The 124,781-nt window shown below is 43.1% G+C and overlaps 3 protein-coding genes across 4 annotated transcripts; all 3 read left to right on the top strand.

Annotated features, from left to right (window-relative positions):
• Window positions 1-16,083: 16,083 nt before the first annotated feature.
• LOC311125277 (uncharacterized protein) lies at window positions 16,084-41,592 on the top strand (the record flags this gene model as incomplete). The annotated part of the gene is made up of 2 exons (XM_084199324.1): window positions 16,084-16,741; window positions 40,924-41,592. The coding sequence occupies 2 exons, from the start codon at window positions 16,084-16,086 to the stop codon at window positions 41,520-41,522; spliced, it is 1,257 nt and encodes a 418-aa protein (XP_084055450.1). The 3' UTR covers window positions 41,523-41,592.
• Window positions 41,593-45,339: 3,747 nt separating this feature from the next.
• LOC311125283 (uncharacterized protein) lies at window positions 45,340-81,957 on the top strand. Of its 2 annotated transcripts, XM_084199330.1 has the most exons (3): window positions 45,340-45,930; window positions 45,961-46,159; window positions 80,822-81,957. In XM_084199330.1, the coding sequence occupies exons 1-3, from the start codon at window positions 45,547-45,549 to the stop codon at window positions 81,571-81,573; spliced, it is 1,335 nt and encodes a 444-aa protein (XP_084055456.1). In that variant the 5' UTR covers window positions 45,340-45,546; the 3' UTR covers window positions 81,574-81,957. The 2 variants fall into 2 exon arrangements, with proteins under 2 accessions (XP_084055456.1, XP_084055455.1); XM_084199329.1 differs by having other exon boundaries at window positions 45,340-46,159.
• A 14,081-nt stretch (window positions 81,958-96,038) lies between these two features.
• On the top strand, window positions 96,039-112,176 carry LOC311125282 (uncharacterized protein). Its single transcript, XM_084199328.1, has 2 exons — window positions 96,039-96,771; window positions 110,507-112,176. The coding sequence occupies exons 1-2, from the start codon at window positions 96,246-96,248 to the stop codon at window positions 111,469-111,471; spliced, it is 1,491 nt and encodes a 496-aa protein (XP_084055454.1). The 5' UTR covers window positions 96,039-96,245; the 3' UTR covers window positions 111,472-112,176.
• The last annotated feature ends 12,605 nt before the right edge of the window (window positions 112,177-124,781 follow it).

The raw sequence follows: 124,781 nt of genomic DNA, 5'->3' as shown, positions 1-124,781 counted from the left end.
TCTTGCCCAGTGGGAGAATCTGTAACAAACAGAATGGACTACGTTTAATAGACTTTACCCTTTGCCAAAGTTTCAAAAAATTGCGTTGTTTAGAAGGAGTGCAAGGGCGAATTGAGTTATTGCACATGGGCAATCTTCACAAAGTAGGCGTTCCCTAAAGGAAATATGCAAATAGATTATAGAACGGGCCAATAGGACCTCTCTTGCTCCTGCTTGGCTCTGCCCACTTCCTTGCTTGTTCTGCCCAGTATGATTAATGTGCTCCCATTGGAAACAATAGGATGAGAATGTCACTTCGTATCTTGTAGGAAGAAAAGACGGTTTGTTAATGAGGAGCAGCTGATTGAATTACCAATCTGGAAGAACCCATTTTGAGATATCCAAACTGGTGGAGAAAGTGCTGGGTAGAGTGAAGGCTGTGAGGATCACGAGAGGCGGGCTGGTTTTTTGCTTCTGCAGATCAGGAAAGGAACGTGTGTTGGGTCTTAACCGATTCCATAAGTTTGAAGTGTCGTGTGTGTCTCTTCGGAACAGGGCACCTCTCAAGGGTGTTATATCTGGAGTCTAGTTGGAAGTAGATGTTCAAGAGATGAAAAATATTCCTGGAGTGATTGGATGCACGTCGGATGAATCGTGTCCTGAATGGTGAAAAAGTGAAGAGTCTATCTGTTCTTTTGTTTTTTGATATAGAGTCTCTCCCTACTCAAGTGCAGTTGAGGTATATTAACTACAGAGTCAGAGCATTTATCCCAAGACCAAATGCAGTGTGATCATTGTAAAGCTTTTGGTCATGTTTCAAGTGTTTGCAGAAGGGAGAAGCCGAGACAATATCATGTGTTATAAAAGTGATGAAAATGTGACATGTTGCAATTGTGGTGGGAACCATGAAGCCACGTCTTTCGAACGCCCCACAATGGTGAAAGAGAATGTGGTGGCCAAAGTCGGGGCTGTCCAGAGCATTTCATATGCAGCAGCTGTTAAAAGGGTTGAGGGTTTGAATGGTGCTCCTGAAGAGTCCATGGTGGTGGATAGGCCTTCACTGCAGGCTGCAGGGGTTGCCTTTCACCAGGGCCTGAAAAGCTACAGGAATGAAAAGGGAGATATGGAGAATTGGAAGAAGTGGGAGTTTTGTTTGTTTAGTTTTTGTCAATGTACTATTTTTATTTGGGTGGATTAAGTTAGTTTCCCTATTAAATCTGGATTTGTAAAAAAAAAAAAAAAAAAAAAAAAATGTTAACCTTGTTTTGGTTTCAACCCGTCCTGTTGGTGGCGGCAATCCACATTTTGGGGTTGTAGTCGCCATAAAACCCACCGAAGAAGAAGAAGAAGAAGTAGCAGCAGCAAAAGGAGATGTGGGACTTTAAGGCTATGCTGCTAGTGTGACGTATAATCTAGTGGACGGGACGCTTCTTTCAACAGCAGCAACAGTTAGTCAGACACCTCGGTAGCTTGCTAGCCAAATAGCCCAACCAATAAAGCTCTTTAGACGCTTTCGTGTATATTAGCCACTGTGTTTTAAACCCACTTCTGTCGTCTAGTTAGTTATCCCATTTAATTTCATATTTACGGTGTTGTTGTTATTGGTCAGCTAGCTGGCTGGTTAAGTTAGCACTAGCCTAGCTAGCTAACATCCCCGACCATGAGTTCACTAAGCTACTCTCCTCCTGCTAAAGAAGAGGAGGTCTGCTGGACGGAGAAAGAAGCTCTAGTGAAAGAGGAGGAGGAAGAGGAGGATGTTACAATACAAAAACAAGTAGAGGGTGAGGCTGTTACCGTGAAAGAAGAAGAGAAAGACGTTACAGTGAAAGAAGAGGAAGACGCGTTCAGAGTAAAAGAGGAGGAGGATGCAGTTTTTGGAGTGAAAGAGGAGGAGGGGGAGATGACTGTCATATCGAAAAAGGAGGAGGAAGAAGAGGAGGAAACTGGATATCTGGTTCCGGTTTCCCAAAGGCATCTTAAGGCATCCAATGGTTCTAATAATGAACTTAGCAGTAAGATGGTTTTGAGAAACCGAGCCCTGATTAACACTAGTAAGTACTGTCTTAAGAACAGAGGCAGTTGTTGAGCTGATGTGTGGTGTTAAAGGGGAAATCTGCAGTTGCTACATCCATACGCCAATATTTTTTTGTAGAGCAGTCACTAATATATACTTACAGTTGAAGTCGGACGTTTACATACACTTAGATTGGAATCATTAAAACGAGTTTTTCAACCACCACACATTTCTTGTTAACAAACTATGGTTTTGGCAAGTTAGTTAGGACATCTACTTTATGCATGACACTAGTAATTTTTCCAACAATTGTTTACAAACCAGATTATTTCACTTATAATTCACCGTATCACAATTCCAGTGGGTCAGAAGTTTACATGCACTAAGTTGCAAGCCAAAGAACACCATCTCAACCGTGAAGCACGGGGGTGGCAGCATCATGCTGTGGGGGTGCTTTTGCTGGAGGAGGGACTGGTGCACTTCACAAAAGAAATGGCATCATGAGGAAGGAAAATGATGGAGATATATTGAAGCAACATCTCAAGACATCAGTCAGGAAGTTAAAAGCTTGGTCGCAAATGGGGTCTTCCAAATGGACAATGACCCCCAAGCATACTTCCAAAGTTGTGGCAAAATGGCTTAAGGACAACAAAGTCAAGGTATTGGAGTGGCCATCACAAAGCCCTGACCTCAATCCTATAGAACATTTGTGGGCAGAACTGAAAAAGGGTGTGCGAGCAAGGAGGCCTACAAACCTGACTCAGTTACATCAGCTCTGTCAAGAGTAATGGGCCAAAATTGACCTTAAATTGAATTTATTGTGGGAAGCTTGCGGAAGGCTACCCGCAAGTTAAACAATTTAAAGGCAATGCAACCAAATACTAATTGAGTGTATGTAAACTTCTGACCCACTGGGAATGTGATGAAAGAAATAAAACCTGAAATAAATCATTCTCTCTACTATTATTCTGATATTTCAGATTGTTAAAATAAAGTGGTGATCCTAACTGACCTAAGACAGGGAATTTTTACTAGGATTAAATGTCATGAATTGTGAAAAAACTGAGTTTAAATGTATTTGGCTAAAGGTGTATGTAAACTTCCAACTTCAACTGTATGTACTCGCGGTCAATGTGGCAACGACGTCGTCGATGCACTTATTAATGAAGGCGTTGACTGATGAGGTAAACTCCTCAATGCCATCGGATGAATCCCTGAACATTTTCCAGTCTGTTGCTAGATAAACAGTCCTGGAGCTTAGCATCCGCTTCATCTGACCACTTCCGTATTGAGCTGGTACTTTCCTGTTTCCGTTTTTGCTCGTAAGCAGTATTTGTATTTATTATGGATCCCCATTAGTTCCTGCCAAGGCAGCAGCTACTCTTCCTGGGGTTTATTATGGATCCCCATTAGTTCCTGCCAAGGCAGCAGCTACTCTTCCTGGGGTTTATTATGGATCCCCCATTAGTTCCTGCCAAGGCAGCAGCTACTCTTCCTGGGGTTTATTATGGATCCCCATTAGTTCCTGCCAAGGCAGCAGCTACTCTTCCTGGGGTTTATTATGGATCCCCCATTAGTTCCTGCCAAGGCAGCAGCTACTCTTCCTGGGGTCCAGGAAAATTAAGGCAGTTATACATTTTTTAAAAACATTACAATACATTCATAACAGATTTCACAACATATTAAGTGTGTGCCCTCAGGCCTCTACTCTACTACCACATATCTATAACACAAAATCTATGTGTACATGTGGGGATAGTGCGAAGAGAACTAGCTGATGATATTTCACTTAACTATAGTATGTAAAGTTGGCTAGATAGCTAGCTAACGAGCAGCTCATTAGCCTACACACAGTGGCCTGCTGTAGATAGCTAGCTAACGAGCAACTCATTAGCCTACACACAGTGGCCTGCTGTAGATAGCTAGCTAACGAGCAGCTCATTAGCCTACACACAGTAACCTGCTGTAGATAGCTAGCTAACGAGCAGCTCATTAGCCTACACACAGTGGCCTGCTGTAGATAGCTAGCTAACGAGCAGCTCATTAGCCTACACACAGTGGCCTGCTGTAGATAGCTAGCTAACGAGCAGCTCATTAGCCTACTCACAGTGACCTGCTGTAGATAGCTAGCTAACGAGCAGCTCGTTAGCCTACACACAGTGACCTGTTGTAGATAGCTAGCTAACGAACAGCTCGTTAGCCTACACACAGTGACCTGCTGTAGATAGCTAGCTAACGAGCAGCTCGTTAGCCTACACACAGTGGCCTGCTGTAGATAGCTAGCTAACAAGCAGCTCATTAGCCTACACACAGTGGCCTGCTGTAGATAGCTAGCTAACGAGCAGCTCATTAGCCTACACACAGTGACCTGCTGTAGCTAGCTAGCTCACAATACAGCGTTTAACATTTCCAAAATGTATTTACTTACTTACTGTATAGGTTCACGCCTACGCCCATGACATGGACACCATGCTGTATATGACGGATGGTGGTTTGCACCTGCTACCACATATCTACAACACAGAATCCATGTGTACATGTGTGTATAGTGCGTATGTTATCATGTGTCTGTGCCTGTGTGTGTCTTCACAGTCCCCACTCTTCCATAAGGTGTATTTTTATCTGTTTTTTAAAATCTGATTCTACTGCTTGCATCAGTTACTTGATGTGGAATAGAGTTCCATGTAGTCATGGCTCTATGTAGTACTGTGCGCCTCCCATAGTCTGTTCTGGACTTGGGGACTGTGAAGAGACCTCTGGTGGCATGTCTTGTGGGGTATGCAAGGGTGTCCGAGCTGTGTGCCAGTAGTTCAAACAGACAGCTCGGAGCATTCAACATGTCAATACCTCTCACAAATACAAGTAGTGATGAAGTCAGTCTCTCCTCCACTTTGAGCCAGGAGAGATTGACATGCACATTATTAATGTTAACTCTCTGTGTACATCCAAGGGCCAGCCGTGCTGCCCTGTTCTGAGCCAATTGCAATTTTCCTAAGTTCCTTTTTGTGGCATCTGACCACACGACTGAACGCTAGTCCAGGTGCAACAGAACTTGGGCCTGCCTTGTTGATAGTGCTGTTAAGAAGGCAGAGCTTCTCCCCATTCTAGCTACTGTTGTATCAATATGTTTTGACAGTTTATAATCCAGGGTTACTCCAAGCAGTTTAGTTTCCTCAACTTGCTCAATTTCCACATTATTCATTACAAGAATTAGTTGAGGTTTAAGGTTTAGTGAATGATTTGTCGCAAATACAATGCTTTTAGTTTTTGTAATATTTAGGACTAACTTATTCCTTGCCACCCATTCTGAAACTAACTGCAGCTCTTGGTTGTGTGTATTGACCTGGTACTTTCCTGTTTTGAGTTTTTACTTGTAAGCAGGAGTCAGGAGGAAAAAGTTATGGTCAGATTTGCCAAATGGAGGGTGAGGGAGAGCTTTGTATGTGTCTCTGTGTGTGGAGTAAAGGTGATCGAGAGTATTTCTCCCTCTAGTTGCACAGGTGACATGCTGGTAGAAATGAGGTAAAATGGATTCAGTTTTCCTGCATTAAAATCACAAACAAACAAAATATAACTATTGTAAAATAGATTGTGTCCGTAAAATGTATATAGTATGTATAAGTTGGAAATAGAAGCCTAAGTGTTGTTGTTCATTAGTTTGCTGCAATTAGGGGAGAGGTGGTAGGGTTAGTGGAAAATAATACATTTACATTTACGTCGTTTAGCAGACGCTCTTATCCAGAGCGACTTACAGGAGCAATTAGGGTTAAGTGCATTGCTCAAGGGCACGTCGACAGATTTCTCACCTAGTCGGCTCAGGGATTAGAACCAGCGACCTTTCGGTTACTGGCACACTGCTCTTAACCACTAAGCTACCGGCCGTTAGGAGCTCCATCTCTGGCGTTGAGTGATAGCTAGTGATACAGCTAGCTAGGTCTATTTCAAACATTGCCATCCCATGGCAGCATTTACTGCCAGATTCAGAAGCTTGAAAACCCAATAAAAAATCTTGAAAACTACATTCTATTTTTGCCCATAGTTTAGATTTTTATTTTTTTTATTTTTATAAAACAAAATAATTCATGCTTTTTATTTTTGGCTGTTTTATTTTTGGAGGTCGGGGACAGAACATAAAGTGCATTCTGAATGTTCAGACCCCTTCCCTTTTTCCACATTTTGTTACGTTACAGACTTATTCTAAAATAGATTAAATAAATAAAAATACTCATCAATCTACACACAATACCCCATAATGAAAAGGCAAAACAGATTTTTAGAAATGTTTGTTAATTTATTAAAAATAAAACACAGAAATACCTTATTTACATAAGTATTCAGACCCTTTGCTATGAGACTCAAAATTGAGTTCAGGTGCATCCTGTTTCCATTGATCATCCTTGAGATGTTTCTACAACTTAATTGGAGTCCAACTGTGGTAAATTCAATTGATTGGACATGATTTGTAATGGCACTCCATAAAGAAATCAAGCCATGAGGTCGAAGGAATTGTCCGTAGAGCTCCGAGACAAAGATTGTGTCGAGGCACAGATCTGGGGAAGGGTACCAAAAAATGTCTGCAGCATTGAAGGTCCCCAAGAACACAGTGGCATCCAACATTCTTAAATGGAATAAGGTTAGAAACTCCAAGAGCTCCAGAGTTCCTCTGTGGAGATGAGAGAACCTTCCAGAAGGACAACCATCTCTGCAGCACTCCACCAATCAGGCCTTTATGGTAGAGTGGCCAGACGGAAGCCACTCCTCAGTAAAAGGCACATGACAGCCTGCTTGGAGTTTGCCAAAAGGCACCTAAAGGACTCTCAGACCATGAGAAACAAGATTATCTGGTCTGCTGAAACCCAGATTGAACTCTTTGGCCTGAATGCCAAGCGTCACATCTGGAGGAAACCTGGCACCATCCCTACGGTGAAGTATGGTGGTGGCAGCAGCATGCTGTGAGGATGTTTTTCAGCGGCAGAGACTGGGAGCCTAGTCAGGATCGAGGGAAAGGTGAACGGAGCAAAGTACAGAGAGATCCTTGATGAAAACCTGCTCCAGAGCGCTCAGGACCTCAGACTGGGGCGAAGGTTCACCTTCCAACAGGACAACGACCCTAAGCACACAGCCAAGACAACGCAGGAGCGGCTTTGGGACAAGTCTCTGAATGTCCTTGCGTGGCCCAGCCAGAGCCCGGACTTGAACCCGATCTAACATCTCTGGAGAGACCTGAAAATAGCTGTGCAGTGACGCTCCCCATCCAACCTAACATAGCTTGAGAGGATCTGCAGAGAAGAATTGGAGAAACTCCCCAAATACAGGTGTTCCAAGCTTGTAGCGTCATACCCAAGAAGAATTGAGGCTGTAATCGCTGCCAAAGGTGCTTCAACAAAGTACTGAGTAAAGGGTCTGAATACTTATGTAAATGTGATATTTCTGTTTTTTATTTCTAATAAATGTGCAACATTTTCTAAAAACCTGTTTTTGCTTTGTCATTATGGGGTATTGTGTGTAGATTGATGAGGCGAAAGAAAACTAGTTAATCCATTTTAGAATAAGGCTGTAACCTAACAAAATGTGGAAAAGTCAAGGGGTCTGAATACTTTCTGAATGCACTGTAAATGGATACGACTTATTAACAGCCACTGAAATAGGAGAGACTTTGTCCCCTCTCTGTTTGTCTACTCAACCAGAGTGTAACCAGAACACCCCATTTTTGCTCCGTGCAGATATACAGTGAGGGAAAAAAGTATTTGATCCCCTGCTGATTTTGTACGTTTTGCCCACTGACAAAGACATGATCCGTCTATAATTTTAATGGTAGGTTTATTTGAACAGTGAGAGACAGAATAACAACAACAAAAATCCCGAAAAACGCTTGTGTTTTACATCCATAACTACATTTACATTGTTGTTTTGATTATTGCTTGAACAGTTACTAAGATAATATTTTGTTGTGATAGTTGCAAAATACGTATTTTGGATGCAGCACTTCTTAGCTTGAATGCTAACGCTCATAGAGAAGTAGCAAATAAACTCCCCTGAGTTTTCCCCCACGGTGTGGAATTAGTGAATAGCCACACAGAGATTTAATGTGAGTTTCCTTGAGTAGCACTCCTGATCTTCCACTGATAGTGCTCTGTAATATTCAGAATACGTTGTGGAAAAACAAAAATAGATATACTACATCCATAACTAGCGGTTATTAGCATGGAGGAGTTTCTGCAGCCAAATTGCGTGCGCGTCGCCCTCGTGCGGCAATTTTAGCAAACACAGAAAGGGGCCTAAATTGGAGACCAAAAGTCATCTGGCACTCTGTTTAGGGGTTCAACAACTTTAACTCATTTCTAGCCTAAAATCATCAACTTTACTACTGTTAAAAAATAAGACTAAATATCACTGTTGTTGTCACTGACTGTCATATTAAGACAATTGTCAAATAAGTTTGTAAAAGTATTAAAACATTCATTACAGATATACATTGTTGTACAACATCATGGGCATCACCTTTTAGCTAAAAGAAACAGTGGATTTCTGCTGTTGTGGGACTTTAACCATCTGTCTGACTTTGTTGTTCACACAGGAGAGAGACGTGACTATCGTGGATCCTCTGGGGAGCCTCAACAACATCATGAAGCTGAGGAGGCAGAGAAGAGTCTCTCCAGATCAGAACACCTCAAGAAACACCAGCGGAAACCCACAGGGAAGAAATCTCACCTCTGCTCTGACTGTGGGAAGAGTTACTCAAGATTAGATTCATTACAATCACACCAGAGAATTCACACTGGACAGAAACCTTATAGCTGTGATCAATGTGGGAAGAGTTTTGTTTCATCTAGCTGTCTGACTATACACCAGAGAATTCACACTGGAGAGAAACCTTATAGCTGTGATCAATGTGGGAAGAGTTTTGTTACATCTAGCTGTCTGACTATACACCAGAGAACACACACAGGAGAGAAACCTTATAGCTGTGATCAATGTGGGAAGAGTTTTGTTTCATCTAGCTGTCTGACTATACACCAGAGAATTCACACTGGAGAGAAACCTTATAGCTGTGATCAATGTGGGAAGAGTTTTACTTCACCTAGCCGTCTGACCATACACCAGAGAACACACAAAGGAGAGAAATCTTACCACTGCTCTGACTGTGGAAAGAGTTTTTCTATCTCAGGAAATTTTAAATCACACCAGAGAACACACACAGGAGAGAAACCTTATAGCTGTAGTCAATGTGGGAAGAGTTTTGCTCAATCAAGCAACCTGATAGCACACCTGAGAATACATACTGGAGAGAAACCTCACTGCTGCTCTGACTGTGGGAAGACCTTTTCAAAATTATATACATTACAATCACACCAGAGAATTCACACTGGAGAGAAACCTTATAGCTGCTCTGACTGTGGAAAGATATTTTCAAAATTATATACATTACTATCACACCAGAGAACACACACAGGAGAGAGGCCTCATAGCTGTAATCAATGTGGGAAACGTTTTCTTCGCTCAAGCTGCCTGATAGTACATCTGAGAAAACACACAGGAGAGAAATCTTACAGCTGTACTCAATGTGGGAAGAGTTTTACTACATCTAGCCAGCTGACTATACACCACAGAACACACACAGGAGAGAAATCTTATAGCTGTGATCAATGTGGGGAGAGTTTTACTACATCTGGCCAGCTGACTATACACCAAAAAATACACACAGGAGAGAAAACGTATAGCTGTAATCAATGTGAGAAGAGGTACTCTGGTAAAAGATCTCTGATTAAACATCAGAAAATACATACATGAAGGAGTTGTTTCATGATATCAATGAAATGTCACAAATACTAGGAGTAGTTTAATTAAAATGAATAATGCCACAATGTAGAACCCTACACGTTTTCCCCCTGTTCTATTGATTTCAGCGTGATATGGATATTAGCCTCATTAGGGGAAAACTCCAGGCTCTGAATTGAAAAAGTACTTTTTATGTAATGAACAAATAAAGTGTTGTGTTACACTTAACCACGTTGGCGACCCACTCACACCAGAGTCAAAATGCAACACTTCTAAATGTAGCTAGCTGTTTGCTACAAATTGTCCTCTGACCAGTGATGTACACATTATTCCCAGATTCCGTGTGGTGTTTGAGCTGTTAGTTTTAACAGGACGTGCAACCTCATCTCCCCCCCTCTTGCGCAATTGATTTCAACGTGATATCGATATGAGTGATGACAAATAAGTGTTGCGTTTCTCTTCGTTTTGGGGACCGCTAAACTTAAATGCATCACTCCAAAATGTAGCTGACTGTCTTCTGCAGGTTGTCCTCTAACCAGTGAAGTAAAAGATATCGCCCGTTTCCATGTGTATTTTTTAGTTGTGTTAGTTTCAACATCAAGTACAACCTGATTTTCCCCCCTAATCGATATCAGTGATTTATTGCCACTTGTCAAAACAACAGTGTTTTTGGTGCTTGTGCAGTTTATAAGGTGGTTGTTAAAAAAAATTCAAGCAATATGATTACTATTGTGGAACATGTTTGTGTCGATAGTACATTTTATGTTTAGGTTTATAATTGATCACAAACTGTTTCTGCATATTGGTTATTGATTTGGACACGTTAAAACTGTTTTGACATTGGGCAGTATCCCGCCTTGCAAAATGACGCAGTATAGAAAATGGGTCTATGAACAGTTTTATTAACAATCTTACATCACTCCAGTATTTCTTTACAACATTCAAGTGCTAATTGTCTTTATTCCACTACTGAAGAATCATGACTCAAATCACCTACTCATATTTCAAACATCCAGCCTGACAAAATATACATTTTTAATTATTCCATGCCTCACCATTAAGTGAATTATTGTCAATACATATTAACAAAGGGGTGTACATTTGGTTTTGATAGTTCATCATATTTCAATGTAATGTAACATTTAGTAATCACAATTATGTATGCAACCAATTTACAATTACTGGTGCAATTATTCTGTTTACAAACAGTGTTGTAAAACTAGCTTATATTTTCGGTTGGATATGACATCATATTCTTACTATTATAATCAAGCCATTTCCTTAGAATGCTCTTTAGTCTTTCAATTTTTTATTTTTTTATTTTTTTATTCTCATGTTTGTGTCGTAAATATTTCCGTGTTTATTTTCATTGTTTTTATTAGTCTTTCCCTGTGAAGCCATTGCATTCCATCCATGTCTGAATATGCTATATAAATAAAACTGAACATATTGCAAAACAAATTAACCCAATGACCGACTTCAACCAATCCAGTGCATTTTTGTTGAAAATAAACAATAAGTCAAAGGATTCAACTACTGAAAACTGAAACAAACAAATGGATCAAACAAATCAACCCCGCTTTTCAAGCCTGATGAAGGCGTGGTGGCCGTGGTAAACACCACCCCCGGCTCTACCAGGGGCATGCTTGAGGTGGTCTCCCACAGCTCTGCATATGTCATGTTCTGTGGCCGTGTTAAACACCACCCCCGGCTCTACCAGGGGCATGCTTGAGGTGGTCTCCCACAGCTCTGCATATGTCATGTTCTGTGGCCTTACCGTTCCATTTCTTGACTGCCCCTCCAACACAGAAAAGAAACACATTTAGTCATATTATATAAAACCCTCAAAGTAATAGGATATGGAGCATCTACGGCCTCAGTTACACCCGACACTTAAATGTGACTTCTGTCATCCGATCAAGCTGCATTAGATCTGGATGCAGACATTAGGTTTAGACCTGCCAGGCATTGTGTTGGGGATTTGACCGTCTGGCCCATTAGATCTGGATGCAGACATTAGGTTTAGATCTGCCAGGCATTGTGTTGGGGATTTGACCGTCTGGCCCATTAGATCTGGATGCAGACATTAGGTTTAGATCTGCCAGGCATTGTGTTGGGGATTTGACCGTCTGGCCCATTAGATCTGGATGCAGACATTAGGTTTAGATCTGCCAGGCATTGTGTTGGGGATTTGACCGTCTGGCCCATTAGATCTGGATGCAGACATTAGGTTTAGATCTGCCAGGCATTGTGTTGGGGATTTGACCGTCTGGCCCATTAGATCTGGATGCAGACATTAGGTTTAGATCTGCCAGGCATTGTGTTGGGGATTTGACCGTCTGGCCCATTAGATCTGGATGCAGACATTAGGTTTAGATCTGCCAGGCATTGTGTTGGGGATTTGACCGTCTGGCCCATTAGATCTGGATGCAGACATTAGGTTTAGATCTGCCAGGCATTGTGTTGGGGATTTGACCGTCTGGCCCATTAGATCTGGATGCAGACATTAGGTTTAGATCTGCCAGGCATTGTGTTGGGGATTTGACCGTCTGGCCCATTAGATCTGGATGCAGACGTTAGGTTTAGATCTGCCAGGCATTGTGTTGGGGATTTGACCGTCTGGCCCATTAGATCTGGATGCAGACGTTAGGTTTAGATCTGCCAGGCATTGTGTTGGGGATTTGACCGTCTGGCCCATTAGATCTGGATGCAGACATTAGGTTTAGATCTGCCAGGCATTGTGTTGGGGATTTGACCGGGAGACCCATGGGGCAGCGCACAATTGGCCCAGCGTCGTCCAGGGTAGGGGAGGGAATGGCCGGCAGGGGATGTAGCTCAGTTGGTAGAGCATGGCGTTTGCAACGCCAGGGTTGTGGGTTCGATAAAAATAATGTATGTGCTAACTATAAGTCGCTCTGGATAAGAGTGTCTGCTAAATGACTAAAATGTAAATGTAAATTTGACCGTCTGGCCCATTAGATCTGGATGCAGACATTAGGTTTAGATCTGCCAGGCATTGTGTTGGGGATTTGACCGTCTGGCCCATTAGATCTGGATGCAGACATTAGGTTTAGATCTGCCAGGCATTGTGTTGGGGATTTGACCGTCTGGCCCATTAGATCTGGATGCAGACATTAGGTTTAGATCTGCCAGGCATTGTGTTGGGGATTTGACCGTCTGGCCCATTAGATCTGGATGCAGACATTAGGTTTAGATCTGCCAGGCATTGTGTTGGGGATTTGACCGTCTGGCCCATTAGATCTGGATGCAGACATTAGGTTTAGATCTGCCAGGCATTGTGTTGGGGATTTGACCGTCTGGCCCATTAGATCTGGATGCAGACATTAGGTTTAGATCTGCCAGGCATTGTGTTGGGGATTTGACCGTCTGGCCCATTAGATCTGGATGCAGACATTAGGTTTAGATCTGCCAGGCATTGTGTTGGGGATTTGACCGTCTGGCCCATTAGATCTGGATGCAGACATTAGGTTTAGATCTGCCAGGCATTGTGTTGGGGATTTGACCGTCTGGCCCATTAGATCTGGATGCAGACATTAGGTTTAGATCTGCCAGGCATTGTGTTGGGGATTTGACCGTCTGGCCCATTAGATCTGGATGCAGACATTAGGTTTAGATCTGCCAGGCATTGTGTTGGGGATTTGACCGTCTGGCCCATTAGATCTGGATGCAGACATTAGGTTTAGACCTGCCAGGCATTGTGTTGGGGATTTGACCGTCTGGCCCATTCGATCTGGATGCAGACATTAGGTTTAGATCTGCCAGGCATTGTGTTGGGGATTTGACCGTCTGGCCCATTAAATCTGGAGGAGTAGCTGCCCCGAGGAGTTTACCTTTGATGACATTTTGTTTCTGACCCTAATCAGGTCGCAGCATTGGACTGTTTTATTCAATATGCATTTTGTCGCTTCACTAGTTTAGTCCTAACTATCTAATTTATGTTGCATAAAGTTATTTGACCTTGTGTTACATTTCTGTCTGTGCTCTGAAAAACCACGCTGATATTGGCTAGCTACTTCAGTTCGAGTGTCAGAATAGCCATAAAGCCATAAAGCCCAGTTCCCCCCCCCACCATAAAGCCATAAAGCCCAGTTCCCCCCCCACCATAAAGCCATAAAGCCCAGTTCCCCCCCCACCATAAAGCCATAAAGCCCAGTTCCCCCCCCCCACCATAAAGCCATAAAGCCCAGTTCCCCCCCCACCATAAAGCCATAAAGCCCAGTTCCCCCCCCCACCATAAAGCTATAAAGCCCAGTTCCCCCCCACCATAAAGCCATAAAGCCCAGTTCCCCCCCACCATAAAGCCATAAAGCCCAGTTCCCCCCCCACCATAAAGCCATAAAGCCCAGTTCCCCCCCCACCATAAAGCCATAAAGCCCAGTTCCCCCCCCCACCATAAAGCCATAAAGCCCAGTTCCCCCCCCACCATAAAGCCATAAAGCCCAGTTCCCCCCCCCCCACCATAAAGCCATAAAGCCCAGTTCCCCCCCCACCATAAAGCCATAAAGCCCAGTTCCCCCCCAACCCCACCATAAAGCCATAAAGCCATAAAGCCCAGTTCCCCCCCCACCATAAAGTCATAAAGCCCAGTTCCCCCCCCCACCATAAAGCCATAAAGCCATAAAGCCATAAAGCCCAGTTCCCCCCCCACCATAAAGCCATAGAGCCCAGTTCCCCCCCCCCACCATGAAGCCATAAAGCCCAGTTCCCCCCCCACCATAAAGCTATAAAGCCCAGTTCCCCCCCCCACCATAAAGCCATAAAGCCCAGTTCCCCCCCCACCATAAAGCCATAAAGCCCAGTTCCCCCCCCACCATAAAGCCATAAAGCCCAGTTCCCCTCCACCATAAAGCTATAAAGCCCAGTTCCCCCCCACCATAAAGCCATAAAGCCCAGTTCCCCCCCACCATAAACCCATAAAGCCCAGTTCCCCCCCCCACCATAAAGCCATAAAGCCCAGTTCCCCCCCCCCCCACCATAAAGCCATAAAGCCCAGTTCCCCCCCACCATGAAGCCATAAAGCCCAGTTTCCCCCCCCACCATAAAGCCATAAAGCCATAAAGCCCAGTTCCCCCCCCCCCACCATAAAGCCATAAAGCCCAGTTCCCCCCCCACCATAAAGCCATAAAGCCCAGTTCCCCCCCCCACCATAAAGCCATAAAGCCCAGTTCCCCCCCCACCATAAAGCCATAAATCCATAAAGCCATAAAGCCCAGTTCCCCCCATCATAAAGCCATAAAGCCCAGTTCCCCCCCCCCCACCATAAAGCCATAAAGCCCAGTTTTCCCCCCACCATAAAGCCATAAAGCCCAGTTCCCCCCCACCATAAAGCCATAAAGCCCAGTTCCCCCCCCCACCATAAAGCCATAAAGCCCAGTTCCCCCCCCCCCCACCATAAAGCCATAAAGCCCAGTTCCCCCCCCACCATAAAGCCATAAAGCCCAGTTCCCCCCCCACCATAAAGCCATAAAGCCCAGTTCCCCCCCCACCATAAACCCATAAAGCCCAGTTCCCCCCCCACCATAAAGCCATAAAGCCCAGTTCCCCCCCCACCATAAAGCCATAAAGCCCAGTTCCCCCCCCACCATAAAGCCATAAAGCCCAGTTCCCCCCCACCATAAAGCCATAAAGCCCAGTTCCCCCCCACCATAAAGCCATAAAGCCCAGTTCCCCCCCCACCATAAAGCCCAGTTCCCCCCCTACCATAAAGCCATAAAGCCCAGTTCCCCCCCACCATAAACCCATAAAGCCATAAAGCCATAAAGCCCAGTTCAGATGTATTTCCCCCACCCCCCATTGTATACGACTGGTTGTGTTTTTGACACTGTATATTATGTAACGGAGAAAAATAAATATAAAGATCCCCTCAACTGCTTCACCCACTCCAGTCAGTAGATGGCGATGTGGGTCTTTCAGGCGATGTTTACCAGTGTGACGTATAATCTTGAGGACGGGACGCTTCTTCAACAACAACAACAGCCTCCTCGGTAGCTTGTTAGGCAACATAGTCGGGACATTCAAGCTCTTTAGACTATTTCGTTGTTTATATGCCACTATGTTTTAAACGCACTTCTGTGCGTAGAAGCACTCAGCTACCCCATTTAATTTCATGTTGACGTTGTTGTTGTTAGTCAGCTAGCTGGCTGGTTAAGTTAGCACTAGCCTAGCCTAGCTAGCTAACATCCCCGACCATGAGCTCATTAAGCTACTCTCCTCCTGCTAAAGAAGAGGAGGTCTGCTGGACGGAGAAAGAAGCTCTAGTGAAAGAGGAGGAGGAAGAGGAGGATGTTACAATGCAAAAACAAGTAGAGGGTGAAGCTGTTACCGTGAAAGAAGAAGAGAAAGACGTTACAGTGAAAGAAGAGGAAGACGCGTTCAGAGTGAAAGAGGAGGAGGATGTTACAGTGAAAGAAGAGGAGGAAGCTTTCAGAGTGAAAGAGGAGGAGGAAGCTTTCAGAGTGAAAGAAGAGGTGGAATCTTTCAGAGTGAAAGAGGAGGCGGAAGCTTTCAGAGTGAAAGAGGAGGAGGAAGCTTTCAGAGTGAAAGAAGAGGAGGAAGCTTTCAGAGTGAAAGAGGAGGAGGAAGCTTTCAGAGTGAAAGAGGAGGAGGAAGCTTTCAGAGTGAAAGAGGAGGAGGAAGCTTTCAGAGTGAAAGAGGAGGAGGAAGCTTTCAGAGTGAAAGAGGAGGAGGAAGCTTTCAGAGTGAAAGAGGAGGAGGAAGCTTTCAGAGTGAAAGAAGAGGAGGAAGCTTTCAGAGTGAAAGAAGAGAATGTTACAGTGAAAGAGGAGGAGGATGAGAAAGAGGATGGAGTTTGTGGGGTGAAAGAGGAAGAGGAGGAGATGACTGTCACAGTGAAAGAAGAGGAAGACGTTTTTGCCGTGAAGGAGAGAACTGTCACATTGAAAGAAGCAGAAGAGAAGCCTGGAGATCTGATTAACACCCGTACATACAGTAAGCACTATCTTAATGTCTTCCTGTTCTCATTGTCAGAGTGGACACATTGTTTGAGGACCACAACAACCTGCTACACTTGTGAGAAACAAGTTATGGTTTTTTTCATTCCATTTTACGAGTTTATAGTTCCAGAATCTAAATAGTTCCAGAATCTGAATAGTTCCAGAATCTGAATAGTTCCAGAATCTGAGTTTTGTCAATTTATTAATGATCTTCTGTTTGCAGCGTTCCTGTCAATGTTGAGTAAAGGACACTCACCTGATTATTCATAGAAGTAGTCCTATAGGCTACCTGGCCTAATTATTCATAGAAGTAGTCCTATAGGCTACCTGGCCTGATTATTCATAGAAGTAGTCCTATAGGATACCTGGCCTGATTATTCATAGAAGTAGTCCTATAGGCTACCTGGCCTGATTATTCATAGAAGTAGTCCTATAGGCTACCTGGCCTGATTATTCATAGAAGTAGTCCTATAGGCTACCTGGCCTGATTATTCATAGAAGTAGTCCTATAGGCTACCTGGCCTGATTATTCATAGAAGTAGTCCTATAGGCTACCTGGCCTGATTATTCATAGAAGTAGTCCTATAGGCTACCTGGCCTGATTATTCATAGAAGTAGTCCTATAGGCTACCTGGCCTGATTATTCATAGAAGTAGGACTATAGGCTACCTGGCCTGATTATTCATAGAAGTAGTCCTATAGGCTACCTGGCCTGATTATTCATAGAAGTAGTCCTATAGGCTACCTGGCCTGATTATTCATAGAAGTAGTCCTATAGGCTACCTGGCCTGATTATTCATAGAAGTAGTCCTATAGGCTACCTGGCCTGATTATTCATAGAAGTAGGACTATAGGCTACCTGGCCTGATTATTCATAGAAGTAGTCCTATAGGCTACCTGGCCTGATTATTCATAGAAGTAGTCCTATAGGCTACCTGGCCTGATTATTCATAGAAGTAGTCCTATAGGCTACCTGGCCTGATTATTCATAGAAGTAGGACTATAGGCTACCTGGCCTGATTACGCTTAGAAGTAGTCCTATAGGCTACCTGGCCTGATTATTCATAGAAGTAGGACTATAGGCTACCTGGCCTGATTATTCATAGAAGTAGGACTATAGGCTACCTGGCCTGATTATTCATAGAAGTAGTCCTATAGGCTACCTGGCCTGATTATTCATAGAAGTAGGACTATAGGCTACCTGGCCTGATTATTCATAGAAGTAGTCCTATAGGCTACCTGGCCTGATTATTCATAGAAGTAGGACTATAGGCTACCTGGCCTGATTATTCATAGAAGTAGTCCTATAGGCTACCTGGCCTGATTATTCATAGAAGTAGTCCTATAGGCTACCTGGCCTGATTATTCATAGAAGTAGTCCTATAGGCTACCTGGCCTGATTATTCATAGAAGTAGTCCTATAGGCTACCTGGCCTGCGCGCAAATGTTGCCTTATAAATGTGCCCATTTTGGGGATCTGATAGTATTTATGATTGGCTTAACGCACCACCACTAATGAACTGTGGAGTTTCTCAAAGTCATGTTTTCTTCACCTCAAGCAAAGTCTGTTTTTACATCCACTGAGAATGACAATAGTTTCTCAATGTATTTGAAACATCTTTCCAGCTCTCTCCCTTTGATAACCATGAGGCGTTATACACATCTAACTATTTAAATTGTTTAAATGTACATTTTACAATCGAGGTATAGATGCGTATAACAACTCATATATAACCGCTCAGCGTGAAAGGGAAAATTGTAATGCTCCGATCCAGTGGGATACGTCATAAAATAGGCTTCTTATCAGTGCTTGACTTGGACTGAAATAGGTTCCGGTTCTCATTTTGGGTGCTGGTACTGTTTATATTTAGGTGCAAGAGCTCCACAATTCTTTTGAGCTGATATTCTATAAAAACAATCTGAGGTGCCGGTACTCAGCTCCGGTGAGCTCCTGCCCAAATCAACCACTGCTTCTTATCCCTTGCTCAAATAGCAGCTGTGTCTGTCCCGAGCTCACTGGAGCAGGAAACTGAGGGCCCAGAATATTTGATACAATGTTGCAAGTTCGATAGCACAAGCTTCAGGCTGGACAGTTGATACCATGTTTCAAGTTCATTGGGCTGGACCCAGTTGATACCATGTTTCAAGTTCGTTGGGCTGGACCCAGTTGATACCATGTTTCAAGTTCGTTGGGCTGGACCCAGTTGATACCATGTTTCAAGTTCGTTGGGCTGGACAGCTGATACCATGTTTCAAGTTCGTTGGGCTGGACCCAGTTGATACCATGTTTCAAGTTCGTTGGGCTGGATAGTTGATACCATGTTTCAAGTTCATTGGGCTGGACCCAGTTGATACCATGTTTCAAGTTCGTTGGGCTGGACAGTTGATACCATGTTTCAAGTTCGTTGGGCTGGACCCAGTTGATACCATGTTTCAAGTTTGTTGGGCTGGACCCAGTTGATACCATGTTTCAAGTTCATTGGGCTGGACCCAGTTGATACCATGTTTCAAGTTCATTGGGCTGGACCCAGTTGATACCATGTTTCAAGTTCGTTGGGCTGGACAGTTGATACCATGTTTCAAGTTCGTTGGGCTGGACAGTTGATACCATGTTTCAAGTTCGTTGGGCTGGACCCAGTTGATACCATGTTTCAAGTTCGTTGGGCTGGACAGTTGATACCATGTTTCAAGTTCGTTGGGCTGGACCCAGTTGATACCATGTTTCAAGTTCGTTAGGCTGGACCCAGTTGATACCATGTTTCAAGTTCGTTGGGCTGGACCTAGTTGATACCATGTTTCAAGTTCGTTGGGCTGGACCCAGTTGATACCATGTTTCAAGTTCGTTGGGCTGGACCCAGTTGATACCATGTTTCAAGTTTGTTGGGCTGGACCCAGTTGATACCATGTTTCAAGTTCGTTGGGCTGGACCCAGTTGATACCATGTTTCAAGTTTGTTGGGCTGGACCCAGTTGATACCATGTTTCAAGTTCATTGGGCTGGACCCAGTTGATACCATGTTTCAAGTTCGTTGGGCTGGACCCAGTTGATACCATGTTTCAAGTTCGTTGGGCTGGACCCAGTTGATACCATGTTTCAAGTTCGTTGGGCTGGACCCAGTTGATACCATGTTTCAAGTTCATTGGGCTGGACCCAGTTGATACCATGTTTCAAGTTCGTTGGGCTGGACAGTTGATACCATGTTTCAAGTTCGTTGGGCTGGACAGTTGATACCATGTTTCAAGTTCGTTGGGCTGGACCCAGTTGATACCATGTTTCAAGTTCGTTGGGCTGGACAGTTGATACCATGTTTCAAGTTCGTTGGGCTGGACTCAGTTGATACCATGTTTCAAGTTCGTTAGGCTGGACCCAGTTGATACCATGTTTCAAGTTCGTTGGGCTGGACCTAGTTGATACCATGTTTCAAGTTCGTTGGGCTGGACCCAGTTGATACCATGTTTCAAGTTCGTTGGGCTGGACCCAGTTGTTACCATGTTTCAAGTTTGTTGGGCTGGACCCAGTTGATACCATGTTTCAAGTTCGTTGGGCTGGACCCAGTTGATACCATGTTTCAAGTTTGTTGGGCTGGACCCAGTTGATACCATGTTTCAAGTTCATTGGGTTGGACCCAGTTGATACCATGTTTCAAGTTCGTTGGGCTGGACAGTTGATACCATGTTTCAAGTTCGTTGGGCTGGACCCAGTTAATACCATGTTTCAAGTTTGTTGGGCTGGACCCAGTTGATACCATGTTTCAAGTTCATTGGGCTGGACCTAGTTGATACCATGTTTCAAGTTCGTTGGGCTGGACCCAGTTGATACCATGTTTCAAGTTCGTTGGGCTGGACCCAGTTGATACCATGTTTCAAGTTTGTTGGGCTGGACCCAGTTGATACCATGTTTCAAGTTCGTTGGGCTGGACCCAGTTGATACCATGTTTCAAGTTTGTTGGGCTGGACCCAGTTGATACCATGTTTCAAGTTTGTTGGGCTGGACCCAGTTGATACCATGTTTCAAGTTCATTGGGCTGGACCCAGTTGATACCATGTTTCAAGTTCGTTGGGCTGGACCCAGTTAATACCATGTTTCAAGTTCGTTGGAATGGACCTAGTTGATACCATGTTTCAAGTTCGTTGGGCTGGACCCAGTTGATACCATGTTTCAAGTTCGTTGGGCTGGACCCAGTTGATACCATGTTTCAAGTTCATTGGGCTGGACCCAGTTGATACCATGTTTCAAGTTCGTTGGGCTGGACAGTTGATACCATGTTTCAAGTTCGTTGGGCTGGACAGTTGATACCATGTTTCAAGTTCGTTGGGCTGGACAGTTGATACCTTGTTTCAAGTTCGTTGGGCTGGACCCAGTTGATACCATGTTTCAAGTTCGTTGGGCTGGACAGTTGATACCATGTTTCAAGTTCGTTGGGCTGGACCCAGTTGAGACCATGTTTCAAATTTGTTGGGCTGGACCCAGTTGATACCATGTTTCAAGTTCATTGGGCTGGACCCAGTTGATACCATGTTTCAAGTTCGTTGGGCTGGACAGTTGATACCATGTTTCAAGTTTGTTGGGCTGGACCCAGTTGATACCATGTTTCAAGTTTGTTGGGCTGGACAGTTGATACCATGTTTCAAGTTCGTTGGGCTGGACCCAGTTGATACCATGTTTCAAGTTCGTTAGGCTGGACCCAGTTGATACCATGTTTCAAGTTCGTTGGGCTGGACCCAGTTGATACCATGTTTCAAGTTCGTTGGGCTGGACCCAGTTGATACCATGTTTCAAGTTCTTTGGGCTGGACCCAGTTGATACCATGTTTCAAGTTCGTTGGGCTGGACAGTTGATAACATGTTTCAAGTTCGTTGGGCTGGACAGTTGATACCATGTTTCAAGTTCTTTGGGCTGGACCCAGTTGATACCATGTTTCAAATTCGTTGGGCTGGACCCAGTTGATACCATGTTTCAAGTTCATTGGGCTGGACCCAGTTGATACCATGTTTCAAGTTCGTTGGGCTGGACCCAGTTGATACCATGTTTCAAGTTCGTTGGGCTGGACAGTTGATACCATGTTTCAAGTTCGTTGGGCTGGACAGTTGATACCATGTTTCAAGTTCGTTGGGCTGGACCCAGTTGATACCATGTTTCAAGTTCGTTGGGCTAGACAGTTGATACCATGTTTCAAGTTCGTTGGGCTGGACCCAGTTGAGACCATGTTTCAAGTTTGTTGGGCTGGACCCAGTTGATACCATGTTTCAAATTCATTGGGCTGGACCCAGTTGATACCATGTTTCAAGTTCGTTGGGCTGGACAGCTGTTACCATGTTTCAAGTTCGTTGGGCTGGACCCAGTTGATACCATGTTTCAAGTTCGTTGGGCTGGACAGTTGATACCATGTTTCAAGTTCATTGGGCTGGACCCAGTTGATACCATGTTTCAAGTTCGTTGGGCTGGACCCAGTTGATACCATGTTTCAAGTTCGTTAGGCTGGACCCAGTTGATACCATGTTTCAAGTTCGTTGGGCTGGACCTAGTTGATACCATGTTTCAAGTTCGTTGGGCTGGACCCAGTTGATACCATGTTTCAAGTTCATTGGGCTGGACCCAGTTGATACCATGTTTCAAGTTTGTTGGGCTGGACCCAGTTGATACCATGTTTCAAGTTCGTTGGGCTGGACCCAGTTGATACCATGTTTCAAGTTTGTTGGGCTGGACCCAGTTGATACCATGTTTCAAGTTCATTGGGCTGGACCCAGTTGATACCATGTTTCAAGTTCGTTGGGCTGGACCCAGTTGATACCATGTTTCAAGTTCGTTGGGCTGGACCCAGTTGATACCATGTTTCAAGTTCGTTGGGCTGGACCCAGTTGATACCATGTTTCAAGTTCGTTGGGCTGGACCCAGTTGATACCATGTTTCAAGTTCGTTGGGCTGGACAGTTGATACCATGTTTCAAGTTCGTTGGGCTGGACAGTTGATACCATGTTTCAAGTTCGTTGGGCTGGACAGTTGATACCATGTTTCAAGTTTGTTGGGCTGGACCCAGTTGATACCATGTTTCAAGTTCGTTGGGCTGGACAGTTGATACCATGTTTCAAGTTCGTTGGGCTGGACAGTTGATACCATGTTTCAAGTTCGTTGGGCTGGACAGTTGATACCATGTTTCAAGTTCGTTGGGCTGGACCCAGTTGATACCATGTTTCAAGTTTGTTGGGCTGGACCCAGTTGATACCATGTTTCAAGTTCGTTGGGCGTGACCCAGTTGAGACCATGTTTCAAGTTTGTTGGGCTGGACCCAGTTGATACCATGTTTCAAGTTCATTGGGCTGGACCCAGTTGATACCATGTTTCAAGTTCATTGGGCTGGACCCAGTTGATACCATGTTTCAAGTTCGTTGGGCTGGACAGCTGATACCATGTTTCAAGTTCGTTGGGCTGGACCCAGTTGATACCATGTTTCAAGTTTGTTGGGCTGGACAGTTGATACCATGTTTCAAGTTCATTGGGCTGGACCCAGTTGATACCATGTTTCAAGTTCATTGGGCTGGACCCAGTTGATACCATGTTTCAAGTTCGTTGGGCTGGACAGTTGATAACATGTTTCAAGTTCGTTGGGCTGGACCCAGTTGATACCATGTTTCAAGTTTGTTGGGCTGGACTCAGTTGATACCATGTTTCAAGTTCATTGGGCTGGACCCAGTTGATACCATGTTTCAAGTTCATTGGGCTGGACCCAGTTGAAACCATGTTTCAAGTTCGTTGGGCTGGACAGTTGATACCATGTTTCAAGTTTGTTGGGCTGGACCCAGTTGATACCATGTTTCTAGTTCGTTGGGCTGGACAGTTGATACCATGTTTCAAGTTCGTTGGGCTGGACCCAGTTGATACCATGTTTCAAGGTCGTTAGGCTGGACCCAGTTGATACCATGTTTCAAGGTCGTTAGGCTGGACCCAGTTGATACCATGTTTCAAGTTCGTTGGGCTGGACCCAGTTGATACCATGTTTCAAGTTCGTTGGGCTGGACCCAGTTGATACCATGTTTCAAGTTCGTTGGGCTGGACAGTTGATACCATGTTTCAAGTTCGTTGGGCTGGATCAGTTGATACCATGTTTCAAGTTCATTAGGCTGGACCCAGTTGATACCATGTTTCAAGTTCGTTGGGCTGGACCCAGTTGATACCATGTTTCAAGTTCGTTGGGCTGGACCCAGTTGATACCATGTTTCAAGTTCGTTGGGCTGGACCCAGTTGATACCATGTTTCAAATTCGTTGGGCTGGACAGTTGATACCATGTTTCAAGTTCGTTGGGCTGGACCCAGTTGAGACCATGTTTCAAGTTCGTTGGGCTGGACCCAGTTGATACCATGTTTCAAGTTCGTTGGGCTGGACAGTTGATACCATGTTTCAAGTTCGTTGGGCTGGACAGTTGATACCATGTTTCAAGTTCGTTGGGCTGGACCCAGTTGATACCATGTTTCAAGTTCGTTGGGCTGGACCCAGTTGATACCATGTTTCAAGTTCATTGGGCTGGACCCAGTTGATACCATGTTTCAAGGTCGTTAGGCTGGACCCAGTTATACCATGTTTCAAGGTCGTTAGGCTGGACCCAGTTGATACCATGTTTCAAGTTCGTTGGGCTGGACCCAGTTGATACCATGTTTCAAGTTCGTTGGGCTGGACCCAGTTGATACCATGTTTCAAGTTCGTTGGGCTGGACAGTTGATACCTTGTTTCAAGTTCGTTGGGCTGGACCCAGTTGATACCATGTTTCAAGTTCGTTAGGCTGGACCCAGTTGATACCATGTTTCAAGTTCGTTGGGCTGGACCCAGTTGATACCATGTTTCAAGTTCGTTGGGCTGGACCCAGTTGATACCATGTTTCAAGTTCGTTGGGCTGGACCCAGTTGATACCATGTTTCAAGTTCGTTGGGCTGGACAGTTGATACCATGTTTCAAGTTCGTTGGGCTGGACAGTTGATACCATGTTTCAAGTTCGTTGGGCTGGACCCAGTTGATACCATGTTTCAAGTTCGTTGGGCTGGACCCAGTTGATACCATGTTTCAAGTTCATTGGGCTGGACCCAGTTGATACCATGTTTCAAGTTCGTTGGGCTGGACAGTTGATACCATGTTTCAAGTTCGTTGGGCTGGACAGTTGATACCATGTTTCAAGTTCGTTGGGCTGGACAGTTGATACCATGTTTCAAGTTCGTTGGGCTGGACCCAGTTGATACCATGTTTCAAGTTCGTTGGGCTGGACAGTTGATACCATGTTTCAAGTTCGTTGGGCTGGACCCAGTTGAGACCATGTTTCAAGTTTGTTGGGCTGGACCCAGTTGATACCATGTTTCAAGTTCATTGGGCTGGACCCAGTTGATACCATGTTTCAAGTTTATTGGGCTGGACCCAGTTGATACCATGTTTCAAGTTCGTTGGGCTGGACAGCTGATACCATGTTTCAAGTTCGTTGGGCTGGACCCAGATGATACCATGTTTCAAGTTCGTTGGGCTGGACATTTGATACCATGTTTCAATTTCATTGGGCTGGACCCAGTTGATACCATGTTTCAAGTTCGTTGGCTGGACCCAGTTGATACCATGTTTCAAGTTCGTTAGGCTGGACCCAGTTGATACCATGTTTCAAGTTCGTTGGGCTGGACCTAGTTGATACCATGTTTCAAGTTCGTTGGGCTGGACCCAGTTGATACCATGTTTCAAAATCGTTGGGCTGGACCTAGTTGATACCATGTTTCAAGTTTGTTGGGCTGGACCCAGTTGATACCATGTTTCAAGTTCGTTGGGCTGGACCCAGTTGATACCATGTTTCAAGTTTGTTGGGCTGGACCCAGTTGATACCATGTTTCAAGTTCATTGGGCTGGACCCAGTTGATACCATGTTTCAAGTTCGTTGGGCTGGACCCAGTTGATACCATGTTTCAAGTTCGTTGGGCTGGACCCAGTTGATACCATGTTTCAAGTTCGTTGGGCTGGACCCAGTTGATACCATGTTTCAAGTTCGTTGGGCTGGACCCAGTTGATACCATGTTTCAAGTTCTTTGGGCTGGACAGTTGATACCATGTTTCAAGTTCGTTGGGCTGGACAGTTGATACCATGTTTCAAGTTCGTTGGGCTGGACCCAGTTGAGACCATGTTTCAAGTTTGTTGGGCTGGACCCAGTTGATACCATGTTTCAAGTTCATTGGGCTGGACCCAGTTGATACCATGTTTCAAGTTCGTTGGGCTGGACAGTTGATACCATGTTTCAAGTTTGTTGGGCTGGACCCGGTTGATACCATATTTCAAGTTCGTTGGGCTGGACAGTTGATACCATGTTTCAAGTTCGTTGGGCTGGACAGTTGATACCATGTTTCAAGTTCGTTAGGCTGGACCCAGTTGATACCATGTTTCAAGTTTGTTGGGCTGGACCCAGTTGATACCATGTTTCAAGTTCGTTGGGCTGGACAGTTGATACCATGTTTCAAGTTCGTTGGGCTGGACAGTTGATACCATGTTTCAAGTTCGTTGGGCTGGACAGTTGATACCATGTTTCAAGTTCGTTGGGCTGGACCCAGTTGATACCATGTTTCAAGTTCGTTGGGCTGGACAGTTGATACCATGTTTCAAGTTCGTTGGGCTGGACAGTTGATACCATGTTTCAAGTTCGTTGGGCTGGACCCAGTTGATACCATGTTTCAAGTTCGTTGGGCTGGACCCAGTTGATACCATGTTTCAAGTTCATTGGGCTGGACCCAGTTGATACCATGTTTCAAGTTCGTTGGGCTGGACAGTTGATACCATGTTTCAAGTTTGTTGGGCTGGACCCGGTTGATACCATGTTTCAAGTTCGTTGGGCTGGACAGTTGATACCATGTTTCAAGTTCGTTGGGCTGGACAGTTGATACCATGTTTCAAGTTCGTTAGGCTGGACCCAGTTGATACCATGTTTCAAGTTCGTTGGGCTGGACCCAGATGATACCATGTTTCAAGTTCATTGGGCTGGACCCAGTTGATACCATGTTTCAAGTTCGTTGGGCTGGACAGTTGATACCATGTTTCAAGTTCGTTGGGCTGGACAGTTGATACCATGTTTCAAGTTCGTTGCGCTGGACAGTTGATACCATGTTTCAAGTTCGTTGGGCTGGACCCTGTTGATACCATGTTTCAAGTTCGTTGGGCTGGACAGTTGATACCATGTTTCAAGTTCGTTGGGCTGGACCCAGTTGAGACCATGTTTCAAGTTTGTTGGGCTGGACCCAGTTGATACCATGTTTCAAGTTCATTGGGCTGGACCCAGTTGATACCATGTTTCAAGTTCATTGTGCTGGACCCAGTTGATACCATGTTTCAAGTTCGTTGGGCTGGACAGCTGATACCATGTTTCAAGTTCGTTGGGCTGGACCCAGTTGATACCATGTTTCAAGTTCGTTGGGCTGGACAGTTGATACCATGTTTCAAGTTCATTGGGCTGGACCCAGTTGATACCATGTTTCAAGTTCGTTGGGCTGGACAGTTGATACCATGTTTCAAGTTCGTTGGGCTGGACCCAGTTGATACCATGTTTCAAGTTTGTTGGGCTGGACTCAGTTGATACCATGTTTCAAGTTCGTTGGGCTGGACCCAGTTGATACCATGTTTCAAGTTCGTTGGGCTGGACCCAGTTGATACCATGTTTCAAGTTCGTTGGGCTGGACAGTTGATACCATGTTTCAAGTTTGTTGGGCTGGACCCAGTTGATACCATGTTTCAAGTTCGTTGGGCTGGACAGTTGATACCATGTTTCAAGTTCGTTGGGCTGGACCCAGTTGATACCATGTTTCAAGGTCGTTAGGCTGGACCCAGTTGATACCATGTTTCAAGTTCGTTGGGCTGGACAGCTGATACCATGTTTCAAGTTCGTTGGGCTGGACCCAGTTGATACCATGTTTCAAGTTCGTTTGGCTGGACAGTTGATACCATTTTTCAAGTTCATTGGGCTGGACCCAGTTGATACCATGTTTCAAGTTCGTTGGGCTGGACAGTTGATACCATGTTTCAAGTTCGTTGGGCTGGACCCAGTTGATACCATGTTTCAAGTTTGTTGGGCTGGACTCAGTTGATACCATGTTTCAAGTTCGTTGGGCTGGACCCAGTTGATACCATGTTTCAAGTTCGTTGGGCTGGACCCAGTTGATACCATGTTTCAAGTTCGTTGGGCTGGACAGTTGATACCATGTTTCAAGTTTGTTGGGCTGGACCCAGTTGATACCATGTTTCAAGTTCGTTGGGCTGGACAGTTGATACCATGTTTCAAGTTCGTTGGGCTGGACCCAGTTGATACCATGTTTCAAGGTCGTTAGGCTGGACCCAGTTGATACCATGTTTCAAGGTCGTTAGGCTGGACCCAGTTGATACCATGTTTCAAGTTCGTTGGGCTGGACCCAGTTGATACCATGTTTCAAGTTCGTTGGGCTGGACCCAGTTGATACCATGTTTCAAGTTCGTTGGGCTGGACCCAGTTGATACCATGTTTCAAGTTTGTTGGGCTGGACAGTTGATACCATGTTTCAAGTTCGTTGGGCTGGACAGTTGATACCATGTTTCAAGTTCATTGGGCTGGACCCAGTTGATACCATGTTTCAAGTTCGTTGGGCTGGACAGTTGATACCATGTTTCAAGTTTGTTGGGCTGGACCCAGTTGATACCATGTTTCAAGTTCATTGGGCTGGACCCAGTTGATACCATGTTTCAAGTTCATTGGGCTGGACCCAGTTGATACCATGTTTCAAGTTCGTTGGGCTGGACAGCTGATACCATGTTTCAAGTTCGTTGGGCTGGACCCAGTTGATATCATGTTTCAAGTTCGTTGGGCTGGACAGTTGATACCATGTTTCAAGTTCATTGGGCTGGACCCAGTTGATACCATGTTTCAAGTTCATTGGGCTGGACCCAGTTGATACCATGTTTCACGTTCGTTGGGCTGGACAGTTGATACCATGTTTCAAGTTCGTTGGGCTGGACCCAGTTGATACCATGTTTCAAGTTTGTTGGGCTCGACCCAGTTGATACCATGTTTCAAGTTCATTGGGCTGGACCCAGTTGATACCATGTTTCAAGTTCGTTGGGCTGGACAGTTGATACCATGTTTCAAGTTCGTTGGGCTGGACCCAGTTGATACCATGTTTCAAGTTTGTTGGGATGGACAGTTGATACCATGTTTCAAGTTCGTTGGGCTGGACCCAGTTGATACCATGTTTCAAGTTCGTTAGGCTGGACCCAGTTGATACCATGTTTCAAGTTCGTTGGGCTGGACCCAGTTGATACCATGTTTCAAGTTCGTTGGGCTGGACACAGTTGATACAATGTTTCAAGTTCGTTGGGTTGGACACAGTTGATACCATGTTTCAAGTTCGTTGGGCTGGACAGTTGATACCATGTTTCAAGTTCGTTGGGCTGGAACCAGTTGATACCATGTTTCAAGTTCGTTGGGCTGGACCCAGTTGATACCATGTTTCAAGTTCGTTGGGCTGGACAGTTGATACCATGTTTCAAGTTCGTTGGGCTGGAACCAGTTGATACCATGTTTCAAGTTCGTTGGGCTGGACCCAGTTGATACCATGTTTCAAGTTTGTTGGGCTGGACCCAGTTGATACCATGTTTCAAGTTTGTTGCAGACCGGCCATGCTTAGCCAATGTGATTTAAAGGATATTTATTTTTATCAGGATATTTTCTACCTACATGTTTTTATTGGTTGGCTTTATGTAGGCTATTTTTACATACAGTACCAATCACAAGTTTGGACACACCTATTCATTCAAGGGTTTTTCTTTATTTTGACTATTTTCTACATTGTAGAATAATAGTGAAGACATCGAAACTATGAAATAACACATATGGAATCATGTAGTAACCAAAAAAGTGTTAAACGAATCAAAATATATTTTAGATTTTAGATTTTTCAAAGTAGCCACTCTTTGCCTTGATGACAGCTTTGCAAACTCTTGGCATTCTCTCAACCAGCTTCACCTGGAATGCTTTTCCAACAGTCTTGAAGGAGTTCCCACATATGCTGAGCACTTGTTGGCTGCTTTTCCTTCACTCTGCGGTCCAACTCATCCCAAACCATCTCACTTGGGTTGAGGTTGGGTGATTGTGGAAGCCAGGTCATCTGATGCAGCACTCCATCACTCTCCTTCTTGGTCAAATAGCCCTTACACAGCCTGGAGGTGTGTTGGGTTATTGTCCTGTTGAAAAACAAATGATAGTCCCACTAAGCCCAAACCAGATGGGATGGCATATCGCTGCAGAATGCTGTGGTAGACATGCTGGTAGCCATACTTTGAATTCTAAATAAATCACTGACAGTGTAACTAGCAAAGCACCCCCACACCATCACACCTCCTCCTCCATGCTTCACGGTGGGAACCACACATGCGGAGATCATCCGTTCACCTACTCTGTGTCTCACAGCAGTTGGAACCAATAATCTCAAATTTGGACTCCAGACCAAAGGACACATTTCCACCGGTCTAATGTCCATTGCTCGTGTTTCTTGGCCCAAGCAAGTCTCTTCTTATTATTGGTGTCCTTTAGTAGTGGTTTCTTTGCAGCAATTCGACCCTGAAGGCCTGATTCACGCAGTCTCCTCTGAACAGTTGATGTTGAGATGTGTCTGTTACTTGAACTCTGTGAAGCAGTTATTTGGGCTGCAATTTCTGAGGCTGGTAACTCTAATGAACTTATCCTCTGCAGCAGAGCTAACTCTGGGTCTTCCTTTACTGTGGCGGTCCTCATGAGAGCCAGTTTCATCATAGTGCTTGATGGTTTTTGCGACTGCACTTGAAGAAACTTTCGATGTTCTTGAAATGTTCCGTACTGACTGACCTTCATGTCTTAAAGTAATGATGGACTGTTGTTTCTCTTTGCTTATTTGAGCTGTTCTTGACATAATATGGACTTGGTCTTTTACCAAATAGGGCTATTTTCTGTATACCACCCCTACCTTGTCACAACACAACTGATTGGCTCAAACGCATTAAGATGGAAATAAATTCCACAGATTAACTTTTAACAAGGCACACCTGTTAATTGAAACGCATTTCAGGTGACTACCTCTTGAAGCTGGTTGAGAGAATGCCAAGAGTGTGCAAAGCTGTCATCAAGGCAAAGGGTGGCTACTTTGAAAGAATCTCAAATATAAAATATATTTTAATTTGTTTAACACTTTTTTTGGTTACTACATGATTCCATATGTGTTACTATTATTATACAATGTAGAAAATACTAAAAATAAAGAAACCCTGGAATGAGTAAGTGTGTCCAAACTTTTGACTGGTACTGTAGTTGGCAATATAAGTTCGTTTCTAGGTTTGTATCATTTTCATTTAGATTTTACTTTTGATTAACCACATGATAACGATATTGAGATACGAAGACGTTATTATAAATTAAATGAAACTGTTCCACGAAAAATGTGCATATGAAAACCATAACTGGCACGCGAATCGGTAGAAATGGTAAGATCAATGTCACGGTTTCGGCCGAGGCGGCTCCTTCTCCTTGTTCGGGCAGGCTTCGGCGGTCGTCGTCTCCGGAGTACTAGCTGCCACCGTTCTATGTTTCATGTTTGATTGGTTTTGTCTGTTTGTTACACCTGTTCATTGTTTAGTGTTCATTAGGCACCCTATTTAGTTCTCTTGTGTTTGGTCAGGTGTTGTGTGTAATTGTTCGATGTCGCGTGTAGATGTTGGTCCGCTGTTCTGTGCTCTCTGTATTTTCGTGTTGTTTGAGAGAGTCCTGCACGTTGTGCGCATTTACTTTGGACAGTCCAGTGTACGCTTGTTTCGCCTGTGGCCTGTTGCCGTGTTGGCTTGTACTGTCAGACTTCACTAAAGACATCTGTTTTTTGAATCTCTGTGTCCTGCGTGTGATTCCACGTTCCCTCTACACTCAACCCTGACAATCAATTGGCATTCCACATGAGAAAGGTTGCCGACTCCTCATGTAGCCGGTCACTGGCAACTTCAGGAGACGGCAGAATCTGTGAAAGCCAGCAGGAGCGGGAGGAGAATGGTTGTCAGTTGATCTAGATCTCTGGCGCCCTCGAGGCATCAAACCGTAAGCTTAAAGCATCAGACAAGCTCAATGCATATAGTTGATTTCATTAAAACACAGTGTGTGTCTATAAATGGAAAAATACACATTTAAACATTTCTAGCATTCGATTGGTAGAAAGAACAGACGACTTTCATTCGACCAAGATTTTCTTTAGTCGGGGACAGCCCAAATGTCAAAACAATTCCACTTTGACATTATGGGGTATTGTGTATAGGCCAGTGACACCAAATCTCTATTTAATAAATGTTTTATTTGGGCTGTAACACAACAAAGTTAGGGCAAAAATCATCAAGGGGTGTGAATACTTACTGAAGGCACTGTATGTAATTTGTAGTTTCAGTGGGCCATTATCAACTGGGCAGACAACTGTTGTAAATGATGTAGCATAGGCCCCTATGTAGTTTCAGTGGGCCATTATCAACTGGGCAGACAACTGTTGTAAATGATGTAGCATAGGCCCCTATGTAGTTTCAGTGGGCCATTATCAACTGGGCAGACAACTGTTGTAAATGATGTAGCATAGGCCCCTATGTAGTTTCAGTGGGCCATTATCAACTGGGCAGACAACTGTTGTAAATGATGTAGCATAGGCCCCTATGTAGTTTCAGTGGGCCATTATCAACTGGGCAGACAACTGTTGTAAATGATGTAGCATTTAGCATAGACCCCTATCAGGCCTCCCAAGTGGTACAGCGGGCTAAGGCTAATGACCGCCCCCCCCCCCCCCCCCCCATTTTTATTGAGGAAAAGTGTGATATGACAATGCTTTATTGACAATGCTTGTGATATGTGGTAGTCCCACCTAGCTATGAATGCACTAACTGTAAGTGGCTCTGGATAAGAGCGTTCTGCTAAATGACTCACTAACTGTAAGTGGCTCTGGATAAGAGCGTCTGCTAAATGACTCACTAACTGTTAGTGGCTCTGGATAAGAGCGTTCTGCTAAATTACTCACTAACTGTAAGTGGCTCTGGATAAGAGCGTTCTGCTAAATGACTCACTAACTGTAAGTGGCTCTGGATAAGAGCATCTGCTAAATGACTCACTAACTGTAAGTGGCTCTGGATAAGAGCGTTCTGCTAAATGACTCACTAACTGTAAGTGGCTCTGGATAAGAGCGTCTGCTAAATGACTCACTAACTGTAAGTGGCTCTGGATAAGAGCGTCTGCTAAATGACTCACTAACTGTAAGTGGCTCTGGATAAGAGCGTTCTGCTAAATGACTCACTAACTGTAAGTGGCTCTGGATAAGAGCGTTCTGCTAAATGACTCACTAACTGTAAGTGGCTCTGGATAAGAGCGTCTGCTAAATGACTCACTAACTGTAAGTGGCTCTGGATAAGAGCGTCTGCTAAATGACTCACTAACTGTTAGTGGCTCTGGATAAGAGCGTCTGCTAAATGACTCTCTAACTGTAAGTGGCTCTGGATAAGAGCGTCTGCTAAATGACTCTCTAACTGTTAGTGGCTCTGGATAAGAGCGTTCTGCTAAATGACTCACTAACTGTAAGTGGCTCTGGATAAGAGCGTCTGCTAAATTACCCACTAACTGTTAGTGGCTCTGGATAAGAGCGTCTGCTAAATGACTCACTAACTGTAAGTGGCTCTGGATAAGAGTGTCTGCTAAATGACTCACTAACTGTAAGTGGCTCTGGATAAGAGCGTCTGCTAAATGACTCACTAACTGTAAGTGGCTCTGGATAAGAGCGTTCTGCTAAATGACTCACTAACTGTAAGTGGCTCTGGATAAGAGCGTTCTGCTAAATGACTCACTAACTGTAAGTGGCTCTGGATAAGAGCGTCTGCTAAATGACTCACTAACTGTAAGTGGCTCTGGATAAGAGCGTCTGCTAAATGACTCACTAACTGTAAGTGGCTCTGGATAAGAGCGTCTGCTAAATGACTCACTAACTGTAAGTGGCTCTGGATAAGAGCGTCTGCTAAATGACTCACTAACTGTAAGTGGCTCTGGATAAGAGCGTTCTGCTAAATGACTCACTAACTGTAAGTGGCTCTGGATAAGAGCGTTCTGCTAAATGACTCACTAACTGTAAGTGGCTCTGGATAAGAGCGTCTGCTAAATGACTCACTAACTGTAAGTGGCTCTGGATAAGAGCGTCTGCTAAATGACTCACTAACTGTAAGTGGCTCTGGATAAGAGCGTTCTGCTAAATGACTCACTAACTGTAAGTGGCTCTGGATAAGAGCGTCTGCTAAATGACTCACTAACTGTAAGTGGCTCTGGATAAGAGCGTCTGCTAAATGACCCACTAACTGTAAGTGGCTCTGGATAAGAGCGTTCTGCTAAATGACTCACTAACTGTAAGTGGCTCTGGATAAGAGCGTCTGCTAAATGACTCACTAACTGTAAGTGGCTCTGGATAAGAGCGTCTGCTAAATGACTCACTAACTGTAAGTGGCTCTGGATAAGAGCATCTGCTAAATGACTCACTAACTGTAAGTGGCTCTGGATAAGAGCGTTCTGCTAAATGACCCACTAACTGTAAGTGGCTCTGGATAAGAGCGTCTGCTAAATGACTCACTAACTGTAAGTGGCTCTGGATAAGAGCGTTCTGCTAAATGACTCACTAACTGTAAGTGGCTCTGGATAAGAGCGTTCTGCTAAATGACCCACTAACTGTAAGTGGCTCTGGATAAGAGCGTCTGCTAAATGACTCACTAACTGTAAGTGGCTCTGGATAAGAGCGTCTAATAAATGACTCACTAACTGTAAGTGGCTCTGGATAAGAGCGTCTGCTAAATGACTCACTAACTGTAAGTGGCTCTGGATAAGAGCGTCTGCTAAATGACTCACTAACTGTAAGTGGCTCTGGATAAGAGCGTCTGCTAAATGACTCACTAACTGTAAGTGGCTCTGGATAAGAGCGTCTGCTAAATGACTCACTAACTGTAAGTGGCTCTGGATAAGAGCGTCTGCTAAATGACTCACTAACTGTAAGTGGCTCTGGGTAAGAGCGTCTGCTAAATGACTCACTAACTGTAAGTGGCTCTGGATAAGAGCGTCTGCTAAATGACTCACTAACTGTAAGTGGCTCTGGATAAGAGCGTCTGCTAAATGACTCACTAACTGTAAGTGGCTCTGGATAAGAGCGTCTGCTAAATGACTCACTAACTGTAAGTGGCTCTGGATAAGAGCGTTCTGCTAAATGACCCACTAACTGTAAGTGGCTCTGGATAAGAGCGTCTGCTAAATGACTCACTAACTGTAAGTGGCTCTGGATAAGAGCGTCTGCTAAATGACTCACTAACTGTAAGTGGCTCTGGATAAGAGCGTCTGCTAAATGACTCACTAACTGTAAGTGGCTCTGGATAAGAACGTTCTGCTAAATGACTCACTAACTGTAAGTGGCTCTGGATAAGAGCGTTCTGCTAAATGACCCACTAACTGTAAGTGGCTCTGGATAAGAGCGTCTGCTAAATGACTCACTAACTGTAAGTGGCTCTGGATAAGAGCGTCTGCTAAATGACTCACTAACTGTAAGTGGCTCTGGATAATAGCGTTCTGCTAAATGACTCACTAACTGTAAGTGGCTCTGGATAAGAGCGTCTGCTAAATGACTCACTAACTGTAAGTGGCTCTGGATAAGAGCGTCTGCTAAATTACTCACTAACTAAGTCGCTCTGGATAAGAGCGTCTGCTAAATGACTCACTAACTGTAAGTGGCTCTGGATAAGAGCGTTCTGCTAAATGACTCTCTAACTGTTAGTGGCTCTGGATAAGAGCGTTTTGCTAAATGACTCACTAACTGTAAGTGGCTCTGGATAAGAGCGTTCTGCTAAATGACTCACTAACTGTAAGTGGCTCTGGATAAGAGCGTTCTGCTAAATGACTCACTAACTTTAAGTGGCTCTGGATAAGAGCGTCTGCTAAATGACTCACTAACTGTAAGTGGCTCTGGATAAGAGCGTCTGCTAAATGACTCACTAACTGTAAGTGGCTCTGGATAAGAGCGTCTGCTAAATGACTCACTAACTGTAAGTGGCTCTGGGTAAGAGCGTCTGCTAAATGACTCACTAACTGTAAGTGGCTCTGGATAAGAGCGTCTGCTAAATGACTCACTAACTGTAAGTGGCTCTGGATAAGAGCATCTGCTAAATGACTCACTAACTGTAAGTGGCTCTGGATAAGAGCGTTCTGCTAAATGACTCACTAACTGTAAGTGGCTCTGGATAAGAGCGTCTGCTAAATGACTCACTAACTGTAAGTGGCTCTGGATAAGAGCGTCTGCTAAATGACTCACTAACTGTAAGTGGCTCTGGATAAGAGCGTCTGCTAAATGACTCACTAACTGTAAGTGGCTCTGGATAAGAGCGTCTGCTAAATGACTCACTAACTGTAAGTGGCTCTGGATAAGAGCGTTCTGCTAAATGACTCACTAACTGTAAGTGGCTCTGGATAAGAGCGTTCTGCTAAATGACTCACTAACTGTAAGTGGCTCTGGATAAGAGCGTCTGCTAAATGACTCACTAACTGTAAGTGGCTCTGGATAAGAGCGTCTGCTAAATGACTCACTAACTGTAAGTGGCTCTGGATAAGAGCGTTCTGCTAAATGACTCACTAACTGTAAGTGGCTCTGGATAAGAGCGTTCTGCTAAATGACTCACTAACTGTAAGTGGCTCTGGATAAGAGCGTTCTGCTAAATGACTCACTAACTGTAAGTGGCTCTGGATAAGAGCGTTCTGCTAAATGACTCACTAACTGTAAGTGGCTCTGGATAAGAGCGTTCTGCTAAATGACCCACTAACTGTAAGTGGCTCTGGATAAGAGCGTTCTGCTAAATGACTCACTAACTGTAAGTGGCTCTGGATAAGAGCGTTCTGCTAAATGACCCACTAACTGTAAGTGGCTCTGGATAATAGCGTTCTGCTAAATGACTCACTAACTGTAAGTGGCTCTGGATAAGAGCGTTCTGCTAAATGACTCACTAACTGTAAGTGGCTCTGGATAAGAGCGTTCTGCTAAATGACTCACTAACTGTAAGTGGCTCTGGATAAGAGCGTTCTGCTAAATGACCCACTAACTGTAAGTGGCTCTGGATAAGTTCTGCTAAATGACTCACTAACTGTAAGTGGCTCTGGATAAGTTCTGCTAAATGACTCACTAACTGTAAGTGGCTCTGGATAAGAGCGTTCTGCTAAATGACCCACTAACTGTAAGTGGCTCTGGATAAGTTCTGCTAAATGACTCACTAACTGTAAGTGGCTCTGGATAAGAGCGTTCTGCTAAATGACTCACTAACTGTAAGTGGCTCTGGATAAGAGCGTTCTGCTAAATGACCCACTAACTGTAAGTGGCTCTGGATAAGAGCGTCTGCTAAATGACTCACTAACTGTAAGTGGCTCTGGATAAGAGCGTCTGCTAAATGACTCACTAACTGTAAGTGGCTCTGGATAAGAGCGTCTGCTAAATGACTCACTAACTGTAAGTGGCTCTGGATAAGAACGTTCTGCTAAATGACTCACTAACTGTAAGTGGCTCTGGATAAGAGCGTTCTGCTAAATGACCCACTAACTGTAAGTGGCTCTGGATAAGAGCGTCTGCTAAATGACTCACTAACTGTAAGTGGCTCTGGATAAGAGCGTCTGCTAAATGACTCACTAACTGTAAGTGGCTCTGGATAAGAGCGTTCTGCTAAATGACTCACTAACTGTAAGTGGCTCTGGATAAGAGCGTCTGCTAAATGACTCACTAACTGTAAGTGGCTCTGGATAAGAGCGTCTGCTAAATTACTCACTAACTGTAAGTCGCTCTGGATAAGAGCGTCTGCTAAATGACTCACTAACTGTAAGTGGCTCTGGATAAGAGCGTTCTGCTAAATGACTCTCTAACTGTTAGTGGCTCTGGATAAGAGCGTTTTGCTAAATGACTCACTAACTGTAAGTGGCTCTGGATAAGAGCGTTCTGCTAAATGACTCACTAACTGTAAGTGGCTCTGGATAAGAGCGTTCTGCTAAATGACTCACTAACTTTAAGTGGCTCTGGATAAGAGCGTCTGCTAAATGACTCACTAACTGTAAGTGGCTCTGGATAAGAGCGTCTGCTAAATGACTCACTAACTGTAAGTGGCTCTGGATAAGAGCGTCTGCTAAATGACTCACTAACTGTAAGTGGCTCTGGGTAAGAGCGTCTGCTAAATGACTCACTAACTGTAAGTGGCTCTGGATAAGAGCGTCTGCTAAATGACTCACTAACTGTAAGTGGCTCTGGATAAGAGCATCTGCTAAATGACTCACTAACTGTAAGTGGCTCTGGATAAGAGCGTTCTGCTAAATGACTCACTAACTGTAAGTGGCTCTGGATAAGAGCGTCTGCTAAATGACTCACTAACTGTAAGTGGCTCTGGATAAGAGCGTCTGCTAAATGACTCACTAACTGTAAGTGGCTCTGGATAAGAGCGTCTGCTAAATGACTCACTAACTGTAAGTGGCTCTGGATAAGAGCGTCTGCTAAATGACTCACTAACTGTAAGTGGCTCTGGATAAGAGCGTTCTGCTAAATGACTCACTAACTGTAAGTGGCTCTGGATAAGAGCGTTCTGCTAAATGACTCACTAACTGTAAGTGGCTCTGGATAAGAGCGTCTGCTAAATGACTCACTAACTGTAAGTGGCTCTGGATAAGAGCGTCTGCTAAATGACTCACTAACTGTAAGTGGCTCTGGATAAGAGCGTTCTGCTAAATGACTCACTAACTGTAAGTGGCTGTGGATAAGAGCGTTCTGCTAAATGACTCACTATATGTAAGTGGCTCTGGATAAGAGCGTTCTGCTAAATGACTCACTAACTGTAAGTGGCTCTGGATAAGAGCGTTCTGCTAAATGACTCACTAACTGTAAGTGGCTCTGGATAAGAGCGTTCTGCTAAATGACCCACTAACTGTAAGTGGCTCTGGATAAGAGCGTTCTGCTAAATGACTCACTAACTGTAAGTGGCTCTGGATAAGAGCGTTCTGCTAAATGACCCACTAACTGTAAGTGGCTCTGGATAATAGCGTTCTGCTAAATGACTCACTAACTGTAAGTGGCTCTGGATAAGAGCGTTCTGCTAAATGACTCACTAACTGTAAGTGGCTCTGGATAAGAGCGTTCTGCTAAATGACTCACTAACTGTAAGTGGCTCTGGATAAGAGCGTTCTGCTAAATGACCCACTAACTGTAAGTGGCTCTGGATAAGTTCTGCTAAATGACTCACTAACTGTAAGTGGCTCTGGATAAGTTCTGCTAAATGACTCACTAACTGTAAGTGGCTCTGGATAAGAGCGTTCTGCTAAATGACCCACTAACTGTAAGTGGCTCTGGATAAGTTCTGCTAAATGACTCACTAACTGTAAGTGGCTCTGGATAAGAGCGTTCTGCTAAATGACTCACTAACTGTAAGTGGCTCTGGATAAGAGCGTTCTGCTAAATGACCCACTAACTGTAAGTGGCTCTGGATAAGAGCGTCTGCTAAATGACTCACTAACTGTAAGTGGCTCTGGATAAGAGCGTCTGCTAAATGACTCACTAACTGTAAGTGGCTCTGGATAAGAGCGTCTGCTAAATGACTAAAATGTAAATGTTAAGTTGGCTGGATGTCCTTTGGACCGTTCTTGATACACACGGGAACACTGTTGAGCATGACCCCAGCACCGTTTGCAGTTCTTGACACCAACCCCGGTGCGCCTGGCACCTACTACCGTACCCCGCTCTAAGGCACTTAAATATTTTGTCTTGTCTCATTCACCCTCTGAATGGCACAAATACACAATGAATGTCTCAAGGCTTAAAAAAATCCTTCTTTAACCCGTCTCCTCCCGTTCATCTACACTGATTTGAAGTGGATTTAACAAAGTGACATCAATAAGGGATCATAGCTTTCACCTGGTCAGTCTGTCATGAAAGGAGAACGTGTTCCTAATGTTTTGTAATACTCAGTGTATCATTTATTATTAATATATTACTCTGCTGAGCCTAAAACATGACATTATCTATTATTATAGAGCTCTGATCAGCCTATAAACATGACATTATCTATTATTATAGAGCTCTGATCAGCCTATAAACATGACATGATCTATTATTATAGAGCTCTGATCAGCCTAAAACATGACATTATCTATTATTATAGAGCTCTGATCAGCCTAAAACATGACATGATCTATTATTATAGAGCTCTGATCAGCCTATAAACATGACATTATCTATTATTATAGAGCTCTGCTCAGACTATAAACATGACATAATCTATTATTATAGAGCTCTGCTCAGCCTATAAACATGACATTATCTATTATTATAGAGCTCTGCTCAGCCTATAAACATGACATAATCTATTATTATAGAGCTCTGTTCAGCCTATAAACATGATCTATTATTATAGAGCTCTGCTCAGCCTAAAACATGGCATTATCTATTATTATAGAGCTCTGATCAGCCTATAAACATGACATTATCTATTATTATAGAGCTCTGATCAGCCTAAAACATGGCATTATCTATTATTATAGAGCTCTGCTCAGCCTAAAACATGACATTATTTATTATTATAGAGCTCTGATCAGCCTAAAACATGGCATTATCTATTATTATAGAGCTCTGCTCAGCCTATAAACATGACATTATCTATTATTATAGAGCTCTGATCAGCCTATAAACATGACATGATCTATTATTATAGAGCTTTGCTCAGCCTAAAAACATGATATTATCTATTATTATAGAGCTCTGATCAGCCTATAAACATGACATGATCTATTATTATAGAGCTCTGATCAGCCTATAAACATGACATTATCTATTATTATAGAGCACTGCTCAGCCTATAAACATGACATTATATATTATTATACAGCTCTGATCAGCCTAAAACATGACATTCTATGAGAGAAAGATTAGATTTGGAGCGCTACATCATTTTGTTTTTAAAATCTCATCAAGTTTATTTTTAAAGATGAAATGTTGTGAAAACTGGCCTCAGGTTATATATGGATCTAGTCTAAATTAAACGTCAAAGGAAGAACGTTTTATCATGTGGAGATTTCATTTATGTCTCTGTTTAGTATTTAACTAAATACTCTGTCTGTCTTTGGCAGGAGAGGGACCAGACTATAACTCTGACAGTGGGAAGAGTCCTTCAGGGGAACCAGACCCAGAGATGTCCAAACCAGCGAGACCACACCACTGCTCCCACGGTGGAAAGAGTTTTACTAAGTTACGAAACCTAAAAGAGCATGAGAGGACACACACAGGAGAAAAGCCTTTTCAATGCTCCCAGTGCGGAAAGCGTTTTACAGAGTTAGTGAACCTGAAAATACACAAAATAACACACTCTGAAGAGAAGCATTACCACTGCTCCCAATGTGGAATGACTTTTAGGTGGTTACAAGGCCTGAAAAGGCATGAGAGAATACACACAGGAGAAAAGCCCTACCACTGTTCCCACTGTGAAAAGAGTTTTAGGTGGTTACAAGGCCTGAAAACACATGAGAGAATGCACACAGGAGAAAATCCCTACCACTGCTCCCACTGTGGAAAGAGTTTTACTCAGTTAGGGAGCCTGAAATCACATCAGAGGATACATACACAGGAGAAGACATTCCACTGCTCTAATTGTGGAAAGACATTTTCCCGGTCAGAGGACCTGAAATCACATGAGAGAATAGAGAGGCTGTGTTCTGACTTATGTTTTTGACTGAGAATTAGTGTTTTTGTTTATGCCACATTAAATCATATTGTATTTATGAAAAAAATAAAAGAATAGGCCTGTTTTTCATCTCGAGACATGATCATGTCTAAAATCAGATTAAATATTTTTAAATATGTATTTCGTTTTCTTTGAGCTTTGATTGATTGATTTGATACAAGGATAAACTCCCTGATGTTGTTCACTATATGATTTGGATATCACAAAATGTACATTATTATATAAGTAAGTAACAGGAGCCTTGGCTTGTCTGATCCAGAACAGCTCATAGTAACAGGAGCCTTGGCTTGTCTGATCCAGAAGAGCTCATAGTAACAGGAGTCTTGGCTTGTCTGATCCAGAACAGCTCATAGTAACAGGAGCCTTGGCTTGTCTGATCCAGAACAGCTCATAGTAACAGGAGCCTTGGCTTGTCTGATCCAGAACAGCTCATAGTAACAGGAGCCTTGGCTTGTCTGATCCAGAACAGCTCATAGTAACAGGAGCCTTGGCTTGTCTGATCCAGAACAGCTCATAGTAACAGGAGCCTTGGCTTGTCTGATCCAGAACAGCTCATAGTAACATGAGCCTTGGCTTGTCTGATCCAGAACAGCTCATAGTAACATGAGCCTTGGCTTGTCTGATCCAGAACAGCTCATAGTAACAGGAGCCTTGGCTTGTCTGATCCAGAACAGCTCATAGTAACAGGAGCCTTGGCTTGTCTGATCCAGAACAGCTCATAGTAACAGGAGCCTTGGCTTGTCTGATCCAGAACAGCTCATAGTAACAGGAGCCTTGGCTTGACTGATCCAGAACAGCTCATAGTAACAGGAGCCCATCTCCTGTTTCTGTAGTGTGAGGCAGCTTGATGTACAAATACTTCCCCTGGACAGGACTCTAATCTATTCGTTTATTATATAGATTAATGGAATTTTGGAGTTCTTGATTCCAGCCTTGAAACCGCTTGAGTTTGATTTGATATATGATTTGGATAATGCTAAATTAATTTGATTGCATACAGTTGGTCTCCAGTTTCAGTTTAACGTTTTAATGTCACATGCACAAGTACAATGAAATGCCCTTCTTGCAAACTCAAAACCCACCAATGCAGTAATCAATAACAATGTAATACTAAAAATAACACCGGAGAAATATGAAGAAATATGAACAACACAATAAGTAAGCATACTATATACAGGGTCAGTTCCAGTACCATATTAACAATGTGCAGGGATACTGGAGTGATGGAGGTAGATATGTATAGGGGTCAGGTGACTATATACAGGGTCAGTTCCAGTACCATATTAACAATGTGCAGGGATACTGGAGTGATGGAGGTAGATATGTGTAGGATTAAGGTGACTATATACAGGGTCAGTTCCAGTACCATATTAACAATGTGCAGGGATACTGGAGTGATGGAGGTAGATATGTATAGGGGTCAGGTGACTATATACAGGGTCAGTTCCAGTACCATATTAACAATGTGCAGGGATACTGGAGTGATGGAGGTAGATATGTGTAGGATTAAGGTGACTATATACAGGGTCAGTTCCAGTACCATATTAACAATGTGCAGGGATACTGGAGTGATGGAGGTAGATATGTATAGGGGTCAGGTGACTATATACAGGGTCAGTTCCAGTACCATATTAACAATGTGCAGGGATACTGGAGTGATGGAGGTAGATATGTGTAGGATTAAGGTGACTATATACAGGGTCAGTTCCAGTACCATATTAACAATGTGCAGGGATACTGGAGTGATGGAGGTAGATATGTATAGGGGTCAGGTGACTATATACAGGGTCAGTTCCAGTACCATATTAACAATGTGCAGGGATACTGGAGTGATGGAGGTAGATATGTGTAGGATTAATGTGACTGTATACAGGGTCAGTTCCAGTACCATATTAACAATGTGCAGGGATACTGGAGTGATGGAGGTAGATATGTATAGGGGTCAGGTGACTATATACAGGGTCAGTTCCAGTACCATATTAACAATGTGCAGGGATACTGGAGTGATGGAGGTAGATATGTGTAGGATTAAGGTGACTATATACAGGGTCAGTTCCAGTACCATATTAACAATGTGCAGGGATACTGGAGTGATGGAGGTAGATATGTATAGGGGTCAGGTGACTATATACAGGGTCAGTTCCAGTACCATATTAACAATGTGCAGGGATACTGGAGTGATGGAGGTAGATGTGTATAGGATTAAGGTGACTAGGCAATAGGACATAAGATAAAACAGAGTAGCAGCAGCTTGTATGTGAGTGGGTGTGTGGGTTTGTAGAGTCAATATAAACGTAATGTGCTCATTATGTGTGAGGGATTTTCAGAACCAATTGTTGTTTTATTCAGAAAATAAAGACAAATCGCAATAGTACTTGGTTGCACATTTGTTGTCCAGGAAAACTGCAGACAAACGCTTCTTGTAGCAGTTTCTGTTTTTTTTCAGTGAGCTACTGTCTACATTGTAGTCATTTACCAGACGCTCTTATCCAGAGCGACTTACAGTTACTGAGTGCATACATTATTTTTTTATTTTTTCATACTGGCCCCCCAATGGGAATCGAACCCACAACTCTGGCGTTGCAAACACCATGCTCTACCAACTGAGCTACATCCCTGCCGGCCATTCCCTCCCCTCCCCTCCCCTCCCATTCCCTCCCCTCCCATTCCCTCCCCTCCCCTCCCCTCCCCTCCCATTCCCTCCCCTCCCCTCCCCTCCCCTCCCATTTCTTTAAATGCTTCATTTGTTTCTTTGAATGGTTCATTTGGTCGTCAGAACACAAAGGCTGTGCATCCAACTACTAGCTCCGTGGTGCCAATAATGTTGTCCATGCCGTTTGTCTTTCGAAATTAAAATCATAAACCAAATAAAATTGTTTCTGCAATGTTGAAAATCCTATGAAGAAATATGGAATTATTTAAGAAAAGTGCAAGGGTGATATTTGGCTGCATTTGTGTATGATTTGGATATTGCGAAATGAATTGTATTAAATGTATTAAATCAATGAATAGAATGTGCATTTCTTGATTCTAACCTTGAAACCTCTTGAATTTAGTTGTTTTATAGTAGTCATCAAGATGAAGGTGTATGAAAATGTGATGACGTTGTTCTGATAACATTGATAAACTGTTGCCATGAAAAACATTCCCTACCTCATTAATCTTACCATCAGTATTATTCCGCCAAAGATACTGAATGTAAAATTTATTTAATTATACTTTTTTTTTTTTTTTTTGGGGGGGGGGGGGGTTTATTTAATTAATATAACTTTGGTCTGAATATAAATTTACATTTTACATTTACATTTTAGTCATTTAGCAGACGCTCTTATCCAGAGCGACTTACAGGAGCAATTAGGGTTAAGTGCCTTGCTCAAGGGCACATTTACGTCATTTAACAGACGCTCTAGTCCAGAGCGACTCACAAATTGATGCATTCACCCTATACCCAGTGGGATAACCACTTTACACATTTTTTTTTTTTTGGGGGGGGGGGTAGAAGGATTACTTTATCCTAAATAAAATGTGGAACACCTGCACCATTATTGGACGTTCATTATATACATCTACATTTATGTATTGTTACATGTAGGAGCATTATACACCTGGGTGCTGATTTGGATATTATCGGTTTGTTTGAATGTTAATATTATTATAAATGAAAGAAGTGCTGCGTTACCCACTCCAGCCAGCAGATGGCGGTGTGTGTCTTTCAGCGATGATGGCAGTGTGACGTATAATCTAGTGGACGGGACGCTTCTTTCAACAATTAGTCAGTCACCTCGGTAGCTTGCAAGCCAACACAGCCGAAACCCTGAAGCTCTGTAGACGCTTTCGGTGTATATTTCCCTCTGTATTTTCAAATATACTTATTTCGTATAGCTAGTTGCACCCTTTAATTTCATATTTATGTTGTTAATCAGGTTAGTAGAGAGCTGGCTTTTAAAGTTAGCTTAGAACCAGGCTAGTCGTTTATGCTAACCAACTAACTAGCTAGCTAACATCCCCGACCATGAGGTCACTAAGCTACTCTCCTCCTACTAAAGAAGAGGAGGTCTGCTGGACGGAGAAAGAAGCTCTGGGGCTGAACATTGTCGTGAAAGAAGAAGAAGAGGAGGATATTACAGTGAAAAGAGAGGAAGGAGCTTTCAGAATGAAAAATAAGGAAGAGGACGAGGATGTCACAGTGAAAGAAGCGTTTGGAGTGAAAGAGGAAGAGGGTATAGAGACTGTCACATTGAAAGAAGAGGAGGTAGAATATTTCAGAATGGAAGCGGAGGCTATCGGTATCACATTGAAAGAAGAGGAGGAAGATGTTACAGTGAAAGAAGAGGAAGACGCGTTTGGAGTGAAAGAGGAAGAGGGGATAGAGGCTTCAACAGTAGAAGAGGAGGAGGTAGAAGCTTTCAGAATGAAAGAGGAGGAGGTAGAAGCTTTCAGAATGAAAGAGGAGGAAGAGGAGGCCATAACATTGAACGAAGAAGAGGAGGATGTTATAGTGAAAGAAGAGAAAGAACCTTTTAGAGTGAAAGAGGAAGAGGAGGCTATCTCAATAAAAGAGAAGGAGGAAGACGTTTTAGGAGTGAAAGAGGAGGAAGAGGAGACTGAACATCTGATTAACACCAGTGAGTACTGTCTTAAAAGCAGGGTCACAAACTGCACTTGTTGAAATAATGTATCGTTTTAATATATGGCTCTGGGCCTAGCCATTGATTCTCGGAGAATATAACTTATAAATATCCTCAAAACATGGAGGTACTTCCATTAGGCTGAACCTGAGACATGAGACTGTTATGAAAACCGCTATAGAAATGTAATACATTATTATTATGCAGAGTTGGGCCAACTTTCAGAACGTTCCATATTGTTCAGATTCTAGACGTTCAGTTTAAATATTCCCCATGTATTGTTAATGGGGCGCAAACATGGCTGCCATAATGTCATGTAAATGCACCATAATGCAGAAACCTTAATGGCCCAAATCTCTAAATACATGTCTCTGACCTGAACCGGGTTGCACAGGGTTAAGGACTGAACCGGGTTGAACCGGGTTAAGGACTGAACCGGGTTGCTCAGGGTTAAGGACTGAACCGGGTTGCTCAGGGTTAAGGACTGAACCGGGTTGTACAGGGTTAAGGACTGAACCGGGTTTACAGCACTACACTGAGTATACCACACACTACAGCACTACACTGGGTATACCAAACACTACAGCACTACACTGAGTATACCAAACACTACAGCACTACACTGAGTATACCAAACACGACAGCACTACACTGAGTATACCAAACACGACAGCACTACACTGGGTATACCAAACACTACAGCACTACACTGAGTATACCAAACACTACAGCACTACACTGGGTATACCAAACACTACAGCACTACACTGAGTATACCAAACACTACAGCACTACACTGGGTATACCAAACACTACAGCACTACAATGGGTATACCACACACTACAGCACTACACTGAGTATACCAAACACTACAGCACTACACTGGGTATACCAAACACTACAGCACTACACTGGGTATAACAAAACACTACAGCACTACACTGAGTATACCAAACACTACACTGAGTATACCAAACACTACAGCAATACACTGGGTATACCAAACACTACAGCACTACACTGAGTATCCCAAACACTACAGCACTACACTGAGTATACCAAACACTACAGCACTACACTGAGTATACCAAACACTACAGCACTACACTGGGTATACCAAACACTACAGCACTACACTGGGTATACCAAACACTACAGCACTACACTGGGTATACCAAACACTACAGCACTACACTGGGTATACCAAACACTACAGCACTACACTGGGTATAACAAAACACTACAGCACTACACTGGGTATACCAAACACTACACTGAGTATACCAAACTCTACACTGAGTATACCAAACACTACAGCACTACACTGAGTATACCAAACACTACACTGAGTATACCAAACACTACACTGAGTATACCAAACACTACAGCACTACACTGAGTATACCAAACACTACAGCACTACACTGGGTATACCAAACACTACAGCACTACACTGGGTATACCAAGCACTACACTGAGTATACCAAACACTACAGCACTACACTGAGTATACCAAACAATACACTGAGTATACCAAACACTACAGCACTACACTGAGTATACCAAACACTACAGCACTACACTGAGTATACCAAACACTACAGCACTACAATGGGTATACCACACACTACAGCACTACACTGAGTATACCAAACACTACAGCACTACACTGGGTATACCAAACACTACAGCACTACACTGGGTATAACAAAACACTACAGCACTACACTGAGTATACCAAACACTACACTGAGTATACCAAACACTACAGCAATACACTGGGTATACCAAACACTACAGCACTACACTGAGTATCCCAAACACTACAGCACTACACTGAGTATACCAAACACTACAGCACTACACTGAGTATACCAAACACTACAGCACTACACTGGGTATACCAAACACTACAGCACTACACTGAGTATACCAAACATTACAACTCTACACTGAGTATACCAAACACTACAGCACTACACTGAGTATACCAAACACTACACTGAGTATACCAAACACTACACTGAGTATACCAAACACTACAGCACTACACTGAGTATACCAAACACTACAGCACTACACTGGGTATACCAAACACTACAGCACTACACTGGGTATACCAAACACTACAGCACTACACTGGGTATACCAAACACTACAGCACTACACTGGGTATAACAAAACACTACAGCACTACACTGGGTATACCAAACACTACACTGAGTATACCAAACTCTACACTGAGTATACCAAACACTACAGCACTACACTGAGTATACCAAACACTACACTGAGTATACCAAACACTACACTGAGTATACCAAACACTACAGCACTACACTGAGTATACCAAACACTACAGCACTACACTGGGTATACCAAACACTACAGCACTACACTGGGTATACCAAGCACTACACTGAGTATACCAAACACTACAGCACTACACTGAGTATACCAAACAATACACTGAGTATACCAAACACTACAGCACTACACTGGGTATACCAAACACTACAGCACTACACTGAGTATACCAAACACCACAGCACTACACTGGGTATACCAAACACTACAGCACTACACTGAGTATACCAAACACCACAGCACTACACTGAGTATACCAAACACTACACCACTACACTGAGTATACCAAACACTACAGCACTACACTGAGTATACCAAACACTACAGCACTACACTGGGTATACCAAACACTATAGCACTACACTGGGTATACCAAACACTACAGCACTACACTGAGTATACCAAACACGACAGCAATACACTGGGTATACCAAACACTACAGCACTACACTGAGTATACCAAACACTACAGCACTACACTGAGTATACCAAACACTACAGCACTACACTGAGTATACCAAACATTACAACACTACACTGAGTATACCAAACACTACAGTACTACACTGAGTATACCAAACACTACACTGAGTATACCAAACACTACAGCACTACACTGAGTATACCAAACATTACAACACTACACTGAGTATACCAAACACTACAGCACTACACTGGGTATACCAAACACTACAACACTACACTGGGTATACCAAACACTACAGTACTACACTGAGTATACCAAACACTACAGCACTACACTGAGTATACCAAACACTACAGCACTACACTGGGTATACCAAACCCTACAGCACTACACTGGGTATACCAAACACTACAGCACTACACTGGGTATACCAAACACTACAGCACTACACTGAGTATACCAAACATTACAGCACTACACTGAGTATACCAAACACTACACTGAGTATACCAAACACTACAGCACTACACTGGGTATACCAAACACTACAGCACTACACTGAGTATACCAAACATTACAACACTACACTGAGTATACCAAACACTACACTGAGTATACCAAACATTACAGCACTATACTAAGTATACCAAACACTACACTGAGTATACCAAACACTACAGCACTACACTGGGTATACCAAACACTACAGCACTACACTGAGTATACCAAACATTACAACACTACACTGAGAATACCAAACACTACACTGGGTATACCAAACACTACAGCACTACACTGAGTATACCAAACACTACAGCACTACACTGAGTATACCAAACACTACAGCACTACACTGAGTATACCAAACATTACAACACTACACTGAGTATACCAAACACTACAGTACTACACTGAGTATACCAAACACTACACTGAGTATACCAAACACTACAGCACTACACTGAGTATACCAAACATTACAACACTACACTGAGTATACCAAACACTACAGCACTACACTGGGTATACCAAACACTACAACACTACACTGGGTATACCAAACACTACAGTACTACACTGAGTATACCAAACACTACAGCACTACACTGAGTATACCAAACACTACAGCACTACACTGGGTATACCAAACCCTACAGCACTACACTGGGTATACCAAACACTACAGCACTACACTGGGTATACCAAACACTACAGCACTACACTGAGTATACCAAACATTACAGCACTACACTGAGTATACCAAACACTACACTGAGTATACCAAACACTACAGCACTACACTGGGTATACCAAACACTACAGCACTACACTGAGTATACCAAACATTACAACACTACACTGAGTATACCAAACACTACACTGAGTATACCAAACATTACAGCACTATACTAAGTATACCAAACACTACACTGAGTATACCAAACACTACAGCACTACACTGGGTATACCAAACACTACAGCACTACACTGAGTATACCAAACATTACAACACTACACTGAGTATACCAAACACTACACTGGGTATACCAAACACTACAGCACTACACTGAGTATACCAAACACTACAGTACTACACTGAGTATACCAAACACTACAGCACTACACTGAGTATACCAAACACTACACTGAGTATACCAAACACTACAGTACTACACTGAGTATACCAAACACGACAGCAATACACTGGGTATACCAAACACTACAGCACTACACTGGGTATACCAAACACTACAGCACTACACTGAGTATACCAAACACTACAGCACTACACTGGGTATACCAAACACTACAGCACTACACTGGGTATACCAAACACTACAGCACTACACTGGGTATACCAAACACTACAGCACTACACTGGGTATACCAAACATTACACTGAGTATACCAAACATTACACTGAGTATACCAAACACTACAGCACTACACTGAGTATACCAAACATTACAGCACTACACTGGGTATACCAAACACTACAGCACTACACTGAGTATACCAAACATTACACTGAGTATACCAAACACTACAGCACTACACTGAGTATACCAAACACTACAGCACTACACTGGGTATACCAAACACTACAGCACTACACTGAGTATACCAAACACTACAGCACTACACTGGGTATACCAAACACTACAGCACTACACTGAGTATACCAAACACTACAGCACTACACTGAGTATACCAAACACTACAGCACTACACTGAGTATACCAAACACTACACTGAGTATACCAAACACTACACTGAGTATACCAAACACTACAGTACTACACTGGGTATACCAAACACTACAGCACTACACTGAGTATACCAAACACTACAGCTCTACACTGAGTATACCAAACACTACAGCACTACACTGAGTATACCAAACACTACAGCACTACACTGGGTATACCAAACACTACAGCACTACACTGGGTATACCACACACTACAGCACTACACTGAGTATACCAAACACTACAGCACTACACTGAGTATACCAAAAACTACAGCACTACACTGAGTATACCAAACACTACACTGAGTATACCAAACAATACAGCACTACACTGAGTATACCAAATACTACACTGAGTATACCAAACACTACAGCACTACACTGAGTATACCAAACACTACAGCACTACACTGAGTATACCAAACACTACAGCACTACACTGAGTATACCAAACACTACACTGAGTATACCAAACACTACAGCACTACACTGAGTATACCAAACACTACAGCACTACACTGAGTATACCAAACACTACAGCACTACACTGGGTATACCAAACACTACAGCACTACACTGGGTATACCAAACACTACAGCACTACACTGGGTATACCAAACACTACAGCACTACACTGGGTATACCAAACACTACAGCACTACACTGGGTATACCAAACACTACACTGAGTATACCAAACATTACACTGAGTATACCAAACACTACAGCACTACACTGGGTATACCACAAACTACAGCACTACACTGAGTATACCAAACACTACAGCACTACACTGAGTATACCAAAAACTACAGCACTACACTGAGTATACCAAACACTACACTGAGTATACCAAACAATACAGCACTACACTGAGTATACCAAATACTACACTGAGTATACCAAACACTACAGCACTACACTGAGTATACCAAACACTACAGCACTACACTGAGTATACCAAACACTACAGCACTACACTGGGTATACCAAACACTACAGCACTACACTGGGTATACCAAACACTACAGCACTACACTGAGTATACCAAACACTACACTGAGTATACCAAACACTACAGCACTACACTGAGTATACCAAAAACTACAGCACTACACTGGGTATACCAAACACTACAGCACTACACTGGGTATACCAAACACTACAGCACTACACTGGGTATACCAAACACTACAGCACTACACTGAGTATACCAAACACTACACTGAGTATACCAAACACTACAGCACTACACTGAGTATACCAAAAACTACAGCACTACACTGGGTATACCAAACACTACAGCACTACACTGGGTATACCAAACACTACAGCCCTACACTGAGTATACCAAACACTACAGCACTACACTGAGTATACCAAACACTACACCACTACACCGAGTATACCAAACACTACAGCACTACACTGGGTATACCAAACATTACAGCACTACACTGAGTATACCAAACAATACAGCACTACACTGAGTATACCAAACACTACACTGAGTATACCAAACACTACAGCACTACACTGAGTATACCAAACACTACAGCACTACACTGGGTATACCAAACATTACAGCACTACACTGAGTATACCAAACACTACACTGAGTATACCAAACACTACAGCACTACACTGAGTATACCAAACACTACAGCACTACACTGAGTATACCAAACACTACAGCACTACACTGGGTATACCAAACACTACAGCACTACACTGGGTATATCAAACACTACAGCACTACACTGAGTATACCAAACACTACAGCCCTACACTGAGTATACCAAACACTACAGCACTACACTGAGTATACCAAACACTACACCACTACACCGAGTATACCAAACACTACAGCACTACACTGGGTATACCAAACATTACAGCACTACACTGAGTATACCAAACAATACAGCACTACACTGAGTATACCAAACACTACACTGAGTATACCAAACACTACAGCACTACACTGAGTATACCAAACACTACAGCACTACACTGGGTATACCAAACATTACAGCACTACACTGAGTATACCAAACAATACAGCACTACACTGAGTATACCAAACACTACACTGAGTATACCAAACACTACAGCACTACACTGGGTATACCAAACACTACAGCACTACACTGAGTATACCAAACACTACAGCACTACACTGGGTATACCAAACACTACAGCACTACACTGGGTATACCAAACACTACAGCACTACACTGGGTATACCAAACACTACAGCACTACACTGGGTATACCAAACACTACAGCACTACACTGGGTATACCAAACACTACAGCACTACACTGGGTATACCAAACACTACAGCACTACACTGGGTATACCAAACACTACAGCACTACACTGGGTATACCAAACACTACAGCACTACACTGGGTATACCAAACACTACACTGAGTATACCAAACACTACAGCACTACACTGAGTATACCAAACTCTACGCTGAGTATACCAAACACTACATCACTACACTGAGTATACCAAACACTACAGCACTACACTGGGTATACCAAACACTACAGCACTACACTGAGTATACCAAACACTACAGCACTACACTGGGTATATCAAACACTACAGCACTACACTGAGTATACCAAACACTACAGCACTAGACTGAGTATACCAAACATTACAGCACTACATTGAGTATACCAAACTATACGCTGAGTATACCAAACACTACAGCACTACACTGAGTATACCAAACACTACAGCACTATACTGGGTATACCAAACACTACAGCACTACACTGAGTATACCAAACACTACAGTACTACACTGGGTATACCAAACACTACAGCACTACACTGAGTATACCAAACACTACAGCACTACACTGAGTATACCAAACACTACAGCACTACACTGAGTATACCAAACACTACAGCACTACACTGAGTATACCAAACACTACAGCACTACACTGAGTATACCAAACACTACAGCACTACACTGAGTATACCAAACACTACAGCACTACACTGAGTATACCAAACACTAGGAATAGCACTATATGGAACTTTCCTTTAATAAAAAGTTGTGCTTCATCTCTAAGACTCCCTTAGACCTTTGATGATGGTGCAGCTTTGACCTCATGCTCTGTTTCCAGTCTGAGCCTTGCAGCATCGTGTTGCGGAGGCAGTTGCAGTGCGTTCTGTGTGGTGCATATGTTGGATTTATCGAAGGTATGTGTCAATCTGTATGTATAGACGGCTTGACAGAAATAGTAGCAGAAGGTGAATGTTGAACTTTTGTTGCATACATATCCAAATGATGCTGCGTAGCATTTTGCGCAATGATGCTGTAGCTGTGATTGAGGCGTAATTATTGTAGACCTGCATTGACAGATCTCACAGCACATTGGAGCGTAATTATTGTAGGCCTGCAATTGACAGGCAGAAGCGGTCTTCAGTCACGAGATGCGTTTTTTTTAGATCAAAGCAGGCTAGCATCGTGTTCACATTTGTTGAGATTCATTGCTAGTTAGTGAGTTATTTGCCCAGTTCAAGCTCATTTTTGGTCAGCAATGACCATCCTTGAAAAGCTGGTGTCCATCACCTGTTTGTGTGTGCCAGAGGGCTGTTGCCAGAGGGCTGTTGCCAGAGGGCTGTTGCCAGAGGGCTGTTGCCAGAGGGCTGTTGCCAGAGGGCTGTTGCCAGAGGGCTGTTGCCAGTGGGCTGTTGTCAGAGGGGAGAGAGAGTGACATTCCACAGCAGGTAAAGTAATGATACACAACAGACTAACTAGATAACCATCAACACTACACAATAGGTTTTAACCATCAACACTACACAATAGGTTTTAACCATCAACACTACACAATAGGTTTTAACCATCAACACTACACAATAGGTTTTAACCATCAACACTACACAATAGGTTTTGAATAGGCTAAAACGCTAGTTAACTATGTAGCTATTAGCATTATTGTCATGTCTGATGTCCTAAAATATGCTCGTATATAACCGCAAAATGGCCGACAGGCAGTTGGATACAGGTGTTGCAGTTGGAGAAACCAATGCTCCCGTACTCCGGATGTTAAACCGTCTCTCAAGCCTCAAAATTGGCTAGGATTCTCCTCTATTCAATACTAGGCAATGTAATACTGACAAAGTAAAATAAATATTATTAGTATAGTCTAATTGACAAGTAGCCTAACTCCTATGCTGTCAAGATCTCCCCTGAACACTGTCTATATTAACCTACAGATAGATCAACATCTTAGTTAGCTACCTCGCACACCGTAGCCATTGGATCCCTGGTTCATTGAATGAGGGAATTATTTTATAAAGACATAAAAAGTATTTGGTTGTAATTGTAATGTTGCAGGGTGGTCAACCATCCTCCAGGAGATTCCACAAGAGTTACTGTGTGTGCAGGCTTTTGCTCCAGCTCTGCTCTAACACACCACATTGTAAAAAAAAAATCAGCTGCTCAACAGGACCTTGATAAGCGGACTGGTGTGTTTTGAGCAGGGATGGATAAAAAGCCTGCACACCCAGTAGCTCTCCAGATGGAGGGTTGACGGACGACATGTGTTTTTATCAGTGCAGTATTTTACTTTGTGGGGGGTTAAGTGCCTTGTCAATTCCAGTGATAATAATGAAGGTTATTTAATGAAGTGGTTCGTTGCATTTTCAGTCTCCTTTTTGGCCCTATGGTGTTACAGACCTGTTTTGGGACAAGTACCTTGAGCTTTCGGACAAGTACAATATCATTAAGGACAAGTGGATAAAAAAGTTAATTGCAAGCCTTGCTTGGTAATGTTTGTGATATCAACAGAGAGGTATATTCTCTGGGTGACCTAAATATTGACTGGCTTTCATCAAGCTGTCCAACTGAAGAAAAAGCCTCAAACTGTAACCAGTGCCTGCAACCTGGTTCAGGTTATCAGTCAACCTACCAGGGTAGTTACAAACAGCACAGGAATGAAATCATCAACATGTATTGATCGCATCTTTACTAATGCTGCAAAATTTGCTTTAAAGCAGTATCCAAATCCATCGGATGTAGTGATCACAATATACTAGCCATATCTAGGAAAACCAAAGTTCCAAAGGCTGGGCCTAATATAGTGTATAAGAGGTCATACAATAAGTTTTGTAGTGATTCATATGTTGATGATGTAAAGAATATTTGCAGGTCTGTGGTGTGTAATGAGGAGCAACCAGACGCTGCACATTTATGAAATGTCTTATTCCAGTTACTAATAAGCATGCACCCATTAAGAAAATGACAAAAAAATGTTAAATCCCGGTGGATTGATGATGAATATAAAAATGGTATGGTTGAGCGGGATGAGTGTCTCCGGACCGCTCCTGTCTCAGCCTCCAGTATTTATGCTGCAGTAGTTTATGTGTCGGGGGGCTGGGGTTAGTTGGTTATACCTGGAGTACTTCTCCTGTCTTATCCAGTGTCCTGTGTGAATTTAAGTATGCTCTCTCTAATTCTCTCGTTCTCTCTTTCTCTCTGAGAACCTGAGCCCTAGGACCATACGTCAGGACTACCGGGCATGATGACACCTTGCTGTCCCCAGTCCGCCTGGCCTTGCTGCTATTCCAGTTTCAACTGTTCTGCCTGCGGCTACGAAACCCCTACCTGTCCCAGACCTGCTGTTTTCAACTCTTAATGATCGGCTATGAAAAGCCAACTGAGAGACCTGAGCCCTAGGACCATACGTCGGGACTACCGGCCGTGGTGACTCCTTGCTGTCCCCAGTCCGCCTGGCCTTGCTGCTATTCCAGTTTCAACTGTTCTGCCTGCGGTTATGGAACCCCTACCTGTCCCAGACCTGCTGTTTTCAACTCTTAATGATCGGCTATGAAAAGCCAACTGAGATTTATTCCTGATTATTATTTGACCATGCTTGTCACTTATGAACATTTTTGAACATCTTGGCATGGTTCTGTTATAATCTCCACCCGGCACAGCCAGAAGAGGACTGGCCACCCCTCATAGCCTGGTTCCTCTCTAGGTTTCTTCCTAGGTTTTCGCCTTTCTAGGGAGTTTTTCCTAGCCACCGTGCTTCTACACCTGCATTACTAGCTGTTTGGGGTTTTAGGCTGGGTTTCTGTACAGCACTTCGAGATATTAGCTGATGTAAGATGGGCTATATAAAATAAAATTGATTGATTGATTGATTGAGGCAAAAGGAATGACAAATAAGTCTGGCTACACAGCTGATCGTCAAACAAACTATAAATTGAGAAATAAGGTGAAAAAACTAAACAAAAATAAGAAACTGTACTATGAAACAGAGATAAATTATATAAAGGATAATAGTAAAAAGCTTAGGAGCACCTTAAATGAAATGTTGGGCAAAGAAATGTATAAGAAGAAGCTGTTTTGTTAGACTTCAGTCAGGCATTCCCCAGGGTAGTTGTCTGGGCCCCTTACTTTTCAATCTTTACTAATGACCTGCCACTGCACAGAGTAAAGCCTGTATGTCTATGTATGCTGATGACTCAACATTATACACGTCAGCTACTACAGAAAGTGAAATCACTGCAACACCTAACAAAGAGCTGCAGTCAGTTTTAGAATGGGTGGCAAGAAATAAACTAGTATTAAATATTTCAAAAACTAAAAGCATTGTATTTGGGACAAACGTTCACTAAACCTCAACTAAATATTGTAATTAATCATGTGGAAATTAAGCAAGTTGAGGAGACTAAGCTGCTTAGTGTAACACTGGATTGTAACCTGTCATGGTCTAAACATGTTGATGCAATGTATTTGTATATGTAAAGTGAAAGGTTTGGGGACACCTACTCATTCAAGGGTTTTTCTTTATTTTTACTATTTTATACATTGTAGAATAATAGCGAAGACATCAAAACTATGAAATAACACATGGAATCATGTAGTAACCAAAAAAGTGTTAAACAAATCAAAAAAAATATTTTATATTTGAGATTCTTCAAAATAGCCACCCTTTGCCTTGATGACAGCTTTGCACGATCTTGGCATTTTCTCAACCAGCTTCACCTGAAATGCTTTTCCAACCGTCTTGAAGGAGTTCCCACATATGCTTAGCACTTGTTGGCTGCTTTTCCTTCACTCTACCGTCCGACTCATCCCAAACCATCTATTTTTTATTTTATTTTATTTAACCTTTATTTAACCAGGTAAGCCAGTTGAGAACAAGTTCTCATTTACAACTATGACCTGGCCAAGATAAAGCAAAGCAGTGCGATTAAAAACAACAACACAGAGTTACATATGGGGTAAAAAAACATAGTCAAAAAATACAACAGAAAATATATATACAGTGTGTGCAAATGTAGCAATATATGGAGGTAAGGCAATAAATAGGCTATAGTGCAAAATAATTACAATTTAGTATTAACACTGGAATGATAGATGTGCAAGAGATTATGTGCAAATAGAGATACTGGGGTGCAAATGAGCAAAATAAATAACAATATAGGGATGAGGTATTTGGGTGGGCTAATTTCAGATGGGCTGTGTACAGGTGCAGTGATCGGTAAGGTGCTCTGACAACTGATGCTTAAAGTTAGTGAGGGAGATAAGTCTCCAGCTTCAGAGATTTTTGCAATTCGTTCCAGTCATTGGCAGCAGAGAACTGGAAGGAATAGCGGCCAAAGGAGGTGTTGGCTTTGGGGGTGACCAGTGAGATATACCTGCTGGAGCGCAGACTACGAGTGGGTGTTGCTATGGTGACCAATGAGCTAAGATAAGGCGAGGATTTGCCTAGCAGTGATTTATAGATGGCCTGGAGCCAGTGGGTTTGACGACGAACATGTAGTGAGGACCAGCCAACAAGAGCGTACAGGTCACAGTGGTGGGTAGTGTATGGGGCTTTGGAGACAAAACGGATGGCACTGTGATATTAATTAATCGACAAAGAGACCAAAGATAACTCTGATGGAGCTGCAAAGCTCCACAGCAGAGATTGGAGAATCTGTCCATAGGACCACTTTAGGCCATACACTCCAAAGAGCTGGGCTTTACGGAAGAGTGGCCAGAAAAAAAGCCATTGCTTGAAGAAACAAATAAGCAAACACGTTTGGTGTTCACCAAAAGGAATGTGTGAGACTCCCCATACATATGGAAGAAGGTACTAAAATTGAGTCAGATGAGACTAAAATTGAGCTTGACCATCTCAATTGGGTTGAGGTCGGGGGATTGTGGAGGCCAGGTCATCTGCCCTTACCTAGAGATGTGTTGGGTCTTTGTCCTGTTGAAAAACAAATGATAGTCCCACTAAGATCAAACCAGATGGGATGGCGTACCGCTACAGAATGCTGTGGTAGCCATGCTGGTCAAGTGTGCCTTGAATTTTTAAATAAATCACACAGTGTCACCAGCAAAGCACCCCCACACCATAACACCACCACCTCCATGCTTTACGGTGGGAAATACACATACGGAGATCATCCGTTCACCAACACTCTCAAGGTTGTCACAGGTTGTCCTGGGTGCACGTTTTTTTGTTTTTGCTTTCGCACTACACAGCTGATTGCAATAATCAAAACTTTATGATGAGTTGGTTATTTTAATCAGCTGTACAGTGCTAGGGCAATAACCAAACCGTGCACCCAGGGGGCGCCCCAGGACCGAGTTTGGGGAAACCCTGGCCTACAGTAACATAATCTAATGAAAATGCTATTGTCTTATTTGAAATAAAAATACAAATCGTTACCCAAGGCATTCAAAATGCAATAGCATATATGAAATATATTAATTACACTGTTAGAATGTTGCAGTCAGAATGAAGTGGGGTCCATCGAGGCCCAGCGGTTCAAGTGTTAACTAGGAATGTCCCCCTTTTTCTAATTCCCTGCGTTAAGCTCTGTGTGTGGAATGTTCTGCAGAGCTCTCTGCACCTTGGTTCTCTGCGGAAGCACAGTTCCCGCTCAGCCCAGTCAAAACTGTTCGCTGCTCTGGCGCCCCAATGGTGGAACCAGGCTCCCTCACGACGCCAGGACAGCGGAGTCACTGACCACCTTCCGGAGACACTTGACACCCTACCTCTTTAAGGAATACCTGGGATAGTATAAAAATAATCATTCTACCCCACCCCACCCCCACTTTATTTTTATAATAATAATATATATTTTTTAAACGCAAAAAAATAAACAATAAAAATAAAACAACTATATATATATATATAACAAATGAAAATTAAACATATACTCTAAAAAATTAACAACTAAAATAAGATGAAAAATAAAAATACTAAAATACTAAAACTTTTTTTTTAAATGACAAAAACAAATAATAATTGTAAAGTGGTTGTCCCACTGGCTATCATTAGGTGAATGCACCAATTTGTAAGTGGCTCTGGATAAGAGCGTCTGCTAAATTACGTCAATGTAAATGAGGTAAATGTTCTCTGGTGCCTCCAGAGCAGTTCAAGCTGTTAATGGAGGACCTCAATGTTGAGGAATGTGTTTGTTCTTCAATTGCTTGTAATATTGTACGTTGTTATGTTTTGATTGTATTAGCATTTATCGATTACATTTGGTATTTATTATGTGTTTTTTATTACAGGACTCATTGGAAAAGGATCTCAAAATGACTCCCTGTTTAAATCAAATAAAGGTTAAATAATTAAGGAAAAGGGGGTGATTTGGTGAATATTCATCACTGTTCACTAACTCCTGTTGCACTTGCATCCAGAGCTCTGTCTATTCATGTGAGAGGGGTGATTTGGTGAATATTCATCGCTGTTCACTGACTCCTGTTGCACTTGCATCCAGAGCTCTGTCTATTCATGTGAGAGGGGTGATTTGGTGAATATTCATCGCTGTTCACTGACTCCTGTTGCACTTGCATCCAGAGCTCTGTCAATTCATGTGAGAGTGGTTACATTGGTCAAACCCCCATCCTACAGTATATAGCAAAACAGTGGCAGGGTGACCACTTTGTTGTTGTTTGAACAGCAGATTGTCCCTTTTTTAAGTCTAGCAGCAAATAACAATGACGTATGTAAAGGTCAAACGAACGGCTTTAAACTGTATAGCTGATCAAATGCACCATCATACCAGGCCATCAAATGAACGGCTTTAAACTGTATAGCTGATCAAATGCACCATCATACCAGGCCATCAAACGAACGGCTTTAAACTGTATAGCTGATCAAATGCACCATCATACCAGGCCATCAAACGAACGGCTTTAAACTGTATAGCTGATCAAATGCACCATCATACCAGGCCATCAAACGAACGGCTTTAAACTGTATAGCTGATCAAATGCACCATCATACCAGGCCATCAAACGAACAGCTTTAAACTGTATAGCTGATCAAATGCACCATCATACCAGGCCATCAAACGAACGGCTTTAAACTGTATAGCTGATCAAATGCACCATCATACCAGGCCATCAAACGAACGGCTTTAAACTGTATAGCTGATCAAATGCACCATCATACCAGGCCATTTAAACCAGGTCATACCAGGAGGCCATTTAAACCAGGTCATACCAGGAGGCCATTTAAACCAGGTCATACCAGGAGGCCATTTAAACCAGGTCATACCAGGAGGCCATTTAAACCAGGTCATACCATACCAGGCCATTTAAACCAGGTCATACCAGGAGGCCGTTTAAACCAGGTCATACCAGGAGGCCATTTTAAAACAGAAATGGATGAATAAGATATTTGGCTACAGAAGTGCCGTTTCTTACCTCTGATCGCTACGGCTACCGTCCCAAACACATCCTGTTAGATGAACGTCAACACATACTGGAGGAGTTACTGGCTAGCTACAGTGGCTAATCTTAGCTAATAAACTAGCTACGTCAGTCGCGTTGCGCATGAACAGAAATGACACGTCGATGAGCCACCAAAGGCACAGTTGGACCGTTTTCCGTGCCCTGAGTCGACCTTTATAATTACATTTACATTTACGTCATTTAGCAGATGCTCTTATCCAGAGCGACTTACAAGTTGGTGCATACACCTTATAGCCAGTGGGTTAACCACTTTACAATGTTTTTTTTTTTTTTTTTTTGGGGGGGGTTGGGTAAGGGGGGGGGGGGGGGGGGGGGTAGAAGGATTACTTTATCCTATCCCAGGTGTTCCTTAAAGAGGTGGGGTTTCAAGTGTCTCCGGAAGGTGGTGAGTGACTCCGCTGTCCTGGCGTCGTGAGGGAGCCTATACTGGGAGCCTATAATGTAGCCTATACCGACTAGGCTATTTATTCGTTAGGGCTAATAAATGCATAACAACGGTCACGTTTAAAAAAAATAATGTTTTATTGGCCTATAAATCACTACAGCCACTCTGCTCTTTTACTGATCGATCTGGTCCAGATTCAACCTCATAGGAAGACCGTTTTATCATGTCTCTCTGTTGAACTAAATACCATGCTCTTTTACTGAGCGATCTGGTCCAGATTCAACCTCATAGGAAGACCGTTTTATCATGTCTCTCTGTTGAACTAAATACCATGTTCTTTTACTGAGCGATCTGGTCCAGATTCAACCTCATAGGAAGACCGTTTTATCATGTCTCTCTGTTGAACTAAATACCATGTTCTTTTACTGAGCGATCTGGTCCAGATTCAACCTCATAGGAAGACCGTTTTATCATGTCATCATTCAGGTCTCTCTGTTGAACTAAATACCATGTTCTTTTACTGAGCGATCTGGTCCAGATTCAACCTCATAGGAAGACCGTTTTATCATGTCTCTCTGTTGAACTAAATACCATGCTCTTTTACTGAGCGATCTGGTCCAGATTAAACCTCATAGGAAGACCGTTTTATCATGTCTCTCTGTTGAACTAAATACCATGCTCTTTTACTGAGCGATCTGGTCCAGATTCAACCTCATAGGAAGACCGTTTTATCATGGCATCATTCAGGTCTCTCTGTTGAACTAAATACCATGTTCTTTTACTGATCTGGTCCAGATTCAACCTCATAGGAAGACCGTTTTATCATGTCATCATTCAGGTCTCTCTGTTGAACTAAATACCATGTTCTTTTACTGAGCGATCTGGTCCAGATTCAACCTCATAGGAAGACCGTTTTATCATGGCATCATTCAGGTCTCTCTGTTGAACTAAATACCATGTTCTTTTACTGAGCGATCTGGTCCAGATTCAACCTCATAGGAAGACCGTTTTATCATGGCATCATTCAGGTCTCTCTGTTGAACTAAATACCATGTTCTTTTACTGAGCGATCTGGTCCAGATTCAACCTCATAGGAAGACCGTTTTATCATGTCTCTCTGTTGAACTAAATACCATGTTCTTTTACTGAGCGATCTGGTCCAGATTCAACCTCATAGGAAGACCGTTTTATCATGTCATCATTCAGGTCTCTCTGTTGAACTAAATACCATGTTCTTTTACTGAGCGATCTGGTCCAGATTCAACCTCATAGGAAGACCGTTTTATCATGTCATCATTCAGGTCTCTCTGTTGAACTAAATACCATGTTCTTTTACTGAGCGATCTGGTCCAGATTCAACCTCATAGGAAGACCGTTTTATCATGTCTCTCTGTTGAACTAAATACCATGCTCTTTTACTGAGCGATCTGGTCCAGATTAAACCTCATAGGAAGACCGTTTTATCATGTCTCTCTGTTGAACTAAATACCATGCTCTTTTACTGAGCGATCTGGTCCAGATTCAACCTCATAGGAAGACCGTTTTATCATGGCATCATTCAGGTCTCTCTGTTGAACTAAATACCATGTTCTTTTACTGATCTGGTCCAGATTCAACCTCATAGGAAGACCGTTTTATCATGTCATCATTCAGGTCTCTCTGTTGAACTAAATACCATGTTCTTTTACTGAGCGATCTGGTCCAGATTCAACCTCATAGGAAGACCGTTTTATCATGGCATCATTCAGGTCTCTCTGTTGAACTAAATACCATGTTCTTTTACTGAGCGATCTGGTCCAGATTCAACCTCATAGGAAGACCGTTTTATCATGGCATCATTCAGGTCTCTCTGTTGAACTAAATACCATGTTCTTTTACTGAGCGATCTGGTCCAGATTCAACCTCATAGGAAGACCGTTTTATCATGTCTCTCTGTTGAACTAAATACCATGTTCTTTTACTGAGCGATCTGGTCCAGATTCAACCTCATAGGAAGACCGTTTTATCATGTCTCTCTGTTGAACTAAATGCCATGTTCTTTTACTGAGCGATCTGGTCCAGATTCAACCTCATAGGAAGACCGTTTTATCATGTCATCATTCAGGTCTCTCTGTTGAACTAAATACCATGTTCTTTTACTGAGCGATCTGGTCCAGATTCAACCTCATAGGAAGACCGTTTTATCATGTCATCATTCAGGTCTCTCTGTTGAACTAAATACCATGTTCTTTTACTGAGCGATCTGGTCCAGATTCAACCTCATAGGAAGACCGTTTTATCATGTCTCTCTGTTGAACTAAATGCCATGTTCTTTTACTGAGCGATCTGGTCCAGATTCAACCTCATAGGAAGACCGTTTTATCATGTCATCATTCAGGTCTCTCTGTTGAACTAAATACCATGTTCTTTTACTGAGCGATCTGGTCCAGATTCAACCTCATAGGAAGACCGTTTTATCATGTCATCATTCAGGTCTCTCTGTTGAACTAAATACCATGTTCTTTTACTGAGCGATCTGGTCCAGATTCAACCTCATAGGAAGACCGTTTTATCATGTGTTGGGCATCATTCAAATCAAATCAAATCAAATCAAATTGTATTGGTCACATGCGCCAAATACAACAGGTGCAGACATTACAGTGAAATGCTTACTTACAGCCCTTAACCAACAGTGCATTTATTTTAAACAAAAAAGTAAGAATAAAACAAAAACAAAAAAAGTGTTGAGAAAAAAAGAGCAGAAGTAAAATAAAGTGACAGTAGGGAGGCTATATATACAGTAAAATAAAGTGACAGTAGGGAGGCTATATATACAGGGGGGTACCGTTGCATAGTCAATGTGCGGGGGCACCGGCTAGTTGAGGTAGTTGAGGTAATATGTACATGTGGGTAGAGTTAAAGTGACTATGCATAAATACTTAACAGAGTAGCAGCAGCGTAAAAATTCAGGTCTCTCTGTTGAACTAAATACCATGTTTGTCTTTGGCAGGAGAGAGACCAGTCTCTCACTCTGACAGCGGAAAGAGTCCTTCAGGAGAGCCAGAGATGTCCAAACCAGTGAGACGACACCACTGCTCCCAGTGTGGGATACGTTTTTCTAGGTTAGGGAACCTAAAAAACGTCATGACATGGAACACACGGGAGAAAAGCCTTACCAATGTTCCCAGTGTGATAAGCGTTTCACCCAGATAGGAAACCTGAATAAGCATAAATTAATACACACAGCAGGGGGGGAAGACCTACCACTGCGCTCAGTGTGGAAAGAGATTTACTGTATTATTGAACCTGACAGCACACGAGAGAATACACTCTGGAGAGAAGCCTTTCCAATGTTCCCAATGTGGAAATAGTTTTAACCATTTAGCGAGCCTGAACAGGCACAAGAAGACACACACAGGAAAAAAGCCTTTCCACTGTTCCCACTGTGGAAAGGGTTTTAAACATTCAGGGTGCCTGAAAAGACATGAAGGAATACACACAGGAGAAAAGCCCTTCCAATGCTCCCAGTGTGGAAAGAGATTTACCCGATCATGGGGCCTGAAAAAGCATGAGAGAACACACACAGGAGAAAAGCCCTACCAACATACTAAAACACAGGAGGAGAAGACATATCACTGCTCTCATTGTGGAAAGACATTTTCCCAGTCAGAGGACCTGAAATCCCATGAGAGAATAGAGAGGCTGTGTTCTGACTTATGTTTTTTGACTGAGAGTTTGTGTTTATGCCACATTAAATCATATTGTTTATATGAAATCATTAAAATAGTTTTCATCAGGAGACATGATGACGTCTAAAATCAGATTAAATATTTAAAAATATGTATTTAGTATTAGGAGCTTTGATGATTGGATACAACTAGATAATAATATATACTCTGATTCATTTGGATATGATTTGGATATTGTTGCTAAATGTAAATGAAATGTAAATGAAATCATAAATTAGTGTTTTTGTTCATGCCACATGAAATCATATTATTAGATATATTACATGTTTATTGTATTATAAATATATAATTAATACATTAAATCATATTATTAGATATATTACATGTTTATTGTATTATAAATATATAATTAATACATATTATTAGCTATATTACATGTTTATTATATTATAAATATATAATTAATACATATTATTAGCTATATTACATGTTTATTATATTATAAATATATAATTAATACATTAAATCATATTATTAGATATATTACATGTGTTTATTGTATTATACAGTGGGGGAAAAAAAGTATTTAGTCAGCCACCAATTCTGCAAGCTCTCCCACTTAAAAAGATGAGAGAGGCCTGTAATTTTCATCATAGGTACACGTCAACTATGACAGACAAAATGAGGGGAAAAAATCCAGAAAATCACATTGTAGGATTTTTAATGAATTTATTTGCAAATTATGGTGGAAAATAAGTATTTGGTCAATAACAAAAGTTTCTCAATACTTTGTTATATACCCTTTGTTGGCAATGACACAGTTCAAACGTTTTCTGTAAGTCTTCACAAGGTTTTCACACACTGTTGCTGGTATTTTGGCCCATTCCTCCATGCAGATCTCCTCTAGAGCAGTGATGTTTTGGGGCTGTCGCTGGGCAACACGGACTTTCAACTCCCTCCAAAGATTTTCTATGGGGTTGAGATCTGGAGACTGGCTAGGCCACTCCAGGACCTTGAAATGCTTCTTACGAAGCCACTCCTTCGTTGCCCGGGCGGTGTGTTTGGGATCATTGGTAGCTTAGTGGGTAAGAGCGTTGTGCCAGTAACCGAAAGGTCGCTGGTTCTAATCCCCGAGCCGATTAGGTGAAAAATCTGTCGATGTGCCCTTAAGCAAGGCACTTAACCCTAATTGCTCATGTAAGTCGCTCTGGATAAGAGCGTCTGCTAAATGACTAAAATGTAAAATGTAATGGGGCGGCGCACAATTGGCCCAGCGTCGTCCAGGGTATGGGAGGGAATGGCCGGCAGGGATGTAGCTCAGTTGGTAGAGCATGGCGTTTGCAACGCCAGGGTTGTGGGTTTGATTCCCACGGGGGGGCAGTATGAAAAAATAAAAATAATAATAAATATTTATAAAATAATAATGTATGCACTCACTAACTGTAAGTCGCTCTGGATAAGAGCGTCTGCTAAATGACTAAAATGTAAATGTAATACAGGCCCGTGGAGGCCACACACACACTACTGAGCCTCATGAGGTCTGGGAGGAGATCCCTCAGGAGACCATCCGCCACCTCATCAGGAGCATGCCCAGGCGTTGTAGGAGGTCATACAGGCACGTGGAGGCCATACACACTACTGAGCCTCATGAGGTCTGGGAGGAGATCCCTCAGGAGACCATCCGCCACCTCATCAGGAGCATGCCCAGTCGTTGTAGGAGGTCATACAGGCACGTGGAGGCCATACACACTACTGAGCCTCATGAGGTCTGGGAGGAGATCCCTCAGGAGACCATCCGCCACCTCATCAGGAGCATGCCCAGGCGTTGTAGGAAGGTCATACAGGCACGTGGAGGCCATACACACTACTGAGCCTCATGAGGTCTGGGAGGAGATCCCTCAGGAGACCATCCGCCACCTCATCAGGAGCATGCCCAGGCGTTGTAGGGAGGTCATACAGGCACGTTGAGGCCACACACACTACTGAGCCTCATTTTGACTTGTTTTAAGGACATTACATCAAAGTTGGATCAGCCTGTAGTGTGGTTTTCCACTTAAATTTTGAGGGTGACTCCAAATCCAGACCTCCATGGGTTGATACATTTGATTTCCATTGATAATTTTTGTGTGATTTTGTTGTCAGCACATTCAACTATGTAAAGAAAAAGTATTTAATAAGATTATTTCATTCATTCATGTGTAATTTTAGTGTTCCCTTTATTTTTTTGAGCAGTGTATATAGATGAATGGAGTTTTACATTTCTATATTCTAACTTTGAAACCTCTCACATTTTATTTGCTATATATGATTTGGATATATAAATGAATTTGATTGAATTTGAATATAATCTGTCGATGTGCCTTTGTGCAAGGCACTGAACCCTAACTGCTCCTGTAAGTCGCCCTGGATAAGAACGTCTGAACCCTAACTGCTCCTGTAAGTCGCCCTGGATAAGAACGTCTGAACCCTAACTGCTCCTGTAAGTCGCCCTGGATAAGAACGTCTGAACCCTAACTGCTCCTGTAAGTCGCCCTGGATAAGAACGTCTGAACCCTAACTGCTCCTGTAAGTCGCCCTGGATAAGAACGTCTGAACCCTAACTGCTCCTGTAAGTCGCCCTGGATAAGAACGTCTGAACCCTAACTGCTCCTGTAAGTCGCCCTGGATAAGAACGTCTGAACCCTAACTGCTCCTGTAAGTCGCCCTGGATAAGAACGTCTGAACCCTAACTGCTCCTGTAAGTCGCCCTGGATAAGAACGTCTGCTAAATGACTCAAATGTAAATATATGATTTGGATATTGCAAAATTAATTTGATTATGATTTGAATATTGCAATATTTTAATTACTAAATGGATTCATATAATGTGCATTTTCTTTTTTCTAACCTTGAAACCTCTTGAATTTAGTTGTTTCAATGAGTTAATTTGTGTACTAGTCTTCAAGCTAAAGGTGTATGACATTTTTTTTGATGACATTGATTTGATAACATTGATAAGTTGTTGACATGAAAAAACATTCACCACATTTTACATTTTAGTCATTTTAGCAGACGCTCTTATCCAGAGCGACTTACAGTTAGTGAGTGCATACATTTTCATACTGCCCCCCCCCCCGTGGAAATCGAACCCACAACCCTGGGGTTGCAAACGCCATGCTCTACCAACTGAGCTACACCGGGAATGTTCCCATCAGTATTATTCGACCATGTCAGAGAAAACACAGGTGCTGATTGTTAAAAGGATTTGATTCATGCAACAGATTGTTGTCTGAATATAAATATTATGTTGAATGCCACTATTTAATGTTTATTATAAACACATTATTAATGTTAGTTCTACATGTACATTTAAGGGTCGACCTCTTCTGGTTGTAATTGTCTAAGTCCCTCTTTGTGGCACCTGACCACATGACTGGGCAGTAGTCCAGGTGCGACAAAACCAGGGGCCTGTAGGACCTACCTTGTTGATAGTGCTGTTAAGAAGGCAGAGCAGCGCTTTATTATGGACAGACCTCTCCCTATTTTAGCTACTATTGCATCAATATGTTTTGACCATAAGTTTACAATCCAGGGTTACTCCAAGCAGTTTGGTTTCCTCAACTTGCTCAATTTCCACATGATTCATTACAAGATTTAGTTGAGGTTTAGTGAATGATTTGTCCCAAATACAATGCTTTTAGTTTTTGTAATATTTAGGACTAACTTATTCCTTGCCACCCATTCTGAAACTGACTTCAGCTGTTTGTTAAGTGTTGCAGTCATTTCAGTCGCTGTAGTAGCTGACATGTACAGTGAGGGGAAAAAAGTATTTGATCCCCTGCTGATTTTGTACGTTTGCCCACTGACAAAGACATGATCAGTCTATAATTTTAATGGTAGGTTTACAAAATCAGCAGGGGATCAAATACCTTTTCCCTCACTGTATAGTGTTGAGTCATCCGCATACATAGACACACTGGCTTTACTCAGAGCCAGTGCAAGGTCATTAGTAAATATTGAAAAAGTAAGGGGCCTAGACAGCTGCCCTGGGGAATTCCTGACTCTACCTGGATTATGTTGGAGAGGCTTCCATTAAAGAACACCCTCTGTGTTCTGTTAGACAGGTAACTCTCAATCCACAGTATAACATATACATTTCTTTCAGCAGCATACTATGATCGATAATGTCACAAGCTGCCCTGAAGTGTAACAAAACAGCCCCCACAATCTTTTTATTATCAATTTCTCTCAGCCAATCATCAGTCATTTGTGTAAGTGCTTGTTGAATGTCTTTCCCTATAAGCGTGCTGAAAGTCTGTTGTCAATTTGTTTACTGTAAAATAGCATTGTATCTGGTCAAACACCATTTTTTCCTAAAGTTTACTAAGGGTTGGTAACAGGCTGATTGGTCGGCTATTTGAGGCAGTAAAGGAGGCTTTAATATTCTTAGGTAGCGGAATGATTTTTGCTTCCCTCCAGGCCTGAGAGCACACACTTTTTTGTAAGCTTACATTGAAGAGATGGCAAATAGGAGTGGCAATATCGTCCGCTATTATCCTCAGTAATTTTCCATCCAAGTTGTCAGAGCCCGGTGGCTTGTCATTGTTGATAGACAACAATAATTTTGTCACCTCTTCCTCACTAACTTTACGGAATTCAAAATTACAATGCTTGTCTTTCATAATTTGATCAGTTATACTGGGATGTGTAGTGTCAGCGTTTGTTGCTGGCATGTCATGCCTAAATTTGCTAATCTTGCCAATGAAAAAAATCATTAAAGTAGTTGGCAATATCAGTGGGTTTTGTGATGAATGAGCCATCTGATTCAATGAATGATGGAGCGCAGAGTTTGCCTTTTTGCCCAAAATGTCATTTAAGGCGCTCCAAACCTGTTTTAATATCATTCTTTATGTCATTTATCTTTGTTTCATGGTGTAGTTTCTTCTTCTTTTTGTTTTGTTTAGTCACATGATTACTTAATTTGCAGTAGGTTTGCCAATCAGTGTGGCTGCCAGACTTATTTGCCATACCTTTTGCCTCATCCCTCTCAACCATACAATTTTTCAATTCCTCATCAATCCACAGGGATTGAACAGTTTTTACAGTCCTTTTCTTAATAGGTGCATGCTTATTAGTAACTGGAATAAGCAATTTCATAAATGTGTCAAGTGCAGCGTCAGATTGCTCTTCATCACTCACCACAGACCAACAAATATGATTTACATCAACAACATAAGAATCACTACAGAAACGTACCATTTCTTCATCAATCCACGGGGATTTAACAGTTCTTACAGTCCTTTTCTTAAAGTAGTATGGTCCTACTAGCTTCACTCCACACGCGGGTGTCTTTGCCTGTGGATCTTCTCTTGACCTCACAGGGTGGGGTCAACTCCCACTGCACGTTGTAGGCCTGGATGATATTTTCTGGTGATTGGGCCTCCCTGACTGGGTGCTCCCTGATTGGGCCTCCCTGTCTTCCTACCCTGAGCTAAGTTAGCAGTGGCGCCCTGAGCTCCACTTTATCAACCGGGTGTCGTGTATTGAGATTATGACTATTTTGAAGGAACAAGGAATGTTGTTTAGGTTAGTATCAGAAGGCAATGTTTTAGGTGTAATACCACATACCACAGACAGGTGGGTTGTAGACAGGGGAGACTGGTGATTGGCCAGAAGAGGGGGCATCATTGTTTATAAATAGGGGGGAAAATGACGGAGAGGTTAGAGCAAGCAGCCATTCTGAGGCGTCTCTCCGGGTGTCATGTCACCTGTTACTCATGCTGAAGCTTGTGATCTGAATAAACCTTATGATCGACGTTCAGTATGAGCAGACTCTTTAATTAATGGTAACACCTACGATTGACGTATACTACAAATGGAGGCTCCGCTGAGATATTGATTGCATCGTTATTGGTCCCTTTCCTGGATTTGCGAGTTGACTACTGTTCAAGCCGGCTAAAGGTGAGATTATTCACAAACTTTGGACACTAGTCATTTCGTTGATTGGGGAGAGGGCTTTGACGGTGCACAGTTAAAAGTACTTGGGTCGTTATTGAGGTATGGTGTTGCTGTTAACTGGGAGTCTGAACGAAAATATTTTAAATTTGGTTGATGTGTAAACGCTGTTTACAACAATGGATTGTACAAATGGATTGGTAGAGAATATATGTTGGGAGATATCTGCATAATTAGGGCACCGGGAATACGGAAAAGACCTCGAAACGAGGCGACTTGTAATAATAATTATTATTATTATTAAGTGGGCTACAAATCCTGGGCTTAGTTAGACTGAATCAGGTTGATTTCTTAAGCGGGAATTATGAAGTGAATTGGTGTATTTATGTTATACTCCGCCTCTGGTCGACGGGAAATTGGTTTGGGGATAACCGCTTGATATGAGATTCATCTTTCAAGGCAACAAAAAGTTAGACGGGGAGAGAATTGGACGATTATTTATTTGGCCACGGTGCAGGATATTGATTTGTGTAGTAGGCCGCTGTTGGCTAGAGGCTGAAGCTAAGGCTGGATTGTTTCAGGCCACGTGGTGCCTCGTTGCTAAGGCTTGATTGTATGGTTCGGGTCACGTGGTACATCGTGGCGAAATGCTAAATGCTAAGGCTTGAGGCTAAAGGCTAATTTTTGTAAGGCTAAAGTGTGAATCATGTTACATCATGGTGGATGCTAGTGCTAATTGTGTTTTGTGTCACGATGTACCGTAGGCTAAGCTAACTGCTAAGGTTGAATGCTAATTGTGTTGCGTGCTACATGCTAACGGATATCCTTAGAGATTCCATTGCGATGGGTTAAAGTCTCTTAAACTTGTCACTGTCTGTAAGTCAGGTTGTATGTTTTGTGAGCGCTGTTAAATGTTGTTTGACTATAAGGGGGAAATGGGAAGTTACAGCTGGCTGTTATTCTTTCTGTTTGGGGAGAGAGAAGAGAGAATCTTTCTTCCACGGTGAAAAGTATTTTTGAATGGTTATGCGCATGCGTTTAATTTTGCGACACTACACTATAGAAAGGGGAGTTTATGACACGAGATTAGGACACGTTTTGGTTTACGGCACTAAATCTACGACATGCGGTCGACGAAACAAAATGGTGGCGTTAGTAAATGTATGGGGATGCGTTTAATTTTAAAATGATATTTGCGCATGCGTGGGATTCTGCAAAACAACACATGGGGGCTGCAGGGAGACGGAGAAACACACAGACAGAGAGATTTTAGCACGAGTATTCTAGTTTAAAGATTGGTTAAAGATGAAACTTGTTTTGTAGCCTATTGAATTTATAAATTAGATATATGGTAGCGGATTATAATACATTTAATTAAATAATTAAATAACGGATTAAAATAAAATAAAAAGGTTTTTGGGCGATCTATAATTAGTCCTGAGTTAAAGTCTTACAGTGAATCATGTAGAACAAACGAATATTGAATGGTTGGAAATACTCAGTGACTGTATTAACGACTAAAATGTTATGTTGTGTCTTTGTTCTTCTGTCATATGAGAGGAACGCTAAGTGAGAGGAGCGAGGAGATACAGGAAGTGATCACGTCACGTGGCAGAGGATCAAGTCAAAAAAGGTTTTGGTACTGATTATGGTTACAAAATCTTTCCCTAACAGGATATGTGATGTTATGACGATTTTACAAGGGGCTTGGCAAATTCTATTTCAATAAAAGTTACATTTTGGAGGCTATGTGCATCACTGGGCTGGATTGCAGTTCGATTGGAAATCAGGTACTGACATTATTCTTTAAATTTATGATAATTAGGGGTTATAGAGCAAGGGGTTAAAGGCTTTGTTTATGGTTATTGTAGTCTGAAGATGACTAACTTGCATTTACTGGCAGTTGATGGGCTGTGGTAAGATACTCAACACTAATTGATAAGGTGGTGACATAGGATATAGGAATAAAAATTGGTTTTAATTATTCAGGATTTTTAATTGACTTATTTGGATTTATTTGGAGTTGTTAGGTTATATTAAGAATTACAGGGGGAAGCCTATATAACTTAAATAGTCTAAAATAGGATAGTTCACAATAAAGGAATATAAAGGGCTTGGTATAGGGGAAAATTGATTAAAATAGTCATTTTTTAATCAAAGTAATCAAAGTAGGGTTAGAGTAGTGTTAGGAGAGACTAATGGCAGAAGTTAGTACACCTTTCTCACATACGGATTCAGCAGAAAGACATCATCCAGCAGGGTGATTATGGCATCAGAGATGAAGACGAATACGAGCAGAAACAACGATGAAGATGAATCCAGAAGACGGAAGAAAACCGAGATGTTTGGGAACTTAAGGAGAAGAGGATGATGATGATGAGAGGTCATGCATGGGAGATGACTCTGTGATCAGAAGGAAGTGGCAAGAGAGGAAAGAAGGATACTGGAGACTTGATCTCTGATGAAAGTTGAACGAAGAAGGAGACAAGATATTCGAGTTCTGATGAAGAAAAGTAAGAAGATGATATTTCAAGGACAGAACTTAGAAGATAACCTTTTGAAGAATACTGATAGGTCCACAACGAGAAGAACCGGACGAAGAAAACTCTATCAAATACAACTTATAACTGGTGGTGGAGAAGAAGAAAAGAAGTGTTGGTTATGAAGAATCAGAGTGAATCAAATCAACAATCACTGTTACAGCTTTAACTGAACAATATCAAAGGCAATTGTACCAACCAAGGGGGGACCAGATGTTCCATATCGACTGTCAGTTTCTGGACAGACACAGAATTGGAGAAGAAGAAACAGAGGAAGATCAACGAGCAAGTGAAGATCACCGGTGCTTCAGGTGAACACTAAATATTCTAGAGTGCCGAGAATATCCGGAAGGGGTGCATTGCTGAGAGCCTCGATTAGAGAAGAAGAGAAAATAGCTAACAGTTGAAACCACCGGCCATTAGAAGTGATAGTGAATAGGGGAAAACTTATCTGTGTTCAGCCTAAAGAGGTTAAACATCTCACTAATTGATAACTAATTAGGATAGGGATTTGAGGTAGTACTTACTCTTAAAGTACTAATATTAGAAGATACTGTTATTGTAGTGTTGGGAAGAGAATTGAAGCGTACAATAAAGATGTACACTAGACGACTGACTGTCTGGTAGCATATTTTAAAAAGTAGGGTTTTTGGGGAATCATTTGCTTAAAAGATAAATATCATAGGAAGGATGATAATGTATTAGATTACCTGTTAGACAATCTGTCTGGGAAAATAAACTTAATAGAGTGACTGTTATTCTGGGTTACATCCTGACACAAAGAGATTTGAGGTTAGGCTAAAAGGTGTTTAGTCGGTTTTGCCAAGTCTGTGTGTAATGAGTCAGAAGCAGGTGGGGAACTTTCCCAATCACATATTCCAAAAATTTGGTGGTAAGAGATTTTGTCAATAGATCAGGGGAAAAGGTTTTAACTGTTATGAGAGAATAGATTAGATTAAAATAAGTTAGGGGTAGGCTAGGTTGAAGGGACTCTGAGACAGTAAGCTAAGTTTCAAAGTTAGTAGTAAGACAGAGAGAGAACAGTGAGGAAGGACATTTTAAAGTTTAGTGGGAAGATATGGTAGGAGTTTAAATCGGTTAGGAGCAGATGCATTGAGAAAGTATGTGTTGCTGAATGATTTGAGGGTGATTGAGTATCTATATTTACAGTTTCCAGCAGGGAGATCAATGTCATTATAGGTGTATTTTGTGTAATCAAAAGTTTAAAGTTTAGAGGTAGAACTGAAAGGGGGAAAAAGTGACACTAGGGGTGATGGATGGAAGTACAAGGAAGGAGTTCAAAGTCTTGGGGGAAAACTAGGAGTAAATAAGGACATTAACACTTCAGTCTATTAGAACAACAGGGAGAAGCAATTTAACTCTTTCAACATTGATAGTTATTAAAGCCATAAATATAGCGCATTTGATTAAGGGTCCAGCATCAATTATAGGGGGAAAATACTGGTATGAGGGTTAGGAGAATAATAATTATAATATGCCATTTAGGATGATGACGTTTCTTTCACAGAGAGAGAGAGAGAGAGATAATTAGGGAGGATAAGTATGGTTAGCAGGATCAGAAGTAGGAGCTGTTGCACCTACTCAAATAAGGGATTATTTTGCGTAAGGTTACAGATAAAGATCAGGGAGAATATGTGTATTTATCTAGTGAAAGCATAGAAATGTGTTCCGGTTAAGAATGATTGGTTAAAGGGCTATGTAATTCATAAAGGAACGCTTATAATGGAAGATTTGAAGTCTGTAGAAGTTTTCACAGTCATTGAGGGAGTTCAGGAGGAGTAGAACTGAATGGACAGTAGTCACTGCAACAGCAGATAATACACAGAGGATAATGGGAAATTTTGCACTAGAAGTAATTAGGGTTGATACAGCAGCTAAATCAACTACTTTAAGGGTAACTTTGGAAGGGATTAATGATACTATGGCAATAGCAAATATAGGAGTATGATACTGACAACAATTGTTCTGAAATTAAAGAGGTAGCAAGAGGGACTCAGGAGGTTATGGTACGAATGGGGTTAAAATAGAGCAGATAGAAACAATATAGATTAATCTGAAATGGAGAATAGAGATTCATCATGGAAGCTGCAGGATGAGGTCTTTTGATTTTGATGACGGAGGGGGGGGGCATCTGATCAGTGCTGCTCGTTCCTCTGTTGTGGAAATTAGAGATAGATTAACTCATTCTGTAAGAGTCAGTGAGGAATCTTGAGGGTCCATGTCTGTTGAGAATTCCATCCCGGACCTGTTAGACGGTTGCGCAGCCTCTGTCGGGTGTGGGTCAGTCTTGAGCTTTGTCATGACTGTGGAATTGGCAACAGTCATTGACAGATAAAATAATGTTGTTGTCAAAACAGTAGGGTTTAAGTGTTCTTGGGTGAAGGGATTACCCTATGAGCATTGGTTAGAGGGAAAGTAAAATCAGGTAATTGCAAACTCTGAAGTATTCAGGTGAAATATTGAGGGATAAAAGTTGTTTTTGCTCTAATAAAACATATGAGGTAAGGGGTATGTTTATGGGAAGATCAGTGTGATAAATTTGGATAAGCATGACCTTAAGGGTAGTAATGACAAATAATAGGTTACTTTTTATATATCAGGTAGTAAGAAGAGCAGGACTATATTCTTACCCTATGGGGGATAGGATGTTGTTACAGGTCAACGTTGAAGCTTCCATAGGAGGTTTTACCATTATAAGAGGGATAGCATTGGACACAGCTAAATCTAGGGTTAAAAGGGTGACATTGCATTTACATTTTGGTCATTTAGCAGACACATGGCGACATGTCATAGTCTTCAAGCCTATCATTGAAGAATAAGTTTAAGGGAGAAGGGGGGACTTCATTCATGGTATGGTGTAACATTTGGGAAGATAATATTGATAAATATTAGTGTATTACTGTGAGTCCAGATAGTTCAGATAATATCACTGGGGTTATAGATGCATTATAAGGGAAGCATTTGAAAGGATTTGGTTGCAAGATCAATTAGGTCAGTAGGGGCAGTGATGGGTCAGATTCTAGTAGTTTAAGCTTTGATAACACTGTGTGATGTTTGTACTGACTTTTGAGAAAGTTATGAGATTGAGATAGGTTGGAGAAGTGGTGCCTGGAGACAACACTCAGATGCCGGTGTGGACTGTTCCTGATCTGGATAAAGATGGACAAGTGGAACTGAGGGATAAATATCATTTTGGATTATTTTATGATTTTTCAAATTGGTTTTTCAATATTAGTATGATTTTTAGTGTGATTTATGAATCAAAGGGGAGAATGGATAATGTTATTCATGCATCATTTATGTATCATTTTTTAAATTCTTAGGTGAAATGGAGGTTTAATTTGAAAGTGGTTGTTTTGCAAAGGATACTGTTTGGTCGTTTATTTTCTTGTCATTCCAGAAGCATGTGGGAGAACATGTGGAGATTGGAATACTCAAACAAAGACAATATGACTGGAGGAGAGGAAACAAGGATGGTGTGGCTGATTCCATCATCAACAAGTCCATTGGAAGAGGACACTACAGGAAGAGGAAGTGTAGTGGACTACATTCCAGTGTCTGCAATGAAATATAGACATGTGTAATACATAATTGTGTCATATTCTTAGGTATTGATTTTAGTAGAATTATGTTTGATGTTATTGAATGCAGATGAGGATCGTAGATGCTTTTGTTTATTTCGATGGGGTTAGGGACAGAAGGTTTAAGCAGGGAGAGATTCCCTTTCAGGTCCTATGGGTTGACCAGCCTGAGAGTGGATATTTATGGATAGGATTTTGTTTACATGGGTATTTAATTACATCATAGTTTCAAATGCATTTACATGAGTTATGAGGTTATCTGGAGTACCGACGGTGGTTGCCTGGGGCAGAGGGACGGTGAGAGAATTTTACTGTCTTGATTGATATGGATGGATGGCTGCTGGACAGTTTTTCGCTCTCACACTCCATAGAGATTTATTCATAATTCATAGTAATGTGTTCATACTTCATAAACAGTTGTTCATATGTCATAGTAATGTATTTACACTCCATAGAGATTTCTTCATGGGTCATAGTAATGTATTCACACTTCATAAACAGGTATTTCATAGAAAGGTATTTACACTCAAGAGGAGAATGGGTTTGGTTTAATGTTAAAGATACTCAATGAGATAAATGGTTACTAGTCATAATCCTATTCTGTTTGGTTTCGAGACGTTTAGTTCGTCTCGAAGGGGGGAATATGTCGTGTATTGAGATTATGACTATTTTGAAGGAACAAGGAATGTTGTTTAGGTTAGTATCAGAAGGCAATGTTTTAGGTGTAATACCACATACCACAGACAGGTGGGTTGTAGACAGGGGAGACTGGTGATTGGCCAGAAGAGGGGGCATCATTGTTTATAAATAGGGGGGAAAATGACGGAGAGGTTAGAGCAAGCAGCCATTCTGAGGCGTCTCTCCGGGTGTCATGTCACCTGTTACTCATGCTGAAGCTTGTGATCTGAATAAACCTTATGATCGACGTTCAGTATGAGCAGACTCTTTAATTAATGGTAACACCTACGATTGACGTATACTACACGGGTTCTAGGGTTCTAACCCCTCTTGGTCTATCCCTGGTTCTAGGGTTCTAACCCCTCTTGGTCTATCCCTGGTTCTAGGGTTCTAGCCCCTCTTGGTCTATCCCTGGTTCTAGGGTTCTAGCCCCTCTTGGTCTATCCCTGGTTCTAGGGTTCTAGCCCCTCTTGGTCTATCCCTGGTTCTAGGGTTCTAGCCCCTCTTGGTCTATCCCTGGTTCTAGGGTTCTAGCCCCTCTTGGTCTATCCCTGGTTCTAGGGTTCTAACCCCTCTTGGTCTATCCCGGGTTCTAGGGTTCTAACCCCTCTTGGTCTATCCCTGGTTCTAGGGTTCTAACCCCTCTTGGTCTATCCCTGGTTCTAGGGTTCTAACCCCTCTTGGTCCAGAACAAATTCAAGGAAACGTACAGTATTATACAGAGCCATGAGTGCATGGAACTCCCTTCCATTTCATATAGCGCAAGTGAACAGCAAACCTGGTTTCAAAAAAACAAATGTGTCGACAAACCCAAGTAAGACTAGCTGTCGCCATAATATTACAATATTAACCCTCCAGCTAGTGCACCCGCTACAGTTAAAAACACATCTCCCTTAACCAGTCCCAACCAGTCCCAACCGACTGTTACTCCTTCTACAACCTTTTCTACAATCTCCTTCTACAACCTTTTCTACAATCTCATTAATCTCTTGAACCTTTTCTTCGATGCCTCTGTAGTTTGTAACTCTCACCAGAGGGAGGTGTTTAGTCCCAGGGTCCTTAGCTTAGTGATGAGCTTTGAGGGCACTATGGTGTTGAACGCTGAGCTGTAGTCAATGAACAGCATTCTCAAATAGGTGTTCCTTTTTGTCCAGGTGGGAAAGGACAGTGTGGAGTGCGATAGAGATTCCGTCATCTGTGGATCTGTTGGGGCGGTATGCGAATTGGAGTGGGTCTAGGGTTTCTGGGATGATGGTGTTAATGTGAGCCATGACCAGCCTTTCAAAGCACTTCAGTGCTACGGATTGGTAGTCATTTAGGCAGGTTACCTTGGTGTTCTTGGGCACAGGGACTATGGTGGTCTGCGTGAAATATGTAGGTATTACAGACTCGGTCAAGGACAGCTTGAAAATGTCAGTGAAGATACTTACCAGTTGATCAGCGCATGCTCTGAGTACACGTCCTGGTGATCCGTCTGGCCCTGCGGCCTTGTGAATGTTGACCTGTTTAAAGGTCTTACTCACATCGGCTACGGAGAACGTGATCACACAGTCGTCCGGAACAGCTGGTGCTCTCATGATGATTCAGTGTTGCTTGCCTCGAAGTGCGCATTGAAGTAATTTAGCTCGTCTGGTAGGCTCATGTCACTGGGCAGCTCGCGGCTGGGCTTCCCTTTGTAGTCCGTAATAGTTTGCAAGCCCTGCCACATCCGACGAGCGTCAGAGCCGGTGTAGTACGATTCAATCTTAGTCCTGTATTGACTCTTTGCCTGTTTGATGATTCGTCAGAGGGCATAGAGGGATTTCTTTTAAGCGTCCGTGTTAGAGTCCCGCTCCTTGAAAGCGGCAGCTCTACCCTTTTAGCTCAGTGCGGATGTTGCCTGTAATCCATGGCTTCTGGTTGGGTTATTTAAGTACATTCGCTGTGGGGACAACGTCATCGATGCACTTATTGATGAAGCCGGTGACTGATTAAACCTCATAGGAAGACAGTTTAATCATGTGGAGCTTTCATTCAGGTTTCTCTGTTTAACCAAATACTTTGTTTGTCTTTGGCAGGAGAGGGACCAGACTCTCACTCTGACAGCGGGAAGAGTCCTTCAGGGGAACCAGACCCAGAGACATCCAAACTAGTGAGACGACATCACTGTTCTCAGTGTGGAAAGAGTTTTACCCTGTTAGGGAACCTGAAAAGGCATGAGAGAACACACACAGGAGAGAAGTGTTTCCAATGTTCCCAGTGTGGAAAGAGTTTTACACGGTTAGGGAACCTGAATATGCATGACAGAACACACACAGGAGAGAAACCTTTCAAATGCTCCCAGTGTGGAAAGGGTTTTACAGGGTTAGGGCATCTGAAGGAACACAAAAGAATACACACAGGAGAGAAACCTTTCCAATGCTCCCAGTGTGGAAAGGGTTTTACCTTGTTAGGCAACCTGAATATGCATGAAAGAACACACACAGGAGAGAAGCCTTTCCGATGCGCCCTGTGTGGAAAGGGTTTTACACAGTTAGGGAACCTGAAGGAGCATGAAAGGACACACAGAGGGGAGACATCTTACCATTGCTCTCTGTGTGGAAAGGATTTTGCCAAGTTAGGGACTCTAAAGGAACATAAAAGAATACACACAGGAGAGAAGCCTTTCCAATGCTCCCAGTGTGGAAAGAGTTTTACACGGTTAGGGCATCTGAAGGAACACAAAAGTATACACACAGGAGAGAAACCTTTCCAATGCTCCCAGTGTGGAAAGGGTTTGACACGGTTAGGGAACCTGAAAAGGCATGAGAGAATACACACAGGAGAGTGAATACATAGGCTTTCCAATGCGCCCAGTGTGTAGCAGGAACCGGTTCAGAGAACAGAAGCAAAAACTGGTAAAGAACCAAACATTTTGAGGAACAGAAACAGAACCGGGAAAGAAAATGATCTCTACTGTTCCGGAACAGAACCGTTCTTTTAATAGCATTGGAAATGGTTAACTTTCTTTTAAAGTAAACTGCCCAGTGAAAATCGCACTTTAAAAGTTAATATTCTCTTAACTCATATTAAAATGTTATATAGCGCTAGATGCTTATTTTGATACTATCTGTTTGTTTGACTGACTCACTGAATAAGAAATTGCCTTAAATACAGATCTGTAGTAGATGTTAAGCTTTTTAAAATTCTCACTCATTAAAAATCTTAACTAATCAAACAACTCTTGCTTCTCTTTGTACGTCTCAATACAATATTGTTAGCTATTTAGCTAAATAAATGAAAAATAACCTTTTGGTCCGGAAAGAAAAGTCTCTTCCGTCAACTTCCGGGTCAGTAGCTTCAACCCAACATCACACACACACACACACACACACACACATATACACACACACACGCTAAGTATAGCCCATATTAAGATATGTAGCCTTAGAAATAAGGTTCATGAAATCATTAACTTGCTAACATCGGATAACATTCATATACTGGCCATCTCTGAAACTCACTTAGATAATTCCTTTCATGATACAGCAGTAGCAATACAAGGATATAACATCTACAGAAAAGACAGGAATGCCTGTAGGGGAGGTGTTGCTGTATACGGTCAGAGCCATATTCCTGTAAAGCTTAGAGAGGATCTCATGTCAAATGTTGTTAGTATTGTGGTTGCAAGGTCACCTGCCTCATCTAAAGCCTCTTCTTTTGGGGTGCTGCTATAGGGCCACCAAGAGCTAACAGTCAGTATTTGGATCATGTGTGTGCAATGCTTGGATAGTGCGTGTGATGTTAACAGAGAGGTCTATTTTTCTGGGTGACCCTGAACATTGACTGGTTAGAAACTAGTTGTCCTCTCAAGAGGAAGCTTCTAACTGTGACTAATGCCTGTAATATGAACCAGGTTATCACTCAACCAACTACATTTTACATTTTAGTCATTTAGCAGACGCTCTTATCCAGAGCGACTTACAGTTAGTGAGTGCATACATTTTCATACTGGCCCCCTCCGTGGGAAACGAACCCACAACCCTGGCGTTGCAAGCGCCATGCTCTACCAACTGAGCTACAGGGGACTACACTATACACTAGAGTGTATACCTTATAGGGTTGGATCTGTGTACACTATACACTAGAGTGTATACCTATAGGGTTGGATCTGTGACATCTACTTGTATTGATCATATCTTCACTAATGCTGCAGAGCTAGGCTCCAAAGCAATATCAGTTCCCATTGGCTGTAGTGGCCATAACATTGTGGCAATAACAAGGAAAGCCAAAGTGCCAAAAGTTGGGCCTACAGTTATTTATCAGAGATCATACAAAATGTTTTCTCAATCAATCAATCAATCAATCAATCAATCAAATGTTATTTATAAAGCCCTTTTTATATCAGCAGATGTCACAAAGTGCTATACAGAAACCCAGCCTAAAACCCCAAACAGCAAACAATGCAGATGTAGAAGCACGGTGGCTAGGAAAAACTCCCTAGAAAGGCAGGAACCTAGGAAGAAACCTAGAGAGGAACCAGGCTCTGAGGGGTGGCCAGTCCTCTTCTGGCTGTGTCGGGTGGAGATAAGAGTACATGGCCATTAAGGCCAGATCCTTCTTCAAGATGTTCAAACGTTCATAGATGACCAGCAGGGTCAAATAATAATCACAGTGGTTGTAGAGGGTGCAACAGGTCAGTACCTCAGGAGTTGAGCATTCTGAGGTCAAAACAGAAGGTGCGGTAGAGAGAGGGTTGAAATCAGCAGGTCCGGGACAAAGGATCACGTCCGGTGAACAGGTCAGGGTTCCACAGCCGCAGGCTGAAGAGTGGAAACTGGAGCAGCAGCACGACCAGGTGGACTGGGGACAGCCAGGAGTCATCAGGCCAGGTAGTCCTGAGGCATGGTCCTAGGGCTCAGGTCCTCCGGGATGGGAGAGAGAGAGAGAGAATTAGAGGGAGCATACTTAAATTCACACAGGACCCCGGATAAGACAGGAGAATAACACCAGATATAACAGACTGACCCTAGCCCCCACCGGCACATAGACTTCTGCAGCATAGCTACTGGAGGCGGAAGATGTAATAAATGTATGAGGAAGTGAATCCAGATGCAGCACTGGAAGTATATATATAAGTATTTGTACAATTATTCATGCCAATTGTTGACCAGCACCTGTTAAGAAACTAACCGTGAAAACTGTTAGAGCCCTGTTGATTGATTGATGGAACTGAAAAAATGAAATGGTTCAAAGAAATGATGCAAACGAAGTGGCCAACAAGTCAGGCTGCTCAGCTGATTGGTTGACATACTGTACATTGAGACATTTTGTGACTAAACTTAACAAAAAGAAGAATACATTATATTGCCAAACCAAGATAAATGACATAAAACACAATGGAAAAATACTTTTAAAGTACCTTAAATCGTTGTGTTTCCTTGACTAACAGTGTATCAGTGTTTTGTTACTTGTTTAGTTTTTTTTGTAATCAGTTACATGTAATGGATGACATGTAATCCATTACTCCCCAATCCCTGACCATTACGGCCTAATCAATGCATAACAACAGTCGTTTAATAGCGTGTTTTTATTGGTGGACGAATGCCGTTACCAAGGCCAGAGTCTTGACCCTGGACCCAAACACCAAGCCAATATGTCTTAGTGGGAGACGAGGCGTTTCCCTCTGAAGGTCAACATGATCCGACCATAATATTATGATGTAAAAATTATACCAATGTAAATCCAAGTTGTAGGAGGATGGGGGCCAGTAGGAGGATGGAGGCCAGTAGGAGGATGGGGGCCAGTAGGAGGATGGGGGCCAGTAAGAGGATGGGGGTCTATGTCCAGTAGGAGGATGGGGGCCAGTAGGAGGATGGGGGCCAGTAGGAGGATGGGGGCCAGTAAGAGGATGGGGGTCTATGTCCAGTAGGAGGATGGGGGCCAGTAGGAGGATGGGGGCCAGTAGGAGGATGGAGGTCTATGTCCAGTAGGAGGATGGGGGCCAGTAGGAGGATGGGGGTCTATGTCCAGTAGGAGGATGGGGGCCAGTAGGAGGATGGAGGTCTATGTCCAGTAGAAGGGTGGGGGTCTATGTCCAGTAGGAGGATGGGGGTCTATGTCCAGTAGGAGGATGGGGGTCTATGTCCAGTAGAAGGGTGGGGGTCTATGTCCAGTAGGAGGATGGGGGTCTATGTCCAGTAGGAGGATGGGGGTCTATGTCCAGTAGGAGGATGGGTGTCTATGTCCAGTAGGAGGATGGGGGTCTATGTCCAGTAGAAGGGTGGGGGTCTATGTCCAGTAGGGGGATGGAGGTCTATGTCCAGTAGGAGGATGGGGGTCTATGTCCAGTAGGAGGATGGGGGTCTATGTCCAGTAGGAGGATGGGTGTCTATGTCCAGTAGGAGGATGGGGGTCTATGTCCAGTAGAAGGATGGGGGTCTATGTCCAGTAGGAGGATGGGGGTCTATGTCCAGTAGGAGGATGGGGGTCTATGTCCAGTAGGAGGATGGGGGTCTATGTCCAGTAGGAGGATGGGGGCCAGTAGGAGGATGGGGGTCTATGTCCAGTAGGAGGATGGGGGTCTATGTCCAGTAGGAGGATGGGGGTCTATGTAGTGGTAGGAGGATGGGGGTCTATGTCCAGTAGGAGGGTGGGGGTCTGTGTCCAGTAGGAGGATGGGGGTCTATGTCCAGTAGGAGGATGGGGGTCTATGTCCAGTAGGAGGATGGGGGTCTATGTCCAGTAGGAGGATGGGGGTCAGTAGGAGGATGGAGGTCTATGTCCAGTAGGAGGATGGGGGCCAGTAGGAGGATGGGGGTCTATGTCCAGTAGGAGGATGGAGGTCTATGTCCAGTAGGAGGGTGGGGGTCTATGTCCAGTAGGAGGATGGGGGTCTATGTCCAGTAGGAGGATGGGGGTCTATGTCCAGTAGGTGGATGGGGGTCCATGTCCAGTACACATTTGATAGCCTTCATGTTCCTGTTCAACACTAATGACAGCCTTCATGTTCCTGTTCAACACTAATGACAGCCTTCATGTTCCTGTTCAACACTAATGATAGCCTTCATGTTCCTGCTCAACGCTAATGATAGCCTTCATGTTCCTGCTCAACGCTAATGATAGCCTTCATGTTCCTGTTCAACACTAATGACAGCCTTCATGTTCCTGTTCAACACTAATGACAGCCTTCATGTTTCTGTTCAACACTAATGACAGCCTTCATGTTCCTGTTCAACACTAATGACAGCCTTCATGTTCCTGTTCAACACTAATGACAGCCTTCATGTTCCTGTTCAACACTAATGACAGCCTTCATGTTCCTGTTCAACACTAATGATAGCCTTCATGTTCCTGTTTAACACTAATGATAGCTTTCATGTTCCTGTTCAACACTCATGACAGTCTTCATGTTCCTGTTCAACACTCATGACAGCTTTCATGTTCCTGTTCAACACTCATGACAGCCTTCATGTTCCTGTTCAACACTAATGACAGCCTTCGTGTTCCTGTTCAACAATAATGACAGCCTTCATGTTCCTGTTCAACACTAATGACAGCCTTCATGTTCCTGTTCAACACTAATGACAGCCTTCATGTTCCTATTCAACACAAAGTTTCGTCTGGCCTTGATGATGCCAAGAATGATGTCACTCAAGAGCCAGAAGAATTTCAGAGAACTGCTTTGGCATCCTTGCTGTGAGGATCTTGGGACGAGTCCTTGAGGTTGCCCCAGAGAAAGCAGAGTCCATTGTGAAGGCCTGCATGGCCCTCCAGAACTACCTTTGCACCACAGACACTGACAACACAGAGTCATCAACATGGTACACCCACCCCACGTTTGTTGATCTCTCCAAAAACCCACTGGGTGACCCGCTTCCAGGAGAGTGGAGACAGGTGGTACATGAGGACACCGGCTTCTTGGCCCAAGAAACATGTCGGCGGACAGGGCAACTAGAGTTGCTATAGACATGTGCAACAAACTCTAGGACTACTTCCTCATACCGGCTGGTTGGGTGTCTTTCCAGGATCCTGCTGTAGTAAATGTTAGTGTGATTTGGAAAAGGTGCACATCTGGGTGATAACTGTGTTATAGTAGGATCCCATCTCAATAGAACTTGTCTTGTGAGCTACACACTTTTTTGTAAATGTGGTGGTTTTCACTGGTTTTGCTGTTTTGGAGTTTGCTGTTTTTCTAATTCACACTTCACAAATCCCAATAAAGACTACCATAAAGACAGTCACAGTAATAAAGACTACCATAATGACAGTCACAATAATAAAGACCACCATAAAGACAGTCACAGTAATAAAGACCATAATGACAGTCACAGTAATAAAGACTACCATAATGACAGTCACAATAATAAAGACCACCATAAAGACAGTCACAGTAATAAAGACCACCATAATGACAGTCACAGTAATAAAGACTACCATAAAGACAGTCACAGTAATAAAGACCACAATAAAGACAGTCACAGTAATAAAGACTACCATAATGACAGTCACAGTAATAAAGACCACCATAATGACAGTCACAGTAATAAAGACTACCATAAAGACAGTCACAGTAATAAAGACCACCATAAAGACAGTCACAGTAATAAAGACTACCATAATGACAGTCACAGTAATAAAGACCACCATAATGACAGTCACAGTAATAAAGACCACCATAATGACAGTCACAGTAATAAAGACCACCATAATGACAGTCACAGTAATAAAGACCACCATAATGACAGTCACAGTAATAAAGACTACCATAATGACAGTCACAGTAATAAAGACCACCATAATGACAGTCACAGTAATAAAGACCACCATAATGACAGTCACAGTAATAAAGACTACCATAATGACAGTCACAGTAATAAAGACCACCATAATGACAGTCACAGTAATAAAGACCACCATAATGACAGTCACAGTAATAAAGACCACCATTAAGACAGTCACAGTAATAAAGACTACCATAATGACAGTCACAGTAATAAAGACCACCATAATGACAGTCACAGTAATAAAGACTACCATAAAGACAGTCACAGTAATAAAGACTGCCATAAAGAGAGTCACAGTAATAAAGACCACCATAATGACAGTCACAGTAATAAAGACCACCATAATGACAGTCACAGTAATAAAGACCACCATTAAGACAGTCACAGTAATAAAGACTACCATGATGACAGTCACAGTAATAAAGACCACCATAATGACAGTCACAGTAATAAAGACTAGCATAAAGACAGTCACAGTAATAAAGACTGCCATAAAGAGAGTCACAATAAAGACTGCCATAATGACAGACACAATAAAGACAGACGCAATAAAGATAACATGAAGACAGTCACAGTAATAAAGATTACCATAAAGACAAAGACAATAAAGACTGCCATAAAGACAGTCACAATAAAGACTACCATAAAGACAAACACAATAAAGACCGCCATAAAGACAGTCACAATAAAGACTACCATAAAGACAGTCACAATAAAGACGACCATAAAGACAGTCACAGTAATAAAGACCACCATAATGACAGTCACAGTAATAAAGACTACCATAAAGACAGTCACAGTAATAAAGACTGCCATAAAGAGAGTCACAATAAAGACTGCCATAATGACAGACACAATAAAGACAGACGCAATAAAGATAACATGAAGACAGTCACAGTAATAAAGATTACCATAAAGACATACACAATAAAGACTGCCATAAAGACAGTCACAATAAAGACTACCATAAAGACAAACACAATAAAGACTACCATAAAGACAGTCACAATAAAGACTACCATAAAGACAGTCACAATAAAGATCACAATAATAAAGACTACCATAAAGACAGTCACAGTAATAAAGACCACCATAATGACAGTCACAGTAATAAAGACTACCATAAAGACAGTCACAGTAATAAAGACTGCCATAAAGAGAGTCACAATAAAGACTGCCATAATGACAGACACAATAAAGACAGACGCAATAAAGATAACATGAAGACAGTCACAGTAATAAAGATTACCATAAAGACATACACAATAAAGACTGCCATAAAGACAGTCACAATAAAGACTACCATAAAGACAAACACAATAAAGACTACCATAAAGACAGTCACAATAAAGACTACCATAAAGACAGTCACAATAAAGATGACCATAAAGACAGTCACAATAATAAAGACTACCATAAAGACAGTCACAGCAATAAAGACAGTCACAGTAATAAAGACTACCATAAAGACAGTCACAGCAATAAAGACAGTCACAGTAATAAAGACTACCATAAAGACAGTCACAGTATTAAAGACCACCATAAAGACAGTCACAATAATAAAGACTACCATAAAGACAGTCACAGTAATAAAGACTACCATAAAGACAGTAACGGTAATAAAGACTACCATAAAGACAGTCACAATAATAAAGACTACCATAAAGACAGTCATAATAAATACTACCATAGAGACAATCACAATAAAGACTACCATAAAGACAGTCACAATAAAGATACCGTAAAGACAGTCACAGTAATAAAGACTACCATAAAGACAGTCACAATAATAAAGACTACCATAAAGACAGTCACAGCAATAAAGACTGCCATAAAGACAGTAACAGAAATAAAGACTGCCATAAAGACAGTCATAATAAATACTACCATAAAGACACACAATAAAGACTACCAGAAAGACAGTCACAGTAATAAAGACTACCATAAAGACAGTCACAAAAATAAAGACTACCATAAAGACAGTCACAGCAATAAAGACTGCCATAAAGACAGTAACAGTAATAAAGACTACCATAAAGACAGTCATATTTTTTTTTTATTTTTTTTTATTTTTTTTTTATTTCACCTTTATTTAACCAGGTAAGCCAGTTGAGAACAGGTTCTCATTTACAACTGCGACCTGGCCAAGATAAAGCAAAGTAGTGCAATAAAAACAACAGAGTTACATAAGGGGTAAAAAAAAAACACAAAGTCAGAAATACAACATAAAATATATATACAGTGTGTGCAAATGTAGCAAGTTATGGAGGTAAGGCAATAAATAGGCTATAGTGCAGAATAATTACAATAGTATTAACACTGGAATGCTAGATGTGCAAGAGATTATGTGCAAATAGAGATACTGGGGTGCAAAAGAGCAAAATAAATAACAATATAGGGATGAGGTAGTTGGGTGGGCTAATTTCGGATGGGCTGTGTACAGGTGCAGTGATCGGTAAGGTGCTCTGACAACTGATGCTTAAAGTTATTGAGGGAGATAAGAGTCTCCAGCTTCAGAGATTTTTGCAATTCGTTCCAGTCATTGGCAGCAGAGAACTGGAAGGAATGGCGGCCAAAGGAGGTGTTGGCTTTGGGAATGACCAGTGAGATATACCTGCTGGAGCGCAGACTACGGGTGGGTGCTGCTATGGTGACCAATGAGCTAAGATAAGGCGGGGATTTGCCTAGCAGTGATTTATAGATGGCCTGGAGCCAGTGGGTTTGACGACGAACATGTAGTGAGGACCAGCCAACAAGAGCGTACAGGTCACAGTGGTGGGTAGTGTATGGGGCTTTGGAGACAAAACGGATGGCACTGTGATAGACTACATCCAATTTGCTGAGTAGAGTGTTGGAGGCTATTTTGTAAATTACATCGCCGAAGTCAAGGATCGGTAGGATAGTCAGTTTTACGAGGGCATGTTTGGCAGCATGAGTGAAGGAGGCTTTATTGCGAAATAGGAAGCCGATTCTAGATTTAACTTTGGATTGGAGATTCTTTATGTGAGTCTGGAAGTTGAGTTTACAGTCTAACCAGACACCTAGGTATTTGTAGTTGTCCACATACTCTAGGTCAGACCCGTCGAGAGTGGTGATTCTAGTCGGGTGGGCGGGTGCCAGCAGCGTTCGATTGAAAAGCATGCATTTAGTTTTACTAGTGTTTAAGAGCAGTTGGAGGCTACTGAAGGATTGTTGTATGGCATTGAAGCTCGTTTGGAGGTTTGTTAACACAGTGTCAAATGAAGGGCCAGATGTATACAAAATGGTGTCGTCTGCGTAGAGGTGGATCTGAGAGTCACCAGCAGCAAGAGCGACATCATTGATATACACGGAGAAAAGTGTCGGCCCAAGAATTGAACCCTGTGGCACCCCCATAGAGACTGCCATAGGTCCAGACAACAGGCCCTCCGATTTGACACACTGAACTCTATCTGAGAAGTAGTTGGTGAACCAGGCGAGGCAGTCATTTGAGAAACCAAGGCTATTTAGTCTGCCAATAAGAATGCGGTGGTTGACAGAGTCGAAAGCCTTGGCCAGGTCGATGAAGACGGCTGCACAGTACTGTCTATTATCAATTGCGGTTATAATATCGTTTAGGACCTTGAGCGTGGCTGAAGTGCACCCGTGACCAGCTCGGAAACCGGATTGCATAGCGGAGAAGGTACGGTGGTATTCGAAATGGTCGATGATCTGTTTGTTAACTTGGCTTTCGAATACTTTCGAAAGGCAGGGCAGGATGGATATAGGTCTGTAGCAGTTTGGATCTAGAGTGTCACCCCCTTTGAAGAGGGGGATGACCGCGGCAGCTTTCCAATCTCTGGGGATCTCAGACGTTATGAAAGAGAGGTTAAACAGACTAGTAATAGGGGTAGCGACAATTTCAGCGGCTAGTTTTAGAAAGAAAGGGTCCAGATTGTCTAGCCCAGCTGATTTGTAGGGGTCCAGATTTTGCAGCGCTTTCAAAACATCAGCTGTCTGAATTTGTGTGAAGGAGAAGCGGGGGGGGCATGGGCAAGTTGCAGCAGAGGGTGCAGAGTTGGTGGCCGGGTTAGTGGTAGCCAGATGGAAAGCATGGCCAGCTGTAGCAAAATGCTTGTTGAAATTCTCGATTATTGTAGATTTATCGGTGGTGATAGTGTTTCCTAGCCTCAGTGCAGTGGGCAGCTGGGAGGAAGTGCTCTTATTCTCCATGGACTTTACAGTGTCCCAAAACTTTTTGGAGTTAGTGCTACAGGATGCAAATTTCTGTTTGAAAAAGTTAGCCTTTGCTTTCCTGACTGCTTGTGTATATTGGTTCCTAACTTCCCTGAAAAGTTGCATATCGCGGGGGCTATTTGATGCTAATGCTGTACGCCACAGGATGTTTTTGTGCTGGTCAAGGGCAGTCAAGTCTGAGGAGAACCAGGGGCTATATCGGTTCTTAGTTCTGTATTTTTTGAATGGGGCATGTTTATTTAAGATTGAGAGGAAATTACTTTTAAGGAACAACCAGGCATCCTCTACTGACGGAATGAGATCTATATCCATCCAGGATACCTGGGCCAGGTCAATTAGGAAGGCCTCCTCGCTAAAGTGTTTTAGGGAGCGTTTGACAGTGATGAGGGGTGGTCGTTTGACCGCGGACCCGTTACGGACGCAGGCAATAAGGCAGTGATCGCTGAGATCCTGGTTGAAGACAGCTGAGGTGTATTTAGAGGGTATGTTAGTCAGGATGATATCTATGAGGGTACCCATGTTTACGGATTTAGGGTTGTACCTGGTAGGTTCGTTGATAATTTGCGTGAGGTTGAGGGCATCTAGCTTGGATTGTAGGATGGCTGGGGTATTAAGCATATCCCAATTTAGGTCACCAAGCAGTACAAACTCTGAGGATAAATGGGGGGCAATCAATTCACATATGGTGTCCAGGGCACAGCTGGGGGCTGAGGGGGGTCTGTAGCAAGCGGCAACAGTGAGAGACTTATTTCTGGAAAGGTGGATTTTTAGAAGTAGAAGCTCAAACTGTTTGGGCACAGACCTGGATAGTATGATAGAGCTCTGCAGGCTATCTCTACAGTAGATTGCAACTCCACCCCCTTTGGCAGTTCTATCTAGACGGAAAATGTTATAGTTGGGGATGGAAATTTCAGAATTTTTGGTGGCCTTCCTGAGCCAGGATTCAGACACTGCTAGAACATCAGGGTTGGCAGAGTGTGCTAACGCAGTGAATAACTCAAACTTAGGAAGTAGACTTCTGATATTTATGTGCAAGAAACCAAGACTTTTGCGATTACAGAAGTCATCAAATGATAGCGCCTGGGGAGTAGGAGTGATACTGAGGGCTGCAGGGCCTGGGTTAGCCTCTACATCACCAGAGGAACAGAGGAGGACTAGAATAAGGATACGGCTAAAGGCTTTAAGAACTGGTCTTCTAGTGCGTTGGGTACATAGAATAAAGGGGGCAGATTTCCGGGTGTTATAGAAAAGATTCAGGGCATTATGTACAGACAAGGATATGGAAGGATATGAGTAAAGTGGAGGTAAACCTGAGCGTTGGGTAACAATGAAAGAGATAGTATCTCTAGAGGCATAAATTGAGTCGGTCTGTGAGTGTATGGGGGGAGGGACAAAATAGCTATCTAAGGCAGGTTTAGCTAGGCTGGGGGGTCTACAGTGATATAGTACAATTAGAAATAACCGAAACAACAATAAACTAACCATGTTTGGGCTGAGGCTAAACATAAACAGGATGTAGTACCGTAAAAAGGAACAGTCCAGCAGATATCAGCTGTATAGCTGAGTTATCATAAGGTCCGGTGGTGAAGTACTAGTGAGTAAGAGGCTACAGCTAGCGGGCCAGGGCTAGCAGATGGATGGAATCTTCGTGGTTAACGTCGTAACCACATCAGACGATTTCGTCGGCAGACCAGTCGTGTAGGATCGGCGGGGCTCCGTGTCAATACTAGGTGTTCCCGTCCGGTTGACAGAGAGGTAGATAGCCGGGAGATGGGCCTAGCTCAGGATAATTAGCCAGACCACAGCGTCCGTTTTGTTGTAGCTAGCTGGTAGCGACGAATCCGGAGTTAAAGGTCCAGTGAATTCAGTGATTCCAGCGGAAAAATACAGACAGACAGTCATATTAAAAACTACCATAAAGACCATAAAGACAGTCATAACAATAAAGACTACCATAAAGACAGTCACAGCAATAAAGACTACCATAATGACAGTCACAGTAATAAAGACTACCATAAAGACAGTCACAATAATAAAGACTACCATAAAGACAAACACAATAAAGACCTCCATAAAGACAGTCACAATAAAGATGACCATAAAGACAGTCACAATAATAAAGACTGCCATAAAGACAGTAACAGTAATAAAGACTGCCATAAAGACAGTCATAATAAATACTACCATAAAGACACACAATAAAGACTACCACTGTAAGTTGCTTTGGATAAAAGCGTCTGCTAAATGGCATATTATTATTTATTATTATAAAGACAGTCATAATAAAGACTACCATAAAGACAGTCATAATAAAAACTACCATAAAGACCATAAAGACAGTCATAACAATAAAGACTACCATAAAGACAGTCACAGCAATAAAGACTACCATAAAGACAGACACAATAAAGATACCATAAAGACAGTCACAGCAATAAAGACTACCATAATGACAGTCACAGTAATAAAGACTACCATAAAGACAGTCACAATAATAAAGACCACCATAATGACAGACAATGTTGAAAATAAAGAAAAACCCTTGAATGAGGGGGTGTGTCCAAACTTGTCCTGTATATGAAAATAGAAAAAACACCTGGTTTCCCCCTTTTTCAATCTTGTCTCATCGCTGTCCCAACCGGCTTGAGAGAGAGGCGAAGGTGGAGTCGTGCATCCTTCAAAACATGACCCTAACCGTGCTCCTTAACACCCACCAGTTTAACCCGGAAGCCAGCTGCACCAATGTGTCGTAGGAAACACCGTTCAACTGGCGACCGGGTCAGCCTGCAGTCACCCAGCCCGCCACAAGGAGTCGCAATGAGCCAAGTAAAGCCCCCCCGGCCAAACCCTCCCCTAACCCGGACGACGCTGGGCAAATTGTGCGCCGTCCTACGGGACTCCCGGCCGTGGGTTGTGGCACAGCCCGGGGAATGAACCTGGGTCGCCTCTTGCACTGCGATGCAGTGTCTTAGACCGTAGCGCCATTCGATTTTGACCTTATGCCGATTAAGATAAATCATGTTTCCATGACTATGGAATAATCTGCCTACTGCCATAGTCAGTTTAATATCCAATTATTACGCTGCATGTAAATGTACTGTACTCATTGTTCCTGCAGCTGAACCATTTTTTTCCTGGGATTAAAATACTTTAACGTTTGAGGAGCTACATGGATTCCTCTCATGCTGTCCCTTCCTCTCAGGCAACACAGCCTGAACAGGGGATTTGAGCTTTCGAATGACTGAAGGAGCGGGAATATTATTTTGTGGTTTGTATGGATTCATGTTAATTTTCTCTTCCCCCTGGTAATGGAATTTACTTTTCTTTAGTGAATGTTTTCACTCCCGTCCAGCTGGTGGCGACAAATACACTTTTTTGATTGTAGTTCGCCAATAAATCCAAAGAAGAAGAAGTTAGCAACCTACCGGAGGTGTCCTGTGACAGAAAGGTAGGTTGAGGTTGCCACGGTTATAGGCGCTACGTGGCCATTCTGACGTCTGCATTGGGCCGCGCAGCATTTACGGTGACGTGGCCTCTGCAGAAGTCAGGGCATTCATACTTCCTGGGCTTGGCAGAGCAGCGCAGAGCTGTTGTGAATGAAGTTGTCAAGGAAGTGAGTTTGTGTTTATACAGGACCTCCCGCCCTCGCCTACCATCAACCAATCAAGTAGCTATATGGAGCCCTCCGCATTATTACATCATCTGAGAGGCGCTCGGCTCGGCAAAAGTGAGCTTCTGGAGGCTCCGCATTGCGTCACGCCATCCATACAGCGCCTCTGACCACAATTTTCAAGTCACGCATAAATTGGCTCTTAGTACAGGAAGTGTCGTATGCTGAAGAAGAGAGTGGTAGAGGAAGATGGGTAAAGCAGGGTGAAGGATACTGAGATGATTCCTGTGAGTAGGCAGAGAGTGATGGGAATAATGTTTATTATTTTATTTTATTTTTTGCATTCATAGCCATGGTTGTCAACTGTACTACAGAAATGGATCGGAAGTCACATAAAATAAAGGTTGTAGTGGCTGCGGCAGAGAAGCGCTTTTGATTAGAGAGGATTTACTGCAGGACGGTTAGACGGGGTGTTGAGTGGTAGGGGTCTGTCCTCCCAGACCGTTGGCCTGGAGTAGGATTAGAGAGGGTTAATAGTTGACAGTTTGTATTACCGTATCAATAATTTGAATGTAGGTAGGCCGTGAATGACCTCACACGCCACTACAGTAGGTGGCGCTGTGCGCACCTGAAAGTTGGATGAGAACCGCCAACCAAATCCTAAAGAAGAAGAAGAAGACAAAGAAGAAATCAGCCACTCGGTAGCTTGCTAGCCAACATAGCCGAAACATTGGAGCTCTTTAAACGCTTTCGGTGATTATTAGCCACTGTGTTTTAAACACATTTGTCGTCTAGCTAGTTACCTCCTTTTTCATTTCATTTTTCCGTTGTTAGTCATCTAGCTAGCTGGTTAAGTTAGTAGTAGCATTAGGCTAGTTGCTAATGGTAACTAACTAGCTAACATCCCCGACCATGAGCTCACTAAACTACTCCTCCCCTGCTAAAGAAGAGGAGGTCTGCTGGACGGAGAAAGAAGCTCTAGTGAAAGAGGAGGAGGAAGAGGAGGATGTTACAATACAAAAACAAGTAGAGGGTGAGGCTGTTACCGTGAAAGAAGAAGAGAAAGACGTTACAGTGAAAGAAGAGGAAGACGCGTTCAGAGTAAAAGAGGAGGAGGATGTTACAGTGAAAGAAGAGGAAGACGCGTTCAGAGTGAAAGAGGAGGAGGATGTTACAGTGAAAGAAGAGGAAGACGCGTTCAGAGTGAAAGAGGAGGAGGATGTTACAGTGAAAGAAGAGGAAGACGCGTTCAGAGTGAAAGAGGAGGAGGATGTTACAGTGAAAGAAGAGGAAGACGCGTTCAGAGTGAAAGAGGAGGAGGATGTTACAGTGAAGGATGAGGAAGAGGAGAATGCCGTTTTTGGAGTGAAGGAGGAGGAGGAGGAGATGACTGTCACATTGGAGGAAGAAGGAGAGACGGGAGATCTGATTAACACCAGTAAGTACCTTCTTAAAAACAGGGGCCCAAACTCGGCAATTGTTGAACTATATGTGTGGTTTAAAAGGGTATTTTACACTTGATTATATGTTGTTCTGTAGGAAGTGTTAAAGCTACAGAGAGGGGTCCACCAACATAATGTCACCATATCATATTACAACCAACTCATGTCTGATTTTCAAATGATGAAGAGGACAGAATTATTTTGAAAAATAAAACTCTCCACAGGTCATTGAATGTAAGCAATAAGGCATGAGAACCAGTGCTTGATTTGGACTGAAATAGGTGCCAGTACTCATTTTTGAGTGCCTGTCCTGTTTTTATATTTAGGAACTATTCGATACTTTTGAACTAATATTTTCTAAGAGGTGCAGGAACTCAAGCAGTAGAACATTTCAGGTGCCGGTCCTCAGTTCTGGCGAGCTCCTGCCCAAGTCAAGCACTGATGAGAACCAGTGGATTATTGTCAATTAACACAAATATGGGTTGTTTTTACGCATGACGCCAAGCAGAGCTCCGGGAAACAGCCCTAAAAGAGTGTGTTATTCCCAATAACATGGATTTGACTGCTTTATTTCTTTCATAAAATGGTTACAATATTAAAAACGTTATTTTAATGAATAAATTCATTTTATTTCATCCTTCTATGATTATCGGATAAAAACAACAACATTTGACTGGAGTAGATGTATTATCTGATAAAGAAACCATTAGGTCACAGGTACAATATTTAAATCCATATAAATAATTTTACACATTGTATATTTGAGCCAATCAGAAGGAAAATAATAATGAACATAAATTAAGAATCATTCCAAAAGGTTCATAACTACAAAGATCATCTTGATCATCATTTCATGTTTAAGTGATAATACATTCAATTTATAATACATGAATACATTCAATATATACTGAAGTGGCACTCCTCCCCCAACCTCCCATCCCATTCCCCCAACCCCGCCCAGCCAACATGTCTCCTCCCCCAACCTCCCATCCCGTTCCCCCAACCCCGCCCAGCCAACATGTCTCCTCCCCCAACCTCCCATCCCGTTCCCCCAACCCCGCCCAGCCAACATGTCTCCTCCCCCAACCTCCCATCCCGTTCCCCCAACCCCAACCCCGCCCAGCCAACATGTCTCCTCCCCCAACCTCCCATCCCGTTCCCCCAACCCCGCCCAGCCAACATGTCTCCTCCCCCAACCTCCCATCCCGTTCCCCCAACCCCGCCCAGCCAACATGTCTCCTCCCCCAACCTCCCATTCCATTCCCCCAACCCCGCCCAGCCAACATGTCTCCTCCCCCAACCTCTCGTCCCGTTCCCCCAACCCCGCCCAGCCAACATGTCTCCTCCCCCAACCTCCCATCACATTCCCCCAACCCCGCCCAGCCAACATGTCTCCTCCCCAACCTCCTATCCCGTTCAACCAACCCCACCCAGCCAACATTCCCTCCCTCCCTCCATCACACAGTTCTGCTCCCAGAATTCCCTCCCTCCCTCCATCACACAGTTCTGCTCCCAGAATTCCCTCCCTCCCCATCACACAGTTCTGCTCCCAGAATTCCCTCCTTCCTCCATCACACAGTTCTGCTCCCAGAATTCCCTCCTTCCTCCATCACACAGTTCTGCTCCCAGAATTCCCTCCTTCCTCCATCACACAGTTCTGCTCCCAGAATTCCCTCCTTCCTCCATCACACAGTTCTGCTCCCAGAATTCCCTCCCTCCCTCCATCACACAGTTCTGCTCCCAGAATTCCCTCCCTCCCTCCATCACACAGTTCTGCTCCCAGAATTCCCTCCCTCCCTCCATCACACAGTTCTGCTCCCAGAATTCCCTCCCTCCCTCCATCACACAATTCTGCTCCCTGAATTCCCTCCCTCCCTCCATCACACAGTTCTGCTCCCAGAATTCCCTCCCTCCCTCCCTCCATTACACAGTTCTGCTCCCAGAATTCCCTCCCTCCCTCCATCACACAGTTCTGCTCCCAGAATTCCCTCCCTCCCCATCACACAGTTCTGCTCCCAGAATTCCCTCCTTCCTCCATCACACAGTTCTGCTCCCAGAATTCCCTCCTTCCTCCATCACACAGTTCTGCTCCCAGAATTCCCTCCTTCCTCCATCACACAGTTCTGCTCCCAGAATTCCCTCCTTCCTCCATCACACAGTTCTGCTCCCAGAATTCCCTCCCTCCCTCATCACACAGTTCTGCTCCCAGAATTCCTTCCCTCCCTCCATCACACAGTTCTGCTCCCAGAATTCCCTCCCTCCCTCCATCACACAGTTCTGCTCCCTGAATTCCCTCCCTCCCTCCATCACACAGTTCTGCTCCCAGAATTCCCTCCCTCCCTCCCTCCATTACACAGTTCTGCTCCCAGAATTCCCTCCCTCCCTCCATCACACAGTTCTGCTCCCAGAATTCCCTCCCTCCCCATCACACAGTTCTGCTCCCAGAATTCCCTCCTTCCTCCATCACACAGTTCTGCTCCCAGAATTCCCTCCTTCCTCCATCACACAGTTCTGCTCCCAGAATTCCCTCCTTCCTCCATCACACAGTTCTGCTCCCAGAATTCCCTCCCTCCCTCCATCACACAGTTCTGCTCCCAGAATTCCCTCCCTCCCTCCCTCCATCACACAGTTCTGCTCCCTGAATTCCCTCCCTCCCTCCATCACACAGTTCTGCTCCCAGAATTCCCTCCCTCCCTCCATCACACAGTTCTGCTCCCAGAATTCCCTCCCTCCCTCCATCACACAGTTCTGCTCCCAGAATTCCCTTTCCCCTCCATGTCTCCCTCAGCTCCTCCCTCTACACAGGCATGCTCTGTACGCCTGTAGAAATAAATGGAAATAAAAAACATATCTAACTGATGGGAGGGGAAAGATGGACCGGTTGACTGAAGTGGGACTATATGTGTTCCAACAATGAGCTGCAGTTTAGGAATAATTAAAAAACATTGTTTTTTGTTGTTTAATTTAAGGTTAGTCATAAGGTTAACAGTGTGGTTAAGGGTTAGGTTTCAAATTAGATATTAAGAAGCGAAATTGTAGGAACAGGCAGGGTTTATGACTTTGTGGCTGTGGTAACTAATGTTAGTGACGACCCTACTTTGCGAACTGCTAGTGGATTTAGAATTGGTCAGCCATGGCTTTAACCCCCCCCCCCCCCATATAGACAGGTTCCACACTGAAAATATGCAAAACCATTAGTTTATTTAAAGACAAAGAGCGTATTTTCATCAGAATCATGAAGCCTAGGCCTACTCACCAAACAGAGGTCGTGGTCTTAATTCATCCCCATGCAGTGTTCAATGTAGAATTGTTACTCTATTTAGAAAATTCCAAGGAACAGGCATATAAAAAGTCAATCGAACGTCTGTATATCAAAAAAGAAGACAGATTTTGGTTTGTAACCCTTCAAAATGTGTCTTTCAACTCGCCAAATTGAGCCCCATTTCAAATTATCTTTAAGAATAACTGTTCTATTTTATTGTGTTTATGTTATAAAATAGGTGTCTTGACTGTGATGAGGGCCTCTGTGATGAGGGCCTCTGTGATGAGGGCCTCTGTGATGAGGGCCTCTGTGATGAGGGCCTCTGTGATGAGGGCCTCTGATGAGGGCCTCTTGTCTGCTAAATGAACAAAACAAGGCTATGCCATTGCACAGCCACAGGCTTCTACAGGCCAAGCACCACACTGCTGAGGCTACTACCTTTCTGAAGATTGTGTTCCACAATATTTTATTTTATTTCACCTTTATTTAACCAGGTAAGCCAGTTGAGAACAAGTTCTCATTTACAACTGCGACCTGGCCAAGATAAAGCAAAGCAGTGTGATTTAAAAACAACAACACAGAGTTACATATGGGGTAAAACAAAACATAAAGTCAAAAATACAACAGAAAATATATATACAGAGTGTTCGAATGTAGTAAATTATGGAGGTAAGGCAATAAATAGGCCATACTGCAAAATAATTACAATTAGTGTTAACACTGGAATGATAGATGTGCAAGAGACGATGTGCAAATAGAGATACTGGGGTGCAAATGAGCAAAATAAATAACAATATGGGGATGAGGTAGTTGGGTGGGCTCATGTATGGGTGCAGTATAACCAGTTGATATTACAGTTTCAATAAATTAATCCTTAAATGGCATTTGACTGAATATGAGGCCATTTAACAGTTAGGATTTGTTATCTGTAATGGTTATGATAAATGAGGCATTGTTGCCCACTGTTGGCATATACTGAACAAAAGTATAAATGCAAAATGCAACAATTTCAATGAATTTACTGAGTTACAGTTCATATAAGGAAATCAATACATTCAAATAAATTCATTAGGCCCTAATCTATGGATTTCACATGACTGGGCAGGGGCGCAGCCATGGGTGGACCTGGGAGGGCACTTGGGAGCCGGGAACTGCCAAACAGAATCAGTTTTCCCCACAAAAGGGCTTACTCATCAGTTTCATCAGCTGTCCGGGTGGTTGGTCTCAAACGATCCTGCAGGTGAAGAAGCCGGATGTGGAGGTCCTGGGCTGGCGTGGTTACATGTGGTTGTGAGGCCAGTTGAGTGGACTGCCAAATTCTCTAAAACGACGTTGGAGGCGGCTTATGGTAGAGAAATGAACATTCCATTTTCTGGGAGAACGGCAAGTTCATCTCAAGAACACCGTGTTCATCTCAGCCTATGCTGCCCTTCAGTCCCTTGACTTTTTGGCCTTGACAGAGACATGGATCACCCCAGAGAACACTGTTACTCCAGCTGCTCTTTCTTCATCTGACTATGTTTTCTCGTCTGAGAGTATCTGGTCGTCACGGTGGTGGTACAGGTCTACTCATTTCTCCTAACTGGAGACTTTCTATTTTCTCCCTGTCTCACCTGTCCATCACCTCATTTGAATTCCATGCTGTCGCTGTCACTTGTCCACTCAAGCTTAACGTTGATGTCATCTATCACCCACAAGGTGATCCTCTGTAGCTCAGCTGGTAGAGCACGGCGCTTGTAACGCTAAGGTAGTGGGTTCGATCCCCGGGACCACCCATACAGTCATACGTGCATACATTTTATTTTTTTGTGTAAGTCGCTTTGGATAAAAGCGTCTGCTAAATGGCATATTATATAAGGTGCCCTTGGAGAGTTCCTCAATGAGCTGGACACCTTGATAAGCTCATTTCCTGACGATGGCTCACCGCTCCTCGTACTTGGCGACTTCAACCTCCCGACGTCTTCAATTCTTTTTTTTCCAACTCTCCTTTTCCCAGTCCCCTCCAACTCACAAGGCAGGCAATATCCTTGACCTCATCTTTAATAGAGGCTGTTCTCCTACTAATCTCACTGCAACCCCTCTCCAGGTCTCTGATCACTTTTCTGTCTCCCTTTCCTCCAACCCTAACCATTCAGCCCCTACCCAGATGGTCATGTGCCATCACAATCTTCTCTCTCTCTCTCCCACTACTCTCTCCTCTTCTATCCTATCATCTCTCCCTTCTGCTAAATCCTTCTCCCTCCTGTCTCCTGATTCTGCCTCTTCGACCCTACTTTCCTCCCTTTCATCTAATGACTCGCACTGTCCCCTTTCCTCCCGGCGGGCTCGGCCCTCCCCTCCTGCTCCATGTCTGAGTGACTCATTGCGAGCTTACAGAACAGGGTTGCGGCAGCTGAGTGAAAAGGGAGGAAAACTGAACTTCCGTAGTACCTATCATCCTTTCACTCCCTCCTCTCTACCTTCTCTTCCTCTGTATCCGCTGCGAAAGCCACTTTCTCCCATTCTAAATGTCTAGTTTCTGCCTCTAACCCTCGGAAACCCTTTCCCACCTTCTCCTCCCTCCTTAATCCTCCACCCCCTCCCCTTCCCTCTCTGCGGACAACTTTGTCAACCATTTTGAAAAGAATGTTGACGACATCTGCTCCTCATTCACTCACACTATTGAGTCCACTGGTCCCACTCACACAGAACTACCCTACGCCTTGACCTCTTTCTCCCCTCTCTCTCCAGATGACATCCTGTGACTAGTGAGGTCTGGCCGCCCGACAACCTGCCCGCTGGACCCCATCCCCTCCTCCCTTCTCCAGACCATCTCTGGAGACCTTCTCCCATTCCTCACTTCCCTCAACAACTCATCCCTGACCACTGGCTGTGTCCCCTCTGACTTCAAAATGTCCAGAGTCGCTCCCCTCCTCAAGAAACCAACCCTCGACTCATCTGACGTCAAAAACTACAGACCTGTATCCCTTCTTTCTTTTCTTTCCAAAACACTTGAGCTTGCTGTCTCTGATCAACTCTATCTCTCTCAGAACTATCTTATTGACCCTAACCAGTCAGGCTTCAAGACGGGTTACTCAACCGAGACTGCTCTTTTCTGTGTCACGGAGGCTCTCCGCACTGCCAAAGCTGACTCTGTCTCCTCTGTTGTCATCCTCCTAGATCTATGCGCTGCCTTCAACACCGTGAACCATCAGATCCTCCTCTCCACCCTCTCAGGGCTGATCCTCCTCTCCACCCTCTCAGGGCTGATCCTCCTCTCCACCCTCTCAGGGCTGATCCTCCTCTCCACCCTCTCAGGGCTGATCCTCCTCTCCACCCTCTCAGGGCTGATCCTCCTCTCCACCCTCTCAGGGCTGATCCTCCTCTCCACCCTCTCAGGGCTGATCCTCCTCTCCACCCTCTCAGGGCTGATCCTCCTCTCCACCCTCTCAGGGCTGATCCTCCTCTCCACCCTCTCAGGGCTGATCCTCCTCTCCACCCTCTCAGGGCTGATCCTCCTCTCCGGCGTCTCAGGCTCTGCACACTCTTGGATTGCATCCTACCTGGCAGGCCGCTCCTACCAGGTGACGTGGAGAGGATCTGTATCTGCATCACTGGTGTCCACTACTGGTGTCCCCCAGGGCTCGGTTCTAGGCCCTCTCCTCTTCTCTCTATACCCCAAGTCACTAGGCTCTGTCATATCCTCACATGGTCTCTCCTATCATTGATATGCGAATGACACTCAACTACTTTTCTCCTTCCCCCCTTCTGACACCCAGGTGGCGACACACATCTCTGCGTGCCTGGCAGATATCTCAGCTTGGATGTCCTCAAGCTCAACCTCAACAAGACGGAGCTGCTCTTCCTCCCGGGGAAGGCCTGCCCGCTCAAAGACCTTTCCATCATGGTTGACAACGCCACGGTGTCACCTTCCCAGAGTGCCAAGAACCTTGGCGTGACCCTGGACAACACCATGTCATTCTCTGCAAACATCAAAGCAGTGACTCGCTCCTGCAGATTCATGTTCTACAACATCCGTAGAGTATGACCCTACCTCACACAGGAAGCGGCGCAGGTCCTAATCCAGGCACTTGTCATCTCCCGTCTGGACTACTGCAACTTGCTGTTGGCTAGGTTCCTCGCTTGTGCCATCAAACCCCTGCAACTTATCCAGAATTCAGCAGCCCGCCTGGTTTTTCAACCTTCCCAAGTTCTCCCATGTCACCCCGCTCCTCCTCACACTCCACTGGCTTCCAGTTGAAGCTCGCATTCACTACAATACCATGGTGCCTACCTACGGAGCAGCAAGAGGAACTGCCCCTCCCTACCTTCAGGCTATGCTCAAACAGTTCACCCCAACCCGAGCACTCCGTTCTGCCACCTCAGGTCTCTTGGCCCTCCCACCCCTACGGGAGTGCAGCTCCTGCTCAGCCCAGTCAAAGCTATTCGCTGCTCTGGCACCCCAATGGTGGAACCAGCTTCCCCCTGAAACTAGGACAGCAGAGTCCCTGCCCATCTTCCCAAAACATCTGAAACCCTTCAAACAGTATCTTAAATAATCTTCCTCCTCCTGACCCCCACCCTTTCTAGCTCTGACTCTACTGAAGAAGGACTTTAACTTACTTTAAGGAAGAAGAAGAATGTACTTCCTGCCTATGATCTGCGGTTGTCACTACTGTAAGTCTCTCTGGATAAGAGCGTCTGCTAAATGACTCACTACTGTAAGTCTCTCTGGATAAGAGCGTCTGCTAAATGACTCACTACTGTAAGTCTCTCTGGATAAGAGCGTCTGCTAAATGACTCACTACTGTAAGTCTCTCTGGATAAGAGCGTCTGCTAAATGACTCACTACTGTAAGTCTCTCAGGATAAGAGCGTCTGGTAAATGACTCACTACTGTAAGTCTCTCTGGATAAGAGCGTCTGCTAAATGACTCACTACTGTAAGTCTCTCTGGATAAGAGCGTCTGCTAAATGACTCACTACTGTAAGTCTCTCTGGATAAGAGCGTCTGCTAAATGACTCACTACTGTAAGTCTCTCAGGATAAGAGCGTCTGGTAAATGACTCACTACTGTAAGTCTCTCTGGATAAGAGCGTCTGGTAAATGACTCACTACTGTAAGTCTCTCTGGATAAGAGCGTCTGCTAAATGACTCACTACTGTAAGTCTCTCTGGATAAGAGCGTCTGCTAAATGACTCACTACTGTAAGTCTCTCTGGATAAGAGCGTCTGCTAAATGACTCACTACTGTAAGTCTCTCTGGATAAGAGCGTCTGCTAAATGACTCACTACTGTAAGTCTCTCTGGATAAGAGCGTCTGCTAAATGACTCACTACTGTAAGTCTCTCTGGATAAGAGCGTCTGCTAAATGACTCACTACTGTAAGTCTCTCTGGATAAGAGCGTCTGCTAAATGACTCACTACTGTAAGTCTCTCTGGATAAGAGCGTCTGCTAAATGACTCACTACTGTAAGTCTCTCAGGATAAGAGCGTCTGGTAAATGACTCACTACTGTAAGTCTCTCTGGATAAGAGCGTCTGCTAAATGACTCACTACTGTAAGTCTCTCTGGATAAGAGCGTCTGCTAAATGACTCACTACTGTAAGTCTCTCTGGATAAGAGCGTCTGCTAAATGACTCACTACTGTAAGTCTCTCTGGATAAGAGCGTCTGCTAAATGACTCACTACTGTAAGTCTCTCTAGATAAGAGCGTCTGCTAAATGACTCACTACTGTAAGTCTCTCTGGATAAGAGCGTCTGCTAAATGACTCACTACTGTAAGTCTCTCTGGATAAGAGCGTCTGCTAAATGACTCACTACTGTAAGTCTCTCAGGATAAGAGCGTCTGGTAAATGACTCACTACTGTAAGTCTCTCTGGATAAGAGCGTCTGCTAAATGACTCACTACTGTAAGTCTCTCTGGATAAGAGCGTCTGCTAAATGACTCACTACTGTAAGTCTCTCTGGATAAGAGCGTCTGCTAAATGACTCACTACTGTAAGTCTCTCTGGATAAGAGCGTCTGCTAAATGACTCACTACTGTAAGTCTCTCAGGATAAGAGCGTCTGGTAAATGACTCACTACTGTAAGTCTCTCTGGATAAGAGCGTCTGCTAAATCACTCAAATGTAAATGTTAATCAAGGGGTCTGAATACTTTCAGAATGCACTGTGTGTATATATATATATATATATATATATATATATATATATATATATATATATATATATATATATATATATATATCCTTCATATACAGTCCCAGTCAAAAGTTTTAGAACACCTGCTCATTCAAGGGTTTTTCTTTATTTTTACTATTTTCTGCATTGTTGTTATGTCATTTCATAGTGTTGTGTGAACCAGGTTAAAGGTTAGTAGATAAGGGATTCTGGGCGCCGCACAGTCTGAATACCAAGGATTCCATTATTGTCGAGGGAGATTACTGAGGTTGATCTTAGAATGATGGATGGACATGATATACTGACTTGGGGTTACAAGGTAATAACATCAAAGAAGGGAGTGCCCATTGAGGGTTGCCAGATGTTGTTGAAGAAACGTGTAACAGAGGGTATATAAACAGAGATATTTTCTTTGTTCAGTAGTTGGGAATAGCTAGAGGCGAAGCACGTGCCTTTTGTTAGAACGAACCATGGTACCTATTAAATATTTGAATGAACTCCCCAGCTAAGTGTTAATATTCTTGTATCCTTAATTACTTGATACCCGAGAAACTCATCATAACAATTGTAGAATAATAGTGAAGACATCAAAACTATGAAATAACACACATGGAATCATGTAGTAACCAAAAAAGTGTTAAACAAATCAAAATACATTTGAGATTCTTCAAATAGCCACCCTTTGCCTTGATGACAGCTTTGCACACAAAGGACTTTGAAAGTTTCTTCAAGTGCAGTCGCAAAAACCATCAAGCGCTATGATGAAACTGGCTCTCATGAGGACCGCCACAGGAATGGAAGACCCAGAGTTACCTCTGCTGCAGAGTAGAAGTCCATTAGAGTTACCAGCCTCAGAAATTGCAGCCCAAATAAATGCTTCACAGAGTTCAAGTAACAGACACATCTCAACATCAACTGTTCAGAGGAGACTGTGTGAATCAGGCCTTCATGATCAGGTCTTCATGGTCGAATTGCTGCAAAGAAACCACTATTAAAGGACACCAATAAGAAGAAGAGACTTGCTTGGGCAAAGAAACACGAGCAATGGACATTAGACCGGTGGAAATTTGTCCTTTGGTCTGGAGTCCAAATTGGAGGTTTTTGGTTCCAACCGCCGTGTCTTTGTGAGAGTGATGGAGTGCTGCATCAGATGACCTGGCCTCCACAATCCCCCGACCTCAACCCAATAGAAATGGTTTGGGATGAGTTGGACCGCAGAGTGAAGGAAAAGCAGCCAACAAGTGCTCAGCATATGTGGGAACTCCTTCAAGACTGTTGGAAAAGCATTCCAGGTGAAGCTGGTTGAGAGAATACCAAGGGTGTGGAACGCTGTTATCAAGGCAAAGGGTGGCTATTTGAAGAATCTGACATATAAAATATATTTTGATTTGTTTAACACTTTTTTGGTTGCTACATGATTCCATGTGTTATTTCATAGTTTTGATGTCTTCACTATTATTCTACAATGTAGAAAATAGTAAAAATAAAGAAAAACCCTTGAATGAGTAGGTGTTCTAAAACTTTTGACCGTTAGTGAATACAGTACCAGTCAAAAGTTTGGACACCTACTCATTCCAAATTGCAGATACTGATAGTGAGGATTTGTTCAATCAGTCACTTGCATGAACACAGAAATTGGTTATTAGAAAAGCACAAACAGAACATTTTCCATCACAATTGTATCAGAGAGGAAGAAGTGAAGTGAGAGGTTTCACTCTCCTCAAAATATGCCCAATGCGTTTTTTATAGGCTTATTTTGGACCTGAGCTTGTCGCCTGCCTTCCCGCAATTGGGACGACTCCCATTGTTAGGGCGGAGACTTGAGCATCTTGTCATAACATACAGATCTCTGATAGTATTTTCTGTTGGGCATGGCATTGTACTGTTTGGAAAAAATGTAACCGTTTGTTGACCGCTTAATGAGGGTCAGTTAGTTGGCATCAAAATTGATCGAAATGTGTATCCCTAGACAAAATATCTAAATGGCTCTAATAATCCTGTTCACATCAGAAGTCAGTCTACCTGAAGGCGCTGATAAATGCAGAAAATCGCCTTTTCAAAATAAAAACTTCTGCCACAGCGACCATGTTATTTTTGTGAGTTCAGATATAACGTTATGTGAAAACAACTTCTAAGACGCAAACATTTAGTTGTTCCTAACTCACTTCACTCGCCCTAAAGAGGGAGGCTCGGCTGGTGCTGGCAGCTCAAGTACACAGCTGGAACGCAGAATAAGGTGTTTACATGTCCTAATAATTATCCCCTTATGTACCATTCTAGTAACAAACCAACAATTGGCCACTAGCTGTCATTAGAGCTATTTAAAGGGAGATTACTAATGAATAAATACAGTGGGGAGAACAAGTATTTGATACACTGCCGATTTTGCAGGTTTTCCTACTTACAAAGCATGTAGAGGTCTGTAATTTTTATCATAGGTACACTTCAACTGTGAGAGACGGAATCTAAAACAAAAGTCCAGAAAATCACATTGTATGATTTTTAAGTAATTAATTTGCATTTTATTGCATGACATAAGTATTTGATCACCTACTAACCAGTAAGAATTCCGGCTCTCACAGACCTGTTAGTTTTTCTTTAAGAAGCCCTCCTGTTCTCCACTCATTACCTGTATTAACTGCACCTGTTTGAACTCGTTACCTGTATAAAAGACACCTGTCCACACACTCAATCAAACAGACTCCAACCTCTCCACAATGGCCAAGACCAGAGAGTTGTGTAAGGACATCAGGGATAAAATTGTAGACCTGCACAAGGCTGGGATGGGCTACAGGACAATAGGCAAGCAGCTTGGTGAGAAGGCAACAACTGTTGGCGCAATTATTAGAAAATGGAAGAAGTTCAAGATGACGGTCAATCACCCTCTGTCTGGGGCTCCATGCAAGATCTCACTTCGTGGGGCATCAATGATCATGAGGAAGGTGAGGGATCAGCCCAGAACTACACGGCAGGACCTGGTCAATGACCTGAAGAGAGCTGGGACCACAGTCACAAAGAAAACCATTAGTAACACACTACGCCATCATGGATTAAAATCCTGCAGCGCACGCAAGGTCCCCCTGCTCAAGCCAGCGCATGTCCAGGCCCGTCTGAAGTTTGCCAATGACCATCTGGATGATCCAGAGGAGGAATGGGAGAAGGTCATGTGGTCTGATGAGACAAAAATAGAGCTTTTTGGTCTAAACTCCACTCGCCGTGTTTGGAGGAAGAAGAAGGATGAGTACAACCCCAAGAACAACATCCCAACCGTGAAGCATGGAGGTGGAAACATCATTCTTTGGGGATGCTTTTCTGCAAAGGGGACAGGACGACTGCACCGTATTGAGGGGAGGATGGATGGGGCCATGTATCGCGAGATCTTGGCCAACAACCTCCTTCCCTCAGTAAGAGCATTGAATATGGGTCGTGGCTGGGTCTTCCAGCATGACAACGACCCGAAACACACAGCCAGGGCAACTAAGGAGTGGCTCAGTAAGAAGCATCTCAAGGTCCTGGAGTGGCCTAGCCAGTCTCCAGACCTGAACCCAATAGAAAATCTTTGGAGGGAGCTGAAAGTCCATATTGCCCAGCAACAGACCCGAAACCTGAAGGATCTGGAGAAGGTCTGTATGGAGGAGTGGGCCAAAGTCCCTGCTGCAGTGTGTGCAAACCTGGTCAAGACCTACAGGAAACGTATGATCTCTGTAATTGCAAACAAAGGTTTCTGGACCAAATATTAAGTTCTGCTTTTCTGATGTATCAAATACTTATGTCATGCAATAAAATGCAAATTAATTGCTTAAAAATCATACAATGTGATTTTCTGGATTTTTGTTTTAGATTCCGTCTCTCACAGTAGAAGTGTACCTATGATAAAAAATTACAGACCTCTACATGCTTTGTAAGTAGGAAAACCTGCAAAATTGGCAGTGTATCAAATACTTGTTCTCCCCACTGTACATATTTTCTATACATTTCTATTGAATAATAAATCACCAGAATAAGTTCTATACAAATCAAATGCTAGACTAGGAGTGTGGGGTAATCATTTTGAGATGCTTTTTTCCAGTGGAGGTTAGTTGATGACTTGCCTGGCAGGGCTGTGGGATAATTCAAATGGAACTGTTAACAGCCATTACCCAGGTAGTATTGTGAATAACTAACAGCTATTAACCAATCGCCATCCAGGATCCAAATGTACGGTTTTATAATGAGGGATCTAGTCTAGATTACTCCTAATAGGAAGACAGTTTTATCATGTGGAGGTTTCATTCAGGTCTCTCTGTTTAACTAAATACTCTGTCTTTGGCAGGAGAGAGACCAGACTCTCACTCTGACAGCAGTAAGAGTCCTTCAGGGGAACCAGACCCAGAGACTCCCAAACCAGTGAGACGCCACCACTGCTCCCAGTGTAATATGAGTTTTAAGTGGTCATGGAACCTAAAAGAGCATGAGAGGAAACACACAGGAGAAAAGCCTTTCCAATGCTCCCAGTGTGAAAAGACGTTTTCGAGATCACAGAACCTAAAAATACATCAGAGGACACATACAGGGGAGAAACCTTTTCTCTGCTCCCAGTGTGGAAAGTGTTTTACCCAGTTATGGAGCCTGAACAAACATAATAGAATACACACAGGAGAAAAGCCTTACCACTGTTCCCACTGTGGAAAGAATTTTAGGTTGTTAGATAAGCTGAAGGAACACGAGAGGACACACACAGGGGAGAAACCTTACCATTGCTCCATGTGTGGAAAGAGTTTTACCCAGTTGGCTAACCTAAAAGAGCATGTAAAGAAACACACTGCAGAAAAGCTTTTCCAATGTTCCCAGTGTGGAAAGAGATTTTCACAATCACAGGAACTAAAATCACACGAGAGGACACACACAGGGGAGAAACTTCACCACTGCTCCCAGTGTGGAAAGAGTTTTACGCAGTTAGGGAGCCTGAACAAACATAAGAGAATACACTCTGGAGAAAAGCCTTACCCCTGTGCACATTGTGGAAAGAGATTTTCACGCTCACAGGACCTAAAATCACATGAGAGGACACACACAGGGGAGAAACCTTACCATTGCTCCCTGTGTGGAAAGGATTTTACCCATTTAGGGAGCCTGAACAAACATAAGAATAGAATACACTCTGGAGTGAAGCCTTACCCATGTTCCCATTGCCTAATGAATTTCAGGTTGTTAAATAACCTCAAGGAGCATGAGAGGACACACACATCTTACCACGGTCCCCGTGGAAAGGAGTTGACCAATTTAGGGAACATATAAGATGGACACACAGGTGCCAATTTAGGGAACATCATGCGAGGACACACAGGGGCCAAATCATGCAATTTCTCCCAGTGTGGAAAGAGTTTAAACCCAGTTAGGAAACCTAAAAAAAAAGGCACGTGGACATACACACAAACAGGGAAGGATAAAGCTCACAGTTTGGAAAGAGTTTTAGTCAGGGAACCTAATTGTGGAAAGACATTTTCCCAGACAGAGGACTTGAAATCACATGACAGAATAGAGAGGCTGTGTTCTGACTGATGTTTGACTGTTATTTTATGCCACATTAAATCATATTGTTTAGATGAAATCTTACTCAAGAATAGAATAGGCTATTTTAGTTATTTCCTCTGGAGACATATTATGTCTAAAATCAGATTACAATTTTAAAATATGTATTTTGTTTTGATTCTACACTTTGATATATTGGATAAAAGTATGAACCTTTTTTAGATGTTTATTATATGATTTGGATATTTTTAAAATGTAAATTGTTAATTGGATGAATATTGTGTGTATTTCTTAATTCTAACCTTGAAACCTCATGAAATTTAGTTGTTTGTTTTCATTGAGTTAATTTGTGTACTAGTCTCCAAGCTAAAGCTGTAATGCACATGTGATGATGATCTGATAAATTGTTAACATGAAAAACATTCACTACCTCATGAATGTTCCCATCAGTATTATTCCACCATGTCGGAGAAAACACCGGTGCTGATTTGTAAAACACATTTGATTTAATGCAAAAATTTTATCTGAATAAAAATAAAATGAGTATTTTTTTAAAACTGTGTTAGCCACTAATGGACATTCATTATATCTATCTATCTATATCTATGTACTTACAGAAATGAGCTCTTCTGATTGGGTGAATGGATGGCTGGAAGGTAGATGACACAAAGTGTCAGTCAGAACACAAGGAGAGGGTTTTGAGAGCCTTTGACCTTATATTTAAATCAGTTTGCTTCTTTAGTCATTTTCTAGTGCCTTCAGATGGTATTCATACCCCTTGACTTATTCCACAATTTGGTTGTTACAACCTGTATTCAAAATAAATTTAATTATTTGTACATGTTTTTAGAAGTTTTGCTAATTTTAATTTAAGGTGACAGTGACACCATTCAATACCGCCTTGCACACACTTGTCTATATCTAGCTGGTCTAGGGTGTAATCATTAGTCCATCAGTTGCAAACGAGAATCTTTCAACAGAATCATCGGCATGAACACACCCCTGATCACCCGCACACACAGTTCACTTTCATAGCAGCCACATACAAACAGCATGATCACTTTCATAGCAGCCGCATACAAACAGCATGATCACTTTCATAGCAGCCACATACAAACAGCATGATCACTTTCATAGCAGCCGCATACAAACAGCATGATCCCTTTCATAGCAGCCACATACAAACAGCATGATCACTTTCATAGCAGCCACATACAAACAGCATGATCACTTTCATAGCAGCCGCATACAAACAGCATGATCACTTTCATAGCAGCCACATGCAAACAGCATGATCACTTTCATAGCAGCCACATACAAACAGCATGATCACCAGTTCCCTTCCATAGCAGCCACATACAAACAGCATGATCCCTTTCATAGCAGCCACATACAAACAGCATGATCACTTTCATAGCAGCCACATACAAACAGCATGATCACTTTGCTCATGGTATAGTTCCTTCTCACATCTACGCGCTCTCCTCCTCTCACCTCTTCCCTTGTGGACTTCAATGCACAACACATCAGCTGTATGTGACCAGGCGAAAAAACCTTTCCAAGCCAAACCGCTACATACAGCCTACATCGTTGTCCCCATATTAGCTAAAGTAACGTCCTAGTCAACATAGCTAATAGAAATAATGCGTTAGTAAACCTGCTACAATCATGCAGTAACATTACAGTGTATAGTCAGTAAACAGTTTAGCAGATAATCCAGTGCTTTATGGTTATGGGTTCAGCTGTATAGGATAATCCAGTGCTTTATGGTTATGGGTTCAGCTGTATAGGATAATCCAGTGCTTTATGGTTATGGGTTCAGCTGTATAGGATAATCCAGTGCTTTATGGTTATGGGTTCAGCTGTATAGGATAATCCAGTGCTTTATGGTTATGGGTTCAGCTGTATAGGATAATCCAGTGCTTTATGGTTATGGGTTCAGCTGTATAGGATAATCCAGTGCTTTATGGTTATGGGTTCAGCTGTATAGGATAATCCAGTGCTTTATGGTTATGGGTTCAGCTGTATAGGATAATCCAGTGCTTTATGGTTATGGGTTCAGCTGTATAGGATAATCCAGTGCTTTATGGTTACGGTTCAGCTTTATAGGATAATCCAGTGCTTTATGGTTATGGGTTCAGCTGTATAGGATAATCCAGTGCTTTATGGTTATGGGTTCAGCTGTATAGGATAATCCAGTGCTTTATGGTTATGGGTTCAGCTGTATAGGATAATCCAGTGCTTTATGGTTATGGGTTCAGCTGTATAGGATAATCCAGTGCTTTATGGTTACGGTTCAGCTGTATAGGATAATCCAGTGCTTTATGGTTATGGGTTAAACTGTATAGGATAATCCAGTGCTTTATGGGTTCAGCTGTATAGGATAATCCAGTGCTTTATGGTTATGGGTTCAGCTGTATAGGATAATCCAGTGCTTTATGGTTATGGGTTCAGCTTTATAGGATAATCCAGTGCTTTATGGTTACGGTTCAGCTTTATAGGATAATCCAGTGCTTTATGGTTATGGGTTCAGCTGTATAGGATAACCCAGTGCTTTATGGTTATGGGTTTAGCTGTATAGGATAATCCAGTGCTTTATGGTTATGGTTCAGCTGTATAGGATAATCCAGTGCTTTATGGTTATGGGTTCCGCTGTATAGGATAATCCAATGCTTTATGGTTATGGGTTCAGCTGTATAGGATAATCCAGTGCTTTATGGTTATGGGTTCAGCTGTATAGGATAATCCAGTGCTTTATGGTTATGGGTTCAGCTGTATAGGATAATCCAGTGCTTTATGGTTATGGGTTCAGCTGTATAGGATAATCCAGTGCTTTATGGTTATGGGTTCAGCTGTATAGGATAATCCAGTGCTTTATGGTTATGGGTTCAGCTGTATAGGATAATCCAGTGCTTTATGGTTATGGGTTCAGCTGTATAGGATAATCCAGTGCTTTATGGTTATGGGTTCAGCTGTATAGGATAATCCAGTGCTTTATGGTTATGGTTCAGCTGTATAGGATAATCCAGTGCTGTATGGTTATGGGTTCAGCTGTATAGGATAATCCAGTGCTTTATGGTTATGGGTTCAGCTGTATAGGATAATCCAGTGCTTTATGGTTATGGGTTCAGCTGTATAGGATAATCCAGTGCTTTATGGTTATGGTTCAGCTGTATAGGATAATCCATTATGGTTATGGGTTCAGCTGTATAGGATAATCCAGTGCTTTATGGTTACGGTTTTGCTTTATAGGATAATCCAGGACTTTATGGTTATGGGTTCAGGACACTCAGCTAAAAGCAGTAGAATGTCACAACACACTTTGGAGACATTTACAGTATATGAGTGATTATGTGTCATAAAGGCAAAAAACACATGTTGGCATTATTTGGTTTTATAAGATAAAGCAATTCACACATTGAGGAAGTAGGTTTTCAGCAATATAATCTGGATCCCCCAATTCTCTGTATACGTTTTCAGGAGGCAAAAAATATCAATCAAACAACTATAAAAAAATTCTGGACTCCAGTCCACATCCGTTGTTCCACAGAACTAAAAAGCCCAATCACACAGAATTGTCATATCTGGCCCTCACATGGTATTTGATACAGGTGAAAGCCATTCCTAAGCTCACAGAGTGGCTCCACATTCATTATTGGGACTAGGTCCCAATCTACAGGCCTTCATGTCAATCAATCAATCACATGTATTTAAAAAAGCCCTTTTTACATCAGCAGATGTCACAAAGTGCTTATACAGAAACCCAGCCCAAAAAAAAAAAAAAAAACATCAAGCAATGCAGATGTAGAAGCACTGTGGCTAGGAAAAACTCCCTAGAGAGGCAGAAACCTAGGAAGAAACCTAGAGAGGGACCAGGCTCTGAGGGGGCGGCCAGTCCCCTTCTGGCTGTGTCGGGTGGAGATTATAACAGTACATGGCCATTAAGGCCAGATCCTTCTTCAAGATGTTCAAACTGTACTGTACTGTAGTGTCCATCCACCTGGTAAAGAGGAGTTTACCATCTCTGATCCACCTCAGTAGTACTGTAGTGTCTATCCACCTGGTAAAGAAGAGGTTACCATCTCTGATCCACCTCAGTAGTACTGTAGTGTCCATCCACCTGGTAAAGAAGAGGTTACCATCTCTGATCCACCTCAGTAGTACTGTAGTGTCCATCCACCTGGTAAAGAAGAGGTTACCATCTCTGATCCACCTCAGTAGTACTGTAGTGTCCATCCACCTGGTAAAGAAGAGGTTACCATCTCTGATCCACCTCAGTAGTACTGTAGTGTCCATCCACCTGGTAAAGAGGTTACCATCTCTGATCCACCTCAGTAGTACTGTAGTGTCCATCCACCTGGTAAAGAGGTTACCATCTCTGATCCACCTCAGTAGTACTGTAGTGTCCATCCACCTGGTAAAGAGGAGGTTACCATCTCTGATCCATCTCAGTAGTACTGTAGTGTCCATCCACCTGGTAAAGAGGTTACCATCTCTGATCCACCTCAGTAGTACTGTAGTGTCCATCCACCTGGTAAAGAGGAGGTTACCATCTCTGATCCACCTCAGTAGTACTGTAGTGTCCATCCACCTGGTAAAGAGGAGGTTACCATCTCTGATCCACCTCAGTAGTACTGTAGTGTCCATCCACCTGGTAAAGAGGTTACCATCTCTGATCCACCTCAGTAGTACTGTAGTGTCCATCCACCTGGTATAGAAGAGGTTACCATCTCTGATCCACCTCAGTAGTACTGTAGTGTCCATCCACCTGGTATAGAAGAGGTTACCATCTCTGATCCACCTCAGTAGTACTGTAGTGTCCATCCACCTGGTAAAGAGGAGGTTACCATCTCTGATCCACCTCAGTAGTACTGTAGTGTCCATCCACCTGGTATAGAAGAGGTTACCATCTCTGATCCACCTCAGTAGTACTGTAGTGTCCATCCACCTGGTAAAGAGGTTACCATCTCTGATCCACCTCAGTAGTACTGTAGTGTCCATCCACCAGGTAAAGAAGAGGTTACCATCTCTGATCCACATCAGTAGTACTGTAGTGTCCATCCACCTGGTAAAGAGGTTACCATCTCTGATCCACCTCAGTAGTACTGTAGTGTCCATCCACCTGGTAAAGAGGTTACCATCTCTGATCCACCTCAGTAGTACTGTAGTGTCCATCCACCAGGTAAAGAAGAGGTTACCATCTCTGATCCACATCAGTAGTACTGTAGTGTCCATCCACCTGGTAAAGAGGTTACCATCTCTGATCCACCTCAGTAGTACTGTAGTGTCCATCCACCTGGTAAAGAGGTTACCATCTCTGATCCACCTCAGTAGTACTGTAGTGTCCATCCACCTGGTATAGAAGAGGTTACCATCTCTGATCCACCTCAGTAGTACTGTAGTGTCCATCCACCTGGTAAAGAGGTTACCATCTCTGATCCACCTCAGTAGTACTGTAGTGTCCAACCACCTGGTAAAGAAGAGGTTACCATCTCTGATCCACCTCAGTAGTACTGTAGTGTCCATCCACCTGGTAAAGAGGTTACCATCTCTGATCCACCTCAGTAGGACTGTAGTGTCCATCCACCTGGTAAAGAGTTTACCATCTCTGATCCACCTCAGTAGTACTGTAGTGTCCATCCACCTGGTAAAGAGGTTACCATCTCTGATCCACCTCAGTAGTACTGTAGTGTCCATCCACCAGGTAAAGAGGTTACCATCTCTGATCCACCTCAGTAGTACTGTAGTGTCCATCCACCTGGTATAGAAGAGGTTACCATCTCTGATCCACCTCAGTAGTACTGTAGTGTCCATCCACCTGATAAAGAGGAGGTTACCATCTCTGATCCACCTCAGTAGTACTGTAGTGTCCATCCACCTGGTAAAGAAGAGGTTACCATTTCTGATCCACCTCAGTAGTACTGTAGTGTCCATCCACCTGGTAAAGAGGTTACCATCTCTGATCCACCTCAGTAGTACTGTAGTGTCCATCCACCTGGTATAGAAGAGGTTACCATCTCTGATCCACCTCAGTAGTACTGTAGTGTCCATCCACCTGGTAAAGAGGTTACCATCTCTGATCCACCTCAGTAGTACTGTAGTGTCCATCCACCAGGTAAAGAGGTTACCATCTCTGATCCACCTCAGTAGTACTGTAGTGTCCATCCACCTGGTAAAGAAGAGGTTACCATCTCTGATCCACCTCAGTAGTACTGTAGTGTCCATCCACCAGGTAAAGAGGTTACCATCTCTGATCCACCTCAGTAGTACTGTAGTGTCCATCCACCTGGTAAAGAAGAGGTTACCATCTCTGATCCACCTCAGTAGTACTGTAGTGTCCAACCACCTGGTAAAGAAGAGGTTACCATCTCTGATCCACCTCAGTAGTACTGTAGTGTCCATCCACCTGGTAAAGAGGTTACCATCTCTGATCCACCTCAGTAGGACTGTAGTGTCCATCCACCTGGTAAAGAGTTTACCATCTCTGATCCACCTCAGTAGTACTGTAGTGTCCATCCACCTGGTAAAGAGGTTACCATCTCTGATCCACCTCAGTAGTACTGTAGTGTCCATCCACCAGGTAAAGAGGTTACCATCTCTGATCCACCTCAGTAGTACTGTAGTGTCCATCCACCTGGTATAGAAGAGGTTACCATCTCTGATCCACCTCAGTAGTACTGTAGTGTCCATCCACCTGGTATAGAAGAGGTTACCATCTCTGATCCACCTCAGTAGTACTGTAGTGTCCATCCACCTGGTAAAGAGGAGGTTACCATCTCTGATCCACCTCAGTAGTACTGTAGTGTCCATCCACCTGGTATAGAAGAGGTTACCATCTCTGATCCACCTCAGTAGTACTGTAGTGTCCATCCACCTGGTAAAGAGGTTACCATCTCTGATCCACCTCAGTAGTACTGTAGTGTCCATCCACCAGGTAAAGAAGAGGTTACCATCTCTGATCCACATCAGTAGTACTGTAGTGTCCATCCACCTGGTAAAGAGGTTACCATCTCTGATCCACCTCAGTAGTACTGTAGTGTCCATCCACCTGGTAAAGAGGTTACCATCTCTGATCCACCTCAGTAGTACTGTAGTGTCCATCCACCTGGTATAGAAGAGGTTACCATCTCTGATCCACCTCAGTAGTACTGTAGTGTCCATCCACCTGGTAAAGAGGAGGTTACCATCTCTGATCCACCTCAGTAGTACTGTAGTGTCCATCCACCTGGTATAGAAGAGGTTACCATCTCTGATCCACCTCAGTAGTACTGTAGTGTCCATCCACCTGGTAAAGAGGTTACCATCTCTGATCCACCTCAGTAGTACTGTAGTGTCCATCCACCAGGTAAAGAGGTTACCATCTCTGATCCACCTCAGTAGTACTGTAGTGTCCATCCACCTGGTAAAGAAGAGGTTACCATCTCTGATCCACCTCAGTAGTACTGTAGTGTCCATCCACCAGGTAAAGAGGTTACCATCTTTGATCCACCTCAGTAGTATTGTAGTGTCCATCCACCTGGTAAAGAAGAGGTTACCATCTCTGATCCACCTCAGTAGTACTGTAGTGTCCAACCACCTGGTAAAGAAGAGGTTACCATCTCTGATCCACCTCAGTAGTACTGTAGTGTCCATCCACCTGGTAAAGAGGTTACCATCTCTGATCCACCTCAGTAGGACTGTAGTGTCCATCCACCTGGTAAAGAGGTTACCATCTCTGATCCACCTCAGTAGGACTGTAGTGTCCATCCACCTGGTAAAGAGTTTACCATCTCTGATCCACCTCAGTAGTACTGTAGTGTCCATCCACCTGGTAAAGAGGTTACCATCTCTGATCCACCTCAGTAGTACTGTAGTGTCCATCCACCAGGTAAAGAGGTTACCATCTCTGATCCACCTCAGTAGTACTGTAGTGTCCATCCACCTGGTATAGAAGAGGTTACCATCTCTGATCCACCTCAGTAGTACTGTAGTGTCCATCCACCTGGTAAAGAAGAGGTTACCATCTCTGATCCACCTCAGTAGTACTGTAGTGTCCATCCACCTGGTAAAGAGGAGGTTACCATCTCTGATCCACCTCAGTAGTACTGTAGTGTCCATCCACCTGGTATAGAAGAGGTTACCATCTCTGATCCACCTCAGTAGTACTGTAGTGTCCATCCACCTGGTAAAGAGGTTACCATTTCTGATCCACCTCAGTAGTACTGTAGTGTCCATCCACCTGGTAAAGAGGTTACCATCTCTGATCCACCTCAGTAGTACTGTAGTGTCCATCCACCTGGTATAGAAGAGGTTACCATCTCTGATCCACCTCAGTAGTACTGTAGTGTCCATCCACCTGGTAAAGAGGTTACCATCTCTGATCCACCTCAGTAGGACTGTAGTGTCCATCCACCTGGTAAAGAGTTTACCATCTCTGATCCACCTCAGTAGTACTGTAGTGTCCATCCACCTGGTAAAGAGGTTACCATCTCTGATCCACCTCAGTAGTACTGTAGTGTCCATCCACCAGGTAAAGAGGTTACCATCTCTGATCCACCTCAGTAGTACTGTAGTGTCCATCCACCTGGTATAGAAGAGGTTACCATCTCTGATCCACCTCAGTAGTACTGTAGTGTCCATCCACCTGGTATAGAAGAGGTTACCATCTCTGATCCACCTCAGTAGTACTGTAGTGTCCATCCACCTGGTAAAGAGGAGGTTACCATCTCTGATCCACCTCAGTAGTACTGTAGTGTCCATCCACCTGGTATAGAAGAGGTTACCATCTCTGATCCACCTCAGTAGTACTGTAGTGTCCATCCACCTGGTAAAGAAGAGGTTACCATCTCTGATCCACCTCAGTAGTACTGTAGTGTCCATCCACCTAGTAAAGAAGAGGTTACCATTTCTGATCCACCTCAGTAGTACTGTAGTGTCCATCCACCTGGTAAAGAGGTTACCATCTCTGATCCACCTCAGTAGTACTGTAGTGTCCATCCACCTGGTAAAGAGGAGTTTACCATCTCTGATCCACCTCAGTAGTACTGTAGTGTCCATCCACCTGGTAAAGAGGAGTTTACCATCTCTGATCCACCTCAGTAGTACAGTAGTGTCCATCCACCTGGTAAAGAGGAGGTTAACATCTCTGATCCACCTCAGTAGTACTGTAGTGTCCATCCACCTGGTAAAGAGGTTACCATCTCTGATCCACCTCAGTAGTACTGTAGTGTCCATCCACCTGGTAAAGAGGAGTTTACCATCTCTGATCCACCTCAGTAGTACTGTAGTGTCCATCCACCAGGTAAAGAGGTTACCATCTCTGATCCACCTCAGTAGTACTGTAGTGTCCATCCACCTGGTAAAGAGGTTACCATCTCTGATCCACCTCAGTAGTACTGTTGTGTCCATCCACCTGGTAAAGAGGAGTTTACCATCTCTGATCCACCTCAGTAGTACTGTAGTGTCCATCCACCTGGTAAAGAGGTTACCATCTCTGATCCACCTCAGTAGTACTGTAGTGTCCATCCACCTGGTAAAGAGGTTACCATCTCTGATCCACCTCAGTAGTACTGTAGTGTCCATCCACCTGGTATAGAAGAGGTTACCATCTCTGATCCACCTAAGTAGTACTGTAGTGTCCATCCACCTGGTAAAGAGGTTACCATCTCTGATACACCTCAGTAGTACTGTAGTGTCCATCCACCTGGTAAAGAAGAGGTTACCATCTCTGATCCACCTAAGTAGTACTGTAGTGTCCATCCACCTGGTAAAGAGGAGTTTACCATCTCTGATCCACCTCAGTAGTACTGTAGTGTCCATCCACCAGGTAAAGAGGAGTTTACCATCTCTGATCCACCTCAGTAGTACTGTAGTGTCCATCCACCTGGTAAAGAGGAGTTTACCATCTCTGATCCACCTCAGTAGTACTGTAGTGTCCATCCACCAGGTAAAGAGGTTACCATCTCTGATCCACCTCAGTAGTACTGTAGTGTCCATCCACCTGGTAAAGAGGAGGTTACCATCTCTGATCCACCTCAGTAGTACTGTAGTGTCCATCCACCAGGTAAAGAGGAGGTTACCATCTCTGATCCACCTCAGTAGTACTGTAGTGTCCATCCACCTGGTAAAGAGGAGGTTACCATCTCTGATCCACCTCAGTAGTACTGTAGTGTCCATCCACCTGGTAAAGAAGAGGTTACCATCTCTGATCCACCTCAGTAGTACTGTAGTGTCCATCCACCTGGTAAAGATGTTACCATCTCTGATCCACCTCAGTAGTACTGTAGTGTCCATCCACCTGGTAAAGAGGAGGTTACCATCTCTGATCCACCTCAGTAGTACTGTAGTGTCCATTCACCTGGTATAGAAGAGGTTACCATCTCTGATCCACCTCAGTAGTACTGTAGTGTCCATCCACCTGGTAAAGAGGAGGTTACCATCTCTGATCCACCTCAGTAGTACTGTAGTGTCCATCCACCTGGTAAAGAAGAGGTTACCATCTCTGATCCACCTCAGTAGTACTGTAGTGTCCATCCACCTGGTAAAGAGGAGGTTACCATCTCTGATCCACCTCAGTAGTACTGTAGTGTCCATCCACCTGGTAAAGAGGAGGTTACCATCTCTGATCCACCTCAGTAGTACTGTAGTGTCCATCCACCTGGTAAAGAGGAGGTTACCATCTCTGATCCACCTCAGTAGTACTGTAGTGTCCATCCACCTGGTAAAGAAGAGGTTACCATCTCTGATCCACCTCAGTAGTACTGTAGTGTCCATCCACCTGGTAAAGAAGAGGTTACCATCTCTGATCAACCTCAGTAGTACTGTAGTGTCCATCCACCTGGTAAAGAGGTTACCATCTCTGATCCACCTCAGTAGTACTGTAGTGTCCATCCACCTGGTAAAGAGGAGTTTACCATCTCTGATCCACCTCAATAGTACTGTAGTGTCCATCCACCTGGTAAAGAAGAGGTTACCATCTCTGATCCACCTCAGTAGTACTGTAGTGTCCATCCACCTGGTAAAGATGTTACCATCTCTGATCCACCTCAGTAGTACTGTAGTGTTCATCCACCTGGTAAAGAGGAGGTTACCATCTCTGATCCACCTCAGTAGTACTGTAGTGTCCATCCACCTGGTATAGAAGAGGTTACCATCTCTGATCCACCTCAGTAGTACTGTAGTGTCCATCCACCTGGTAAAGAGGAGGTTACCATCTCTGATCCACCTCAGTAGTACTGTAGTGTCCATCCACCTGGTAAAGAGGAGGTTACCATCTCTGATCCACCTCAGTAGTACTGTAGTGTCCATCCACCTGGTAAAGAAGAGGTTACCATCTCTGATCCACCTCAGTAGTACTGTAGTGTCCATCCACCTGGTAAAGAAGAGGTTACCATCTCTGATCCACCTCAGTAGTACTGTAGTGTCCATCCACCTAGTAAAGAAGAGGTTACCATTTCTGATCCACCTCAGTAGTACTGTAGTGTCCATCCACCTGGTAAAGAGGTTACCATCTCTGATCCACCTCAGTAGTACTGTAGTGTCCATCCACCTGGTAAAGAGGAGTTTACCATCTCTGATCCACCTCAGTAGTACTGTAGTGTCCATCCACCTGGTAAAGAGGAGTTTACCATCTCTGATCCACCTCAGTAGTACAGTAGTGTCCATCCACCTGGTAAAGAGGAGGTTACCATCTCTGATCCACCTCAGTAGTACTGTAGTGTCCATCCACCTGGTAAAGAGGTTACCATCTCTGATCCACCTCAGTAGTACTGTAGTGTCCATCCACCTGGTAAAGAGGAGGTTACCATCTCTGATCCACCTCAGTAGTACTGTAGTGTCCATCCACCAGGTAAAGAGGTTACCATCTCTGATCCACCTCAGTAGTACTGTAGTGTCCATCCACCTGGTAAAGAAGAGGTTACCATCTCTGATCCACCTCAGTAGTACTGTAGTGTCCATCCACCTGGTATAGAAGAGGTTACCATCTCTGATCCACCTCAGTAGTACTGTAGTGTCCATCCACCTGGTAAAGAAGAGGTTACCATCTCTGATCCACCTCAGTAGTACTGTAGTGTCCATCCACCTGGTAAAGAGGAGGTTACCATCTCTGATCCACCTCAGTAGTACTGTAGTGTCTATCCACCAGGTAAAGAGGTTACCATCTCTGATCCACCTCAGTAGTACTGTAGTGTCCATCCACCTGGTATAGAAGAGGTTACCATCTCTGATCCACCTCAGTAGTACTGTAGTGTCCATCCACCTGGTAAAGAAGAGGTTACCATCTCTGATCCACCTCAGTAGTACTGTAGTGTCCATCCACCTGGTAAAGAGGAGGTTACCATCTCTGATCCACCTCAGTAGTACTGTAGTGTCCATCCACCTGGTAAAGAGGAGGTTACCATCTCTGATCCACCTCAGTAGTACTGTAGTGTCCATCCACCTGGTAAAGAAGAGGTTACCATCTCTGATCCACCTCAGTAGTACTGTAGTGTCCATCCACCAGGTAAAGAGGTTACCATCTCTGATCCACCTCAGTAGTACTGTAGTGTCCATCCACCAGGTAAAGAGGAGGTTACCATCTCTGATCCACCTCAGTAGTACTGTAGTGTACATCCACCAGGTAAAGAGGTTACCATCTCTGATCAACCTCAGTAGTACTGTAGTGTCCATCCACCTGGTAAAGAGGAGGTTACCATCTCTGATCCACCTCAGTAGTACTGTAGTGTCCATCCACCTGGTAAAGAGGAGGTTACCATCTCTGATCCACCTCAGTAGTACTGTAGTGTCCATCCACCTGGTAAAGAAGAGGTTACCATCTCTGATCCACCTCAGTAGTACTGTAGTGTCCATCCACCTGGTAAAGATGTTACCATCTCTGATCCACCTCAGTAGTACTGTAGTGTTCATCCACCTGGTAAAGAGGAGGTTACCATCTCTGATCCACCTCAGTAGTACTGTAGTGTCCATCCACCTGGTATAGAAGAGGTTACCATCTCTGATCCACCTCAGTAGTACTGTAGTGTCCATCCACTTGGTAAAGAGGAGGTTACCATCTCTGATCCACCTCAGTAGTACTGTAGTGTCCATCCGCCTGGTAA

The sequence above is a fragment of the Coregonus lavaretus genome, assembly GCF_964263955.1.
Source record: "Coregonus lavaretus genome assembly, contig: HAP1_SCAFFOLD_298, whole genome shotgun sequence".
In the NCBI taxonomy this organism is placed as follows: Eukaryota; Metazoa; Chordata; class Actinopteri; order Salmoniformes; family Salmonidae; genus Coregonus; species Coregonus lavaretus.
The sequence above is the reverse complement of the archived record's forward strand: the minus strand, read 5'-3'. Positions and strand labels throughout refer to the sequence as shown.

What these genes read in the sequence shown, in the direction of transcription:
- LOC311125283 (XM_084199329.1), top strand. Translation starts at nt 45,547, where the DNA reads ATGAGGTCACTAAGCTACTCTCCTCCTACTAAAGAAGAGGAGGTCTGC. An exon ending in TGAACATCTGATTAACACCA is followed by an intron (nt 46,160 to 80,821) that starts GTGAGTACTGTC and finishes TGTCTTTGGCAG; the next exon opens with GAGAGGGACCAGACTCTCAC.
- LOC311125282 (XM_084199328.1), top strand. Translation starts at nt 96,246, where the DNA reads ATGAGCTCACTAAACTACTCCTCCCCTGCTAAAGAAGAGGAGGTCTGC. An exon ending in GGGAGATCTGATTAACACCA is followed by an intron (nt 96,772 to 110,506) that starts GTAAGTACCTTC and finishes TGTCTTTGGCAG; the next exon opens with GAGAGAGACCAGACTCTCAC.